Here is a 115,425-nt window from a genome sequence, read left to right as displayed (position 1 = left end):
TTTTTCACGTGACGTTTTAGTCATTGCCCTGTTTATTATTTTGTAACCTTTTTGGAGTTAAATTTAAAATATTGGATAACATGTACAGATAAAAAAAAGTTTTGTTTTTTAACACATTTAGTATTGACGTGTTTTGTCGTATGATTAGTATTTCGTTTATAAGAAAGTTGAATACTAGACGAAATCATAATTGATATTTAGTAGACATTTTTACCTTCAAATTTCAATATGCTGAAAATTAAAGTGTATTGCCATGTTAAAATAATATCTGTTATATTTTTAGAAATGGCACGTAAGGATATAAGGTGTGGTAAGTTTTTTTTTTAATAGAAAATTGAATGACAGACGAAAGCGTAACCAATAATTAGTAGACAATCGTGGTCATGGCGCACAAGCCGAGCGCCGGCGGACAATGGCTGACGGATCGACGTCCATTGACGGGCACAAAGACGAGACAAATCAAAAATCGCCTCTCCTAGGGGCTGAATGCGTATCCGTTCGACGCTCGGGGCTTCCCCCTTATAAATCTCACAATGGATGGTGATTTAATTACAGAACCGGAGCCCGGGAAGAAACGATAAGTGTGGATCTTTGTTACTGTCACGTAAGTGTCAGGGAAGCAATATAAAGCTTCTCCTGCGAGCCCAACTATATACGTTCGAGTTGAAAATGAAGCGATTCGTCATCGATCAATCTGGTACATATGACCCTTGCTTTTAAAAGAATATCATCAACTGGATTAATGTGTTAATACTAATTACAGTCTCATAAGTGTCAATAAAGCTATGATACATATAACACAGAACACATATTTTAATCCAGCTTAGATAGAAGACATTGTAAATTAAGAACTTGGTAGGAAATATTTCATAGATCGATAATACTGAAATGTATACGCAGTACTTCTAGGTACGACAACCTTCGATTCATTATGTACGATTCCCTATTTACTGCTGTCCAAAATAATAAAATAATTTATCTATTCCATCAGTTATATAGGCTTTTTTATATGACTTGCTGTCCTGTCTAAAAGGCATTTCCAAATTCCGCGGCTACGAGGGCCAAAGTTCTTGTGGTTTAATACTTCTTTTTAAGATAGCAAAGCTCGAGGGATCCCTACGAAACATCAGCTCTGACCGCAACATACCACAATTTCACAGGAGCTCTTAGATCCCTTAGGATGCTCCTTGGAGCGATCAGGCTTAAGGTTTCTCGCGAAAAGACCTCGATTTGGACTTCACGAAAAATAGTCTCTGTGTACCCAAGACAGGGGAATTACTAGAGATATCAAAAACGGGGGCCATAAAAAAAGATATGTCACTACAGGGAAGTTCAATTCGTTTCTAGGTTCTTACTAATTGGACTCTAGCATTTTTGTCATGACATAAGTGAACTGTAACTGCCTATGTTCGCCTTTGGAAGCTCAATTAGTTTCTAGTTTCTATCTAATTGGACTCTAGCATTTTTGTCATGACATACCAGAGTGAATCAAAAAGTTCTTAGAAGTGCATATATATGAAATCTTTTTGGATCAAGTTCGATATTCAAAGTAAAGAGTGTCTATCACACTATATTTATGCAGACTGTCACTTGTTTTTGTCAGTTCGTTCGCATGTAATAATTTTTTTTGTGCAACGAGTTGCTAAAAAGTCAAAATTATGGATAAAAGTGAGTTACGTGTGGTGATAAAATATCTCAGTTTGAAAAAAATGTCTACGAAGGAAATTTTTTTTGACATTCAGCAGACATTAGGGGGTGATGCTGTACCCTATTCTACGGTTGCGTACTGGGTGGCTGAATTTAAAAGAGGTAGATCAAGCTGTAAAGATGACCCGCGTTCTCTCCGCGTAATCTCGAAATGTTCCAGCGTGATTCGGATAATTTTTGCCGTCGTCTTGTCACCATGGATGAAACGTGGGTCCACCATTTTGATCCTGAAACTAAAAGACAAAGCATGTCTTGGAAACGACCATCCTCTCCATCCATTAAGAAATTTCGAGTTGCTCCTACCGCTGGCAAAGTTATGGCCTCTGTGTTCTGGGATAGTAAAGGAATCCTTTTTATTGATTACATGCCAAAAGGCCAGACGATTACTGGACCCTATTATGCAAATTTAATCCCGAAAGTGCGTGAAGCGATTGAAGAAAAACGTCGTGGAAAACTGTCGTTGGGCGTGTTGTTCCTTCAAGATAACGCTCCTGCTCATCGATCGGAAGTTGCGCTCAACGCAATCCGCTGTGCTGACTTCAATCTCCTTGACCACCCACCATATTCTCCGGACTTAGCCCCAAGTGATTTTCACTTATTTCCAAAATTAAAAGAGGAAATTCGTGGAACAAAATTTCACGATAATGACGCGGTTATAGCTGCCGTAGAGGACTTTTTCGAGAGTCAAGAAAATAATTTTTTTTCACAAGGAATAAGGAAGTTAGAAACGCGTTATTCTAAATGCATTGCATTGGAGGGAGATTATGTAGAAAAATAAAATATTATTATTTAAATCTTTGCATTTTTTAATATTGATTCCAAGAATTTTTTGATTCACCCTCGTAAATGAACTATAAATGATGTATTGGATAATTATATGAAAGAATTAATAAATGTTATGTGCTCATTGGCATTTATAGCTTATTATTATTTATACCGTTTATGAGGTAAGGGAGAGAGCTAAGGACGGTTATCCTAGATCACTTTATAGTAACTAAGTTGGAGGTGATTCAAGGAATGTTGACGTTTCATGAACCATTCTCTACATTATTTATTTCTTTTGTATCTCCAAACACTTTTATTGCTCAGGCTAACTCTACATAAACTGATGTAAGGAGTGTAGCCCTTATAGAGACTTTAAGAGAAGGCACCACATCTTGGGCTTAGTATAATTGCCTTTAGTATTTCCATTGAAGAGTGTCCGGATGCACTTCAGAAAGAGGTAGCGGCAGGAGAGTATTATATGATATAGGTATTATAAGAACTCTATATATTTATATTTATATCTATCTAAACAAATAAATAAAATTCGATTCAGTTTGTAATATTAAAATAAACGCATTTTTATTACATGCATATAAATACGAAAACTACTTTTTTATTTTTTTCTGTCTGTTTATTCCGGCTTATTTCTGAATTGACTGGACCGAATTGACGGGATTTACACTGGCAGGTAGCTGATCTAATGAAAGTAACTCTGACTACTTTTTAAAAAAAAATTCTTAAAGGAAAATTAAGTAAATTATTTTTTTTTGGTCTTATACGCGCGGGCACAGTTAGTTGATCTACGTCTTTCAAGGTATATAAGTTTTAAAGGGTTGAATGTAAGTAATATAGAAAGTTACTACCCATTTTTAGCAAAAGCTTGAAAGCTATTACACCTTTTTACAATTATCCTGAATAAAGGCATCACTCTGAAATGATTCCAGTCTGCCTATATGTATACCTTCTATGACTAGCATTGAGGGTCCATCGATTGATATGATGATGATAATAATCGGAATTTTGTAAATATTTTTTTTTCTATGTTTTTACCACTTTATTATTTCTGATATCATTGATTTTTGAATAAGTATACATACATCGGACGACCGTTGGAGCCGAAAGATTCTCTAATAGCAACCACTATCTGGTAAAGGCCCACTGCTATATGGACTGACAACATAGTTAAGAGGATACAGATGATATACACATAGATATAGACGACATAGATAGGGAAGATAGATGCGGGCAGCGCAAAACCGATTATTATGCCGACCTTCTTGTCTGATGTCTTGCAGAAAGGCTTCCATCGACTGAGAAGAAGTAGAGCCTTACAGTTTATAACTACTAACTCTAATGTTTGTTAAAATATTGTTTTTATGCATTTTCCATTTCACTATTTTAAATGACGTGTAGACTAGTACTTAATGAATTAACACGTGTAATTTAAGTATGTTTGCAATATTAATTGTAGTGTCAATTGGTAAATAAAAAATTAGAGAATTAGTTCCTTTTTTAAAAGGGTTCCAAATTTTTTTACTTTGAAATAACTTTAGGTAAATATGAATAATTAAAATCCGACCTTTAATATCATTACCAAAATCACAGTATAGTGTTTATCTATTACATATGATACAAATAAAATACCTTAGAGGTTATGTGACTCGGCAAAAGGTACGCAGTTTCGGATACGGGGTTCATTCCACTGGTACCAATTACACGCGTATTTGTTTATTTAGTCTATATTTATATAACTCTTACCCATGTTTATTTACTTTTAATTTCATATTAACGCACATTAAAAAAGATGTATTATAAATATTATATCAAAATTTAAAAGTGGAGAGTTTAGAGACTCTCCTAATTATATATATAAAATAAATAATTGCATTAATCTTTATTTCTGACAGTTCGACTGTGTTGCAATGTTAATAAATGCAATTACCTACTATACGCGAATATCACAAAATTACAAAAAAAGAATGTCTTAAAATATTTAAATATGGATTCTCTCAGATATCTCTCACGTATGTCACATAATATTATAGTTAACAAGTTTTTATTTGCATCCAAATTCTTTTTGTTTCTACCTACGACGTAGATTATTATTTTTAAGCGAATTTGTTAATTTATTGAGATGCGGTTATATAGTTACTATTTTGCAATTAGTCCGCAAATAAATTAATTAAACATTCGTGAAACAAGAATGAAAAAAAAAACGTTTCGAAATTTAATCAGTTTAGTTTTGACTTATAATTAAGCATAGATTTTATAATTAATATTCGAAAGCAATAAATTCGCAACTACGAGTAAAAAACCATAGGAACTGACAAAGGCTAGTAATTAATTCGTAGATTAATAAGTAAATAAGGCGTTCCGCGAAGCATTGCACTAAAGAGTAATTATGAAAAAAATAAATCGTCAATTTAGGGTAATTAGGGCCTAGTGGTTCACTATTGCCGGTGAAAGCTGTCCCTGTCGCGCTGAGGGATCGATGCGGCGGCGAGCGGCGCCGCGGCGTTGCCGCTCCGTGCGTGTTTTGTTTGGGTCGCAGCCGCGCGCCGCTGCCAGACCGCGCGTCAAAACTTCCCGCTAGTGCTGTGCCGCCTCCCGCAATATACATTCAAAACTAATTTCATATAAAAAGTTCTTATATTACATTCGCTGCGCACAGTTAATATACTGATATATTTACCGCACTTTTATAAAGCAAATAAATGCTATAGAAAGACACAAATATTGTAATTAAAAATATAAATATAACAGTCATTATCAATAGTATGTCTACTGTTGGACCTTGTAGATTTCCAATAAGTCTAATTTAGACTCATTGTTTCTATTATATTGCCAAAGCATTCATTTTTGTTTTCATATCTCCATCACATGTTTCCTCACCTTACCTGCATCGTTTTCATGACGCTATGCTTGGTCGTGCCCCTAAATATGAAATATTTTTATTCCTTAGGATGTTTCTCAATTTGTTTCGTTTTTCCATAACATGCGACATTGACGTGAAACATTCATGTTATGAATGGTATCTTTTCAAAGATTTTGCCGGTGTTAGTGTGTTCTTGGTGGTCATCGCCAGTTTTAAGCGACGTGTCTGTAGACAAGAGTATGAGATCCTCGGTTTTTTATCCATCTTCAATGTCCAAATTCCAGTGCTCTGCCCATGGGTTGCGTAGTAGTTTTCGCCAGCAATACCTTTCAGGTGTGTTAATGGGTTTGCAATCTGTTAATAACAGTTTAAGGTTAGAAATCAGACAACACATCAAGTCAAAAAGTAAACAGGAACAATCGATTTATAAGCAAGATGATTCATACGCATCGTGCAAACGACAAAATTGATTCCAATGAACTTTTCTCTAAACTGTAATGAAATGTTTTTAAGAATTTTCGTTGTGCATTATCCTTATATTATTTCCATTGTTGCGTCATAGATATCCTCTTAGGAACAGAACATGACTAAAAGTCCTGGCTTTGATAAGTCAGTGTCCAAAAAAATAGCTCGAGCTTTTTACTTGTAGATAAAAAGAGGATGAGATAAGTTTTATAATGTTTCTAATGCTAGGTTAAAGATCTTATTTTATGAGAGAGTGCAAAATAATTTGTTTTGTAGATATGTTTCTAGAAAATGCCGATTTCCACGCAAAGTTGCACTTCACCGTTTTAGCGTAATCGTTGTTACATAAGAGTTTACCTTTCGGACATTGAATCTACGACCGAGGACTAGTGTCCTAGCGGCTTAGTAGCCGCAGTCTTTGATCATTAAGCAAGCATTCGCAACGGCTTTTAATGATCATTGAACAAAATCATCAATACAAAGGTATATTTAATTAATTATAGAGTATTCTGTAAAGTAAATGCAAGGAAGGGATAATTTTGGAAGCAATATCGAAGAGGGCATCGCTTATGCGTTTCTGTTATTGCAGCCTTATTTAATTAGAACGTTAGAATAGCCGTGAGAGGAAGTTCTGTTTGTTTGTTTGTCAGTGTTTTATTGTTGTTATTAAATATTTTGTTATAAAACGCTTCATTCTTTTGAGTTACAAAGTTTTATAAATTAATTTCTATAGTCTTCTTATTTTTTAACCGATATTGTTTCAAAACTAATTTTATTTAAGAAATCATTTAAAAAATAAATTTATGCCGTTCTATTAATAATAATTAATACCGGTTGAAAAAAATCGTAATAACTTAAAACGCTAATTTTTAACAGTCACATCACTAGTTTAATGTAAAAATTGTTAATACGTCTGAAGTTATGATTTTGATTGTCGTTAGTAGAAAAATCAAAGTTGGTTGGTAGACAAGCGTCTGATCCCTGGAGAATACGTACTTGCAAGACCAGGAAATCTGCCATGTACGTATTCCAGCTTCCAGTAATATTAAATTATTCATTTACTGTAAATTACGTTACTGTTTACAATTTTAAAAGGTAAAAGCGCTTAGCCTAGTATTCTTATATTACGACATTATTATGTCAAAGGCTCATTATAGACCACAGAGTTTTTAGATCGATCATGGAGTTACAGGGGCACTCGAGATTGGACTTCGGCTCGGTATGTCAAATGAATGATGTTTAGAATTTCGATTGCTATTGAAGTGTTACCGAAACTGCTTTACCGCGCCTTGGGTACGCGTGCGGAGAGACGGGGAGAGATGGTTGCCTTTCGGTCTGTTTGCCGTCAACGAACTTTTTACTTCGACTACCAACTGCCGCTTATTCCTCCCTGATGCCTGCCGGCTTTATGTAGGTTTTCTCCTAGTATTATAATAAGCTATTCTCAATCGAGAGCAGAGTGTGATCTGTTTACAATTCAATTCGCTGAGACAGCCACTCTAAGAAATGTTACTAGCTGTAATATACCCGTAGAATTCTCATAAACGCATCCATATTGTCTACACAATTATACAACGTGAAAACATTCTAGAGTGTACAGGATGATTGGTTATAGGTGTAAATGCCTTAAAGGGGCGAATAAACAGCTCATTTGTTAGCAAAAGACTTTTAATCACTGTATAGAGTGATCACTCTGAAATATGTTGAATTAATTGAATTTTTCAATTTAAATATGACAGACCTGTAACTTCTGTCAGTAAAAATTCAACAGATAGTAAACAATTATTAATATATTGTAATCTAAATTCTAAATTGCCTTTTCTTATTATATTATCATTACGTTATTTATTATTTCTGAAACCATTGATTTTTTGATAGGATGTTCCTTTATTTCTTAGACGACGCTAGATGCAGGCCGCTGTCGATCCTACCGTTTATGCCCAGCGGTGGACGTAGTGCGGAAATGATGATGATGAATTTAGTAGACGAGATATAAGGGTTCAAAGATTAGTGACTCATTAATTAACAATAAATAAGCTAAACTTTCACATCATCTCTATAAGCAAAAAAATATATTTAACATATTTTATGCTAATGTGAATATAGTCCGTGTATGGATAGGCAATATAATGAAAAAAAGAGACAGACGGTGCTGATGATGTTCTGATGAAGTTAAAAGAGCTGCAGAGCTATCGTGGACTCGCTTGGTTCGAGAAAGTAGTAGATGGAAGCAATTGGTTGAGGCATATGCGACTGCCTCGCGACGGCCCTCCGATGAATGGTGCTCCCCTACCATGAACGGGGCCTTCGGAGTCGCGGGAGTTTAGGGTGGGGGCCCTAAACTCCCATTAGCTTCGGCGACTCTGAGGCGGACGATGGTTCGACGTGGTCCCGAACCATCGTGATAGTACCACGAGGGTTTCGGGGGTAGCGTATCCACGCATACCCCGGGACGGGCTATCGAAAAATAGCACGGCGCAAGGGAAGACCGCGTGGCGATCCCTGACCGGGAGATACCGCGGTCCCCCGTTTAGGGTAGGAATCCCACATACCCCTGTCCTTCCCCCAGAGGCAGGGCATCTTGAATACCGGAAGATTTCCCCCACCGAAACAAAAAAAAAAATATGCGACTGCAAGTTGTGTTATATAAAAGTCTGCGATGTAAAGCTAATATATAGCAATATACGGTAAATAAATAAGTAAATAAAATGCTTACGTCATCCCATCAATATTACTCTATGCTACAGAGGTTTTAATTCAAAATTATAAATTTTAAACCCTTACGATTATTTTTTTATATTTACACTCGCTTTTTAACAATCCGATTAAATGTCAATCAACGTATCTTATATTTGGCGGGAAAACGCATTAACGAGGCATAGGCCTATTCGTAATTAAGATGGCGTCTATGCCACGTGTGACGTCATACAAAATGTTACAGTTTATAAAGAAATTAATATAGATTTTTCTGAATGCATTTAAATCTGTAAAGATGTTAACGGTATAAATTATACTTAATTTTGTTTAATTCAATTCTATTTATGAGAGAAATGAACGCGTAGAACTGGCCCGTTTTAAAGAAAATTGAAAAATAATTTTATTTTATAATTCATAAATCGAATTCTACATATCTTTGAGCAGTGGTAGACTTATGGTAAGGACTTAGACTTACGATCTTACGTCGCGAGTTCGATTCTTATACAGCGTTATGGAATAATTCACACTTTGTTTATTATTTTATATGGTCGTCACTGCTTACAAACAAGTTTCCAAAGGATGGGCAGCTTCCTCTGCTTATTACACTGCGATCGCCAACCAGCCTGCCAAGCGTGGCGATTATGGTATATAGAAATCTTTGGGGAAGGTATATGCCTTTCAGTGGGTGTATATATACTGAACGACGACGTATCTTTTCACTTTACAAAAATATGTTAATACTTTTCACAAATTGATCGCAATTAGAAACTTACATTTCAACATTATTGGATTTAATACGTCAAAAATTTTGTTAATTGAATGTTTACATGAAATCCCTTGTGAAGGTGAACTTAGTTCTGCTTTGGGGGATGAGGTTCTTCCTGTGCTATTATTTACAACAGGTTTAACGAAACCAAATGTGATCAAACTGATTTTAGTGTTGATCCACGTGAAAGATGCTCTTCAACAGCGACTGCTAAAACAAATTGTAAATCTAATATATAAAATTCTCGTGTCACGGTGTTCGAACTTGAACTCCTCCGAAACGGCTTGACTGATTTTTACCAAATTTTACATGCGTATTCAGTATGTCTGAGAATCGGCTACTATCTATTTTCCATACCCCTAAGTGATAAGGGTGGTCCACCCCTAAATTTTATTTTTAATTTTTTTAGACAATTTTTTGGTTTTTATTTTATGATACAGCATACAAAAATACATACAAACCTAAATTTTCACCCCTCTACGATCAACCCTTTTCTTACATTTGTTAATTAAAAACCTTTTTTTTTTTCAAAACAACGTTTGCGGGATCAGCTAGTAGTACTATAATAATAAATAATTAGATACAAAATCGACAATGCAACACAATTTATATAAGTTATATATACAAAACTTCATTGCATGAGTGATTAAAAATAGTTTCATTTTACAACATCTAACAAAGCATTAATTACCTTTTAACAGTATAGCTAACAGATCTACGTCAAAGAACGTAATAGCATGAGTTTGCTAATGAAAATACACGTGTCTTATTCTGGCACTTTTATGAAGTATTGGCTATAATAATACTATATAAGTAAAAGCACCTATTTATAACATTACAGGGGTACAAATCACAAGCTATACTGTTTGGCAGCAGAATATAACTCGAAAAGTAGTACCCTTTAAAATACGTACAATAAACATTGCACCTAATAACTTTTTAGATAGAATTGACGAGAATTTTAAAAATGATGAAAGTGATTTTTAACGCTTTTAATTTAGATTAATTTTTATTTGATTAATACTACGAATGTGATCCTAAAATCTGTAAAAGTGTTTGTTATTTAGATATTTACTGTTAGATTTTTTAGATCGATATGGCATATGCTTTTCATTATTATAGAGGCCAAAAGGTTTTCGAGAAGCGGCCAGGTAGACTGGTAGACGCAGCAGGGATAGGCCCCTCACTAGATGGACCGCGACGACACATTTAAGGTCATGGGAAGTAGCTGAATACGGACAGCACAGGACCAGTCATCAAGGTGATCTTTGAGTGAAGCCTCCGCCTTGCCGTGGGCGTCGAAACGTCATAAGAGTAAAAAGCTGCCTTAAGCCGTGTACAGACCAGGTATTTGACGTTATTGCTGCGGTAGACATGTCATTTACGAAGACAATTCATAGAATAAATTATAGAATGGACTGTTGGAAACAATCCTCAGATGAGAGGAACCGACATCTTTTCAGCTATTCAAATACAAAAAAAAAAACTCAAATTTAAATATTAATTTATTTTATTTAGTAATTTTTGTTTAGTAGATCCCCTGATGAACCAAGGGCATCGACGTTACTCAAAAAATTGTTCGTCTGAAATGGCAGTGGGAGCATATCGTGCAACTGTCAACCTTTGCGGCCGTGCTGGTAGACGTGACATGGGTAAGTCTTACACTTGACCTACAGATGTAAATGCATAAAAATCTATAATTGTTTTTTAAGTGATTCATAACTTAAGTGTTATTTATTCTGTAATTCTAACTGGCATTTAAAATTGACAAAAGACATCCGATAATAATAAATATCGAATAATAAAAAAAAAAAAAAAAATTTAAAAGATACGGTATAGAAAGCAATGTAAATGAGATGATACATTTATTCATATTTGTCCTGGTCCTCTCGACGCTTAAGGACTTTATAGATTCGGACTGCGTATTTAAGATGACTGAGCGAAATGAGATGTTTTGATAAGAAAAATATTTTTTTTTGTTTTTCTTATCAAATTATTTTTATTGCTGTTAATTAGTGTACAGGGGGTGTAAAGCTCGTGTAACCGATGGATATATTTTTAATAGCTCCGCTATTAGAGGTCTCTCGTACCCCTAACTTTTTGGGTTAGGGATTTTTATTTCTTCTTAATATTCTTTCACATAGTATTTTTATTTTCGCGCTCTTCTATGCATCTTAAGATCTTTCATTCCTTTCCTTATTTTCCATATTTCGTCTGTCTTACCCTTTCATTCCATTTCCCTTTTTTCCGATGCCTTTCATCCATCACCTCCTTCTTTTTTGACAATTTTGTTTTTTTATTTTATTTTACAATATTTGTTTATATACATATTTAAAACCTTCAATAATTTCCAACCGTCAATAGTTTCAGAAATAATAAATAACATGATAATGTAGCAAAAAAAGCGCTTTAAAAATTCGTAATTTGGTTTACTATGTCGCTGCCTCCAAGTGGTGGAGACGTTTTATATAGAGTAAGACATTTGTTTATATAGCTTTTATTTCACAATTTACATCCGTATTCACTACTCTCTTATTTATGTTTAATCTGTGCGTCCAACGCGAGTATGTACATATATTTCAGCTTTATTATTTCATTTTTATATATTACTTATTATCAATTTATATTTTTACATTGCTAATTATCCGCTTTTACTTATCCTTTCAATATTTACATTTTATTTTTGGTATTTTCTATCCTATTCTTCATATGTGCCACTAGAAGTCATTTAAATAGAATATTAAATTATTGTTACATATTTGAAAGGGAATCATTTTATACAGTGTGATTGGAAATAGGTGTAAAAGCTGTTACGCTTTCTGAAAAATGAGCTGTGTGATCATCTGTCTAAAGAATTTACGCCTATAACCAATCAACCTGTATAAATATGATGATACTTAGATCTAAAGATTATTACGTTGTATCTGATCATGATTAAGTACATGTCGTTGATGATCCTTATATAATGAATAAATAAATGATGACAATCATGATTTAGATATCCCATTGAGTAACCATCGCAAGTACAGGGCAAAATATGCACTGTATGCACATTAAGGCATGCACTGATGTGCAAAAAGCCGCGCGATGGCCGACGGTGGTTACGCATTCGCTTCGCGGCTCGTTAGCGCGTCGGTGTGAATGCGCCTTAAGCACGGCCGCCATTTCTGCTGCCGACGCGGCGTAAATCACAACCCTGACTACCCACAAAACATATTATGGGCTTGAAGATAAAAAAAACATTATCGGTTTTTAAATAAACGCCCCTCTTTGTGTCCGCCACATACCAGCAGAACTTTCGTTTGTTAACAATAGAAGCTTTGCTGTATATAGTCTTAGAACTGCCATCGATTCGTCGTTTCTTAATCGAACTATTAATTTGACTCTGTTGTTCAACTCACAAACTCTTTAACTGTATGTGCCGTTATCTAGAAAACATTTCCATAAATGCTGGAATCTCTGTAAGAAACGATGACATTAAAATAAGCTAAGCACAAGAGAAATGATAGCTATATGAAAACATACCGGCTTCGTTCAAAACTAGCTCGGCACGTGTGTAACAAGGGACGTCAACCCCAGATCGTGTTAGATAGAAGCGTTCCTGGAGTTTCTTTCGCAACTTCTCTAAGCGTTAACAAAACGCAATCTGAACTATCAAGTCCATAATCAAGGTCTCACTCTCTCTGGCTCTTATGGCAATACTGAATGTGATTAGAGTGATTCCAAGCCAAAGTTACCTCTTGGGGTCTCTTGTACCCCTTATCTACATGGCAAGCACATGACAGCCTCCGTCTAGACAAGTTAAGAGCTTGTCGGCGTTTTCCGGTGAAATAAAGAAATGATGGCCGAAAGACTTTGAGAGGTAGCTTTTTGTTTTCAAGATCTCTCTGGCATCCCGGGGTAGTGCGTGGACGTTTAGACTTGACCATTCTTTAGGAAACAGAGCTCGAGAACTCTTTCGTTAAAATCTCACATCCGGGCCCACTCGATCGCGGTGCACCACACTACTACTGCTCCCAACATCGACGGCTGCGTTTCTTTCCACCGCCGAAAAGTCCGCGCTAATCTACTCAACACTACAGTAACAACACTATACACGGGTATAGGTCCCTCTTCGTGTGAGTGTCATTGATGTAACTGGAATACAACCGCCCAGAGTATTTTTTAACTCGCAAACCTCCTGTCCCCATGAGGTCATTTTCGGTGAAGCTGCACAAAGCCTAAATAGGCCAACAGAAAACCTTAATAACGTCATATGCTATACAATGTCAGAAATTTTGGCTAGAGAAGATATATATTACTTTCAATATCGTGCTGTAGCGTACCGTAGTTCAGTCTATCGTCAACACTCTCTGCAGCGCTAATGCTCTTTTTTCTTCGCCTCCCACTACAGCAGTTTCGGTAGCTTCGTCTACTACTGGTCATAGGCATTTTCCATAGATTTCCATAATTAGTGATAATGATTTTGCATTTAACCTACCATTTAGGGCGTTGCATTGATTTCTGGTAATCCCATCACTTGATTTGTTTTCGTATAAATCAAAACCCAGAAATGAAAAGAATGTGACAGTTTTTTTTTTGTTATGTCATGGTGATTATTTGTTATATTGTTACTCCTTGGCAAGTTCATTGACGCACAGGTTTTTGCCATGAGATCGAATCAGAAATAGGGAGATCCGTAGACGAATGGAACAAACATGTAACCCACCTGATTGGTAAGTTGAAGTCCATGAAGTCCAGAGCATACCTACGATGTTCTCATGGTTTTGGAGTGGACACTACGAACTGGCAAGCACAATGTAAGACCCCCCCCGCATACACAATTTTATAAAAGCTTTTTTTTACTATATTATCAATATATTATTTATTATATCTGAAGTCATTGATTGACAGCAAATAAGTACATATGCACTGGAAGATGTCTTCAAACTTGTGGACAGGAGCGGGTTTGGCATCAACATAAACCTTCGGTTTGCTGATGATATAGTCATAATGGCTGATACCATAGAGGACCTGTGTATAATGGCTCGGCAGAGCCTTCAGACAAGTAGGCCTTAAAATAAACTTGAGTGAGACGAAGTGATGTCTAATGTCCTTGTCGTGACTGCGCTCGAAGTTGTAGAAAATCACATATATCTGTGTCAGTCCAAATTAGAAAAAGATATCACTCGATAGCATGATGGATGGATGGGCAGTGTTCGGGAAGCTCCAGAACCTCTTCTCGTCCGTAATACCGCAATGTTCCAAGACGAAGATCTTTGAAAAATATGTGTTGGCCTCTTACGACGGGCCTCATATGATGACTCTAGGTCTCCCAGAGAGCAATGGAGAGGGCTATGCTCGGAGTTTCGATGGGAGATCGAATCAGAAATAGGAAGATCCGCAGAAGAATCAAGATCATCGGCGTAGCTCGAAGAATTGCTTGTTTGATCTTGCAGTGAGCGAAGCACATGGATCATGCAATAGATGGCTGTTGGGGCAGAAAGGTTCCCGAGTTGCGACCACGAGTCGGTAGACGCGGCGTGGGTAGGCCACCACTGAGTAGACCGAAGACATAGTACAGGTCGCGGGAAATCGTTGGATGCGCGCAGCCCAGGACCGGTCAACGTGGCTTATACCTTGCAGTGGGCGCCATTGTCTGAATAGAAAAGCTATATATTCACCCCTTTAAAGATTTTAAATCCAGAACTAATAATCCTGTATCTTTTCAATTCTAAGCAGATTTCTTGAGTTATGCGAACAAATAATAAAGGAAAAGGCAAGAGAAGTGAAATTGGTAATTAAAAAAAAACAAAACGTTTTACGAAAATAAACAATTTTAATGTTAATCTTTTGCTTAAAGTAGAGCTTATTATTGAAGGCATTACAAACTGTATTTCGATGTTCAAACACATAATTATATTTCATCCGAATTCTTTTTTTATTTTAAATTTACTAGACGTCACATAAACTAAATTCAAGTTAACAGCTGTTTGGAGAATTTCAAAAGATATGCTCAAAATGTTAGAGACATAATTTTTTAAAATTAAATTTTGACTATGTAATGTTTATGATCTCAGATATTGAATATTTGGATGCATTTACAAAAATTGGAAGCATTAACTTATTATGGATAGAACTTTTGTATCAGAAAAACAAGACGATAATGTATGAATGAGACGGATAGCTATATCTGTTTGTGCACGTGCAGACTTATACATAATAGTAACTCGTTAAACGGATCAAATTAGGCTTAATTGGGATTTCTCTGAGAAGCCGAAATCAGAAATAAGCCCAGTGGATTGTCAAGTTGAATTGGCACCGGGCAGGACACAGTGTTGGCGAAATAGATGGTCAATGAGGCTTTAAGGTTCCAGAATGAAGACCACAGATCACCAAGCGCCCATAGAACGTCCGTATTCAAGGTGGACAGATGAGCTTGTTAAATTCGTCGGAAGGCTCTTAATGCGCGTCGTCTCCGATCGTTCGGGAATTCTAAAGTAGACGCCTTACGGTTGAAATGATGATAATAAACCCATTGAAGCCACCTCCATTATTTCTTAGCACAATAACTTCAGATGAATCCGTATCCACGGTTTATGTGTTGGCTTATTATGGAAAGAAATTTTGTACCAAAAATCACGTAATGCAAATGGAAAAGTAATAAGGGTAAATAGATAGTCTATTTAACATATCTATTTGTAAGTATGTAATTTAAGTAGCCTCTATAATTTCTTAGCAATAATATAATATTATGTAAGATATATTTGGTCGTTTAAAACGACTAAATATATTATTCGACTAAGTTTTTAAATTTAACGGACATTTATAATCTCTTATCACATTTAACTCACACAGTAACATTTTTACATTTCTTATATCAAAACAACAATGTTATAGCTAGTAAAATTTGTTACTACTTGTTTTTTGAGCAGCAATCTCGTTGAGAAGAATTTGCTGTATCTTACTTCGAACAACTAATTTCCTAAAAGGTTCCAACTGATTCATGAACGGCGTAAGCGACTTCAGGAACATCTGATCGTAATCTTCAGCGGTGGTTATGCGAGGTCTCTTGTCGGGGATGGGATCCTGTTCCTCCACGAACACCTCAGTTTCGCTGAACTCCAGGGGTTCACATTTCATGTCGTTGCTGGTGGTCGCGTCTTCGCAGCTGTCATCGTCGTTTCGCGCCAACTCGGGCTTGTACAAAAACCACAGCGATTTGAAATAGCGCCATCGGCCTATGTAGTCGTCAACGTCGCGGATGTCACGTTTGCGGACGATTTTCTTAAAGAAATCTCTGAGATTTTTCCATTTCATACGCATTGTATCGACTGAAATGTTAATATATTTTTTAAATTCATTAAAATATTTAATAAACGAAAATCAAATAACGGAAAAGTCGGTTGAACTTTTCTTAAACGTACTAGTTTAGGACAGTCTGCATAGATGGCGCTAAAACTAATTTATTTATTTAGTAAATATTTTTTTAATCAGAAAATGCCTAATATTAGTAATTTTTAAATTATTTTAATCTGTGCATTTTTACTTATGCACTCTTTGTTGAATTTCACATTTTTGTTGATGAATTACTTTTGAAAAATTGCTGTTATACATAGATGTATGTAGATGTCAGTGTTGTATGTTTAACAAAAATATACCTCGTATATCCAAAATGTTGCTAATTTCATCCCAGGCTGCGCTCATTTGAAACCTATCGTTGTAGTCTTCGTCATCGATATTCCAAAGGCATGGACGCTTCTTGACTTCTTCTATGAAGCTGGCAACGACGGAGTCTTCCGAAAATTCCAGTCTCCGTTTTGGCATAGTGAGATTTGTCGCGCGTATACCCTGCAGTCCGCGCGTTTAGAGTTTCACGCGATAACTGACACGCGCGGTCACACGCCTGTGATACCATATTAAATAAAGAATTTCCCCTAATAAAAGTAAAGAAACCTTATTTATCTCTGTCTTTTAACATGATTAGAGCGCAATATTTCTTAAGATACGTTTTTAATACATGTATATGTTCTTTATTTTTATTTACTAGCTAGTAGTAGCTTCTTTATTTCTATTTAAAACTAGCTAGAAAGATTTGTTGATCAGTTTGTGATTCTGTTAAAAGACGAACCACTTCTCATTGTGTGATATTTCATACATAAAATAGTATACTAACTTTAAACGATCTAACGATCGCTATTTACCCCACATTTATTGTTGTATCTCCTATATTTAATTTATAATATATGATAAAAAAAACATCGATCAGCATTCTTTTAGTACACAAAGGACTTGCATCATCAAGTTTTCGTTTACCTAAAGTTGATTTACCATTACATATTAGAAATTAATGGAGAATTAAAAGAATGAGAGCTCAGTATTCAATTTTTAATGTTTATACTTACAAAGTTTCTGTAATCATTTCACAATTACATTTTACACATGAAAATGTAATAAATAAATTTTACATTCGTACGAAATCAAAATTATTATTTTATTTTTGATACTTTTTACAAAAATGATGTATGTTTTAAGTAATTTTCTTTTTTCACATGAGGTCATTCTATAAGACGACATTTCTGTAGTAATAATGTAGGTAAAGTAACTCTGTTAATTTTCTAAAAAAGGTCCCAAGATAGTAGAAAAAAACTTGATAAAGCAGTATTTAAAAAAGTAATTTACATTTAAGAAAATTCCCTAAACTTTACAAATATTTTTTTTACTGGCAGCATTCCGCTCCGAAAGCCGCTATCGCGCGTACAGCGCGACGTTGCCGCCCCGTGCGTAAATGTGAATTGCAATAGTGAATTATTGTTTTCGCTTGATTTGCCTTGCTATGATTATTGGGATTTATTTATTAATTATTGACAACAATGGGTTTTATTTAAACAAAAAAGTGTTGTAATTAATATAAAGTTGATTTGGATGCCAGCGAACGCTAGTATAGTTCCTCTATGCCAGCGATTTCTTTATTCATAACAATGTGACGATGCCGCAATGTTTGAAATACAAAATTATGGGCAATATTATCATGCTGGGACATGATGGGATGTCTTAACTATAACTATTATATTATAATGTTTATTTCTGTTTGAGACGATCAAAAAAAGACTTACTAACCATTATTACGAATTGATATCATTATTTTAGCATGTAAACAAATCGTTCCAAACCTAAGTTTATTGTGTTTGCTCAAAATTACCATAAGAATATTGTTTCATTTTGAACTACTGTGTCAATGTTATATATTGGATGCTACCATGTTTTCAAATTGAGATGTATAATAAATTAAATTAACAGGTCATTTTTAAATTATTAAATACCAAAACGATTCTAACTAAGCCATTGTTTTCGGATTTGCACTGGTTAAAAGATATTTAGCGAAAAATTTAAAATTTCTGTCATTTACATTTATTTGTGAATAGCGTCATCTATTTCAACAATTTAATAACAATGGCTTTGACTTTCAGTTTTACTAGGTTTGTTAAAGATGGCGCTTTTATAATTAAATGAGACAAGCTAGAAAGATTTAACACAAGTTGGCAAAATAAGGGACACGGTACAAATATTCGTTATTAACATAATCATTTATTACAAACAATAATTTAAAAGACCCAAAAGATGTGTAGTTCTGCACTATTATTTCTTCAGAAGCCCACAATTATTTTAGTTTTCTCTTCTGGGACTCATTCTCTGGGACAAATTTTTAGAGGGTTAGGACTGACATCTTTGTCAGCAAAACTGTAAATATACCTATTTCCAACCATCCTTTACAAAGTGATCACTTTGAAACTATATGAATATAATTTTACGCAAACTTCTGACCGTTATATTTAAATGCAAACAGTAAACAATGATTCATTTTAATACGTAGTAATCAAAAGTTTGTAAAAGTCTTTTCTTACATTACGTCATTTATTATTTCGGAAGCCGTTGATTTTTGATAAAGTATACCATACATTACATGTTTATGTTCTTGTCATTTTCTTAGTGTTTATCTTGGACAGTTTAATCGAAGGATGATACAGACAAGTACATATTACGTCACCAAACTCTAGCAGGCAAGCATAATCAGTTTATTTCTTCTACGGACCGTTAAATTGATTTTTTAACATGAGAGGTTATGAAGTTCTTACGTCGCTTGAAGTTTCGTGGCATGAGGAAACGTGGGCTAGGACTGTTAATACTCTAATGAAGTAGAGAACCGTAAGAGTAGAACGGTTCTGTATTTTAATTGAAATAAAAGATTGATACACGTTGGCGTTAACATCATGAAAGATTCCAACAGTCGTGCGGCCTTTAAGTTAGAGACCGTTGTCTGTCAACATCCGTTTACCAATTGAAATATATGTAGCCGAAACGGCTGGACCGCGCCTTGTTCAATTATTAATTAGTACAACTTAAGAAAACTTTACAGCGGGGAGAAGTTGCGGAAAATATCAACGTGAGAACGCTAGTTTAGTAAGAAGTAGAAGATTTTTTCTAAAAGTAGTCAGTTAAATAAAACGACCGGCATGAGGCTGTATCTTATCTCTCTTTTCTATGTATTTTGACTTGAAGGATATTCAGATGGCGGTGGCTTGGAGCGACCGGTTTTCAGCGTATCATTGGACTCTGCTTGTGTAGCTGCAACTGTCAACACTATCGTATTTTATCGCTCGCGTTCGGTATGGAACGTTCACTTATAACAACAGTCTTTTGTTGCGTAGTAAGATAGGTCGTGTGTGTTTGTCTCAGGTTGATGCATCACTTAGATGTCCATCATGATGGCAGGTATATTCAAATAGCATATTTATAAATAAAAAAATAACCGTTGCGTTTGTAAGGATTAGAATAATTAAATGAAAACAACACAAATCCATTCACATTTTATTTAGAGACATCGGTATAAAATATATGAGATATAAAACAGCACAGTCGTAATTTAAATTAAAATATATCAATATCCAAATATAAAACACCTCAGTATTTAAATTATATGAGTGTAGAACTAGGAACGCCGCCTGAACGTACAAACACGTCCGCACCGCGCGGAGCGGGCGACGCGACTGACATCTAGCGGCGTTCTAGTTCAATAAGAGATGACAGACGATCGTGTGAAATGGTAAATTAATATTCACTGTGATATCCCAACACAACGGTAACTCAGGAGCGTTTGAACGATCTACTTTTGCACCGTAAAATCTCCCCGGATCCCAGTAATCGCGACCGCGTATATACTTACATTTATTTTATCACAGTGAATAGAGCTTAGGTTTTTAGGTAGGGTGACAGGCCCGGGAGGAGGAGCAGCTCGCCCCGGGCGAACGGAACGAAGTATGTTGCTTAACCACATTAACATTTATGTTTTTAATTCAACTACAATCTAAACACTTAATACGCGCTTGAACATATAGTCGATTGGCAATTTCGAAGCGTACAAAGCCAAGGAATGTCTGAAACACAACATCTATAATACAAACGCACGTAATAAACTAAAATCAATAAATTACCGGCCTTAACTTCATCACCATTTCAGCCAAAATACGCCACCCCTGGACATAGTCCGCCCCCCAAGGTTTCCAATAGGACTTGTAGGAGGCGGTCTGTATCCAGTGTGTAACATTTAAAATGAATTTAAAATTCTCTGTCTTCATTATTCGTAGCCGAATTCTAAATATAGTAACTTTTTTATGATGGCAATATTTAATTTTACCACTGAATATAATCTTTACTAAAAAAAAATTACGTTACTTTTCCGTTAGTAAGCACAGAGCAAAAACTTCGCAATACGTAATTCTTACAGTCACATAGGTAATGTTAGTTTGGAACATGTGCTCCGTATTTAGTTATTTTTTCTTGAAAATAAATATGAATATTTGAGAGATTAAGACCTCTTTTTTTCCATGTGGAGGGTATGTTGACAAAGAAAGCAACATATGATTAAAAACGTTAGGTAAAGTTAGGTTATAATTTTTTTTATCTGTAGGAGGTCCATGCTGGTATATAGACTTTCATCATAGGACCTTTTAGAAGCGACTTATATTCAGCGCCTTGTCTACAAGCAGTGGCGTAGCTATGGTATTTGGGGCCTAGGGCAGATTGGGGCTTGGCTTGGCCCCGCTCGCCACCCCCTAGCTACGCCACTGTCTACAAGGTTAGTGGAGGCCCGACGCTGCGCTTGCTGTGGCCTTCACTCAAGAATCATGACAAATTCTTATGAATTCTTAACAACAGTTTTACACATTAAGAATGTCTATTGGTTTACGCGAGCGAAGTCGCTTGGCGCTTGTTCACTCACATTTGATTTACACTTAGCATCATCTGCATCCGGCTAACGGAAAAGTTCCATAATAAACTAAATTTAAATTATCAAAATTTGATTAATATTTCTTACATGTTCGGATTGATATATAACACACGACAATAAAAACCCTAGTTAAGATACAACTGAACGGTCTGCATTACTTTTGGCACGGAAATATTTTAAAAAAGCTACAATCGAATAAGAATAACATCCGATAATTTGGCATTGTTAATTAATATAATTCGGCTAAATCAAATGTTTCGGGATTTCCCCGCGCTTGGCAGGTTACAATAGCGTCCAATACGGCAAAAAACCCTTTGGCGAAACTCAACGATATACGATTTACAAATAAAAATTATTAATGTAACTATTGTTAAATTATTTTTTACATTTACAACACTGACCAACATTCATAAACTAGAAAATTCTTTAAGACGTTTCACTATACTATTTCAATTTCATAAAATTAAGTACCGTCATATTTTGTTTACATATCTTTCTTACATTCAATTAAATCACAAATCACAAGCAAATCACTTAAAATGTAATGATTACATAAATATATAAATGAACAATTTATGGGAAAGTAATTCAATTCCAAGTTTAATCTGTATACAGCGAATAGAAAAGAAAGCATATATAATCTATAAGCGAATTAAAAAAAATGATAACCTCAAAAACTACCGCATTAAATAAAAGGAAAAAACAGTGGTTATTTACTTTAGAACACTTTCTCAGTCTCTTAGGGTAAAATTTCGATTTCTCTCACAATACCAACTGAGAATACAAGCGGTTTGAATGATAAGGAAAATGATAGTTGAAATGACTTGTTTGTCGACACGCGAACGATCGCTTTGTATCACTAAATAGTAAGAACATCGATACACAACATCTAAATATACACAAATAGCTAATTTAATGATATATTTCCTATAAATACCGATAATACAACAATGTCTAAATACGCATCGAAACGACAATAAGTGATAGGCTTCGGTAGGGCTGTCACTTTTCATTGTAAACTAGATAAAAAAACGATATAAAGATAAATCTTGAAAAGGGTACAACACTATAAAAGTCAAATAAAAAATATTTATAATTAAATTATTCAAAAACAATAAATGTTAAAACATTTATATTAATTCTGGATGTAATGTACGGGTTCGTTAGGAATAACTGGAAAACGGTCTCATATATAAATAATAATTTTAACTTAATCTAAAGGAAATCACAATATCGTCTAAGCTCAAACACCAATAATGTTTTCAGAACATGGCCATAAACATGTGTTATTTCTTTATACTTAACCCTAAACAATGTATATTGGATAGACACTTTAAGTTCTACAAAATTCCTTTATCTGTAAATATATAGTTTGAGAGAATTTAATCCATGGTGGTGGTGGAAATCGTCGCGTATCTATCTTACGATGATGTTTCAAAATTTATTTCTCATAATATTAAAATAAATATTTGACACATTTGACGTTTAGATTTTGCTTTTGACATTTTAATTATTTTGCCAGTGACTATGTGCCCAAATGTCAATCTTTTTAAAAAGTTGATGTTGACATATTAGAATGTAATTTAAAATCATGGTAATTTTTTTAAATCGATATGAAAAAAAAATCGTAATAAAAAGAATTTATGTTTCATACCAATGTCAAAAAACATGTTTAATTAAGGTATTATGGTTAAAATCATAGAGCCGAATGTAAAGATTGTTTGTCGACAGATTAGATAAGGGACGATTTCCGAACCGGCATGTAAACACGCGTCGAATTTTAAATTGAACGCGTGCTGTACACCTATCCGATCGGACGGTGAAGCTTAGAATAAATATGGCGGCATTTGAACATGGCTATAATATATAAGCGTGGTCCGTAAACAGATTTAGAATAATTTAGATTTCCATATATTCCGTTGCCAATATATCAAAGCAAATATAAATCGGGATTTCTCTTAAATTGTAAAGTTTTCAAAAATATATTAAAAGTAACTTCACAAAATATATAGTACAGTTGAAACATTTTGGATTCTAAATTTAACGAGTAGGATATATTGAAAATTATAGAAAACCTTCTAGCGAATGAAAATAAATCGTAAGATTCTATAGAAAATGATATGTAAGGACATTATGTTTCAATACTTCTGTGATTATATTTTAAAGGAATGACGTTAACCAATGCCCTTATATAAATGAAGGTCACCCATGGATTGAGACAGAATACTTAAGAACAAAGTCATGAATTAATTAAACTTAAATACACATCCTACAGTATACATAGATATAAATATAGTACGCATATAGTAGTACATTATGTCCACGATTGTGATAAACATGTCCATGTCTATGAAAGAATTACAACTTACTTTTATGACACAAATGTACACATAATGTACGTTTAAAATATCAATACGAGTACGGTGCAGTAAACAACAGTAAACATTCAGTACATCGATTTATATACGTATGAGCATACACCGAGATAGACTAACTTACACATATATATGTATTAATATTTTTAAATGCATTATGCGCAATTATATCGACCATTCTAGACGTGCAGAGTTACGTTTATTTTCCAATTGTTTATTTACGAAAGTGTAGAATAAACTTGTATGCATTTTTTTGTTTATTTCAGTAAAAATATTCTTGAAAACAAAAAACCAGGACAACAGGACGCTTTGTGTTATTTTTTTTTTTAAATTAAATACAGCATTCTCCAATAACTTAATTTTGAAATGATTATTAATTTGACCTTTAATTTTTTTTTAATGAAAATCCTTATTGTATGTCATAAGTATATTACTGTGAACAGTAACTGCAAGTCGCTTCGCAATGGTCAATGTAATTGTGCAAAACGATTTTTTTAAGAAATAATGTCGATTGGTATGACACGATGCGTGACCAGCGACGATCTCCGCTGCACAGTAAACTGGGACGTCCGCGAGCAAAGGCCAAGAAATTGTCCGAGCTGTGTTGCGTTCACGTAACGAAAGGCGCCTATTATTAAGTCCGTCGAACAATTAATATTAGATATAAAGTGTACAAAGTGTAAATACGATATTACGATTGTTGGTCTTTGACATTTTTTAATTTTAGTGATATAATTTTAGACATGTGGAAGATATATATATATACGTGTGAAGACGACGCAGACAAAAGACCTTTGCCCAGCGGCGGAGAAGTTTCCGATCAATCTTGATATTAGAGCGGAGATGTATCCTATGTTATTACGCTATATGGTGGTCAGATCTTAAGTTTAGGTGTCGCTGGCGGCAGAGGGCTGTTTCATGAGGTCGTGGTCGCGACCTACGCTCGCCTGTGTTTTGAGCTTGGGCTTCTCGTTGGCATTCTTGTGGGTGTCGTGGCCGTGGCCGCTCTCTACAACGCTTACGCCATTCTTGTGGGCAGGCGGGTCTGCGTCGCCGACGTCCTCCCGGTATCTACGGTTGAACCAATGCAGGCAGATGCATCTGAAACAAACAATAGAAGTTTAGTTCTACACATGTAGTTCATTCGCGTTAAATATTCTGAGAATTATGATTGTCCGTCGACCTAGCCACGCCCTATTTAAATACTCAACCAATAAAATCGTTGCGTTCGAAAGGATCCTTTTTGATTGGTTGAATGATACTTTAATGCACTATTAACGCACAAACTGTATTGAACATTCATTATTATTTTATTTAGTAAAATTTTGGATCTCATTAGCAAGCGCACAATCGCTCATCGAGCCATGGACAGGACTACGCTCGCTTTCCTACAAGGTTGAAATAATAAGGAGGTCTTAAAACGAAAGACAGTTGTTGTAATCTGCTTGTTTCGCAAATTGAGGCGGCAGGGGGGCAGGGCTAAAGACAGAATAGATGGCAGCTGGGTCCTTAAGTTTCTGGAGAAGTAACTCAAACTGCGAAACGCAACGCAGAAGGTCCGCGGACGCTTAACGACGTCTATGTTGGTACCACTGCAAATACAGCGATATGAGGCACATGGTACGTATTATTGGTACGATAAAAAGGTACCAATAGATAGGGAATAGTCAAGTTATATAGGTCTACATCATATAGTATTAAAACCAGATATTTAATATTACAATGTTAATCTGTTATAGTTTTAAAAAAATTACATTTTGTTCAAAATAAGGTTGCACGTGTGCATGTGTGTGTGTATATGGATAAAGTGCGTGTGTGTAACAACATATGAAATGCCACATTCATGGATAATTTTAAAATCAGTATGTTTTTGTTATTGTTTCAGTCCGTTTGCGAATATCAAATACGGTTAGATTTGAATATCAACGATGTGTGTTTAATTTCAAATGTTAAAACAGTTGAAAGGAATTCAAAGCGATTTCTCTGAAATGTCTGATGTTTTCGCCGACTTTATATATTATAAGCATATACAAGTGTTGTGTGTTAAATTTTATGACCCAAATTGGGTTAGATGCGAGTATTAAACTATAAATATCAGCTCTATTTGTTCCCTTGATGGTTATTTTATTTTTAAATAAAAATATTGAACCACTCGCTTACAGAATTAGATCAAAGTGTGGGTAGATAGAAAAAACTTTCTTTTTTGTAAAGGCTCACGTTTCTGTTCTCGTGTATCGCCCTGCACGAGGTTAATAATAATCTGCATTCATATTAGTCATTTATATAGGTTGATTGTTCACAGGTGTATAATTTTTAATTGGGTGAATTTTTATAACATTTATCAATAAAATGTTTTAAAACATCTGTATAATGTGATCACCATGAAATATGTTACTTTAATTTCTTATTTCTTTTGAAATGCGACAGCCTAGTTACTTTTAGAAGTACAAATTCTGTAGGGTTATAGTAAACAATAATTAAATTTAATATGTGTTAATACGTATAATATACGTAGTATATGTATATATATCAGTATACTTTGTGTCTCTATATATTTATGTATTACATCCTGCTTTTTGAATATATGTTTATAAATAGTCGTTAATGTAATTATAATAAGTAGAGTATTTATAAATTTGTCCCAGATAGACTGCTTACAGAAATTTACTACTACTACTACTACTACTCCGCTAGCTCAGTGACCCAAAGTGGGTCTTGGCCTCCGAAGCGAGAGACTTCCACTTTCCTCTATCTTGCGCCATCGTCTGCCATTGGTTGACATTCAATTCGCGCAAGTCTGCCTCAACGCGATCGATCCAGCGATACCTGGGTCTACCCACTGGTCTTCGACCCCTCGGTTTTTCCAGGTACGCTACCTTCACGCTCCGATCCGATCCCATTCGCTCCAAGTGACCAAGCCAGCGGATTCGTTGAGCTTTATATTCGCCAATGAATATAAAGCTCAACGAATAGAAATTTACTAATATTATTTTAGTAATAATAAATAATGTCACGATAACACAGTAAAAAGAAGATAAACGCGTGATCAAAATTCGAATTTTTTGATTATTTACCTTTTTTACGAACTTTGTAAAGGCGGCCTTTGTCTTTAGGCATTCTCTACCAGTCATCCTCAGGTATTGCAAAGATGATTAGTGGGTAGGTGACCAAATAATAAAGCTATATGCTTATAGTTCGGGTTCGTGGCTCGTGCCAAATCGTTTGCAACATCAAAAATCTTGCGTAGGCAGTTCGAAGTCCGCTGGTGGTTTAGTAAACAAACAAAAACTGTTGATTTTTGTGCTCCGATGGATATTGCTTTCGGCAATAAATTCAATATTCAGTTAAAATCTTTTTACACTCAACTTATGTTTTCCTTTTTTATATTTATAGTTTTTAAAAGGGATACGTCAACAATATTACTACAGTTTATATTTTAGATATATCTATATATGATTTCGTAAAATCGCGCGATTGTTGTTGTTAAACAACAGTTAGATATTTATTGTTAAACTTGAAAGTATATATTACAAACAGTCGCGTTACAATATATACAAAACTGCGACCATGGTGGTCTTTTAATAAAAAATCGAAAAATTAGTAAAGTATTTCACTAAAAAATAGTGAAATTTTTGGCATCTTTCTCCAATGTATTTTACTTAATAACCTTTAGTCTCTTTGTATATTAAATACAAAGAGACTGAAGATTATTAAGTATATATATATATATATATATATACATATATATATATATATATATATGTATATGTATATGTATATAGTACCTGATATTTGATTTGGCAAGTTCTCGCATATAGTACCTGACATTTGATTTGGCACGTCTGGTTTAGATTTCTATAAACACAAGTTATCAGAAATGATTGGATCAGCAGAAAAACTAAAGCTTTCGACGTCGCTCAGTGAATTGGCATTAAATGGAGCATATCAGTTGCAACTGACGCCTGTTCAGGATGAAAGATTCTTGAGTGGCAACCACGTGCTGGTAGACCCACTAGAAGAGCCAACGACATAATCCAGGTTTTAGAAAGTCAGTTCAAGAGCGGTCATCGTACCAATATTTGGGGGCCATGGTGTGGATGTCTATCAGCTGATATGGTATTGAATAATGGTAACATATACATAGCAATTGTAAAATATGTTTAGGTACAGTACTTAACATTTGAATTCGTTGGAACTTCTCTATGTGCATACCAAATCGTAGCACTGCAATAAAGACAACGCTCTACAAAACTGACTAAAGTAAATCTTTATACTAAATCTTATGGCCGATGTGCCAAATAAAATGCCGGTTGTTTTACGTATTCATGCATCAGAAAAAGTAGATCAAAGTTTCAAAATAAAAAATTATAAGGGTACAAGTTTTATTACACACGTAATATTCTGGAATATAAATTCCTCTTGTATTTAAATGCTTCTAAGTAAAACAAAAAGTGGTACAAATACTTCAGAGGTTCAGCGACGACCCTCCCGAGTGCTCGCCTACGTTTCATTGCCTCTCCAGACCTCTCACCTCCCACTCGGAACAAGAACGTCTGACTCAAAACTGTTCACAACTGATATAGAATCACGATATAGCTCTAAAAGATTTATTGTTTATTATTTTTATTAACAGGAATATTAAAATGAAAAAATTAAATGTTATGTAATGTATTATTTATGTTTTTAAACGGTTTTATTTAGTTCGACCCGTACGGAATTTATTTATTTATTTATATGGGTCAAAATAAGAAATTGAAATTTAAGCACCTTCCCGTTGTCAGATTGATCTGAGATTTGGTACACACATTTAATTTAGATGACAATACAATATAATAAAATCAATAACATTATAAATCTAAGATGGCCGCCGATACAAAATGGCGGATTACGTATTTTTCTTTAACTCCCTCAATATAGGTATCAAATGAAAGGGCTACACTAGTAAAACACGATGAATATGTCAAAATTTAAAATTCAAGATGGACGCCGTTCCAATATGGCGGACTAGGTACTTATTTTTCCACAACCACCACAATATGGGTATCAAAAAATCGTTTAATTTAAAAGTTTTTTAAATGTATTTATTATATACGATTATTTCTGAAAGTAATAATCGGTGGGAAATGACGGTAGTGCTCTTTGCGGGACTTCGTTGTAACAATTAAACTTAATTCTTGAAACTTTGAGTCAATAATTCATGCTCACCGTAATACAGCGCCAAGTACTCCCACGCCGACCAGCGTTGCCCCTGCCCCCATCAGGTAGTAGCGGTGCTGGGCTGCCTCCGCTCCTGGTGAAAGCTGCACCAGCCCCACCACCAGTACCACGATGCCTAGCAGCAGCGATCCTACCACCGCGTGCAGAACTGCCAACTGTAGTCAATGAATATTAAAATTTTTTACAAGTGGTTACTTATGGTACATTCTAGACTTATTTAATTAGAACACGGGAAGTCGGTGGACGTATTATCGCATATATTTTTTTTAATAGCGTCTCCTTTCTCTATATCTAACAATGTCCTAGCTCACGATATATTTCTTTCTATATTTTGTTCTTAATTTTTTCTTTCTTTTCTTTCACTCTATAACTTTTATTCACATGACTTTTATACATCGCCTTTTATCCATCGCTATATTTAATTTTTTTATTTTCATTATAACATTTTTTTTATCTCAGATGTTAAATTTGTTTTTATTATTACTATATCACAGTTATTTATAGCTATTATCTGATCTAAGACTTTGTTCATAGATATGACTTTCTTTATGACCTCCTCGCAGTGTTGTAAAAATCAGTGGATCGTTCGTCCTTTTTCAGGGAGGCGATGCTGCCACTCTATCTTCCTTCCTAGCTCCATCTCGTATTATTATATTACATTACCAGGCTGTCTGTCAACTAACACGACGTAGACAAACTTGCAATTATCTGTTCCGGTAGTGTGAAAGTACCCTAAGTGTGAAAGTGAAGAAGGAACATCACGTATAATAAAAATATGACTTTATTTCCAAAAGATTTTGGAGAGGAGGCTGTTGAGCAAGGGAGAAAGGGGGGATGAACGACCTTATAGGTCAATACACTCATTAACGTTACGATTAACCAGAGTTGATTGTGCTTTAATGTCAAAATATATCGATTCGAAATGGGACGCCCTTAGGACGTCTGGACAAGCGTTGCAGACGGCGGCGGATTTTTGCAAGTCTGGACACGTACTGAATATAAAATAAGCAAGTTTTTACAATTATCAGTCGATAAGCGTCTTAAAATATTATCTACTTATATTGATAGGTGAAGTAAATTCATTATTTTAGTTCATTTGTATCGAAAGCTGGAATTTTCTAGTTCAAGTCCCCCCCTGAACTCTTAGGGGTCCGTCTGGATTATTGAGGTTCCACCTGGACTTTAAGGAAGTACAGGTTTAATGCTTCTTCTGCATTAGCGTCAGTATGCTGGTACCTTGCCGCAGATGTACAGCTCGACGCGCAGCCGCCGGTGCGCCGGCTCGTCGTCGTCGCGCGACGGCAGCGCGGAGGCCCGGCGAGCGCCGGCGCCGCGTTTCTCCGCGCGCCTCCGCTCATGCCGCACGGCCACTGCTGGCATAGCGCCTATCATTTTCGCTGCGAACCGACACAACCCTTACAAACCAGCAACGGACAAGTAGCAACGCGAGATATTCGTTTTTGAAACTTACACGGTTCCAAGTCTCGTTGTTGTCAATATTTAAAACAATACCACCTAGTGTTGCAAAATCGACTGCCACGCCATCTCTTAACAGTTTTCTTATATTACTTTGTTACCTTCTTTTCAACTTTTACTCGTTTAACTAGACCAACTGGATCCCTTTAAAAGTGAGCATATGAGTCAATGGTACATTGTTTTTAGTCTGTGGTAAGATAAGTAGCTTCCATGTATATTTCATTTTTAAAAACTAATTTCTCCCCCACACACAAAATTATTTTTAATTGTGATTTTTAACATTTTGTGAAGACTGGATATATACACATATATATGATACTCTATCATCTGTGTCTACGTTTTCTTCGTCATTCAAAATATCAGCACGATAACGCAGTGACTGCTGTCAACAAAGACAGAACATACTGTATACAGCCCTTATTCTGATATTATGAATACATTATATTTTGGTGTTTAATATAAACGCGAATCACGTTAATATTAATCTTATTTAACAGCAAAATTCTCTATTCAAAGCGTGTACAAGTAACTTTCAAAGAAAAGTAGTTGTTTCTAGTAATTTACTTTCAATTTAACGTATGTTCTTAAAGGGTATTGAAGGATGTATTGTCGCGATACCTATTTTTATATTCAAGCAGTAATTGTCATTGTAATTTGAGCCATGGGACGTCCACTACTGTACGGAGGCCTACAAATTTTAGGGTTGGAAGCCGCCTGCATCCAGGTCTTCCTATCTTCAGCTTACCTTGTGGTTGAACACTGCCACACTTCAGAATCTTACCTCCAATATTGGCACTCAATATTTTTTAATAATTCTTCTTTTTTCAATAGGACAAATCAATCAATATAGCTAGCAGCAAAAAGTTTTAAAACCTTTACATCCATCTGTAATCATTCTGTTTAAAGTAATCACTCTGAAATATGTTACATTAATGTATTTATTCTATTCAGATGCGACAAATCTATAACTTCTGGTAGTAATCAAGACATTTTACTAGTATATTCTCATTAAGTTATTTATTATCTCTCAAACCATTAATTTTTGAACAGGGTGTACCATTTTAAAGCTTTGACACATAAGCAATCACCCTATATAAATAGTTTGGAAATATTCCAATACTCGTTTGAATTAATTCGAAGTTAGGTTCAATATGCGTACTTTCATAGGAAGGTTATTAGAGCTGGAGTCAATTTATTTGTTAAGTTTCGGACCATTACTTAGCAATTCACTTTGAATTAAGTTTTACGAGTGAAAATAAACGAGATATATTTCAAGTGTATAGAAATGCTAATATATTATATTTGTAAAGAGCAACTGTTAAGTTTCCTTCCGAGCCGGCGATAGCTTCCTGTGAGGTCAACAATGCCGACATTTTATGTTGATGGAGGTTTCGAAAGTCCTTGAGACAGCATATTCGAATAAAGAATACTTTGATTTGATTTGAATATGGACTTAATTCTTGTTAAATAAGTTTACAAATTTTATGAATTATAAGTATTGAGAATTATTAAAATTATGCTGTAGAATCTTCTAGAAGTATATAAATTAGTAAGTGATAGATAAACATTTGATTTCTAATTCGAAGTCTGTTGAGGTACACATAAAGCTCAGAGCTCGCAACAAAGTGGAAGTATTTACTTAAACAGTATGGTTTGGGGCTATGTTTGTTAAACTAATATGTTTGTATAGAGAAGCTCATATTTCTAAACTTCTAGGGTATTTTTTGTATATAGGTAGTGTAGTGGTTGAAGAATGAAAATTATCTGCGTAGACTATAAAAAAGATGTTCTGAAGGCAGGAAGATTTTGTTAGAATGCAGTGATGAATTGAAGTAAAAAACGGTGATGGAAAACAAAGAAACCGACGTATATTAATAATATGAAAGTGATTAAATGTCCAATCAAAATATTACTAATTTAGTTATAATAATTCACTAAATTTAATATAAGGTTTTGCGATCGTAGGTCGCGGGTTCAATTCTCGAGATAGAATTTTATGTAATTCACACATTTTTAAAGATTAGGAAACACTGAAGATATCAACGTGGTTTTAAATACTATAGGGAAGACATACGCATCTATTTTTTCAACAATAAGATTGTTCAAAAAATGAGATTTTTCCCACATAAATAATTTATCGCAATGACATATATTTCCACGTATATTTTCTTACATCATTCGTTAGTCATATATGTATAAGTATAAGGCGATCGGAAAGTAATGTCGTTTCTGTCGACATATTTTACCCGAAAAAAAAATCGATTGTTTCTTACCGCTTCGGCATTTAAAATTTGTATACAAGACGGCAAAAGGTTGTTCATAGCGAAGGCGAATATATTGTTGATTAGAAACGAAAACTTATTACAGATGTAGTCGTGTGAATTTAACTTAAAATAGCGACATTACTTTCCGGTCCTCCTAATAATTTCATTAACATGCGTGTTCCTGATTGATTCTACCTTGCTATGATCGTGCAAAAAAACAAAAAAAAAAAAACAAAAAGAGGCTCAGATTGTAATCATTGTTCTGAATTTAAAATTTCGATCGATCTTTCTAGAAGCTGCAGTATCCAATCGGCACGTACATCCTTATATTTAAAGTATATAATATACATTGACTTCTAGATTTAATGCTACTAGCGATGTCCTATTTGAAATTATGCATCGAAGATGTTTATTTAGCCCTTATTTAAGTGACAGTTTGTTGCCCCTAGATGAGCGCTTCCTTCGGATGCTACACCCATAACATATTTTATTTTTTACCACGTCACTGTTTGAAACAATCGTACGAAAAGAATTATTAGTATTGATATTTGTTTAAATGAATGTTTTGCTTAAAACGGTTAAGGTTCTATATATTTATCAAAGGGAGTCGCATGCATTACCGAAGGCTCCGTCGGGACCACACTCTACTTTGCGAGCGCAAGACCTGTATCCATTTCAATGGAAATGTTCGAGTTTTTCTATGAATATATTATCTCTCTGTGGGATGATGCTTTAAAGCTGCGTCTCTTTCACTTGTTTTTATTTCACTTGAGGTAGAGAGAGATGGAAAATGTGAGTCTGATTTTCAAGCGAAAGATACACTTTGCCAGCTGGGTTAAAGTCGACAAAATTTTATTTTGTTTTTCGCTTTCATATTTCTCCACAGCTGGGACAAACGAATCAAATTCTTCTTTGGTGTACAAATTGGTTTATTTAACAAAGTTTTGTTGTAATACACACAGCGTTTATCTAACCATTAAACCGAATACACGTTTAGCCGAAAGGCACTAAACCTTAATGGCGTTATAACGACATTTAATAAGCAATAGTTCGTTTTTTTTTCTTTCAAAAATAAATTATTTAATTACAATATAAGTTTAAATAAGTGTTAAATTATAACTGAATACTTAAGTGTAAAAGCTTTAAAGAAGTGAATGTTAGTTCATTCGCTCTTAACAAATGTATGTTGTCAAAATTCGAATTATTGCGTATAAAAATTCAATTATTGTTTACTAGACACATGTCTCTGCAGACTTTATACTGCCTAATGGTAGTGGCTTGTCACATTTTTATAAAAAATATGTAATTGCAATATATTTAAGAGTGATAACTTTATATAGAATGATTAGAAATAGATGTAAAAACTTCAAAAGAAAAAAGTTTTTTATTGACTTACGAGCTACAAAGGCTTTAGCTTTTTATATCCATAACCGACCTCCTTTTTATATTCTCATCTAGGGTTTATTTTCGTCATTTTATAAAGGACCGTTTCATGTGCTTTTAGTACAAGTTGTGTAGGGTTTCCGGTAGCAGAATTCGTATTTCAAATATAAATTTTTCCATAAATCTTTGACATAAAGAGATAACGTTAGCTCTGTCATTTGTGTGGGTTGTTTAAACATGGTAAAGCATTGGAAGGGAGAACAATACGTGTTCGCAGTTGAAGCGGAAAAATTCCAATGATTCATATGAAATTGCGCGACAACAGTTTTGTTACTAATATAAACATGGAACCCCTTGCAAACAGTTTTAACGATAATCAGCGTCATTCAGTTCGTAAAAGAGCAGGTACTCCTCAAGAACCTACACCGGGTATAACTTTCTTAAAGCCAGGAGGCTTTCTTTTGACGACAATTTGACGATTTGTATAATACGATTTGGTACTTTGCATGACTCTCGTGGGATAATAGTGCAGTGGTTTTCCGTTGCTCTTCGACACACATCTTTACCTGAGGCTCAAATACCTTCTGTATTTGAATCCCAAAGACATTTTTGTCTCTTTCGAACGGGCTGCCCCGCCAAGTGTACGGCTATACCGCCATTGCTCAGTCGTTTTAGTCTCCTCAGTTGTTTACGAAAGCACTCGGGCGCCCGATTGGGAGGATGGCGGTTGCGCTAACTGAGATGATATTTGTTATTCCACTCTTATCTCATAATCACTGAGCTACAATATTTAATGAAATCAGGCGTTACCTTGCAGAACTCCATCCTAAGTAAGAAAAGGACCAATATTTAGCCACTTCCGCACATGCAGTGGCAGTCGTGCAACAAAGTGCACCGCCTGCCAGACCGCTCACAAATGCGCATGCGGCAAACAATGCGAACTACACCGATTAGTGCCAAACATAGTGACACTCTGTGTTTGGCACTAATCGGTGTAACATAACCCCTGAAGATGCCCCGTGGAGGGATGAAACACGTGTTGAGTGATTTGACGGTGGCAGTTGTGTATTTTGTGGCACTTTGTTGCACGAATGCCACTGCATGTGCGGAAGTGGCTAAATATTGGTCCTTTTCTTACTGAGTTACAAAACAACGCTTAATGAATGCAGTAGGGGCACCAAAACCGAGAGATGACAACGACAGCTCTGACAGGAGTGCATGAAGAAGTATGTAATTTTTAGTTGCGTCGTCTGTATTCGCGGTATTCGTAGTATTTTGTTCTTGTAGCTCCACAACAGATTTACCTATACATTTTACATGGTACACATAAAATCACGATATGCTATACTCACACCGCTGAGTATCTCTCGGCTGCAATAACGACTGTAGCATATCTGAAAATAATAAAATAAATATTTATTAATTATTAATTCTGGATAGTAGATATGAGCTGTGATAGCTCAGAGGTAAGTAGTGAGTCATGCGATCTTAGATAGCGGGTTCAAGTTCCACACTTTCTTTATTATCTAGAATTATCACTGCAATAAGCTTCCATAGGATGAACAACAGCTTCCTATGCGTATTATAATACCGCACTGTGATCTCCAACACAACTACCAAACGTGGCGATTATGGTATATGCCTACTTTGATATCTTTGAAAGAGGCTATAATTGCAGTGGGCGTCTATGTGCTGAAATGACGAAGACGACAATCTTGGATAGTTGTTTATCTTCTACAGTCTTGTCTTCTTAAAGCCTATTAAGATGTCACGTATAAATAATTAATGTTTCGAGACTTTGTGTATTTATGTTATGACATTAGAGGAAAGAATGAAAGACATTTAAAAGGACGGAAGATAACTAAGTAAAGATATAAATAAAAATTATGTAAAAAAATTATTATGTTAACAAAGACCCTGTCCAACTATGATAAGGGTCAAACGAGAGGTCACAAAAACAGGGCTATACAAAAATATTTAAAATCTCGTTACGTTGACGTTTTTATTTTTTTAATAATATTAACACACATAAGGTCAAACAGAGAACAATGAAGAGAACTATACTTGAAGTTAGCTGGGATATCGAAGCAGCAATGATAACCGCAGAAGAACCTAAGTCACTGAAGTAGCTCGAAGTATTGCTCGTATAAAGTGGCAAGGAGGGGCACATCGCTCGTTGGGGCTGAAAGGTGGGGCGTGGGTTTTTTTTATAGCCCCCGCTATTGGGAGCCTCTCGTACCCCTAATTAGTTTGGGACTGGGACTTTATTTACAAATAATTTTTCAGGGTTTTATCTTTATTCTACACTCACTTTCATTCTTCTCAATATCTTTTATTCTTTCCTTTTATCCTTCACAATATCTTGCAATTTTTTTTTCGTGGACCGACGATCGGTCGTAGTGGTGATCTTTCGAGGAGTCTTACGTATTGCAATGCGCGTCTATCGGCTAATGATGATGTATAATTTAAATATACAACACTATTCCTAAAAAATCTTTAACTATACATGCTGTTTTGTTTTGTTGTTTTTACCTTTTGTTCCTTTTACTTCGCCTGTAATACATTTATATTTGTAGTTCATTTTTATCACGTGTTATAAAATTTAGTTCATGATTTTATTGTTTTTGTTTATTGTGTGTATTTTATTATTAATTATGTCCAAACACAATAGTTTCGGCCAGCGCCAATAGATGGCGCTAGTTGTACGTAAACGTATAAAAGTGGCATCGCGCGGTGGAATCGATATTAATAAAGAAGACTCGTCAATGACATGACATGTATTATAATTCTTCGTTTCTGTGATGACCTTTTATTAAAACATAAACCGATTATAATCTGTCCGAAGGTTGTTTGTAAATTTTGCTTGACCTGAAGACTTTTCAAGACCAAACTACGTAATTCGAAAAATAAATCATTGGAGTACATAGTTTTTTTGCCACCTATAAGACTGCTTCCTTTAATCTGGCTTTATAATTTTTTCAGCATTTTCTTTATTTGCATTTTTAGGTAAAATCTATCGTTCTTTATTCTATTTTTAAGACCGTTTTCACGGTTTATGTCCTAACTTATTCTATTCTTAAGATCTACTTTATACAGTCAACCTCTCTATGGTTTTTACTATTCCTGTGTGCTATCTTCCAATCTCAGATGGAGAGGCTTCACATTTGCATATTATGTACTAATTTAATACTTTTTATTTATAATTTTAACAGCCTATTATCTTCAGTTCTTATATTTTAATATCTAAGTTTTGTACATGCCATCTATTTACTAAAATAGATGGCGATTGGTACGCAGTTACATCAATTTTTTGTTACAAAAAGTTAGTATTTTTATAGAGCCTAGAGAAAGACATATAACAAGTTTACATAAGTAGTATTAACTTTGAATAAGGCTGTATTTTCATCGGTGTTTATGTAATATATCAAAGTCATTTTGATGGAATTCCAAGTAAAATAGATGGGACGGTTAGGTATTTTTCATTTTGTTCCTCCGGTGCCTCGGGAGGCGTTAAGAATTTCAGATGCGCTAGAATGCAGTGACGTCAGAAATTTACATATAAGTTATCTCGATCTCGAATACCGAACATTACGGAATATATTAGTAAATAAATATTAGCGGTATAGATGTTTACTATGTTATTGATCAGACTTCACGCTGATTTTAAAGCGGAATTTAAATAAATTCTCCTTTTCATTTCTACTCTACGATAATCATTTCACATCGGGCCCCCATGAGGGTCAGCCCGCGTCGCTTCCGACCGCCGTGTCATCCTCGCTTCGCCAATTTAAATTAAACTACGGTCACACTTTACACTTACACGGGTATATCTCTTCGTGCGAACTTCACTATTGTAACTGGAATGCGATTCGCCAGGGTAGAATTTTTCACGGACCTCTGTTTCCAAGACTTTAATTCAGACGAAACCGACTAAGCCAAATATGGCCATCAGTATAACACCAAATTGTTTAATTATGATATAATTTGAAATTAAATATGTATTATAATAAAGAATATTATGTATTATAAATTAGATTATGATACCCTGTCCCATAAATACGATAGGGCAGAACGAGAGGCCATTAAATTAGCGGGGGCTATAAAAGCAGCATAACATCATTCACAGCTACTAGTCATAATTGCTCCACGAGCCATCAAAAGAGCACAGGATCTCTCTACGAGATCTCCTTAGGAATAAAAAGATCGATAGACGTGCGAAACTATCCGACATAGCTCAAAAGATTGGCAAGTTGAAGAGAAAGTAAGTAGACCTAGCATCGCACAGAACAGATGCCCACTGGGATCTTGAAGTTCTACAATGAGAGACGGACATTACAGCGGAATACATCAAGGTAGACAAATGACTTTGTTAATAGTGTCTGAAGGCGCCGGATACAAACCGCTTCCAGCCGGTAATATTGAAAATTTATGTTGGATGCCGATGTCCATGTGAACCCGAGAATAGCAGCAATGCGAAGTGATCTCGTGTTGCAGCGGTACAGCGAAGATGCCGGGGAAGGCGCAGTTCACTCCTGGGATGTCTTGGCATAGTACTGAAGGGCGACCACTCCTAAAGTAGCGAAGGCGACCACCGAGGAGGTTTAAGTGGGTAGAAATCCAACATAACCCAGTCCTTCCCCCAGAGGTCCTATCTTGTGTCCATCTTGAAGGTTTCCCTCCTGTCACCAAAAAAGAGGATGCCTATGAAATAAATATGATGACGAAAAATTAACCGTGTACATTTCCTCTATGTTGTTCATACGAAGAGTACACAAATAATATTTGATTTGACATGATCACGTGCCAAAAGAATCATTTATTAGATAAGCTCTCTGCCGATATTAGAATCACTAAGAATCCTTGCGCATTTTCTCTACAATTCCCTTTGTATAGGCACCATAAAATAAGTGACTACTTCTTGGGCAATTGTGTACGATTTCACAATGTACTCACATATAAAGACTGAAATATAATGTGATATTTTTCCTAATTTATTGAAATATTTCCTTTACTATTTTAATAACAAACAAACTAAATAATAGAACCTAGAGAAAGATATAATAGACATTCACAAATATGCAATAAATGATAAATAGCTCATTTGCAATCAAGATTTGTATGGCAGACTCCATCAAAAATCAATTCAATTTTTTTGCAGAAATTATAAATAGTGTAATCATAATATAGTAAAAAGAAGTTTCTTAATATTCGGATAAATACAAATAAAAATTAGTTATTGTTATTGGCCTATGGTATTCTAATGGAATATAAATTGATTTAACATATTTCAGAGAAATTATGCAGGGTGACTTGAAAAATTTTAGCAGACCAATAAATTATACATTCACCTCTTTAAAGGTCTTAAATCCACCATACTTTTTACATCACTAGGCTTTACTTTAGATACCTTTTAGCATATTGCCATATGATTATATAACAGGTTCGAAATAGTCATAAGATCTGTGCTCCGGTATAATCTGTATGTATATTTAACATTGTAATCAATTCCAGAACGTTCTATCTCCGAGTTCCTGCATTTAGCATGTACGAGTAATTCCCTTTATGTCTGTCATGATTACTTCGTATCACGTCTGCCGTTGATATTTATGCGACGGCGTTTCAAAATGGCCGCTTCCCGCGCAAATGCACGTTGACAGCTGTCAAGTGAGATTTTTTTTTCGATGACAGAAATATTTATAGTTAATGAGAACGGATTCGTTGACAAACTGCTTTACTAATCGCGTTAAATTTTTTGCCTATATTTTTTTAAACAACATTTGGTATCGACTTAAAAATTTCTTCCGTTTAAATAAATATTATATTATAGCGTGTTTCATTGCTCGCTTTGTTCAACAAGCTACGGGGCTATCAAACTACAACACGTTAATGGTTACGCACAATTGTCTTACGTCAGAGATTGGCGCCGCTTTGGTAACTAGACGGCCTTTAATATTAACGCCTTATAATTACGTAATGGACACTGATAGTCCAGAGGTTAAAACTTGCGACCTACGAACGTATTGAATAGATTTGATTCCCGGGAACAGCAACGCTTTTGCTGACGAGGAAAACGTAGTTTTCTTTGATCTCATATATACTAAAAATCTGTCTATAAAAATTCGCCGTACACGTTACAGGTTTTATTTTATTTTTATTTACTTTATTGAAGATGAACAGTAACAAAAGGCAGTAAGAAAGTACAAACTTAGAAGCTTAGAAATATAAAATTAGTTACAATTGTTACTCTATAACTATCTCACTGAGAACATATAATGATTTATAGTTAGAGGTACGGAAATTTCGCAAAAAAAAAATCACCAATTTCGCATTTACATTTTTCAAAATTTAGAAATTTCGCATAAATTTCGCATTTATATTTTTGAAATTATAAAATTTGTGTAAATTTGTTATTTATTAAACAAAAATACTTGTTTAGTAATTTTATTACTAAATATGAAAGTAAAGTATAACAAAATACAAAATTTCAAAGTACAAGTCTTAACATTAAACAATTTTAATTAATTAAAAGATAACATTGTCGAAATTTCAACATTTGACTCCTTAAGCGTCGTTCTTCGATCCGCTACGACGACATTGTATATGCTGAAGAAGCGTTCAGCGTCCACGCTGTTGGTTGGACTCCAAATACTCTGTAATGCTGCTTCAGCAAAGGACGGAAAGTTGCATTTGACAGCCAACAATATGCCCCTTACATTGGGGTTTTCATTTATATTAATAGGCCGAAGGATTAACCTATGAAAGTGCGCATTCCCATCAATTAGCTCATTTTGAGGAAATCCTTGGAAAAAAGGAATTTTCGAAAAGCTTTCCAGCAATACGTTTATATTTAATGTGGTTGAACTTGCAGCCACAGATGGAGAAAACAATTGGCCAATGTGAAAGAAAGCCTCGTTCGTCTTATTTAATTTCATGTGAAGAGAAAGCTTACTGAATCTTTTGTCGCTTGCTGATTTCAACATAGTTCCCATTGTCTCATCAATTCCTTGATAGTCCTTAAGACATAGTGACGTCTTTTTATCAAAATAACCTTGACGTTGCCGTTCAAGCGATGATTTTAAATCCTCTCATTTGTTCCATAACAGGCGTGCAATTGGATAACTTGTCCCTTCTAACTCTTCAATCAATTTCATTATTTTGGGGCAGAACTCAGAGATAATAGTTATTTCAATTTTTAGTTTTCGCTTAAAAGTTATATCAATGTAACATTTTTTCAAAAATAAAATACTAGAATTTGGATTCTCCACTTCATCAAAAAAGTAAAGTATGTAATCCGAATAATCATTAAGATATAAAACTGCAATTTGCAACTGTAATTGTCGCGAGTCGCGACTCGGGCGATAAGATAATAATTTAATAATCAATACTAACACTACCATACATTTCGCATTTATTTGCATTTATGTGTATTTTTCGCATTTATTCGCATCTATTTCGTAAATACGATATTTCCGTACCCCTATTTATAGTCAAACAATGAAAAAACAAATAAAAACATTACTAAACAGGGATCAAAGATTATGGTTTATATATTTATATTATGTTTGTTTATATATTTATATTATGGTTTGAATTGTATTGTATGTACTCAATAATTTCGAACGAAAAACGAAATTTAATTTAATTTAACGAAATTTCAGATTCATTACATTTAAAACACTCTGTGACAAATTATATAGCACGTGTATTTTATCATCATCATCATCATCATATCAGCCGATAGATACCCACTGCATGGCATACGCCTCTTCCAAAGAACTCCTTGATGACCAGTCTTGCTCTGTCCGCGTCCAGAACATCCCGCGATTTTAACTATGTCTTCAGTCCATCTCGTGGTAGGCTTGCCCATTGAATTACACGTATATATATATATATATATATATATATATATATATATATATATATATATATATTCTCGTGTTTAAGTATGTGTTAATTATTAATTAGATAATAAGTATAGTATTCATCATATATAGCATATAGTATATATTCATATAATTGAATTTGTAGAGAATTTTGAAAACGCTTATACATACTATATCATTACGTTATTTAATATTTACGAGAGTATTTATTTTCGGATAGTATATACGGTACGTTAATTAACAAAAATGAGCTATACATACATTCATAAGCCTTTACATCTATAATCAATCACCCTGTATATTTGTTGGTAAATTAGATCATCTAGATAGCTAGTTAACGCAAGCATATCTAACTATTTAGTTACAAGAAGTAATTTTAGGCGACCTCGTGAAAGGGATCGATGACTCTTTGTTTTATCCGTGAAACCAGAAAGCCCCGGGGGGCGAGCTTGTGACATAAATTGGATTTATTATCCTCTTGCGAATATACAGAGGAAATTCTGTTTCGCCTACATTTATATACTCTTACAGAGATATAGATTTAGATTTTACAGAATTGAAAAGACTGCAAATTCATTCGTAAACATTATTAGCACATTTCTTTTATTTTTTATATTGTATTAATATTTATTTATATACTATTTACATTTACAGAGACCATTTACGTAATAAGCAGTTTGTGCTGCCAAATGATATCTTTTAACTTAAAATTACTTCTAAAACACACTATTTATAGGTTATGTATTTTTGATGAAAGTTAATAATATTATATTTAAGTATGCTTCTTTATTTATTATTAACATATACGAGTAGATGACCTATCTGTATTAGATAAAGAACAATAAATAAAACGACTCTGTTTTATTTATTTAGTTAAAGATCTCCAATAAGGAATACTTGATATAAAATAAATAGAACGCGAAGTAACGAAGAATATAATCGATTGATTTATTAAAAAAAAACATAAAAAATAAAAGATAATTATTTGACTTCAATTAAGTTTAAAATAGTTTACGATATAAGTTAGGAAATAGTTTAAGAGACAGTCAACATTGTAACATGCAAAAACTTGAGCAAAACAAAAGGGTTGGAAATTTTAAATGTAATAGTAAAACGGACACTAATGTTTGTAAAATATAGATTCTACTAAAGAAAAACTTAATGATATTTTTATAATTCACACTACGACCTATGTCGAGGCTTCAGGTGACTACAACATGCAATCCCAATTATATCGACATCACAGAAAAAAATTCATACTAAAATTAGATATTTAAAAAGGTTTTAATTTATATAATGAAAAACATTACATTGTTTATTCATGTTATAATCTACGCCGGTCTGGATGTAAGCATATATAAGTTACATGTGATATCTTAGACCTTTCATTTCTTAGTTTTAATACTAAAATTAGAAGCATGTTATTAAACAAATCTTATTACACCAAGAGTTTTGTGTTAATCGAGATGTGTGAAATTTGGTTCTATGACTCATTCACATGGTTAATATTGTAATGTATACAAACTGTAAAATTTCATTTAAAATAACAACCGTAGAGTTTTTGGCCGGCTCTTCACGACATCAGCGTTTCGAGCAGGGAGGAGCTTGTTGCTTATAATGTTAAAATAATAGACAATTCAAAAGCACATGGAAATGTCTATTCGAATAAACATATTTTGCACTTTGTGTTTGGAATTTCCATAAAATCATTTATAGTAGCCAATTTTAGAAGTAAAGAGAAAAATGCCCGAAGAAATCAATTATAGATTAAAACTAGAATGCGTACTTGTACCACTGTATAACAAAATCTTTCAACTTAAAGTTACAAGGTTTCTTGTCTCCTTAAAAAAGAGCTCTGTGTTCATTTATCTTCTTTTGAGTTGATGGGCGCCCATTGTATAGTACAGGCTACCCCTCAAAAATTGACACGAGGACCGGTCCTACACTGCTCGCATCCAGCGACTCCCCGTGATCTTAACTATGTCAAACACGAGTCAGTGTTTGGCACTAATCGGTGTAACATAACTCCTGTAGATGACCCGTGGAGGGGTGAAACACGTGTTGAGTGATTTGGCGGTGGTGGTTGTGTGATTCGCTTTGTTTGCCGTATGCTCATTTATCATCAGGCTGGCGGGCGGTGCACTTTGTTGCACGACTACCATTGCGGAAGTGGCTAAATATTGATCCTTTTCTTACTTAACTATGTCATCGGTCTATCTAGTGTGGTCCTATCCACGCCGCGTCTACCTGCTCGTGGTCACCACTCGAGAACCTTTCGGCCCCAACGGCCATCAGTTGCACGAACGATGAACCCCGCTCACTGCCACTTTTTCACTTTTGCTCTTCCTTAATACTCTTTTTCTCCTCTTCTGCTACCATCTTTCTCCAGACCATTCATCCGTCTACTGCTACTTTCTTAAATTTTGCTCTTCCTTAATACTCTTTTTTTCTTCTTCTGCTACCATCTTTCTCCAGACCATTCATCCGTCTACTGCTACTTTCTTAAATTTTGCTCTTCCTTAATAGTCTTTTTTTTTTCGCTTCTGCTACCATCTTTCTCCAGACCGTTCGTCCGTCTACTGCTACTTTCTTCAACTTTGCTCTTCCTTAATACTCTTTTTCTTTTTCGCTTCTGCTACCATCTTTCTCCAGACTGTTCGTTCGCCTACTGCTACTTTCTTCAATTTTGCTCTTCCTTAATACTCTTCTTCTTCTTCGCTTCCGCTACCATCTTTCTCCAGACCGTTCGTCCGTCTACAGCTACTTTCTTCACTTTTGTTCTTCCTTTATTAAGGAAGTCATCTTATTCTTCGCTTCTGCTACCATTTTTCTTCAGACTAGTCTATTTTGTGAAATTTTAAGAGGGCATGCACGGTAGGGTAGCACGCTTTTGGAATTGCGTCAGTTCAGCGAATAAGTGACCTTCCTCTAGAGTTTGACAAAGACTTCTTTCATAGCTCACTGAAAAGGACAGGCCCTCATAGATCGCCACGATGACCGGTCCTTCGCAGTCCGAATCCAGCGACTTTCACTATCATAAGAAATTTGAATTACACGTAAAAAAAACCTACATCATAAACGTGATACGTTTTTTAAATCAAAGCCACTCATTAGAGTTCTCTGCCTTTGTGCATTTCGGTTTCAACACTTTGTGTATACGTAACATAATGGTTTGTATGTAGGCAACACGCGGTATTTCACCATGAAGTCAACGGCGTGAAGTAACAAACGACTCCACAGTTTTCATGTTCGAGTGTTGGCGTCGCGCCAAATCGGAGTGCCGCTTGCAGGCGCTGAGGAAATGGGGCCGGCGTAGCGCTCACTTATGTGTTCCTAGTATTCCGGCTTGAATACATACACGTTTACCTACAGGTATTTTGCCATGGACAGTCGATTCGATTCCAGTATAGTGATTTTTTTAAGACATCTGTTTTAAGTATGTGAAAGTTTTTATTTTAAGCACAAATGGACATTTTTATTTATAAAAAAATCATTAGATGAAACACTCATTATATGCTAGTATCGCCGTTTCAGCCCACAGACGCCTACTGCAAGACAGGCCTTCTCCTCCTCCAAAGATATCCATATTTTGGAAACTTGAATGTGAGCAGTGATAATCTTATATAATGCAGTGTCGAGGTGGACGCGGTCTGGGTCCAGCTCTTCACGGGGCACGGGGGATTCTCTGAGTACCTCCACAGGTTTAAGCTCAAGGAGGACCCCTCGTGTTTCTGTGAACCGCGCGTGGACCAGACCGTGATCCACCTTGTGGCCCAGTGTCCCGCATTCGAGAGACTCGGGTCGACTTCGAGTTCCGGTCTGGTGTAAAAATCATGGAGGAATCAATAGCCTTCCTGATTAGAGAAGAAAAAACCAAAGAAGAGTTCTTCCTACTTTATAGAAAAATAATAAGCAAAGTAATAGATAAAAATAAAAGCTTTTAATAAAAATGTAAATAACTAAAATCAATAAAAAAAATGTAAAAAAAATGTGATAATATAATAATTCTATATAGAAATAAAATAAAAATAAAGAAAATGTAAAAGAGTAATGAGGGATGAATGAAAGGCGTAACAGGGCAAAAAGGAAAGACAAATGATTTTTGTAAAGAATGAAAAGAACGAAAGATCATACGATGTATGAAAGATAATGAAAATAAAAAAAGTATGTGAAAAATTAAATAAATGTAAACTAGTCCCTGTCCCAGAGTAGATAGGGGGTACGAATAAAAAAAATCTTTTATAATTAATGCACAAAGTGTGAATTATATAAAAGACTGTGTCCTTGGAATCGAACCTGCAACCTATGATCGTGATTCTCAGTACCTTACAGCTGGGCTACCACGTCTCCAAGTATTACAACGGTAGAATTTATATTATTGGCATATCAACTCATATATTTTTTGTTTAAAGATTTTTCTTTCTGTCAATATTAATTCTTTTAGGATTGAACTGGCTTCTATTTAATTATCTATTAAATTTATTATTTATATTTTTTATTTATTGAATATTGAACGGTTTGGGAGGTCTCCAAAGCTCTTCTATAGCTTAGGTAGCTTATTAGAGTGTTTCTTTGAGAGAACTTCCGCTTGCACTCTTAACACCTTGAGTTTCATTCAGTCTTACAGCGACATCCCCGTCAGGCCGCGCGCGCAATACTAGCAAACTAGAATTTACTCGATAGATTTCAAAAAGTATTAACGCCATTATTTTTTACTAAACGGGGTGGGGCGTGGGGGTATTTCATTTAATTATTACCTTGTTTCAATAAAATCCATTAAATTAATGTGTGAAATGTCTAATTTTTATCTTTATTATCATATTTTATACTGTCAGTCATCGGTGACTGACGCGGCCTAAACGGTAAGATCGGTGTCAGTCACCGGTGACTGATAAGCACTCAACGTGTTAATAGGGGTTTAGTATACTGATCCAAGTTGCCCAAGAAGGTTAAACCTCGGTTTGTTCGTCACTGTCGGGCTAAATATTTTGAACTATGCTTCTAATCATATCTCCAACGTGATGTATTTGATTGAGCAGTTGTAGTCCAGCCGTAGAGTACTGAGATTCGCGATTGTGGACCGCGAGTTCGATTCCCGAGATACAATAATAAAGAGTTGTTACTGCTCGCAGACAAATTTCCAGAGGAAGCTGCTGTCTTCTGCGTACCAGTAAAACACAGCGATTACCAACCCGCCTGTCACGGGGGGCAATTATGATATATACCCTCAAAGATATCTTTGAGAGAGGCATATGCCTTGCAGTTGGCATCTGTTGGCTGAAACGACGACGACGATATATTTAATATTCTAAAGTATTTCTTTTAATAACCTCTTATATTAAAATATTTCGCATTTTTATTTCAAGCAATATCTAATTGAAATAATACAATATGAGTAAAACATTCCTAAATTGTATTATTTAGTTTCTTTTAGCAATTATATAATGCTTGATAGTGAGAGCTTGTAATAATTTACGATTGCGTCTGTTTCTACAGTTGATTATTAGTTTGGCTTGCATCGCAACGTTTCATTTCTACGAAAGAGATAAATGTGTACAGAAGTCACTTGTGTTTATGAGTGTACACTATGTTCTTCGTCACATTATGATATAAACTTATTACTCTAATTTACAATATATCTTTGAATTATATGCTACATTAAATTTAAAATTAACACTACAATATTATATAGGTATTGATGTGTTATCTTAAACCTTAAAAGCCTGATTTACGAAAGTGATTTTTTTAATAATACTGTGTTTGCTTGAGGGCCTACATGAAGTGAATAATAGTTTTTTTTTTAATTTTGTTGGAAAGAATATTATACAACAGTAAAATACATACAGCCAACCTATAAAAAAAAAACTAATAGTAATGTGAACATTCGGTTTATAGGATTGGTATCAAAATTGAAACTTTAGTCTATTAAGGGTTAAATGTAAATGAAATAATTAAATCAAATACAAGTTAATTACAAACAAATACAAGTTTTAAGTTAAAACTGTTATTTAAATGGGTTTTTTAAGAAAAAAAATGTTATCGAATGAATTATAGTTTATTATAATAAGTGTTATAAAGAGAGTGAAATTAAATATTTCTTCTAAAGTGTACATACAAGTTAAAGGTGACGGAGCGAACCGGCATTCACTAGAAACTTATCTTTGATAAATAAATATTTTAGTACAAGTAATAGTCCGAAAAACTTTATTATAAGTAAAGACTTTAAAGTTAAAAACTTTATTGTTTTACGTGATTTTTATAATGCTCATGCCGGTTTCACTAATAAATTCATAGCAAAATTGCCTTTACACACACCATTCGTATCATATAAAACATCTACGGTGTTGTGAAAATTATAGATATACAAAAAACGAGTAATTTATGTAAGTGCTTACGGTATTATCACTTTGTGACTTAAATACAACCGGATGTATAAATAACAATTAAAGATAGTCGTGGTTCAACAAAATGTCGCTGCGATATATCAATCCGTGAACAAATATCGTAATTATCCTCACAATTCAACTTCGAGAGTCCTCCATTAAAATTATTTAAAACAATCAGAGACATTTTGTTTAATCGACTAGCATCGTGTTTATTGTAAATTAATTCTACCACCTTTGTTAAATTGTGTTACAAAAACAAAAAAATATCTATGAACAAATTGATTTTATATGTTTGTAACATAATTAAGTATAACGATCCTATATATATCCTATTATTAGTGTAGCAAATTTTCGAGTATTAAAACATTTTAAAGAACCGACCCTAGTGCGTCAATAGACAATGAATGTATTTAATATTAACAACAAGAACAGTAGAACAATTTACAATAATGACAATAAAATTGTTTTAAATTTCGAGTGTATATTTAAATTGCGCAAAAGCGTTTATAAAAAACTTTCACGACATCGAAATTGCAATAAAAACAACTCACAACACAAACTTATTTGAGCTATGCACGACATCAAAACTGCAAAAGAGATGTAAGTGAAACATAAATCCCCGCAACCATAGGCAGACAGGACACGCCGCGACATCACGAGCTGTCACGAATATGTAGTCTTATGCCCTCAGCTTGAAGCGTGCTTTAGGAGATAAACTATCAATAACATCTAATGAATTTGCACAATCGACAACACCATTTAATCTAGTTTCAAAATCACTAAACAAAGATACTACAATTGAAATGTAAAAAGAACTTAACGTACAGAACAATATAGACAACGAACAATTAAAGGACTTATGCAACACAGCGTTGGACAGACGACCCTGTCAATGTCGTTGGAAGACGCTGGATGCATCCCGCTTCCAACAGGTGTTTTTGGAAATCTATGGGATAGGCTAATTTTTAGTAGTGAAAATTCTAAGGCTGAAACGATAAGGTTGATGAGGAAAATAACTATTGTTTGAGTAGAGCACTGCAAAGACTGATAAAATAGTAGTTATTAATCTACTGTAATACAATCCAAAAATAAACTTGCTGAGACATGATCTGGGAATTACTAGAACATAGCATATGACAATTATTTATAAGAAGATGGTAGATTCATATAATACAATAAAAAGATTTTAGATCTTAAATTAAAAAATAATGAATATATGACCATCAGCCGATAGATGTCTATTGCAAGGCATAGGCTTCCCAAAGATTGTCACGATGACTAATCGCACACTCGACATTCATTATGTCGTTGGGCCACCTATTAGTGAACTTACCCACATCGCATCTAGACTCGTGGTCGTCATTTGAGATCCGATCTTTGGTTATATAAAAAGAGAATAGAAATAAGTGATTTTAAAAGGCGTAGTGTCGATCGATTGTACAAAATCGTCGTGAACGACGCGTAATTATAAAAATTTGACCTAGTAAATATGTAAAAGGCAATCCTTAAATATACAACGAATGCTGAAGGATGAGTAGCTGGTGTATTTACAAGTGGCACTTAACTAGCGAATATATTAAATTGAATTATCGACATACTATCAAAAATACCTAAATATAAAAGTATAGGCACAAGAAATTTCATAATTAATTTATGTGCATTCACTATTTTACCGCTATCCGTTACAGATCGTGCAATAGATTATACGATTAGACATTTACAATGCCATGGAACCAGCAAGTCTGTTTGTTTTAAGTCAATCTTTAGTTCTTATATCACCTTAGATTAAATGCGACAAAATCCTGTCTCTATCTACCAATTAAAGTCACCATAAATATTGATATTTAAGTTATACATAACTTCAACTACGTTCAATTTAAATTCTTTTAATTTTAAATCGTAAATTCTTTCAGTAATTGCTTGTTCCAATGCATGTAATAGTTTGTTTGTTAGTCACATCTGCCACATTTTAATTTTTATTATGGCACATTTTAATAGTTTTTGATCATTTAATATTCACAAATTATTAATAATGTGTTACATTTTCAAATAAAGTTAATAAACAGAAATGTTTTCATCAATAAAATAAATAATTATAATAACACCATATTTTCTTAACATATCACATAAGATGGCTTTTAAACAAATCACAGAATATAAATTCCAGGTCAATTACCCATAATAATCTTAAAGACATAAATAAGAAAACTAAATCTAAATAGCTTTATAGCTATAACAGTCATGGAATTAAATTTAAAATAAAGCATAAAAGTACAACTTAATATAAACAATTATAATTATCCACGATAGACAATCATTTTTGAAATTTTATATGCTTATTAGTTTAGACAAATATTAAGTATAGATTTAAAACTGACAACAGTGTCGGTTTCGTTATCTCTTTCGTCAATCCCACATTAGAAAAAATTCTCTTTTAGAATATTTACTCACAAGCTAGCACGTACTAAACACAGACAGGCGATAGATAGGCTAGTGTTAATGTGTTGGAAAAGTATCTGTCCGAAGCGACCTCGTACTGATTTATACGATTTGAAATTCTAGCTTCGTTCATTCCAGAATCATCTAGAATATTTTTTCTATAATTACATACGCAAGAATAGAGGATATTAAAAAAAATGTTTCAAATTGGAAATTATCATTTGTCTGTCAATGGTCATCTTTTTCCACACTGTTCAATACTACACTTCTATCTTCTCGTGGGTTCATTTCAAATTCAGGAATTTCCTTTAATTGAATGGAGAAATTCGGAATCTAAATAAGGTTCTTTGTATTTATTTCAATTACATACTATATTTTTCCAACACATTAACCAATCTAAATTTAATTACATTCTAAATAATTTGTGAGCGACTATTTTAAAAGGGAAACATTTGTACATGTTTTTTTTTTTTAATAATTTGTTTCAAATATTTCCCTAGATTTGTGCATTTGCATATTTTATAAAGAAGATAAAGGTTTTAAGGCATTTTATAGACAGCTCTAGCTCTAATAGATTAATGTTTTTGGTGAATGTAAAATTGTAATTAAAGTGGATATTCCGTCGTCGCAGTTAGTATGGTTTGTGACGGTAGGTAAAGATTAATGTGGATATAAGCCACTCATAGAATGCTAAATAGCATACAGTTGATACAAATATACATCACAATCACCAGTAGAAGGTTGAAGAAGAAATGAATTTTGGGAAGAAAGCTATACGCGAGAATAGAAATGATAGTATGAACTAATTTGAGCATTTTAAAGCTAAGCTCGTGTTAATGATTCGTTAAGTTCATATAATATCAATTTAAATTACGAATACGTTTTTAATTTTACTAAAACAGATCTGCAATGAACCGGCAACAGTCAAATTGAATTTGATAATAAAGTAAAATATGATACTGACACAGCCGAATGTAAGAATGACAACGGTGTACATGAAATCACTGGACAAGTGTTTGACCTTAAGTCAATGGAAAATTATAATTACATCTTATAAATAAACTTTCGAGTATAAAAATATTAACTTTAACTGGTTTCGGTGTTCGAGAAACAAAAATTAATTACTTTGGCACAACCGCGTCTAAGAACTGTTTACAAAGGATGTTTATGAACAAATATTATAAAAAAAAATACCATTCGTTTTAAATCAATGTCTCGAATTATATAGAAAATATAAAGGAACACCTTTAAATGTAGTTTAACAGTAGTCAGTCTCAAGCCAAAGATGTACAGAAGTAATTGTAATAATTAAATATACATAAATTTTGCCCTCGTTCAAAGCTATCGATTAAAGGCAACGTAATATGAGACTAAATGCTGATGTTTCAGACACGCGACGATATATTGTACGTGTATAGTTTAGAACTCGTCGCCACAAAAGTGCTATTACATCATAAACTTACGGCTAAAATCTACTTAGATTTGGTCCGTCTGTTAAAATATATAATGGTTAAGCAAATAAAAATAACTACAGATACGAAACGAAGCGTCGAACTAGCTACGAACGTTGTCAAATATCATAAAATACTAATTTGTGATAAACGAATTCTACAAGAAGTAATCAAATGCCTTTACAGATATTGTATTGAGTTTATGAGAGGTTGATCTCCGGAAATGAATGACAAAGTTAAGGCAAACAGGCAACTCTCTCGACTGAACCAAAAGTGTAGTATGTAATAACTAGCCTAAGGTGGATGCGGATGTGCTCTGAATTAGTGAACGATTAAAGTGGTCCCTTTACATGCGGGACATGATCATGTAGCGGCCGTCGGACAGCAGCTCGCGCGTGTCGGACGGCGAGCCGGGGCTCAGGCTGGCCGTGACCGACGCCTGCGAGTACGTGTCCTTGTTGAACCTGCCCAATCTCTTCTCCGCTTCCGACGTGATGGAGAGTTCTTCCTCTGCGATTTGCTCGAGCGGTAGCTCCCGCACCGCGTCCCCGTTCACAGCCAGAGCGTTGACGAAGCCGTGCGCTCGCTCCGGCGGTGGCTCCGTGTAGGTCTCGGTGACCGTCTCCGGCAGCACCTCCGTGGCCCGTGCGCGCCTCGCGTTCTTGGTGTGCATGCCCCCCGTCTCCGCGTCTCTCTCCAACCTGTGCCCCGACCGCGACCTCGTGAGTTGCTTCTGCACGTAGTCCTCGAGCGCCGCCTCCTCGCTCTTTGTGAGGTACTTGTGCAGTGCGATCAAGAAGACGCCTATGCCGAGCGCGAAGAGTCCGGAGCAGACGAGCTCGTTGAACCAGCTGACGGAGCCGACGCTGCTCCAGGCGGTGAGGTCGTCGGGTAGCCAGCCGGAGCCGACGAGGAAGAAGCCGAGCACGAGGAATACCACACCGAGGTGCAGCATCCCGACGGAGGAGACGACCTCATTGTCGGCGGCGCGCACGCGCGCGGAGCGGCGTCGCTCGAGGCTGCCGGTGGAGCAGTGCGGCGAGGTGACGCCGGACTCGGACGACTGCAGCGAGTAGCGGCGCTCGCGCGCACGTTGTTGCTCCGCGCGCCGCTTGCGCTCGCGGCGGATGGCCAGCGCCGAGTGCAGCCCCACCGCGTGCATCCTGCAAGCACGGGCACGGGTTAGCGGGGCGGGGGCGGCCGGCGCCCACCCGTGCCCGTGCTCTGCGCCGCCCCCACGCCCACACAACACAACTCACAACTCACAGCTCTTCCACAACGACACTTGGTTTATTGACTTATTTCATGTAAATAGAGTTTTTAGTTGATTGAAATGTGTAGAATTTGTTTTGTTGACTCATACATATGGCTGATATAATAATTACATTTTAAAAGAGCAATGAGCTGTTGAGTTTTTGGCCGGTTCTTCCCAACGGGTCAGCATTCTGAGCCTGTTGTTGCTTACTACTTATCATATTAAAATTATGGACAATTTGAAGTGCGTGTAAATGCCTATATTATTAAAGATATTATGGATAAATTGAATTTTGACAAGCACGTTTATAGCCTTGTCGAAGTAAGCTCGACGATCAAGTAAGCATAGGTATTTAATTCACCTAATTGGAAGCCTGCCTTCCCTAAATAGTTTAGACGAACGATCTCGAGGTCCTTCTTAAATTCACGTAATTGGAAGCTCGAAAATCTTAGATCGCTTATGTGGACGCCCCGTGGAATGAATGGGCGTAAGGGCTCGAATCGTACACCATTACCAGAGTGCCCGTACGAGTGTGCTTAATCCGTTACTTTATGAGAATATAGACATGTTATTATTGTTGTTAAACCAAAAATTCCCATGTGGATTTTTTTAGACTTTTCGACAAAGAAACAAATATTTATGTGCTGGTACCAGGCCATTTATGCCAGGTCCGGAATGTTGATTCTATTGAAATGAATCTGGCAAGTAACTCGATACTTTTTTAAACGCTAATTTTATAATTTTTTCCTATTATAATTTGTCTGTTTTTCAAATATTGTTCGTTTAAATAACTATGACTTTACGCCAAACAGAGCTACATGGTGACGCTTAGAGTGCAGCGGGGGCATCAAAACCGACCGGGGCACGACCAGGACCACTCTAACCAAAGTGCACGAGTGATAAGAAGATTCAAAGAACATTAAATACAAACATTAGCAAGCCGCTAATATTGAATTAATTTTTTCCTAAAGACAGTTTTTTGTTTATTACGTATAAAAATATCGAACATATAAAATAAATATGTTTCGTTGCATATATAATTATATACTGTTAAATCATGCCCGTGTACTACATACGTACTGTATACAGGAGGATCGGTTATAGGCATAAAAGCTTAATGGGTGTATTTATAGCTCATTTGCTGTCAATAAATGTAGTATATGATTCCATAATGAATTGTTTCAGAGATAATATATATTAGGCATTGATAATACAATAAGAACAAGCGTTTTTAAAATTTAAATTACTACATGGTATAAATAATTATTGTATACTACCTGTCCCTATATATTTTAGCAGAGTAATCAATGTATAAAAAGTGTTTGGAAATAGGTGTAGAAGCCTCAAAGATGTAAAACCTGTTTAAAAGCCTTTACACCTATAACCTTATGTTCATTATTTTTTTGTAAAACTATCCACATTAATAAAATGAGAACAATAATAAAGAATGCTTTATTAAAATTTAGTTTTCCTCAAACAAACGATTGTATTTATACTCGGTGGCTATTTAAATCGATATCAAGATTTATGGAACGCGATCAAGAAACTCGTTGCCGTACAATGCCGCGAATGTACGTATTTACCTGACATAAATCTAAAAACTCGCGAAATAACTGTCGATGTAGGTTAAACAATGTTTACTCACGCCTCGTTAAAACCATTTCGTTATCGTCAAGTTACTGAAATAAATCGCTAGTTTAATATCTATTCAACGCATACCGTTTATTTTATATAGTAACACGTTCAAAGCAGTTTTACTAAAACAATATAATATTATCTGGTCAAGTTGAAGTAAATAGTGACCCAAGCGAAGGCTCTTCAGGGAGGCATGATCTTAGCTATCTTGACAGAGGTTTAGGCTAAGTGCCTTCTACACCCTGCGCCCTTCAACCCGTGGAAATGCGATGCTCTTTGGGCAGCGGTGTAAAGAGAACTATGCGAGCTATAATCTATCATATGGCGTGATAGAAGCTAGAATCATAATAGAAGAGAGGAATATCGTATCTCTAATGGGCGACAAGAACCGTCACCCCATTTTTCTCAAGTACTGCAGAGTAATGACGCATGAAACAATTAAAAGAGATTAAATTAAAGATCTAGGCTGTATAAAAAATTAAAATTATGGAAGTCACATTCGGAGTCTAAAAATTGTATGCAATGAGGAGGTAAAATCCATAAAGAAACAATCAAAAAGTGGTATATAAGTAAACCAAATAAAACTATAACAAGCAAATTGTACTACATCTGTGATATTACGGAAATTGTGGAGGACAAGAGGCGACATTTGAAAGGTAAGAGAAGAAAAGTATGAAAGAAAATGTGAAGTATGAAAAACGAAATTCTAATCAAAAGTGAAAAAATTATTAACCATATGAATAGTAAAGTCCCTTCCTATACTTAAAAGGGTAGAATGAGGGGCAAAAAAGAAAAAAGAATCTAGCATATGGGTCTAATTTGGTTTGGAGTTTAGGTGCTAAGATTTCTACGCTATTTTTACTTAAAACATAGACCAAGTTAACTCAATTTTCAATTTAGTTTTAACGCCTTTCACATATTTTTTTATGACCCCCGCCATTGGGTGCCTCTCGTACCCCTATTTATGGTGGGACAGAGACTTTATTTGCAATTTAATTTTTCACGTGATTTTTTATTTTCTCTTTCTTCTTTCACATTTTACTTTCTCTTTCGGTCTATTATCTATCTTTCATGCTACATTTCTACTTTCTTACCCTTTTGCTCTGTTCATCTATCATTCTTTCCTCTTTTCTTATCACATTTTTTCATTTTACATTTTTATTTTACATTTTTACTTTACATATTAGATTAAAGAGGTATTTCATCATCACCATATTGGGGAATAGACGCCATCTGGAAGGTATAGGCCTTAAATAGTAACTAGTGGGGAAACCTACCTACCTACCTAAGTATATATCTATTCTATAATTGAATGATGTTATTGAGAGGATATATAAAATGGACATAGAGATATATCTTATGTAAGCATAAAGCACAGAGCAGCGAATAAATACTTCCTTATTTACAGACACCAGGTGCGCTGTCCAGATGTGATACAGTTGAACGATGCACTGGCGTTGATCCAATACCAATTTAAATGATTCGTTATCGACAACCCAATAGATATAGTGACCTACCTGAAGTAGAGAGCAGTAGTCACGGCTAGTCACTAGTTAAAGTTCGTTCTAGTTTCAAAAATAAAGCATATTTATGTATAACAGATACCTAAATTTATTATTAATCGTTTAAATCGCGATCGCGCTGTGCAGTTTTTGTCGGGGAAGCCCACCACATCGAGCACTGCGGACAACTGATGGAGCGTTAAGGATTGCTCTTTAGGAGCGTTCAGATATACTTTCGCAAGTACATCACACAGCTCCTTTTGGAGTAAATAGTATATTTTACAATGGGTAAAATAGTACTTTAGAAATACAATAATACGATACTATTTATTAACAAAGAATTTAAATAGAGTATATATTCATTTTCTACGTTACGTGCAAATTGAGTGATACACATACAACAAGCGCTATGGCACTTCTTGGGTATTTTCGTACATATATAGGAAAAGCGCGATCGCGCTGCTTGTGATTCTTCAGCAGTGTTTTTTCAATACCGTCTGAGAAAATTATAACTAATAATTACAGTTAAAGCTAAGTCTATAATTCCACGATAGAGTACTAAAAAGGTTTTTTTTTAAAACCTATCAAAATAGTAAGCAAAAACTTGAAGTTATGCATATTGAAGTTTATTACACAGAAAAAATACTATTATATATTGTATTCTCATATTGCAATCATTAAAAACATTGTCATATCAGCCGACTGCAAGGCGTGGGCCCCTCCAATAAATCACAATGATTGATGCGTGACTTCCCGCTACGTTGACTAAGTTCTCGAACCGTTTAATGGTCAGTCTACTCTCACGGCATTTACTGGCTCGTGGTCGCGAAGAATTCCACGTGGCAGTAAGCGGGGAGCATGGCTCGTGTAATCAATGGCTGCTGGAGCCGAAAGGTTTTCGAGCGGTGACCACGTGGAAGTAGATGCGGCATGATTAGGCCCTCCAGGTAGACCAAGGACATAGTTAAGGTTGCGCGAAATCGCTGGATGTAGGTAGCGCAGGATTGGTGATAGTGGCGATTTTTGGAGAAAGCCTATGCCTTGCAGAATGCATCCATCGGTTGAAAAGAAGAAGAATATATGTTAAAAAATCAATGTAAAGTTTAACCTCTAAAGTACTATCTACATTGTCTTTCGGTTTTGAACATTAAAAGATGTACCGTAAGGCCTCCTTGAGTCTTAATCCTTACCGGGACCCCTTGAGCCTAATTACTGCATAGAGCGTCCGCCTAAGCGATCCAAGAGATCTGCGGATTTCTCCCGACCTCCTCAAGAAAAAATCTACTGCAGTATCTTTTGATGAGTTGGCCCGGCACATTGTCCTAAACCTCAAGGCATTTAACGGTCTGTAGCGCTTGGGTATAATCGAGTAAAACTTCTGAATTGTATTGTTTATATGTATACACACATTTTAGCTATATTTATCTATAAGAGAAAAATTGTAAATAATGATAAAACGCTGTCATGTCTCGTAGCTGTGAGAAGAAAGATCCGTAGCAAAAGCGGCAACCCTCTCCCAACTGTCTGCGTTTAGTAAAAATAAAAAAAATATTGTGAAAAAACCATTAGCGATACAATTAGAATAAATAAAACATATGGAAGCTTTCGGGCTAGGTAACCAAGGTTATGTTATGCAAAGCTATTCCCTCTCTCTCAGTTACGGTGCCTTGTAACATTGTATAATCAGGTTTAATGTATATTTAATCCAGTGTTAATAAAACTACGAGTTTCTTAATAAAACCTGCGAGTTTCTTCTCAGAGAAAACCCCACTTGACACACTACAGTTCATTAAATATTAAAGTGAAAGCGCCTCTGTTGAATACGGATGGAAGTGTAATAGTTTCAGCTGTTTGACATCGGCGCCCTGCTCTCTTGAATTCACCTAATTCACAAATAATAAGGCAGCTGTGATGTAAAAGTAGTTAAAAATTATTAACGTTAATAAGGAATGACAAAGGCTTCAATATTAAGCCGCGTGGTACACCAATTTTAACTAGAATATTTGAGTATTTTTCAAATGTAAGTGTGCTGTGAAGTTTAATTTTATTTGATAACAAATTAATAATAAAAAGCATATTAACATTCATATTATATTAGCGAGCAAAATTATTTGGATAGCTTCGTTTTATTGAGCAGTAAAATGTCTAGATACAGAGCGCTGCGTCGAAGCGGGTCGAGTCACGTGACCCGGATACGTCACAGTGCGTAGTTCACTAGGGATTATGAAATCGGAATACGGAAATGTCAGTATCCCAATGCGAAGATATCAATAATTTATTACACAGAAGATAATTCAATTTAAATATAATATCAGATTTATATCCGTGTCTTACTGTTAAGATTTTTACGTGCTAAAGTCAAGAAAAATATTAAATAATTAACAAAGATTTTCTTTGCGAGTGTACAACGAAAAAAGTTTTTAAAGGTTTTTTTTTTAATGTTGGATAAGATGTATTTTATATATTGTTATTTAATTTATGTCATAATTACATGTGTACAATATAATATCACAATCAATTTCAGATCTTTTTTTCCATTGTTGAAATAAAATTAAAATATTATTCTATACAAGAACACTATACTGAAGGTAATGAGTGGAATTAAATGTTGTCGATGTACACTCAGGAAGCTTATTATTATCGCGCACTCTTTATTAATCTATATTTGTAAAGAGCAACTGTTGAGTTTCTCGTCGGCTTTTAGCAGCCTGTAGGCCAATGCCGACATTTTAGGTTGATTGACGATTTAAAAGTGCTCATAACAGCCTATTCTAAAATATAATATTTTTGATAATGATATATGTATATATGCGTAACGATTTTCTTTTCTAATGTATATATATACGAAAAGCTTTTAGATAAAAAGCTCTCTGTAATAATTAGTTTCTTTTATTGAGATACGGCAGTCTTATAAAAATGAAGATGAAATTCATTTATTCAATATTGGAACTTTCAACGGGACACTTATTGGTCGTCAACTTTTTTAAAAACCTATTCTAATTTTTACTACTTCGCCTTGTAAGATATTATAGTAGAAGAGAAGGGAGAAACACTTTTACTATTTTAATATAGGTCAATGTTTAAAAACAAAAGACATCTTTAAGTGTTACTTATAACTGTCACGGTCATCAATATCATTATTTTAGTCATAGATCGTCTACCGCTGGTTGTAGATCTTCTCCACAGGGTCAATAGGACCAGGTTGAAGCTGCTAAAATGCAAATTAAATTTATACAGTACGACAGTTGAAGATGCCAGTGTCTGCAGTGACAGCAGACTGCACCAATTGATTGAAACCCGACTAATGTATGCAATTTCATTTGTAAGACCATGGACACTACTTCGCGGGTTTCTTAAGCACGTACAGGCTAACTAATTACGTTAGCTTACTGCTCCAGCTGGGAACTGGTTATGATCGGTTCCAACCTGCTTAACTAGGGCAGAACGGCTAATAACCCCACCACAGTAAAACTGGATATAATGTTAGCTGCTTGCTAAGCTAGTTAGCAAGGAACCTAACTTTCGTGCTAATAGGTACCAGGAGCGCATGAATATCGAAGAGAACAAAAAGTTTTCCCAGCCAGTTTATACGAAGGATGCGGAGTAATTTAAATTACACAGATAAAATATAAATTTAAAGTATTTATTACTCTGTATATTCTAAATTAACAAAATAATAACGATTATTTATAATTAAAAACACTAGCAGACTCGACACGAAGTTTATTTATTTGTAACTATTGTGTACGTGAATAATTTATTGTTATGAATAGATATAATTAGCAAGTTGAAGATGCAGTGGTTGAACCACAGCGCGCAGAACAGATAGCTGTTGGAGTTTAAAGGTTGTTGAAGTGAGACCACGGAACGACAAGCGCAGCGCAGAACATCCGCCTGTGTGGTGGACGGATGATCTAGTTAAGGTTGTTGGAAGATTCTGCATGTAGAAACTTTCTAACTGACCCTATTTGAAATCTACGAAGAGGTCAATGTCCAGCTGTGAATCTACTATAGCTGTAATGAATTAGTATGCTGATGATGACAATTCCATGTTAGTTAATGCTTTTAAACAAATACTAGCTGATCCCGCAAACGTTGTTTTGCAAAAAAAATTAAAGTTTTTAATTAACAAATGTAAGATAAGGGTTGATCATAGAGGGGTGAAAATTTAGGTTTGTATGTATTTTTGTATGCTGTATCATAATAAAATAAAAACCAAAAAAATTGTCTAAAAAATTAAAAATAAAATTTAGGGGTGGACCACCCTTACCATTTAGGGGTATGGAAAATAGATAGTAGCCGATTCTCAGACATACTGAATACGCTTGTAAAATTTGGTAAAAATCGGTCAAGCCGTTTCGGAGGAGTTTAAGTTCGAACACCGTGACACGAGAATTTTATATATTGATTTCGATTAGCTAATTATTTAGCAAAACGCAAAATAGCAATAGCAACGAATATAGCTGTCAATCGCAAATAAATACCTTGAAACGAGTACTGGAGTTTACAAATACAATTGACGCAAGTCGTGTTCCTGACACCGAATTCCGTAGCTGACAATGTATCGATTCGGCGCGGTTTACACTGCTGCCCCGCTTAATGTAAATAAAGCGATCCGACACGGAACTCTGTTTACAATACGCGTGCGTCAATGTACAGCTAACAGGATAGTTGGCCGTCTGATAAAATTCTATTGTTTTAGTTGAAGTTGACAATCCTATTATATTTATTGCTCACTGACGATACCACACAGTGTAGCAAAGAGTATTGAACCCTTAATAGCCTGATTTACGAAAGTGTTTTTTTTTAATATTAATATGTTTGCTTGAGGGCCTAGATGAAGGGAAAAATAGATTTTTTTTTTAATTTCGTTGGAAAGAATATTATACAACAGTAAAATTCGTATAGCCTACTTAAAAAAAAAACTAATAGTAATGTGAACATTCGGTTTAAAAGATTGATATCAAAATTGAAACTCAAACTCAACTCTCGAAAGGCTATTAAGGGTTAAGCATACGAATGGATAAATGTCATAAATCATGTATGATAGATGATAATAAAATCAGTTTGTTTTTATAATGGATATGTATTGTTTTTAATTCATCAAGTCCTCGAGCCTTCTATGGTGGTGGTGGTGGTGGTAGTGGGGGGGGGGGGTGTCTACCCACGCTGTCTACCGGTTCGTTGTCAATATACAGCAACCTTTCAACGATGTGTCGATTAGTACTATTACTTTGTTCAATAAACGAAAGAAAATATAATACAAATCAAAAATGAAACAGTCATTTACCCTTGTAAACAAAGTCTCTATTCCACATGTAATGGTGAACGAAAGATCCACAAAAACATGGACGGAAAAAAAACAGACCAATTTTTCGACAGGTATTTGTTTTGGGCGATCCTTTCAGCACATAGACGGCCATTGCAAAGCTTAGACCTTCCTAAGGTATCTATAGGAGGATGTATCATAATCACCACGCTAGACAGGCAGGTTGCTGATCTCAATGTGGTATCATGGTACGCAGAGGACGTTGGAACCCATCCTCAAAAACCTTGTTTGTGTACAGTGGCAATCCTTTACAGTTAATACGCGTAATTTTAATTATATACAACATTACAACAGGAATCGAGCCAGAAACCTACGATCGCAGTCTTTACAACTGGGATATCACTGCAGTTTTAATTTAATAACGTATTCACGGGAGTGTATTACATATTTTTCCACTACCACATTTCCAAGCTTGCAAATTGCTTCTTTATTTTTATATCATCCACGTTTCTTTGGAGTAATCAACAAATTTCAAAAGTTTGCTTAAGGGTCATAGAGCCTGGAGCCAGCCAGGCTGCGGTGACAATAATATAAGATAATCTAATCATTAGATCATCATCAGCTGGAGCGCCATTAGTTGAAGCATCATTAAGTTTATTTTAACGAAACATGAATAAAACTAAAGCACATACGTCCCGTATTGCTAGCCACTACGGCTAGAAATTTTATCACTTTTTTAACTTATTAAACCTTTACCTATTCTACAAGTATGACCAGAACCACAAGATTGTGACATATCCGAGTGTCAGTTAAATAAAAAATAAAAATATCTAATCGTGTTCTTTACCTTTTGTAAAGGTTAAATAAGATAATAACTTTCTTACTCATTGGTCATGTAAGCGAATATTCTAGTAATTGACGCGTTTCTTTGTTTAATCGACATTGGGTGCGGCGGAATGAACTCAATGTGAATTAATACGGCCCGCCCCCCTTGTGAGTTACGTGACGTCATGGCGGCGACAATTATTGCTCGTGGCTGGTCTTTTTACCTTGCCTCTGGGAATCAACTAGCTAACAGCAATTTACACCATGTGTAGATAACACAATAACACGACATTATCATGAAGCATTAGTCTCTGCTTCCCCAGTGAAAGAAGACGAGTATCCGGACTATAAGGCTAGGGTGGAAAGAGAGCGTCGTTCTTCCTACCCTTTGCGACTAACTAAAGTCGCATCGCTGATAAAAACTGTAGAGGATAAACATCGTTTATTGCTTAATTATGGTTGACTTAGCCAAAGACCAGAAGGCTTCTAGGTGACAGAAACCAGCTAGTTTTTGCCCACAAATGGGAGGCCGAGAAGAAAGGTGATAGGAGATTTTTTATTTTCTGTGACGAAGCAGGACAGCTGTCACTGGTGGGGTTACCACACCAAATTTGTTGTTGGCAGTTAAACCAAAGATCAGATCCACCGCATTTACTTACAGATATTCTCTTTCTTAATCTCCTTGGCTTCTGGAAGACTGACTCGAAGGAGTTCTAATGGAGGAATCAAGAAGTAAGGTTTGCTTGGTTAGTATAAAGCAAGAGACATTTTTTTCTGCTACTAGACCGGACTATCCCTGCGGACATGAATAACGAGACTACGGATGTGTGTAAAGATGTTGCTTCTAAGCACACACACGCACACACGTATTGCGTGTACTTCGAGGTTCCTCGTGAAAGAGGTACAAAAGACTTAAAGAGCACTTCCACAATGTAACAATAGATTCAGAGGCTATGATAGTCTATACGCAATGCACGTAGGTATTATGTGACTAAATACAATGTGATGAGGACAGTCAAGAACTGCTCGAGACAGCTCGGGGTAAGTTGAGAACGATTGCGGAGATAAAATGCCCGGAAGCTGCCGCGCGGAAATTTCCAGAAACTTCCGACTGTGTCGCTTAGTGTTTTAACGGAGTTTTATATTTGATTTAGGTTTATACCTATATTACGTAATATATATAAATATATACATTAATAAATATTTATGTATATATAACAAGCATGTAAAAATAATGAATATATATATTAAAATATTTACTAATATGTTTTAAAAAATAAATATAATATAATAATAATACATAGATATACATTTATCCATTGTAAAAAATAATTACTGTAATTTGACTTATGAAACGCACAAAAAAGGAAAAAAGTATACTAATAATAAATAGACAGATATTTATATTAGGGGGACCGGAAAGTAATGTCGCTTTTTTAAGTTAAATTCACACGACTGCATTTTTAACAAGTTTTTATTTTTAACCAACAATATATTCACCTTCGTTATCAACAGCTTTTTGCCGTCTAGTATACAAATTTTCAATGCCGGAGCAGTAAATGTTTACCAATAGGTTTTTCTGTAAAATATGTCGACAGAAACAACATTACTTTGCGGTCCCCCTAATATAAACATTTCTTAATTTTGTAAATTGACCTACTCAGTATGTAGCTACGGAATATATACGCCTGTAATATATATATATATATATATATATATATGTATATATAATAGGCGTTAAAAAAAGGCCGCAATAAATTTAAACAACATCTCAGATAGACATAAAGAATCTATTATATAAATATTTCGACAAAACCGATTAAGTATGTATCCAATATATAAATAAATCGAATTTTGAAAACAGAAGCCTTTATAAGTTGTTGCTGCTTTTTTGAAGGATTTAATGAACCGAAAACCAACGCCCGTGGTGTTACGATTCGACCTAAAAAAGAACCTTTTCAAATTGAATCTTCACATCTCTGACTGGTGTATCCACGTCTCCCATTAGTGACGCGTTCGTACATTTGAAAGGCGCGGCGTTTGATCTGCGTTTCCATCTCGTGTCAATTCAAAAGCAGTCGAACTGAACATAGAACATCTGATCGATTGGTCTCAGAAACAAACTCTATTTTCGATACCTAAACTTAATACAAAGTAAGCTTTGGAAATATATCTTCAATGATATTCTTTCATGAAAACATTTTGATACACACATAACCTCATTATATTTTAAATTTTTTTTCGAAAAAATAACATTGTTTTTAGAATTAAAACATTGACTTTTAGTTTTATCAATTTTATTATCTTTATAACCTACTGAACGAAATAGGCCTTCTCCAAAGATCACCACGACAATCTGCGTCCTTGACTATATCGTCGTAGGTGGACCGCTATTATATATTTTACACACATATGTATATATATATATATATATATAATTTCAAATAAAAGAATACCACAATTTAATTACTAACAAGTAGGAAATACATAATAACAAAGTTGACAAAGGTTAAAGTCATTGATAGACGCTAGATGCGGGATACTTCCACCCGGTCTTATTGGAAATCCAGGTGGCAGGCTTATTTTCTATCTCTATATATGCAGGAATGAATTTCCTTTAGCTAAAACGATGAAATATCTAATGTTCATTCCTTTTTCTTTTTTTTAAATATGCTTCTTCTTTTCAGCCGGTGTTCTCATACTGAAAGGCATATGTCTCTTCCAAATATCGCCATGTTGATCGTTCTGATGCTGCCCACATCCGGAGTCTTCCAGCGACCTTGACTATGTCGTTGGTCCACCTAGTGGGAGGGCTACCCACGTCGCGTCTACCGGTTTGTGGTCACCACCCGAGAACCTTTCAGCCCCAACGCCAATTGGATGCACGAGCAATATGCCCCACATACACATACATTGCCATTTCAGATGAGCAATTCTTCGAGCTGCGTCGATGATCTTGATTTTTCTAAGGATCTCCTCCAAACTTAGCCGGCCGGTCATAAGTGACCACGTGTCAAATCCGTATATCGTATATATATATTTCTACGTATATTATTGAATAAACTAATACATTATGTGGATCTGTCAGAGAAATGATTACATAATTAAAATATAATTTATAACAGATGTCTTCGAGGCCAAGTGTATGTTATTTATTACTCTTTAGATGCTATGTCATCGCTGTCATGTATCATTAGCCTAATTCGTTATCTGGCCCCGCCCACCAAGAACGAAGCCGGCGGAAATTAGAGGTGTTTGTTCATGTTTTATTACAATAATATTGTTTGGTGTTCTTTGCTTTTTAGCTGATGGATGCCTACTGCATAGGCCTTCTCAAAGATGTCCACGACTGGCTGGTCCTGCGCTGCCAAACAAGAACACTTCGGTCCCACTGGCCATCGGTTTTTGTATTACAGACGAGCAATTCTTTGAACAACGTCGGTGATCTTGATTCTTTTGCGCATCTGCTCATTTCTGATTCGAATTCGCTTATATTTGTTATAAATAAACAATTATATTTCGGCAGTTGTGACCGAGTGTTTCCAGTAGCGATCACGAGCAGGTAGACGCGGTGTGGACAGGCACCCCATTAGGTTGGTCGAGGACATAATCTAGGTCCCAGGAAGTCTTGAATAGTGGTCACCGTTATGACTATACGCGTTTTATTCGAGTAGACATTCACTCGCACATTTGAATTGTGGATTAATTAAACATTTGACTCGGTGTTTGGCACTGTTCGGTTTAACATTACTCCTGAAGATGCCCCGTGGAGGGGTGAAACACGTGTTGAGTGAATTAACAGTGGTAGTTGTGTTTCGCATTGTTTGCCGTACGCGCATTTATCAGCGGGCTGGCGGGCGGTGCACTTCATTGCACGACTACTGCTGCATAGTAGCTATATATTAGTCCCTTTCTTACTAAGGATGGACTCCGCAAAGTAACGCCTGAATCTATTAGATAATTAAACATTATAAATAGTAAGCTACCGTCGGCTTGGAAAGCTGATCTGCGAAGATGAGCCAGTCAGAAATTCAACAGTTCTATTTTGTAAATAACAATTAACAAGAGAGTTTTAGTTTATTGAGTCAATAAACCAAGTTCAACATATTTCGATCAACTAAAATAATATTAATAAATGAATAAATAGATTTCGTTTTCATCGGCCAGTGTGCAAAGGCATAATACATTGCAATAATGTTAACGTATTACAAGTCTAAGACCTAAAGATACTTAGCGTACTTGAAATACTTCTATAGACTTATTGATGCTTGAATACGTTCACATATTATAGAATATATATATATATATATATATATATATATATATATATATATATGTCTAGGCAAGTGCGATCCAAGTCAGTTTGATGTTTTTATTTATTATTATATTTATATAATGTATTATACCGTAATATATTTTTTCCAATTTTTTATAATATATATGTTATATACATATGTGTGTGTGTGTGTGTATTTTACATGTCGATCTTGTGTTGTTATTATTGGAAGTCAAGGACTATTATGTGAATAAAAGGTTCTGATGTGACGTATGACGTGAATTGGTAAGTTTAGGTGGCAGCTGGCATGAGACAGAGCATTAAAGTCAAGTCAAAGTCAAAATAGCTTTATTTTATGGAAACATTATAATTATTTATAGTCGTCAATATAAAATTAAATATATTTTATTTCGCGGTGTTATTCAGTAGGTGGAACTGTGAAGATCTAACAAAAAACTCAGTGCAGTTTGAAATTCTTTCAATGACCTAATTAATATTTTTTTTCGTTAAAAATAATAAATAATTAATTGAAAAAAATCTTTATCGTAAACATACCACAAAAGAGTAATATGCCCTTTGACTGAGCCTGTGAATTATAATTTTTTTTAAATTAATAGGAGATAAATTGACTTAGTTTTTAAGACTCTAGAGTAAAGACCACGAATTGGTAAGCTCAGCGTCGGACTTTACGAACGCCTTCGAAAGATTCTGGATGCAGTACATTTCTATCCAGGTCTTTTGGAAATTTAAAAGAAAAGACCTATATCCAGTAACAGAAGTATTAGGGCTAAAATGATTATAATAAATGAACTTAATAGCACACACACACACACACACATATATGTGTGTATGTATATATATATCTAGAGAGACTATATAAAACTATTGTTTTTATACCAAACTCAATCGCAGCGAATACAACACTGGCAGCGTCCGATTTCAAATCGACGTTCTAATTCAAATTCGAACAATAATTTAACTCGTAAAAGTACTGTTGGACGTAGTGGCCAATAACAAAGAGCGCCCTCACGTGAACTCTACATTCTATATACTATACAGTTACCCCCGAGGGAAATGTTGGTTTGCAATCGTGTCCATAGAGGTATTACGTACCATCACGTAATTGGAACCTCGCTGAAACAAGTAGGACGGTACCTTAATCAATATCTAATCTTTGGTAGTAAAATATTCGTCGAAAAAGTTTATTTTTATTTTTAACATATATACAGAGTGATTGTGAAAGCTTTAAAATGATAAATACGTAGCTCATTTTATGTCAATTAATATATATACGAAAATCAATGGTTTTAATATATATATTTATTAAAGCGTTCTCGTAAATCAGATTACTATATGTTAAAATAAATTATTGTCTATCTGTCTCTGCAATTTGTGCCGGTAGAAACTATTGTCCTGTGGCAGTAAAAAGAAAATATAAATAAATGTCCATATTTCAGAGTGTAATAAATGTAAAATCTTTTAAACTTTTTGCTGACAAATTAGATACATTCACAACTTTAAAGCTTTTACAGATGAATAATAAGACAAAAGAATTAAATAAGAGTCCATTTTTATAAAAAAAAAAACAGTATGAAATTGAGCTTCCTTATAAAGATTTTTCTCAAAATAGATCTATGGGTTCTAAATGGTCTCTGATCTGAGAAGAATCCAGAACAAACCATGAATCCAATTTAACTGATCCAAGATGTATTATTAGATGAAATATTCTTTAAACATAAAAATGAAACACAGTTTTAGGCCATTCACGTCCACTGCAAGGCAAAGCCCGTCCTCCATAGATATCTGGGAGATATACCATAATCGCCACGATGGCAGACCGGTTTTCGACTGAATTTTTTTTTATGACCCCCGCTATTGGGGGGCTCTCGTACCCCTATTTATGGTGGAACAGGGACTTTATTTGCAATTTAATTTTTCACATGATTTTTTATTTTCTCTCTCTTCTTTCATATTTTTCTTTCTCTTTCGGTCTATTATCTATCTTTCATGCTACATTTCTACTTTCTTACCCTTTTTTTCGACTGTATTGTGGTATTATGGTTCGCAAAGCGCGCTGCTGGCTGCTTTTAGTAAGCGGCCGCCTGCTCCCTTACCACGAACAGTGTGAGCGAACCGTGGTTGGATCCGGATCCCTCTTCGGCTCGCCTGTGGTCCACGCTGCCGTCCCAACCCGCAAGCACACTCCAGCACCCCGTCAAAGCTCTACCGCGAAGAGCCTTAACAACGTGCGAGCGTCCCCGTGCAACTGGTAGCCGCACCAGCTTTTAGTTTCTAGTTTTTAAATCTAGTTCACGGACCCTTAAAGCCTTAGGGCTAACAGCATCCTCAGAAACCGAAAGTTTAACCCTTTCCAGTCCAATGTCGAGTGTCACTCGACACTGATTTTGTTCCACAAGCTCCACTGTCGAGTGATACTCGACATGGTGTAATACTTCTTTTGCGGAAAATTTTAAAACAGGAAAGATTTTTGTTACTAAAATGTTTGAATCACGAATGAATGAAACATATTCTAGAATCGCAAGATACTATAATTCAATTAAATTTTATCGATGCTACATAACAAACAGCCTTGGAGTGGAAAGGGTTAATATTAAAGGTTACATTTTTTAAAAAAGAGTTTTTATTTTTTAAGGTGAGTATTCAATACTAAGTAATACTTGGTATATATTATTTTAGTATTCAATAATCTTACACAGATAAATTCTCGTCTCAATATTTCCATCAAAATCGGATTTGTCTCCATCATGTATGTATACGTTGGGCCTAATCTACCCTAATCACTTTTTCATTTGCCGTCCAAAATGAGGTCCGGCGAGCAAGAAGGTTTTATAGCGTCCTCGGAGTGCCTGCATCCGATAAGCGCGCTCATTTCCTGCTGACGGACATCACCGGAAATGGTTTTTAATACATATAACCTTAAAGCTTTTTGTTAAAAGAGAATTTGAGGATTTCAGTAAGTATAAACGTAATCATGTGGGTGAAGCATACTTTAAGAGTGGAATTTTTTGTTCTAACACTATGTGATTGAAAATAGGTGTAACAGCATAGTGTTTACATCTATTTCCCATCATCCTGTATAAAGTGTTCACTCAGAAATATATTACATTTTTTATATTGGTTTGCTACAGGCCAATAATATCTGGCAGTACAAATTTTGCACAGATAATAAACAATAATTTTATTTAAAATGAAGTAATAGGAAAACTTGTTCGTGTTAAAGCTGAAATGTTTTTGAACAATAATTTTCGTCGCAAATTTTCTAACTTTCATTAATATTGTTATATGAAAAATTCTATGATAATAATGTTAAAAGACAGAAGCGATTGTTCGGTCTGAAGGCATCGGTATAGCATATTTATGCATTTAGCCGTTGTAATTAAGGAATGGGAGTAATTTCAATTTTTTTAATATCCAAAATATTACCGTTATTAATACATTAAAGAAGTTTATTTTACGTAAATTTATGTAATGTTTAATGTCTAATGCAGATTAAATGTTAACGAGGCACCTAAGAATATATAAAATTATTAAAACTATTTACATTTAACTTATTGATATTTAAATATACTTTCATTTCAGTTAATAGTAACACAAAAAATCATTTAGTAGTGTTAGTTAATAATAAAAAGCAAATTACACTAGCAAATACATAAAAAAACGATTAAAATAAACATAAACACATCAATTACTTACTGGCATCTGTTATACGTATTCGCGAACTGGAAAAAAATAAAAAACATAAATAAATGAAAGAAGCAATAAAATAAAAAAAACAGTGCTTAAAATAAAAAGACAAGAATAGTGTAAATATATTTTATGTCTTATGAAAATTATGTAAAGATGTGACATAACATGACACAGGCCTTCTCAGAGTTTTAACAACAGTTAACTTGAGTTGAACTTACTTTGCCACGACCTGAACTAGTTCCAGCCAGCTTCAAAACTGATGATGCTGTTAACTGAATAAAAAACTATTCTTTTTAACGAATTCATTACTCGACGTGAGGAGAAATTATTAGGTATATTATTAACGTGATACACGCGATTCGAAATGATTTGTATCATAAAATTCGCGTCTGAATGTATGTCTGGTCACAGCCGAGCGTTGAGTCAGCGCCGCGAGCGAGCCATGACACACGGAAACACCGCGCGGGAAGTGTTTGTTACCACGCTAGTAACACCACACGTTGTACAGTAATTTATGGACAAACATTAAAATATAGGTCCTAAGGTGATATGATCATGTTGGTGATGATTAATAGAAATTATTAGTGGCGGTAATGAGACCTCTACTAGGAAAGTCTCTCGCAATCTTTAGGGGAAGTTTATGCCCTGTAGTGGGCGTCTATCAGCTGACATGATGGTGAAAGCAATTATCAATAACAATCCCAATATGGTGGTTCATTCAGATACACCACAGGTGTAACAGGTGGCCAATAGTATAGGTCTAACGTGGCATCAACCAGTGAATCAGTTTGAGGAAGTGACGACCTTCAGAATTCAGGACGACTTCCACCAGAAGATATTTTAAGTAAGAAAAGGACCAATATTTAGCCACTTCCACACATGCAGTGGGAGTCGTGCAACAAAGTGCACTGCCCGCCAGCCCGCTGATAAATGCGTATGCGGCAAACATTAGTGTACACTAATTGGTGTAACATAACTCCTGAAGATGACCCGTGGAGGGGTGAAACACGTGTTGAGTAATTTGACGGTGGTGGTTGTGTGATTCGCGTTCATTGACTACCACTGCATGTGCGGAAGTGGCTAAATATTGGTCCTTTTCTTACTTAGAATGGACTTCCGCAAGGTAACGCCTGATTCCATTAAATAAGAAGATATTTTATTAACTAGTTGGTACCATGCCTTTAGAGCACGCTTTCTATATTTACTTATTTATTCATACTATCTATAGGACATAAATACGAATGGCTAGACTCTTTCGGTCGCAAGTAGTCGATTACCACACTTTTTGGTTTAGTTAAGACCGAGTTCTCAGAATACTCTGTTGCGCAAACTCAGTACGAATAAAGCTGTTGGAGTCGCATATGCTAATATCACTTCTTTTATCCGAAATAATATAGTAGAGACATAAAGAAGCAACTATGACTCTCTAATATATACTTTTTATTTCCAACATTCAACTACTTATTTATACATTTAAGTTAATTTGTCTACCATCTTTTTTTTAGTTATTTGACTCCAATTTATTTTATTACCATACGTATGTACTCTATGAAATATATGTTTTCACAAAATAAATTTATAAATGATCCGTAGCGTTTCCGCTCCGTATCGCTAGTCACTTTGGCCACAATACTTTTCTATTTAAATATTGGGACACGGAGCATAACTTTACATGTTTATAAAGGAAAGTCCCTAAAATTTAAATTTGTGGAGTCCCTACACTGCAGTGAGCCGGGCGTTACGAGGCAAAGTATTTTAGTCCAACACGTGCGTTGCATTCTCGTTGCGTGCTTCTAGAAAACGTATCGAGAATCACGGAAACATCGCGCTGGGAAACCATGATTCTTGTGTATTAGCTTTCGCTATAAATACAATACAATTAATACAAATGGATCTTTGAAACGTGGTTTCAAAGGAATCTATTATATTAATGTAAATATGTGTATATGGTTCGACATTCGAAAGTTTATCTTAATCAATACACATATAATTTAGTAGGTAAATAATTTTTCATTGTTAATTTGTATTTTTTTATTATTCATATAATCGGGTAATAAATACCGATTGAAAAAAAAACTATATTGTATTTATTACTAAAACGAAATATTAGCTATTTAGTTTATCTCTACCCTATATTAATCATTTTTGACAATTATGAGATTTACTACTGTATTTCAACTACATAATATACAGGATGATTCGTTAAACAATTTTACGCTTTTACATCTATTCCCAAACAATCTCTAATGATCACAAAATCATTGCTTACTTCTCAGCAGAATTTGTAATGCCAGAAGTTATCGACGTATCGTTATTTTAAAATAAATAATTAATTAATTTTACATATTTCAGAGTATACAGGCTGATAGAAAATAGGTGTGAAAGCTTCAAAACTTGATGATGACTAATGAGCTAGCTATAACCATTTATTTTGTTGTTTTAATGCCTATAAGCAATCATCCTGTGTATATAAAAAAGCACAATTATTATCAGTACATAAATATTTTGATTGTAAAGACAAATCAATCAAATTCACCAGGATCGCATACTGTTACATATTCAGTGCCGACACATAAAGCACTCGTAGTACTCGACACGAGTGCTTTGACAAGCGCTATCTCTCCCCCAATCGCTGCAAATATCGTTATTATCAATATTGATATTGATTTCGAGCCGACCCTTCACGGTGATGTAACTTGAACAGATTTATCACGAACTAAATAAGTTCATTACTTGTTCTCGGTTCTGTTTTAATTGCTCTTGTATCTTGGTTCGGTTTGACTCTGTGTTTGGCACTAATCGGTGTGACATAGCTCCTGAAGATGCCCCGTGGAGGGGTGAAACATGTGTTGAGTAATTTGGTGGTGGCGGTTGTGTGATTCGCATTGTTTGCCGCATGTGCATTTATCAGCGGGCTGGCGGACGGTGCATTTCATTGCACGACTACCACTGCATGTGCGGAAGTGGCTAAATATTGGTCCTTTTCTTACTTAGGATGGACTTCCGCGAAGTAACGCCTGATTCCATTAAATACTTGGTTAGGTTCTTCTTAAAGTTTTCCGCCGTCTTTCACTTGCTAAGGCATCACACGCGCAAATTTATGGGCGACAACTCTAAGACGTCACACCTTTTATATTAATTGGTTCATGTCAGTCGATAGACATCTAATTCAAAGCAGGCCTTCGCCCTCCAAAGATCGTCACAATGACCGGTATTTCGCTGCCCATATTCAGTAATTTACTGCGACCTTTTTTATTGTATTGTTAGGATCTATATTCTACAGACATTACCATCCGTGCCTTTGTTTTTACATTTACGTTTAATAATTTCAATTTTTTTATTGCTCACATCTTTTAGTACGTCTTTTTATCTATTTTAAAGACGCCATAATAATGACTAGTTTTTAAGATCACGTTTCGTGCGACCACTTCCTTATTCCTACTCCATATTGTCATCTTCAGGTTGTACGCCAGTATCTGTGCGGTCGTTGCCGATTTTGCAATATCGATAAGTCTCGTCCGTGCAATACATACACGAGTTCGTGTGATGTGATACTGCTACCATCGCATGATGGATACTGTCTATCTGACCGCCCCGCTCTTTAGACCCTGAGCCTCGTGGGTGATGAGCGTCCTTGAACCTTGACCACAGCGTATATTACCAAACCAATAATATTTCTTTTAAGTATCTCAAGTTGGTAGTATCAGATGAACTTAAATGAAGTAAGTTGACTTTTAAATCGATCTTTACTATATGTAGTGTTGCCAAGTTACGAAAGGAAATTTCGGCGATGGTTGCATTATTAAAATGACTTACGAACTGCTAAAACGGATTTAGTTATGCTATTAAACGGGATATTTCTAGATTACGATGATGTAAAACGATGGCATAAATCAAACGTTTATTTATGTACGGACTTAACGGAACGAGCGCCGAGCACCTCCCCGCGGTATCCGTTGTTTTTGTGAACGCTACAAATTATACAAATAATAATTTAATGCTAAAGCAATGATTTGTTGCCGGACCAAAGAGCGCAAGCACATGTAAAAGAACTTATTTAATAACAGAATGTAAGACAAGACTCTAATGTATTAAAAAGTCTAATCTAAACAAATCTGTAATATCAAAAGATAATGATAGAAAATGTAAGAATAAAATAAAGATTAGAAATAAAATTGTACCTAGCCACCTAAGAGCAAAAAAGATGAGGAAAGGAAGGCGATGAAAGCAAGAAGGAATGAATGAACAAAAAAAAATTTGCAAGATATTGTGAAGGATAAAAGGAAAGAATAAAAGAAATTGAGAAGAATGAAAGTGAGTGTAGAATAAAGATAAAACCATGAAAAAATTATTTGTAAATAAAGTCCCTGTCCCAAACAAAACAGGGGTACGAGAGGCTCCCAATAGCGGGGAATAAAAAAAAAGAGCGCGAGCAACAACAATTCCACTATTTTAAAGCGTTCGAAACGTATACCTTATTGTAATTACATCTTATTACGTGTATTATTCTTTAACTGGCTGTTAGCGATTGACTGGGCCACTTAAAACGTCTATATTTTCATTGGTTTATATTGACAGTTTGTGTCGCCATCGACCTTTGGAAAGAGACAATCGGCTGAATTCGGTTTCATAAAGCTCTATCTTTGTCCCACACTACCTATGTAACGCTTTGTCGGTCTAAGAAAGGAACTAATATCTATCTATCTCTATGCAGCAATAGCCATGTCTACTTTATAATTTAACCACCTACATTATAATTTGATATAACATAATGTTTATAACATCTCCAGGGGATGACCCGTGGAGGGGTGAAACACGTGTAGAGTAGATTAAGGGTGTTAGTTGTTTCGCATTGTTTACCGCACGCGCATTTATCAGCGGGCGGGCGGGAAGCGCAATTAATTGCATGACTACTGCTTCATAGCGGAAGTAGTATTAGTTCCTTTTTAGTTAGGATAGACTTCCGCGAGGTAACGCCTAATTCTATTAGATGTTTTGTCAGTCGTTGCATTTCGAACGACAGAGATAACGCTACTAAGCCGAAATTAGCCGATTGTCTCTTTCTAAAGTTCGAAGTGCAATATTTATCGCTGGATACTGTACATATTTTTTTCTATCAGTCTATTACGTATTATTTTACTGTTACCTAGTTTTTGTAAAATTATATTTAAATTACCACAATCATGTTTATTTATTTAATCCGTTTATACATCCCACGCGCTCGTGTACACTGAAATTATCACAGAGTTTATTAATTTATTTATATCTTTATCCATATAAGAACATTAACAATGACCATTTACAATATATAAAATACCAAAAAAGGCCGATTTGATATGAACTAGAAACAGTTTAGTTAAAGATAGCAGCGCTATATACATTAAAAACAAGAAAGCTACAATGTTTAATATTCAGCGACAGTATAGCATCCATCTATGAGAGATGATGGAAACCGTTACATTTATCTGCGGTTTTGAAAAAAATTGTAAAAGTTGTAATAAAACAAAAATACGGGCGAAAACAACTGTGATAAGCATAATAAGGAAAGATTTTAATTGTATATACGTTTGTATTGTATAAAAAAGTGAAGCATGAAAGTAAATGAAAAAATACATCCCCATTCCAAAAGTAAGGTAGGAGAACGAGAGGTAACAAGTAATGGAGACATTATAAAAAAGCTACAATATTTGGGCCACATGATAAGGAACTCAAAATACGTGCTAATGCAACTTATCGCAAGGCAAGATTCACTGATAGCGAAGTGTTGGTAGAAGACGAGTATCCTCGCAGAAGAACTTACGCCTGTTTGGACAGCACCCGATCTCAGCCGCGATGTCAAAGATTAATATGACTAATAGTCACAGACATTCGTAAGAAGGTACTTTAAGTAAAATAAGAAAATTGCACTTCCATATAATGGCATACTTCATTTCTAGAGCAGTGATAGTACAGTGGTAGGGCTGTGACTTGCAATGGTAGGTAAAGACTTCGATTCTCGACACACAATCTTTTATAATTCACAGTTTATGTATTATTTATATAGGATTACCATTGCTCATGAACAAGTTTCCAGAGGATTCTCTGTGTACCACAATACCATGCTACAATCGCCAACTCGCCTGCAAAGTGTAGTCATTATGGTATAACCCCATTTAGATAGATATCTTTGGGGGTGGCAAATGCCTTGCAGTGGGCGAACCATGATCTGAGTCCATAATACACACAAACAGATTACTTTTTGGTCAATTTCCTAAATAAGAAATGATGGAATTTATGTAAATACAAATAAATCACGTGAATATTCGCAATAAATTCGTAAGATGTACAATGGGATACATAAAACTCTTTGTACAAGTGACTACAAACAGATCGGAAGGGAGTAAGTGTATTGGTAAGAAGAACAATGGCTCGTAAATACGTTACGGTTTGTTTATTCCGTGGATTCCGTACTTTACGATCTCGTGTCACGAGGATGGAGGACGTAAGAAATTAGTAATTAAAGCTCTCTGCGAGCTTGAACGCTGGGGAGCTTTTCGTTCAATTAATTGATTTTTCTCTTCTATCTAATTGGATACTTTCATCTGTTTTCGTTGATTCAAGTTTTTCAACTTATATATCTAATAGTAGATTAGTAACGAAACAGAAATGATTTATGTATTAATCAAGAGTTATTATTTAAAGTGAAGGATTGAAAATAATTCTTCTAAAACTATGCTTAGCAATAAAAGGACCAATATTTAGCCACTTCCGCAAATGCAGTGGTAGTCATGCAATAAAATGCACCGCCCACCAGCCCTCTGATAAATGCGTATGCGGCAAACAATGCGATTTACACAACTGCCACCGTCAAAATCACTCAACATGTGTTTCACCCCTTCACAGGGCATCTTCAGGTGTTATATTACACCGTGTTTTGTCTTATTGTTTTATTTATTTCATTAAGATGTATCCAGTACCACAATAGTAATGTTCCAGAAACAATAGAGATCACCAGCGTAGCACAAATAATTGCTAGTCTGAATTAGCAGTAGATAGGGCACACCACTCGCGCTCAATGGCTTTTTGAGCCGAAAATTCCTCGACCAGCGGCCGCCCCCCACTAGTTGAGTTGTCAGGGCAAGAAAGGTTATCGTGGCAATATTTAGATGAGGTATGAACTATGGGTAAAATTCCATAAGCAGCATAAATTCAGTAACAGCGATTAAACTGAACTGTTTTTCTTATCTAAAGTTAACTACATGAGATCAGACCGAGGCAAGGAACTGAAATCGGAATAATTTCAGTAACAAATAAATAACCATGAAGAAATTCCGGAACGAAATACAGTGGTAAATACACCAATAAATTGTTATCCGCTTCTACGTACGACGATATTTTATAAAACACTTGTTTATAAAATAAACTGCAAACTTGAGACGTGTTTATTTATTTACCAATTGATTTATACATTATGTTTATTGCCAATCGTAATGATAACATTTTATATCATATGACATTGTTTCGAAATAGGGTTTTGGCGATAAATTTGCAGCATTTTAAACTTGTTACGTTTCCACATTTAAATGTAATATAAATTTCATTTTGGCAGTTGGCTGAGCAACAGTTGGATGAGGGTACAATCTTGACATGCTCTAAAAACTTCAAAAAGCAAACTCGGACTACATTTAGCGCAGCAACATAGATTAAAAATACTTCTTATTAAAAAATAATAAGAACATAACTGCAACGTTTTTGCATAAGACTTTTTTTTCGATTGCACAAAAATCACAAAAAAAAATTAGTCACATGTAAATATCAACCTTACAATGGCAGAGACCATTTTGCGTGGTAATTTTCTAATCAGTTCGTTTTTATTTAACAATTTGTCTTATTTCTATTTCAAATCGACCGTTTCCTTGTTCATATTTACATTTATTTTAGGTATAGATATGTTAATTTATTATTCCTTATTGCTACAAATCTTTTTAACTGTGTTATCTATAACTTGAATGGAAACCCTAAGACCACGTTTTAATTATCTCACTATATTGTAACTTTTCTTATACTTATAAAAGATTGTTCTAATTTACACTAGTTTCTTATTTCGTGTGCTGCCATATTATCCAAATAGATGGCATTTGGCAAACTCTTATTTGATATATTACCGTTGACTACTTATCTTATCTATTATTTTTATGCTAATTATTTGCTGGTTTTTTATCAATTTAGCACCGAGCCAGTTGCAGCCGGCATGAGACTTGTGTTACTTGTTTTGGCGGCACTCTTGCCCGAGTCTAATCTGCTTTTCCTGTCCAATGCTTCCATGACTATTTTGTCTTGGACGGCGAGTGGAAGAAGACTGTTGACCTGTTATTAACAGATTCCGTGGGATTAGGAGGAGAGCAAACGGCACTAGTGTCTACTTAAACCTAAGGCTCTTTCTTTACTTTACTATCGGAGTGGCGCAAGGGACTCCTAGAGTCACTCAAAACACTGTGTTTGGCACTAATCGGTGTAACATAACTCCTGAAGATGCCCCGTGGAGGGGTGAAACACGTGTTGAGTGAATTAACGACGACAGTCCTGTAATTCGCATTGTTTGCAACATACGCATTTATCAGCGGGCTGGCGGGCGGTGCACTTTGTTGCACGACTACCACTGCATGTGCGGGAGTGGCTAAATATTGGTCCTTTTCTTACTTAGGATGGACTTCCGCAAGGTAACGCCTGATTCCATTAAATACCCAAAACATCTTTTAACATTCAACATCGACCGAGACGGCTGTACCTCAAGTTTGTTGGTTGTCACTGCCTGGCTAACATTACTACCGCTTCGGTAAGAGTTAGCGCAGGTAGAAGAATTAACAGAAGAAACTTTACCAACGTTTCTATCTATTCCAAGTGGGGATACTTGCTTATTCTCGGTTGATGTTATTGCTGTTAGCCTGGGTGCTTTTATAGCTTCATTAGAAATGAGTTCAAGGTTTTGTGATCTTATAAAAGTGGGGGGAGTCGTCTCAACTTTACGTGACGATTCGCCGGCATGGTCTAGAAGACTAGTACAAGAACGTCTTTCATTTTAAGGACGGAACGACATTTAAAAGACTTTGTTAGTATTAAATTGGGAGTTAAAATATTTGAGTGTGTGACGATAGAGTCAAATGCAATCCCACAATCATAAAAATAAATTATCAATTATTATTTCAAGAGATTCACTGTTCAAGCAACAATTCGGACGTCAAGTACAGTCATTTATTTACAGTTTCGCCATTGTTTTTGAAGATGTTTTAAAGACTTGTCTTGTTCTATGATAGCTATCGGATTTTATTGCAGAACAAGCGGAGTGTAAGACGGATTTTATGTGGGATTTATGGCGACCATTTCCGGTCGTTGTAGCGGATACTGGCGGATACTGGCATGCGCTTAAAACTATAAACGTTTTGCTCTATTTCCCAACTTTACTCATTAATACATATTATTACATACTCTGGATCATTTCCAGTGACCACTTGTACGTCATGTGAATAAAGAGACCAATTTTGATACAAACTAGAATCAAACTGACCTCCCTCAGTGTAATGGCATCTTTTATTCGATTCAAAATATCTTTATTCAAGTAAGCATTTACGTCGATTATTTTAACATAATCAGCCACCTACCACCGACTCGGAACGCTGATTTGTTGAAAAGCCGGCCAGAAACTCAACAGTTGCTCTTTTATATGAAATTTAACAATTATTCATGTGTACATTATAATAATCATTATAATAATCAACCATGTAAATGAAACGAAAAACGAACGAACCAAATTCCTATAGGATCAACTAAAACCTTTTGATGCTATAATAATAAGATTTATTTATTAATATACTTTTAATTTTAGATTTGAAATTTAAAACGGAAGGTGAAAAATGTCTTGCAAAAATTTATTATAAATGCGTATGCGATCCATGATGGATTTTTAAATTATTTGAATACGAAATTTAGGCGTTACGAGTTTATTTTGGTTTCTTTTTATTTATTACGTGTCTGTCACTATTTTTCATATAAGATTTTAAATGATAACGCATAAATATTATATTATTAAAAATATAATGCGAAGCAACATTTAACTTCTTTAAAAACATCTCTAAAGGAATCTTTAGGTTTTGAGTTATAAAATAAATGTAGAATCGATATAGGCGATACTACAACGTAATAAAATAATTCAACTTCCAATGCGATGTTTTCGTTTTGTGATCAATTTTAACAAGTAGTATTCGGAATTCAATTCCATTATTAATCATTTAAAAACTATGTTAGCTTTACACAGATCCCCATTTGAAAACACACAGTTTATTTCTTCTATATATATTATTATTATATATTTAGATACGTCGAAATATTTCCGTGAGTGTACATAAATCAGCTAATCGTGTTGGCTTGCGAAGACGACAATGTTTTCTTTCAGTTTCTAGCATTTTCCAAAACAAAACTAACAGAGGCTATTCCAGTCGACTGCCCGTGTTGAGGTTATAGCTGACATTGTTTAGAATAAAACGTTGCGGTGGATTGTAAAATATTTATTGCGGGAATCGATTTCTGCATCTTTTAAACTACCGCGCGTGCTCGAGAACGTTCTGCTGATTTTGTAGCTCTGTTCTAAATGCTAGAATATGATTTTCAAGGATGAACAAGGATTCGTGTAACACGGATATATTGATTTAATTTAATACTAGCTGTGCCCGTGACTTAGTCCGCGTGGAATTTACCAAAAAAAAAACCTTTTTTTCTTTAAGATTTTTCTAAAATAAAAGTAGCCTAAGTTACTCCTTATTACATCAGCAAGTAATACTATTAATGAAGTTGCAAATGTTTTTTGATTAACGTTCGGGGCCATAAAGTAGCAATAAAGTATAATTAAATATAATCATATTTAAAAGATTAATATAACATAATTGATTTATTGTTCGTATATAAGATATAATTAATAAAAATAAATCTCCGTGCTTAGAATATATATATATATATATATATATATATATATATATATATATATATATAAGTATCCGAACATTTGATCTTCTTATTTACATGTCGTATTAAGTATATGTTGTTCTTACATATAAAAAGTTCAATTCAAAAATTGTAATAAATTCTTTAACCATAAAACAAGTTTGGGAATGAATTGTTCTAACTTTTGTTCTTCTTTATTAAATATATCTGATAGTTACCAAAAACAAAAATGACAGTTTGTTATGAGTCCTTTGATCTGAAGGTGCTTGGAACCCTTGTATATTTATTTAAAGTCAAAAACCATTACTAAGTTAAATTTGATTGTAGTTGGACTGTTCTGGCATTTTTTGGTCAAGAATAATGCCTTCATTCCTTGGCATTTAAAGATACACCGGGTTTTACGTGACGTGCGAGTTTCATAGGAACCTCAGCTTAGCTCTTAGGTATACATCACCATCATTATATTAGCGACAGGACGTCCTCAGCTGCACATAGAACCTCCTACATACATATCCAGATCTTAAAGTTCTGCAATAGAGACCGCGGGCTGGCAAGGGCAGCGGCGTACATACAAGGTGTACAGAGGACCTTGTGAAAATTGTTAAAAGATATAATCATCATATCAGCTGATAAACTCCCACTATAAGCCATATGCCTCTTCCAAAGATCACTACCATAACTGTTATTGCGCGGTCTTCATACAGAGAGTGTCAGAGTTATATGAATAAATTGTCTATCTCTTTCTTCTATCGGACATTACACACGGATTAACTTCATCCATACGGTTGAAATCCTATAACCCTGAATGTTTTTCTACCACTTTTATAGATCGAACAGCCTAGGAATGGAACAAGCGGAGTCGTTGTTTCCATTTTACTATAGCTTGAGAGATTTCAAGAAAAGATTTCTTCTTGGCTTATATAGCGTCGTAGACCTCTTGTCATCTTTTAACATAAGGCGAGACAGTGGTCATAATTTTGCTTGTAAATAATAAATAAGACTTTTTGCAACTAAAACTATACCGGCGGTGTATCTATTAGGGCGCCTATATTTGACCACATGTCATAAAATTAAAAATAGATTACGATAATATATTTTTGATCGTGCCACGTTTAGTATTCAATCTTTAGTACATCACTCGTCGCATAGCCTTCGTAACAGTTTAAATTACAAATCGAAGGTCAAATATATTCTTGTCATTGTTTGCTTACAAGTCGATCGCTCCGGTGGTTTGTTATGATAACAGTAGCCAACGTTTTATCTGCGATATCAAACGAGCCAAGGCACCATAAACCTGTACAGCATCGGTCGCCAAATGTCGATGACGAAGGGCGACCAACGAACCGGATCTAATACTGAGTCAACCGCTCGTAGTGATGCCCGAATATATTTAGCATTTGTTTTCGTTAAACGCTTCCTTCTCTTCGATTGCGTGTTTCTTTACTATTCGATGGATTTAACTTACTTTTTGGTACAAATTATACATTCTTTCAATAAACTATTACGTATAAAATTTATTATTGTACACTATGTTATACAAGAGACAGTCTTATCGCTCGAGGCAATCTCTACCAGACAACCTTTACTTTATTTATTATAGCAAAAAAACTTTAAAGCTTTTATATTTTCAATCATTAAAGTTCGCTCTGAAATATGTTACATTAATTTATTTTTTTCTATTGTAATACTACGGGCCAATAATTTCTAATGGTACAATGATAAACATAATAAATATATATACAGATAGTGAATATTAATTGATTTATTTTGTTTTAAAAACGATTTTTTATATATTATCATTACGAAAATATTTCTGAAGTTATTAACTTTTGAAGCGTGTACCATACATTTATAGGTAGAAAGTATACTTTACATTCACCTCTTTATAGCTTTTACACATATAACCAATCACCCTGTAGTTTGTAACACATGGTGTCTGGTCACGGGTTCGATCTTCAACAAAGATCTTTAATTTCATCTAATCTCCTTCTAAAAATTTTACACATTAATTCATTTCAAAAGTCTGCCAGGACAGATTGTAATACGTAATAAGAAAATTTAAAATGCTTTTTCTTAATAAATCATTATGTTATTATTTCTGAATCCAATGGTTTTTTATATGACGGATATATGTGCTACATATAACCAAAGCAAAATTTATATATTTGTCATACTATACAGTTAGTTTATTACGCACTATGTAAAAGATATCAATTTTTTATATCTTATTTTTGTCTTCAGTACAATCATTTCATATATGTAATCATAACCTCTGTACATGTAGTATACCAATATAACATGTAAATTTTCTTTATTAAATAAAACCGAATCTTTAATAATTTATAAACACATGTAATGATTATTTTCTCTTAGAATTAAATTAATTAAATTAAAAAAAAAACAATTTATTTTTTTAAAATATGTAACAACACCAAAGTGACGAATAAATGCCGAATATATTGGATACATAAAGAAATATTCAGGTACAAAATAAAAAGGCGAAATAAGAATCACCTATTTCCGTTACAAAATGAAAATGATCGACATTTTGGCAAGAAAAGACCAACAGAAATGAAGACGGACAGGACATATAATGCGAAACGAAAAGGAAATAGAAGTCAAGCAGTAACGAAGTTATAACCAAAGAATGACAAGGGTACACGACTATATCTGTAATAGAAAACGTTAGAAAGACATTTATTGTAAACCTATTTATAAAAGTAATATAAATTAAAATCTTATTTGAAATGAAGAACCGATTATTTATATTAAAATTCACCGAATTTCCGCGATCTCGTCTTTGTCGTTTGTCCACATAGTGGGGGACTTACCCACGCTATGCTTACCGCTTCATGGTCTCCACAGATCTTTTCGGTACCACTGTCGTACACTGTCACTAATCAAATCGATTAATGCATTATTTACCGTAAATTTTAATATAAAAATAATGAATGCACATCACTAGAGCTGTGATTTGGACGCGTAATAATGGCCTCGCGCGCCGCCTGTCGTCAGCTCGGTTCTCGCCAACATGCCATGTGATTTATCGCTTATTTCGTGAATGCAAACTTACATTGTTTCTCTAATAGTTTTGTCATTTTGTTTTTTTTTACATTTTGGTGTCAAATTTATTACAATAAATAGTTGATGAAATTTTTTATATTTTTTATATTAGAATTATAATAAAACTCACTTCTTAACAAAACGTTCTACATAAATAAATACATTTAAAAAACTTTTAAGTTAAACGGTTTTTTGATACCCATATTGTGATGGTTGTGGAAAAATATGTACCTAGTCCGCCATATTGGAGCGGCGTCCATCTTGAATTTTTAATTTTGACATAATCATTTACTAGTGTAGCCCTTTCATTTGATACCCATATTGAGGGGGTTAAGGAAAAATATGTAATCCGCCATTTTGTTTCGGCGGCCATCTTAGATTTATAAAGCTATAGATTTTATTATATTGTATTGTCATCTAAATTAAATGTGTGTACCAAATTTCAGATCAATCTGACAACGGGAAGGTGCTTAAATTTCAATTTCTAATTTTGACCCAAATAAATGAACAAAATCCGTACGGGTCGAACTAAATAAAACCGTTTAAAAATAATCTAGTTAGTAGAGTGAAATACCCCTTTTTGATTTTTTATTTTATGTACCATACTATTGTCTTCAATAATGTAAATTATTGATTCTGTCTTCAATGATGTAAATTAATAACTCTGTGTTTGGCACTAATCGGTGTAACATAACTCCTGAAGATGCCCCGTGGACGGGTGAAACACGTGTTGAGTGATTTAACGGTGGTAGTTGTGTAATTCGCATTGTTTTTATGCATCTATTTATCAGCGGGCTGGCGGGCGGTGCACTTTGTTGCACGACTACCACTGCATGTGCGGAAGTGGCTAAATATTGGTCCTTTTCTTACTTAGGATGGACTTCCGCAAGGTAACGCCTGATTCCATTAAATAATGTAAATTATCTCTGTGATTAATATTATTTATTGCAATGGTAGGACCAGGACTAGTTGGGTGTAAAAAGGATAAACAAAAAATTTAAATTTAAAAATCTCAAATAAATTTTCGATTGAAAAACAAAAAATATATGTATATTTTATATAAGGAATCTTGCCAAGAATTTTATTTATTAAGTCTTAGTTTTTTTTTTAAGTAAAAATAGACAATAATTAAAAATGACATAATTATTTGACAAAAATATACATTATTATCGTGGGAATTTTTTAATCTAGTTATCCTGATTTTATACCGCTATTTGTGGACACTTATAATATATTTGTCTACACCTATAATAAATCACCTGTATAATTACGAAACTACTACTCTCGTACTACACAAAATACATTTATATAATTAAAGCGTATATTACATTCACATGTAATAAACGTATACACTACACACAACAAAGTTAGTGACATTATTACGTGAACCAAAGATTCAATATTATCTTGTACTTGCGACTATGAGAAATTGCTGTGGTTTGGAGGGTACAGAACCCTCATGAAGGATCAGGTAATTTCATCTATATTGAAACGTATCAGAATATGTTTGATGAATAATTAATATATTGTAAGAAAGAAAAGGACCAATATATAGCAACTTCCGCCAATGCAATAGTAGTCGTGCAATAAAGTGCACCGCCCGCCAGCCCGCTGATAAATGCGCATGCGGCATACAATGCGAATTACACAGCTACCACCGTTAAATCGCTCAACACGTGTTTCACCCTTCCATGGGGCATCTTTAGGAGTAATTACACAGATTAGTGCCAAACACAGAGTCAGAGATTCTCTCTCATTACTCCTGAACTAAGACACTCTCTCATTACAGCACGACTACCACTGCATTAGCGGAAGTAGCTATATGTTGGTCCTTTTCTTACTTAGGATGGACTTCCGCAAAATAACGCCTGAATCCATTAGATAATATATTGTAGTTTTATTATCAACATGCTCAATTTTATTCCACAGCTGGACATACCAGCCTTTGTCATTTTTGTATATAACTAGGTGTAGTAGATCTCACATTGTCATCCAAACGAAAAGGCAATTTTTATACAATGATAAAAGAAATAGTTATTCAAAAACCTTCACTAGGATATACTTAATAATTCACATTATTTTCACGACGGATTAGTTTTTGAATCTATTGAGTACAGAAAAACAGACAAATTCATTTTATATATAAATAAAAAATTGTCGGTATATATGTATGAAAAATACTTTTTACATTTTCGTAACTATATACATTAATGCGTAATAATAGTGTCTTGGTTAAGGACTGGCCCACCTGTATTTTTATTTTCTCAACAAAACTTCTCTCACTATTTTTTTTTTAGGCCCCCGCTATTGGGAGCCTCTCGTACCCCTATCTGGTGTGGGACAGAGACTTTTGTTTACATTTATTTAATTTTTCACAGTCTTTTTTATTTTCTTACCCTTCATTTATGCATCTTATGATCTTTTAATCGGTGTTCATTCCACATTTCTTCTTCCATTCTTCTCTCACTATTGTGGAAAGCAAGAAACGGGAAGATAGAAGGTCATATAGCACGCTGAAGTAGAAGCATATGAAGCAAACAGTGAATAGTAGACCGACATGACCTTGTTTTTTTTTCTTTATTAATGACACTTGCTATTAGGGACCTCTCCTATATCCAATCTTACTTATGGGGTACAGGACTTTTTTGTCTAATAATTTTTTCATATTTCTTTTCATTATAGACATGACCTTATTAAACTCCTTTGAGAATGCTGGAGTCAAGCCGCATACAAAAAAAAAACAAACTTCCTTACAAAATATAAGAATAAAAAAGAGAAAGATGTATAATATAAGAGAGACAAAACAATATCATAATGAAGTCAGTAGCCATCCGACAATACTACATAATGTTGTACATATTTATCGACGTCTCGTGTCGCGTGTGCGAATATCCAATAAATAGTGATGTAACTGAAGATACTTATCGATATATACATTAGTAGAATATTTATTTTATTCAATAAAGTAGAATTATTTGCAATTTTGTTACATGGCTTTAAAATTGACTACCACCATGTTTAATAGAGTAAAGATTAAAAAATATAGTTAATTTACAACTTATATAGGTGTAATAAAGCTAATATTGAATGTATAGTTATATGTTAGTAAAAACCTTAAAAGCTTTCATGTACATTTAAAATCATCCTGTACTAAAGTGATCACTCTGAAGTATGATACAGTAACTTTTGCTTTTTTATTAGATTCAGACAAGACAATATCTTCTATCAGTACAAAGTCTGTGGGGTCAAATAGTAAATAATAATTGATTCAAATATGTTTTATACTACTTACTATATTATTATTACGTAATTTATAAAACTATGGAGTTTTTAATACGTTGTACAATTTATCGATTATCAGTAAATGGATTTAGGAATAGATTCTTCTATTTAAGGTGTAACACGGATTCATATTTTTTAAAACTTGATGTGTTGGCTTAACATGGAAAGAATTTTTCTCTAAATTCTGTGACGCATATGGGCGACGATGGATCAGCTAACTACAATCACTTGAGTGAGTGAGATAAAAAATTAGAAATGCTTGTGTGCATCTGGTGCAGGAATTCAAAATATTGTTTATTTATATTGTAACTCATGGATGTGACTCCCATAATTTCTAATGCTAAATTATTTAAGTGAAAATGGCATTCTAACATTATACCTTTGATTAAAAAAGTAATATTTTTTTTAAAAATAATATTTCGTTTTTATTAAACCTATTCGATGTATGTAACATGTTTATCGATAGTCGATAAAATCTTAATTCTTTGTCGGTACAAATCTACAATAAAGCCGTTCCTCGAATAGAAACGTCCCTTTGTTCTCGAAGTATTGACTTTTCGCTGAAGACGCGCAATAGAGAGATGTTCAGACGAATCCGGCTCTGACCTACCACCCACTACTCGAAGTCATTGTGCTGACAACAGCAGATATATAAATTCGGTAAATGTAATACAAATCTATAAATACTTTTAATGATTCTGAAAATTAAAAATTTCAACTATATTTAAGATTACATCGCAAATAATACCTAAACTATATACAGGATGTAAGGTGTAAAAGCATTAAAGTTTCTGACAAATTAGCTATACATTCACATCTTTAAAGCTTTTACTAAATTATCGAATCATCCTGTATGTTTACTCAACAATCTAACACATAATTGTACTCCATGTCATGACGTACATCCAAACATTGTACTAAAATGTCAACTAATTATTTGTACCTTGCAAGTAATGTACACAGAAACGATAGTCGACAAAATGAGTTCACTATTTGCTTAAGTAGCCATTGGACGCAGGCTGTAGTCTGGGTCACAGGTTGTATGTGACGCCGGCGTGACTCACTCAGTGACCTCACGTAACTCGAAAGGTCAAGTGTCTACGTCTATTGTCCATAGGGTGTTTAAATTTTAAAATTCAGCCGGGTGTTCCCGTATCGATCGTTCTGCGAGCTTTGATAACTATTTTTTAATAGTTCTGACCTTAATATACAACCGTTTGCCGATATAAAAATACATTTAAAAAACTTTTAAGTCAAACGGTTTTTTGATACCCATATTGTGGTGGTTGTGGAAAAATATGTACCTAGTCCGCCATATTGGAACGGCGTCCATTTTGAATTTTAAATTTTGACATAATCATCGTGTTTTACTAGTGTAGCCCTTTCATTTGATACCCATATTGAGGGGGTTAAGGAAAAATACGTAATCCGCCATTTTGTATCGGCGGCCATCTTAGATTTATAATGTTATTGATTTTATTATATTGTATTGTCATCTAAATTAAATGTGTGTACCAAATTTCAGATCAATCTGACAACGGGAAGGTGCATAAATTTCAATTTCTAATTTTGATCCAAATAAATTCCGTACGGATCGAACTAAATAAAACCGTTAAAAAACATACAATGCCTATCAATAATTGATGAAAAGTTTCATTGGATCGATAGCACTGGTTTAAATAAAGAACAAAAATGTAGGCTTAATGTTAGGTTTGGATATAATTAAAGTTAAGTTTCAATTGAGTAAATTGTTAAAAGTAACACAAATCAACATGACTGAGTTTATTATTAGCACTACTCAGATCGGAGTTCGTTTGGATATATAAGTTAAAAGATGGCATTATAGGAGAGGTGAAATTGATTCTAAATTCTATCTAATACGTACTTTCTATGACGTACCAAGCTATAAATGATCTAAGAGGATAGTAAATTAAATAAATGATTTTATTTTATACTCAAATTAAAAGACATAAATTTTGCTTTTTCAAGAATTATGGAACAAGATTTCATAGAACATTATTATATATTAGCCTATTGCCAACTCTGGAATAATTATACGAAGGCATCGTACAATGTACTTTGAGTATAGTAAAATGACGCTTTTCGTATAATTATGGAAAACACAGATATTTTAGCGCCAAGGACATGTTTGCGGACACCAGGGTTCCCGATTACTACGCAATCTTGTGTCATGTGAAGCAGCTAATGTGTATAACAAGTTACGTAACCAGTAACGACATTTTAATTATGGTCGCGAGTGATGTTTACGAAAGTGCTTTCTATCACCACTGGATATATCTACACAAGAGTGTGAATGGCAAATAACCGTGACCTTTTAATTTATTATTTTACTAGCTGATCCCGCAAACGTTGTTTTGCAAAAAAAGTTTTTAATTAACAAATGTAAGATAAAGGTTGATCGTAGAGGGGTGAAAATTTAGGTTTGTATGTATTTTTGTATGCTGTATCATAATAAAATAAAAACCAAAAAAATTGTCTAAAAAATTAAAAATAAAATTTAGGGGTGGACCACCCTTATCACTTAGGGGTATGGAAAATAGATAGTAGCCGATTCTCAGACATACTGAATACGCATGTAAAATTTGGTAAAAATCGGTCAAGCCGTTACGGAGGAGTTTAAGTTCGAACACCGTGACACGAGAATTTTATATATTAGATATTTAGTTTTAACTAGATCTATTTTAATTTTAATTATAATTATAGTTTAGATAATGGTATTGATCATAATTGTATCACAAATATAAGTAGCTTCTTGAAATATAAACAATTTAATTTAATATGTAATAGTATGTACCACAATTTTCATATAGCTTTTCCAGCGCCTACAGTTTTTCCCACAGGTTTTCATACGCTTGTATTCCATCTCTTTCTTACATTATCCATCAGTTGTTAATGTACAATAGCGTGCAGTAGTAACATTTGACAAGATAAAAAAAAAACTTTTGTAAACAAACATTCTATTCTAGTAACACGCGATGTAGCATAAACATCCAAAAATATACGCGCGATGTTTTCAAAGGAAATTCAGTTTAAAAAGAGCGTATACTCTGTGTTGGATATGAAATTGAATTGCGTGATCATATGCGTTTATCACATAAATCGTGACAATGAGAGCCGCAGAAGAAATTCACCAAAGAATTATTCCGACGGTTGAACAGAAGATTCTCGAATGGCGACAACTACTGATGATATAGTTTAGGTTAGATATAGAAACATCGGTCATCGTGGCGTTGTTTAGAAAAAACCTATATTATTTTACTTTATATAAACAGTAACAAAAGGCAGTAGGAAAGTACAAACTTAGAAATATAAAATTATTTACAATTGTTACCTTAAAACTATCTCACTAAGAACATTCAATGAATCAAAGTCAAGCAATAATAAAACAAAGCAAAAACATTACCAAACATTGATCAATAATACAGCGCATTCTGCAGAGCAGACAGTAATAATTATGAGTCACAGCAAGCAGTCACATTTCAATTAGGTTTAAATTGTACAGTGTATATCCAATAATTTCGAATGAAATTGTCTTTTAAAACATACAAGAGAGAGCACGAGAATATATCAATATCACTAATATATGAATTGTGGAGGTCACACAATCTGTATAAGGATGCACGTTTACTGATATTTGTCTTTTCAGTTGATAAAAACAAGAGTGATTTAAAACGCGTTCTAGCTGCAATTCGAAAATTTATCTCGGACAACAGTTCCGAACAGTTAACATGGTCAGCACAAATATTTTTAAGAGTAGTGGCGTCTATTAGAGAACGTCGATATCGTCAAATTTTTATAGGGATTCCGGGGGCAATGGAATGGTAGTTCAGGATCAGGAGGAATTTTTGTCTTGTCTGTGAGCGTCCATCGGCTGGAAAGAGGAAGAAACATCTCTGAACATAGCCCTCTCCATTGTTCTCAAAGTCACCTTATACCTCTTTATAAGGTCTACCTTACACGACCATCATAGATTCTTCGTTTGTCATAGTGTCGATCTTTAGGGGAAGCCTATGAGCCCCTGATTTGATGGTTCTATGATATTTAATACGTTTCGTGGTATGGGTCTTGGTAAATTTGGTGATAGATAAATAGATCGATTAGTCATATGAGTAAAAGCTACAGTTTTAAAGACGTTTAATTTTTTGCTATTGTTTGCGTAAATCTATAAATATTGCAGTAATATATACAGTAATTATTTTGTATGATACATTTTGAACTAAATGAATTATTTATTATTATTTCATGGATTTTGATAAGGTATTTATTAAGTAACCAACTACAAATAAATAAATATATATATATAAATAATATATATATATATAATATATATATATATAATATATATATATATATAATATATATAATATATATATATATATATATATAATATATATATATATATATAATATATATATATATATAATACCGTGCAAGGAATAAGGTGTACGACCTTCGCAGGGGTGAATGTATGGCTCATCAGTCCGCAAAAAAAATTCAAAGCTCTTACGCCTATAGTCAATCATCCTGTATAATATGATCACTCATAAAAATATTTCTTCTACAGGAATAAGTCCGATCAATAACTTCTGGCTTTTAATATATATAATAGTAACAGAGTGTACATTTAACTGCATTAATTGCCATTAAATGAGTAATACATCCACCTTTTTAATAGTTTTACAGCTATATCCGAACACCCTGTATTATTCCTTTTACTAATATTAATTCTAACATATTGTTATCAGGGACTTCTGATGTAATCAAATATTATCAGCGCGCCACGGGACCGGAAGCCGATTTCCGACCGGAAGGGATATCAGATACGGTCTCTTGCTTGAGAAAGATATCCGATATCATTCTGTATTACATTGACTATTTATTGCATAACTTCTCCGTTATATTTCGAAGAAAATGGGTTTATAAATTTTCTTTTTTATGTATGTACACCGATTAAATTTCTTTTGTCGTTTGAAAAGTAAAGCAGTGGTAGTCCCAAGATAAAAGACAGTGTTTTGCGATCGTAGGGTCAATAATTCGATTCCCAGGTTTCAGTTTTATATAATACACACTTTGTGTATTAATTATATAGGATTGCCACAGCTCAAATACAAGTTTTTAGAGGATGAATTATAGCGTCCTCTGAGTACCTCCCTGCGATTGCCAACCAGCCTGCCAAGCGTGACGTTTATTATATATCTCCCTATAGATATTTTTAAGAGAGGCCTACGGTTTGCAGTGGGTATAGCTTAAAATAATTCATTAATTATTTTTGTCTGTATTTGCAATACAAGGCGTTAAAAAACAAATTTTAAATATTCTTACTTTCATGATATTCTTCTTCACTCTTAACGCTGTAGGATGGGGGATGTCAGATCTTGGAACAGTTTGGCGTGACCGCTAGTCGCTCATCACTGCACAGGACTGACCCTACTAGCCGCGTACCCTTTATGCTAATGTTAGTAGCTCTGCCTGGTATACATAAGGCTTTGAGGTTATATAACATTAGAGCGTTCGGATCTTTCTAGAAGTATTTACGACGTTTAGCGACTATAAGATTCTCCGAAACAATACTATCGGATATATAGATGAGTAATAACCCAAAAAATATACGAAATCTGTTTTGTAGAATGATTTTTAAAAATGTTCCAAGAACTACTATTCCGATATGATTCAACATCTTCATGTAAGGCGATAGACGCCTACTGTAACGTATTTACTTTCCTCAAAGAAACTGTCTTGAGTGTTTCGACATAAAAACATGGCCGCCATCACAGAATATATTGAGACCGAAAATGAAACTTTTTAGTAGAGATACAACTAAATATTGGTAATATCTCAAAAATTTTGTCTACGTAAAGCAGTGAAAATATATATATATATATACATAATTGTGTCTGCTCTCAGCGTGCCGAATAGAAGTCATTTTTTACTTACATTGTGTACATAATATAGTATGTATATATATATATATATATATATATATATATATTTGTATTGGTATGTTTGTGTATATGTATATATTTGTATGTATGTACTCTCTACACTACCCTCCTCTCCTTCAAAGCCTCTTCTCCTCTCATCTCCATTCAAAGGTTGTCTGGTAGAAATCGCCTCGAGCGATAAAACCGCCTCTTGTACCATATAAATTGTTTATTTTTTCCTTCCTTTTATTGTGTATGGTGTACGTAAGGTATTAATAAATAAATTAAAAAAATAAAATGTAATCTTTTCATTCTAGTTTGTAATTTATTTTGTTTATTTAAACAAAATAATAACTTTACACATTTCCGCCATTTTTATTCAGAAAATCATGACAAAAATTGATGTATTGTTACTCGTAGATTTGCAAATATTATTGGGTAAAAATGGTAAAGGCGATTGTCATTTTATTCGGTGGAGAGCGATATATATAGCGATATATATATAGCGACACGCGTATTATATAGACATATATAAACAGCTTACACATATTTGCACACAATTGTAAAACATACACGCTTAATTAATTCAAACAAATCGAGTATCGGAAACGAATATACCACCGTGTATCGACGGGGATAATATTAACATTGCAAAGCTCTCCATATCCCAACACAAACACCGAGTCCCAACGCATGTACGTTTTTTCAAGTGGTATAATTAGTTTGGTGTGTGCATTTGGCTTTACCCGTGTATCATTTATTTTTCAAAACCGCTAAAACATGGCGCATATATATATTTACTCACGTAATCAGTGTATGTAGTTGGGTGACCATTTTTTTAAATATTTTTACGTCATTTTTAGAGTTTTCTAGAAGATCGAATCAAGGGTGAAGAGATTCTACGACGAACTAAAGTAACCGACATAGCTTTCTTTGACAAGATTTTTTTTTGTTTTAAATTTAGAATACGTTTTACTTAATTTATGTAGAACAGCGAACCTGATGCCGAAGGCATTCTTTCATAGTTCATCGCATATATATATACATATATATATAAATACTGAACTGACTGGACATAAGCCTTCTATATAAATTTCTTATATTGCCACATGTACATACATACATACATATATATACGTATAAACTATTTTTATGGTCTTTGTAACGGGAAGCCTCTCGTTTCTGTATCTTATTCTATTCCACAATGATTTTTTCTGCCTCTTTCTCTCATACTTCAAAATTTCTCTCTTTCTTCCATCTTTCACTTTTCATATTTTCTATTATTCTCACAGTATTCATTAAAAATACGTTCACGCATCGCCTCCCATAGTTCGTCACATTTCTTGAAATTTTATTTATTTACATTTACAATTGACAATTTCAGGTTAGTTGAATTGCACGTATAGACCATCGTATACGCCACGGATAGGCAAGCAAAGCGAAGGAAGTTGTAATGCTGACATAAATGAAGTAAAGGTGTTGAATAATTATTCAATTATTTCAATCACCTTTTCCGTAATTTAATCAAAAATACAAAAGGACAGATAAATTTAAACAATGATTTCATATATATAGTTCGATTACAAGTGGTACAACACTCGAAGCGGCACGAAGCAATCGCGTATGCCATATTGCGAACCTTTTAATGTTTCATTTGCTGCATTCCCATGATAGTGGAAAGTTCGCGAGTTTGAAAGCTTTTGCGTCATTGGGCAATGTAATAAATATTGTTGCATTGTGATACGGCTGTTAAATATTGAATACGTTTTATTTCATAATTAACAGAAATTTTCAATTACAACATTGTCAATTAATTTAAATATATTTTTTTATGAATGGCCCCCGCTATTGGGGGCCTCTCGTACCCCCGTCTTTGGTGGGAAAGGGACTTTACGGGCAATTTATTTTTTCACATAGTTATTTATTATTTCCATTCTCTCCTTTCGTTCTTCATATATTCTTTCAATCTATTCTTTCATGCCACATTTCTGCTATCTTTCCCTTTTACTCTGTGACCTTTCATTCCTCCCTCATTACATGTTACATCTTATCTTTATTTCTTTCCGTTTACGTTTTTATCACATTTTATATCACTTTTTGAGTTACATTTTATCACATTTTTTCTTATTGTCTATTTAAAATTTTTCTTATTTTCTTTAATTTTTATTTTTTTGTATCACTTTTTTAATTATTTCCTTGCAGTATGAGAGGAATTCTGCTTTTGACTCCTCCCTGATTTTAACGCCAGAAATTTAAATATATTGAAACTTACAAGCGAACATTACAACTGTTTGCCTTTATTAATTGAGAAATATTTATCATCTACCATTTATGTCAGCCTGGTACTATTTCACTCATGAAGTAAGTTTACACCAATCAAGAATTGTAAACTTCGTCTGAAATGGCAGTGGACGAGGTACATTGTTCGTTCAATCAATGACAGTTGAGCCCGATGTCGTTGGAAGCAGGCAGTGTACAAGACCGGATCATCGTGGCGATCTTTAAGAGGAGACACTATGCCTTGTAGTGAACCTCTATCAGCTGACATGATGATCAATTTCAGCCATAGGACATCCACCGCTAAACCCAAGCCTTTCGTAAACATTTTTAATAGGATCGAACATTTATACTACTTTTTTTTAAAGTAAAGCGTTGATTATTCTGTCATACTTGCGCATTGGTAGTCCAGCGGTAGAGGACTGAGGCTTGCGACTTAAATTCGTGCGTAAGAAAAGGACCAATATTTGGCCACTTCCGCACATGCATTGGTAGTCGTGCAACAAAGTGCACCGCCCGCCAGCCCGCCGGTTAGTGCCAAACACAGACTCTGTGTTTGGCACTAATCGGTGTAACATAACTCCTGAAGATGCCCCGCGGAGGGGTGAAACACGTGTTGAGTGATTTGAGGGTGGCAGTTGTGTAATTCGCATTGTATGCATACGGATTTATCAGCGGGCTGGCGGGCGGTGCACTTTGTTGCACGACTACCACTGCATGTGCGGAAATGGCTAAATATTGGTCCTTTTCTTACTTAGGATGAACTTCCGCAAGGTAACGCCTGATTTCATTAAATATTAAATTCGTGAGTTCCATTCTCGGGATACAGTCTTATATATTATTCACTCTTTGTGTGTTAATTATATAGTATTGCCACTAATCACAAAACAAGTTACCAGAGGATGGGCAGCAGCGTCCTTCGCGTACCATAATACCACACTGCGATCGCCATTCCTCCTGCCACACTTGGCGATTATCATAAATCCTCGATAGATACTTACTACTCATTTTGATAATGTGTCGATCAATTCCAGACACGATTAACAAACTATACGCCTAAGGAAATTTATCTACGATTTTTCACTTATTATATACGAGAAATCTAATTCATATATTGTAACTGTCTAATTCTTATAAACCCAATTCGGTTTTTTTTTTAAAAAAACTGGACAATATTAGGGCGTCGTTAAAAATAAAAAATAAACCAATAATTTAAAAACGAATTATCATAATAATTAGTTACCTTAACTCAATTATAAATAGTTTATGATTTAAGTAAGTAAATATATCAAGAGAATCAACAAAAAATGTAATATGTAAAAATCGCGAGAACAAAAAAAATTCGGAAATATTAAACGTAAATGTAAAAACAAGGGCACGCACGCTAATGTCTGTGTGAATATTGATCCTCATAATAAAAAAACCATCCGGTAACATTGTAGTATGAAGCCTCAAGAGAGGCTTTCCAGGTAGCTACGGGGAGCTAATATATGTAAGTACTAAAAATCTTATAAAGAATTACGAATAAACGTCACCGTGCTCATATCATCGCAAGCCACGCCCATTTTTTATCTACAACATTCTAACGAGTGTCGAATAATGCATATTATCTCTATTTAAAACACATATCAGCCATCTGGAGTAAATTTTGATCGGCTACCTAAATATTAAATCTGAATTTGGACAGTACAATTTTTACCATAACGCGAAGACTTAAAGTTGACTTTTGATTGCCGTACATTATCCATGTTTGAAATTTTCCGTTACATTTAGAACATTAGAAGACGGTAATTGTAGCGGTAACGTCCTACCAATGGTTCTTGAAGTAAAACCGGTGAGTTTTAGTAACTCATTGCATGTATATATGCGTGTAAAATCATTATTGATGTTTGTATATGTATTGTTTTTACTTAAACACGGTTTAGGAACTAACGTAAATTCAATGTAATTATTACATCTATATCTACAGGATGATTGATTACAAGAGTAAAAGGTAAAAGAGGTGAATGTATTGCTTATTTGCTGTAAATTTATTCTTGGTACACCCTATACAAAAATAAATGGTTTCAGAAATAATGAATAACGCAATGATGATATAGTAAGGAAAAGGGTTTCAAAGTTAATTTGAAATTAAATATTGTTTACTATCTATAAAAAATATATAAAAGTCCACAGAAGACTTTTTTTTTATTAATTCTAATTTTGTTTTGGCTTTTACTAAACGCAGACAGCTGAGAGAGGGTTGCCGCTATTTGATACGGATCTTTTTTCTCCCAGCTGTGGGTCACGACAGTATTTTATTATATATCATTTTTCTTGTAAGTTAATACATTCATAATTAATATATATAAACGATAAAATTTATTACTTTTACTAAATTGTACATTCATTTCTACATTAATATATTTGAAGTCACTTCCCAAACACTATAGACCGTTAAATGCCTTGAAGTATATTACAATATGCCAGGTCAATTTATAAAAACATTCAGCAGAAGATTTTTTCTTGAGGAGGTTCGGTGAGTTGAACGGAGGTGTGTAAGCCTTCGTCAAAGGGTCTCTACAGACTTTGTACTGCTAGATGTTATTGGCTTATTGTATTAGAAAAAGCAAATTAGTGTAACATATTTCATAGTGATCATTTTATATTGGTTAATAGAAAATAAGTGTAAAACCTTTATATCCTTATATTCTCTATACGGATCAACCTGTATAATACCGTGTAACATCTGAGGTAAATGTAATCTACATATTTATAGAAGAGTGGAAAGTTCTAGAAGAAAATGTACAAGCGATAAACGCTTTACAATCCACGATCGCGACATGCAAATTGAGCCTCGGAGCAATGTAAATTAAAATTATTTATAAATGGACAGTAATAATGTACGAACGATAAAGTACATTACGGATAATGGAACGTATAATTATAATACTATCTATTCTGACAGACATATTGTACATTTTTAATTAAACTTTTAGTTTGAACGAATGATTCATTCATTTATATCAGCCGATAGAAGGTCACTACAAGGTATAGGTCTTCCCCAAAGATATCAACAATGTCCGCGCTTACACAGTCCGTATCCATCGACTTCAGCCTTGCCGACAACCTACCCATGCCGTGTCTACCTGCTACTGATCGCCTCTTGAAAACCTTTCGGCGACGATCGATTAATAAAAATATTTTAGAAAATCTTTTTATATTTAATCGAATCAGGTGTTACCTTGCGGAAGTCCATCCTAAGTAAGAAAAGGACCAATATTTAGTCACTTCTGTACATGCAGTGGTAGTCGTGACTCTGTGTTTGGCTTCTGTGTAACATAACTCCTGAAGATGCCCCATGGAGGGGTGAAACACGTGTTGAGTGATTTGACGGTGGCGGTTGTGTGATTCGCATTGTTTGCCGCATGCGCATTTATCAACGGGCTGGCGGGCGATGCACTTTGTTGCACGACTACCACTGCATGTACGGAAGTGGCTAAATATTTGTCCTTTTCTTACTTAAATCTTTTTATCAGTATATTATTACGAAGACGGGAACCCTCGATATAACTGTCACCAACAAGATGTTAAGATAAGGTTCAAGACGTTGCTATGACTAAAATCCATTAGAACGAGTATCCAAATTATAGTTTTGTGATTGTAGAGATTTTATACTGCAGCTGGTTTGCAAGAAAATTGACAATGTCATTAATTTAAAAATTTTCAAATATCAAAATTATTACACACTAGAATGCTGTTGACGACTTTAAAAGTCGATACTGGGGGCATTCTAAGTGAATCTTCATCATGAAGAGAAGTGAAAAATAAGAAAATTCATAATAGTGAGAACAGGTAAAGAGCTGCTATAGGCAGAATCGCTGCTAGTTTCGTTGCCCGAACTCTAGAACATTAAAAGGCGTTTATTGAATAGTATGAGTAAAATATTATCATTACCTTATTTATTATTTCCGAAACTATTCATTTTTGAATAGAATGTACCTTACAGGCAATTCATGAAATCAAATCAGCTATATATTTATCCCCTTTAAAACTTTTACACCTAAAACCAATCAGTCTATATAGATTACCTTTACTTACATCGTAAATAGTTGGATAGTTTTAGATTGAACTTTTTATTGGAAATTTCTCCATTTTTAATATGTATAAATAATGATAATAATAAAGCTTCATTTCATTCCATACATATGACTTAAAATTAGTAATTTTATATAATATTGTTTTAAGTTTATATGGACCCCATTACGATAAAAGCTTCTTCCAAAGCTTTCCAATTTTATTTCTAACTTTGGCAACTTAGTGTCACCAATGACCTGCCACGATCTCGTAAGCCTATCTGGCATTAGGTCTGCCTCTCGCTTTGGTACCTTGTGGTGCTGTCCATTTTATAATCCTTTATGTCCACCTCTACTTTCAGCTCCATTTTCTTTGGAGGGAATAGGTTAGTGCATTTGTTAGTCACGTTTTTTTGCAGACGGTTGTGTTCCTCATTTTGTTTTTTTAATTGGATATCCAAGTAACTTCTCTCCCTTCTTCTCTGAGTGATTTGTATTTTGTTTCTAGTCTTCAGTTCAAACGACCAGGTTTGGCATACGTAGGTGAGGCGTGGTAAAATCTCAGAATCCGTAACTATCTTCTTGGCAATTAATGGGAGATGTGATTTCATGGGTACTTTCTCTAATAAAAAGTATGTATAGGTAATATAAAAAAAATCTCGTAAAAATCTAACATTATCCTTTAATAGCATCTATTATAATACCTCGATTCCGCTCTGTAAATTTTAAAGGAGCTAAAGGTCCTTGTTAGATAATAAAAAAGTCACTTACCATTTTACTATGTACGAAAACAACTGTGATCTTAAAACTGGAGGCACATTTAAGCTCCTGTTGAAACAGGAGAACAAGAAATGACAAACGGCAAGGATGCTTAAGGAGGGGAGGCTTCGTGGGGCCGAAAATCGCGGGCCATCAAACATCTCGAGCCGGGCCTTTGTAATCTCCGAGTCGACTCAAATTATAATGATAATGAACCTATTAAATTTTGCTTTATATCCTGTGAAGTGTCACGAGTATATATACATACGTAATAGCTCTTTAAGACAATTGAAATGTATGCAAATGATATTTTCGGAACTAATTTTCAATAACACTATTGTAAAGTTAAATTCAGTTTATTCCAAAAAACAACAATACGAAATCCACTACCTAAAAAGCAAGTAGCTTTATACTCGCTAATGATATACATTTATGTATAACAATGACTCTCGAAGTAATATCATACGAAAATTAAATACAAAATATACATAATTATATAAATTCTGCGTATGTTTGTTTGTTCTGTGTGTGTGTTTGAATGAGTGCTACGTTGAGTGTCTGTATTTTTTAGTGTATGAGTTTAATTAATAAATTCACCTATCTCCTTTCTTCCATCACACATAAACACGAACGGATTCCCGACATTCACGGTTGAACTCTCTTCAACCCTGACTAAAGCCTTTTGATACTACTTTTATAGTGTAAGCAGCAAAGGTATGTAATAATCTACCGACGTCGTTGTTTCCAGCTAACTATAGCTTAAAAGCCTTCAAGTCAAGGGGAATAGGTTTATTCCAGGTAAGCATGTAGCATCATAGACCTCGTTATCGCTTAACATCAGGCGAGATACAGGTCAAACGCCTATTACTACTTTGGAAACTTGATTGTGAGCGGTGACAATCCTATATAATGCATAGTGTCAATTATATAACTTTGTACTCCGGGAATCGAATCATCTTTTCAGTCCTCTATCCTTTGCTCTACCAACGGATAAATAACATGAATAGATGATACATATAAATCTTAGGGCAAAACTGAGCAGTGTTATTATAATTAAAGATCTAAAGAACGTCTAACCCAGTGATTCCCATAGTGGTCTATATCGACCCCTAGTGGTCTATGACAACCTGCAAGAGGTCTACGTCAGCGAAAAAAATTTTGGGGGTCCATGAAATGAAAATGGGGGTGCACGATAATGGATCTCAACACATACACTGATAGTACCTATTTACTTACATCGTACTATCTTATAATACCCAAAATTTTACATTATTTATAAAGTGCCTATGAAGTTTATATTTTATGTTATTTTATTTATAGTTTATTTTATGTTTATTTAATGTTACATAAATTTCACATAACAGATACAAAATTTTTTTTTGAGTAATTTTAATTTATATTCAATTAATAAATGTATAAATTAACATGTGTTTTACTTTAAGTTTTTAACACTAAACTTTACTACAGTTAGATATTTACAGGAAATCAATATCTGGTAAGTAGGGGGTCTACCCAACACGGAAAAACATGGCAAGGGGTCTACGTCACAAAAAAATTTGGGGAACTCTGGTCTAACCAAATACTTTCACGGTTTTAGTACCGCATATAAACCAATTCGCCCTGGGTCCGGTGGAGACACGGTGGAACATCTAATGTAAAGGTCCGGACCGAGCCTCCATAGACAGCCTTCAAACTTAGTTACTGTACAGCTGTAGGCTTAGCGCTTTTACCCGTCTGCCGCATTATTGTAATTCAATAATATGTTTATCTATACTGGTATGTCGCCAAAATGAACAAATAAATTACTTCGAGTTAATAAATCGTAAAATGCTTCAATCATATCAAATTTTATTGTACAGCAGCAGTTTCATAATAATAAATAAAAAGTACAATGGGTAGTCTTATCACACGAGGCGATTTCTTCTAGACAACCATAGTTTGGAAACAGTAGGAGTATAAATAACGAGTAGTTAACATGTATAAGTCATATATATATATATATATGTATATATATATATATATATATATATATATATATATATATAAATAAAGTGAATAATCATAAGCCCAGTAAAGATTTCTTAGAGACTTTCTTAAGAATGTTACTGTATATAAAAAAACAAGGTGACATAATTTTCAGTTGAATACATATTAAAAGTTGCCATTTAAGCTAGCACACTACGGCGCCTATTTAGAACAGCTACGCCGCGTAGCAGGGGGTATTGAAGCGTAGCGCGCAGTTGCTACGTCGTAGCAGCTAGAAACTCATAATGTTTTTACAGCCTTTAGCTAGGTATACGGCTGAGCACATTGGCATTGAACTTTAGTTAAGTCTGTGAACATTTTGTAATGAAACAACTTAGCCGGGATATGAAAAGAATAAAACACGTAAATTATTACACAGAAAATGTATATCTATCACATATATATATATATATATATATATATGTCTTCATATATCTTAGAGGCTTTGCCATGTAATATTTATTATATATGTATCTTGTATCATATTATGTTACATGTTAAACCAGGTGTGATTTTTCAACGATATTTAGCCATCGCGATTTTTATATACCGCTTCATGTGTTTTAGTTTGTCATGGTGTCAGGGTATTTTCCACAGGCTATAACTCATAAAGTACAGTGGCTCATGAATAGCGACGTAATTTCCGCAGTTCGTTAAATTTTAATATTTATTAATCAAAACATTATTATTTTTCTTTGAAAGATATAACAATTGTTTTATAATTATAAATAGTTTTTCTTATAATTTACTGCCAAACGTATGAAATCATATCATATCACATATCGTACTTGGAGCGCCAGTGAATTTTTCGTAAACCGTTACAATAGATTACATCATGTTTATGACAGAGTTCCTCTTACAGTCTTCGTCTTCATCTCTTACTCTCGTGACAGTTTCCCTTCGAACTATCCATGATAAGGTTCTACTGCCTCTGGATTTTGAATCAAGCAGTAATCTTCTTTAAAATCTCATTTCAACGTGTATTCATGGCTCCAAATAAATCAAACGTACCTTATTTATAGATTTTCTTCCAACATTTAAAAGCTAGGAAAAAATAAGGAAATGAATAATCTCCGAACATATTTCCGAGTATATTTAAACGGAGCACCAACGCCGATAAGCCATGCGGCGTAGGCGTCACGCTCTGATGGGTTTCTGGGGAGAGGACGAATTATTTACGCCCGCAGGCTCTCACGGTATGCTGGCTTCAGAAGTAGGTTATTTATAATAAAATATACTAACTATTACGTCCTACGAGAAAAGTAGTTTTGTAATTAAAATCTGATGCCTACTATCTCTGGTCACAGGGTCGAGTCCTGACAAACACTTGTTATATGTAAAATATAACATCATCATTTTGTCACCCATAGGGCGTCAGAAACACAGAGTGGATGTTATTAACTTATTTTTGCTTCTTGCAATAAAACAATGGGACCTGTTTTTTTTCTCCAAACAGCCTATATTATTGTAAAACCTTTATTATTAGTTATGATATTAAGCAGAAGTATCCTAGCGGTAGAGAACTACGAAAAAGAGTTTATGTTACAGGGAGGAAAAATAAAGAAAAGCCAAAGAAAACAGTGCAAGCATAATTTTTCCTTACATTAATAATTTATAAATATATACCAAATATGAACCATAGTAAAAATAATTCAATAAATAAGCTATTAAACATTTTACATCAATTAAATCCTAAATAGAAACAGTAGTTGCCCAGCGGTAGAAGACTGACACTTCCGATTCTAGATCGCGGGTTGGATTCCCGTGATACAATCTTAAATAATTCACACTTTGTGCATTAATTAAATAGGATTGTCACTGCTCACAAATAAATTTAGTGATGGGCAGCAGTGTTGTCTGCGTACCATAATACTACACTGCGATCGCCAATCCATCTATCGTGGCGATTATGGTATATCCCCTTATATCTTTGGAGGTGGCATATGCATTCCAGTGGGTGTCTATAATCTAAGTAAGAAAAGGGCCAATATTTAGCCACTTCCGCACATGCACAGAGATCTGACTGAGACTCTGTGTTTGGCACTAATCGGTGTAACATAACTCCTGAAGATGTCCCGTGGAGGGGTGAAACACGTGTTACGTGATTTGGCGGTGGCGGTTGTGTGATTCGCATTGTTTGCCGCATACGCATTTATCAGCGGGCTGGCGGGTGCACTTTGTTGCACGACTGCATGTGCGGAAGTGGCTAAATATTGGTCCTTTTCTTACTTAGGATGGACTTCGCAAGGTAACGCCTGATTCCATTAAATATCTATAATCTAAAACGACAGTGTATTGTTATAAATATACTGCGATGCTGATGTGTTCTTATATTTATTTTATTATTGCGTTTTGAGGTTGTAAATTGTTCTAATTCATAGTTTTAAAATAATAAATATAGTGTCAATATATGCGACATTATTTCCAAGTAGTTAATCATTGGACATAACTGTTAAAGTAACAAAAGTATACAATCTTTTTACTATTATGACCTATATTAGCTATTGGTACGACGCCATCTTATTGTAGCGTTGATTAAATAAAGTATATACGATAGTATTACATATATACCGTCTAGTAAAACTGAGCTGCTTTGTAGAAATAGAACGATCGATAGCGATCCTACTTAAAGGGCGGGCTGACGTCGCTACAGTCTGGACTTTATTTAAGTCCTAGAATTATTAATAACTCGAATCGATATTAACAGCCTGTACAATTGGAATGCGGTTATTACCAATTCGGACTCGAATTGAAATAGTCGTCTCGGTACATTTGCAATCGATTGGACTTTACGGCTTCTGTTCTGCTAATTATTTATGCTACATATAACCTAGTTAATACTCGCTTGTAGTAATAAGTTCTACAAAACTCTTGTTTAGTTTCATTTTCATCATTATATTATAAGCCGATAGACGTCCACTATAAGGCATGAGCCTACCCCAAAAATATTTATGAGGTGATATGTCATAATCGCCTTTATTCTTATATTATGGTACAAAGAGGATGTTTCTGCCGATCCTCTGGAATCATGTTTGTGAGCAGTGTCAATCCTATATAATTAATATACAAAGTTTGAATTATACGCGATTTTATTCCTGGAATTGAACTCGGGATTTACAAGTCAATACTCTGCCGCTACCAAAGCCGAGGTCCCCTAGTTGTGGCAGTTTAACCTAGACACACGATAGAGCGTCCGCCTAAACGATCAAAGGGCTCGGAGGCGTTTCAATCCGGTGGCAGAATATAGCGGCCATAACCGAAGTTCACCAGAGCCTTCAAACTTCATTACCTTAACCCTTAAATGCATATTGATGAATAACTGCCACTGTCACTTTGAATACAATAGTGTACAGTATATGCATAATGTTTTATATATGCAACATAAGGTTTTTTAAATAAGCATAAAAAACATTACATATATATGTTTTTCTATTTTTCTCTGCATTGTAGTGTACTTATCTGCAAGATACATATTTCTTGAAAGTATAAATAAGTCATGCATTTAAGGGTTAAAAGAGGTTTTAGGCTATGTGCCCTCTGGGCCCTGCCCACTCGCACCCGCCGAATTTGCAAATGACACTTGTATCGTAGCATAGCATCTAAATTTGACCAGCACAATTAAAAAAATATCAAAAGCAATACTTCGCGAAGTCACGGGACATAATTTAATATAGAAAAAAAATATTGTTATAAACAAAGTGCTTCGTCAAGACACTATTCATTTCAAAGAATCACGTCATCTCTCGACGGTTGAAGTGAAAATAAAAAAGGCGGGAAACAAAGACACTTCGTCAAGATGGCGAATTTATAATGGCCGCCCCCTCTTTAGTTATTCACGCTGAAAACAGTCAAAGACAACATTTTTCCGGTCGTAATTTTTTTTTTCGTAATTCGTTGTTGTGACTCTTTATTTCTTTTTAATGTTTGAATAATATCATATTCCTGGTAATTTTATACAATTTTTTATAGAGAATTTAATAGGTTGTTACAAATATATTCATTACACTGCAAGGCGTTAGTCTCTCCAAAAGATCGCAACGGTCTTACTTTGCTTGTACCTTGACTGTATCTTTGTACCACATAGTTGGGGTCCTACCAGCAACCAGTCGCCACTTTAGAACCTTCCGACCCAAATGGCCACTGCCCACTGCCACTTTAGACGAACAATTCTTCGAGTTATACATACTTTCAGTAAACAAAACTGAATATTTTCTTTGTATCAGCACACGATAGAGAAGTAGGCGTCTTTCGTTATAAATAATCGGTGAGATAATGTACACCGACATGAGCTTCAGTCATCGGCTCTATCAGATGTTTATGTTCAAAAACCGTAACAATAATTGCGCCGTATAAATTATTCTTAGTTACAATTCGTAGCCATTTGTTTTCTGTTTAATAGGTTAAGCGCATGAATAGCCGGGTTTAACGCAGCGAACGAAATTACTTCGTATAATATTAATTTTTGCTAACTAAACGTTCGACATTTCGTGTGCTAATTAATTTGCCTGTGTTATTCTTTTCACTAACATTTCTTTGTTAAATTATGGATATATTTACACGAAAGTAGCTGTTATTGATAGGTTATTTCACTTAAAAATTATTAACTTAGATACTATTTAATAATTTTTTATATTACGTGTTCATATGATACGGTCTGAGAACTGAGATCAGAAGCTAATATACAGGATGATAGATTGAAGATAAAATAGTAACTTAAAATTAGTTTATTTAACATTGTAACTTTAAAAAAAAAACTCTTAATGATCGTGAACTTATTATCTATTTTCATTTTAATCTATTTTATTTTTAACTATTTTAGTTCGTAAGTTATAGTTGTGGAGAAGTATAATAAAACGCCGGTTGTGAGATTCGAACAGAACTAACTTTTTATTTACGTTCAGAAACATACCTACATTTCAGTTTATAACAATGACGGTAGGAACACTATACAATCTATGTTCCAATAGATGGCGGTATATGTATATTAATTAATGATTATTTGTATATAATTTCAACAAGAAGAAACTCCACAGCAACGTCTTTTAATTAAGTTTAAGACAGATTTATACATATAAACTTTATCACATATAGCCTAAATGAAATCAAGATATTCAGGCGACCACATATTACATTAAAAAACATAAGGACATTAATATACAGGATGATTGGTTATGGGTGTAAAAGTTTCAATACTACAAGTTTTTGGATAATAATGAAATACGTTCACCTTTTCAAAGGTTTTACATCTTTAATCCATCATCCAGAATAAATTGCAAGGTGTTATAGTTGTGGAGAAGAAGCTAGAGGAAATTCTAGAAATATAGATCGATAATTATAGATAAACAAGTTTTAATGGGATAAATATAATATAAATCAGTTGCTTTTAATAAATGTATTATATATGTTATATGTACACGCTATTTAATTAATGGTTTCAGAAATAGTTAATAATTTAAATATAACATTATGATTATTAAAAAATTATTATTGTTTACAATTAGCCTTAAAACTTTGTACTGCCATGTGTATTGTCATATTCCAATAGAGCATTTCAATAGAGTTATTGAAAATAGACGTAAATAAATTTAAAGGTTTTTGCTCACAAATGAACTATTAGGCGAATCGGAAAGTAACATGTTTTATTGCTAATCAACAATATATTCACCTTCGTTATCAACAATTGTAATCTAGTATATAACGTCTTCCAAGTACGAAGTGATCTGTAAAATGACAATCAAATATCGACATGTGCAGAAACGATATTACTTTCCGGTCCCCCTAATACATATTTATCTGTATAAAACTTTTACATGTTTAGTAGATTTGATAGTTGAAATTTAATCGTGATTGTGTACGGCACATAACATCATGTAACATTTGTCTTTAGACAAACTGGTTGTCCTCGTATGAGGTTTGTATGGGAGCAGTGGAAACAAAACTCTGCATTTGTTCTGAGTCATTACTAATATTCGACCACATAAACCGTGAACGCGCCACGAAAATAATGTATTCTAGAAACAATGCCGTCTAGACACGATTCCTACGCGAGAACATTAGTAGATATATTACAACAAAAAAACTCGGGCTATTTGAGGCGGCTGTTGATATAAGCAAACAATGGCATTGAAACTACTGAACTCAAGTTGTTTTACGCATAATTTAATACTGTGATCAAAAACAAAAGTGAATTTATATGTCTAAATTAATTTCATGCCATCGCTTTTTCCAGTCGGAATAGTATTTTTCCGGTATAACCTTCAAAGCCTTCTATGATACGGTTTTTATCTTTTCAATCGTGTCAAAACGGCGCCCTCACAATAGCCTATTGAGTTTGAGTAGCCAGAAGTCTCACTGAGACGAATCAGACGAAGCGAATACGGATGATGCGAAATGAGATGCGTTTTTGACTCTTTTTTCCAAAACATTGAGCGATTTTAGTATTTGACAAAATAACATGTAACTCTGAGGTAATTAATCATAAACTTTTGGCAAACAGATATCAGGCCAATATCATAGACAGTCTTACCAATCTAAAATTACCTGCTTATCTAATAGAGTCAATGTTCTTTTATTTCTTAGTTATCAAATTTCAAACTTTTTCTGCCTATCCTTACCTTCCTGTACCCCATTTACATGTTTAGTACTGCTGTCTATTATTTCTTTCCACGTGTTTTATTTATAATCTGCTCTATGCTTAACTTCCTCTACTACATTTATATATTTAGTACTGCTGTCTTTTCTTTCTACCTTCGTTTCTTATTTAGAATTCATAATTACTAATTCATAATACTGCAGTAAATAAAAATAAGCAATGTCTTTACTTACTGAAATATTCCTTACATTAATTACATTTATTTCTTTATATTGACAAAATATATTCCTAAGAATTAGAAGAGTGGAAGACATTGTAATGGATGGGAGAAAGAGGATGTTAATAAAACTAAAAGTAAGAAAAATAAAAGTCCTTCTCATAAGTTAAGAAGGAATGAGAGGTTCCCAAATAGGCAGGAGGAGAAGGCATTAAAAAAAAGAAAAAAATATCTAGTATGCAGAAAACGGATTTCTTGTCCCGTTGCTAGTTCAAAAATGAACACTGAAACTGTATCTGCCGCGATAAAAACACCGCAGTCGGCGGAATCGCAAACAATAGCAGGTCCGGCTTTATTGTAGGATTCATACCCTTAGTCTCGTGTTTATTCAGTACGAAAATGGAAACCATTTTCTGCTTGTTTTGTCGCTCAGTACCATAGCATTTCTCTTTTTTCAGAGGCGCCCAAGGTAAATAGAGTCGGATATGAACGGCCGGTAATAAATGAACATTCTCTTACAGAAATATGAGTACATCGTATGAATTCAAATAACATAATACTACAGAATCTGTTATTTCAACATTATACTTAGTAAGCTAAATAGCAATGCTGATCTTGATAAGAGCAAGAAACTCAACAGTTACCTTTTTCAAATGAAATTTAACAATATTTGATGTATACATATTAATACCAAACGACTAAATGATTTAATAAATCAAGTTCCACACATTTAGAACTACTAAAAAAACTCTTAGATGCCAAAAAAAGATTAATTCAATAATACACTTTTACTATTACATTTAAAAGGAACAGCTATAAGAGCACAATTAGCTCAAAATATAATCAAAAGAAAGCATTAGAGTCTAGAGAAAATGGACTTAGTTTTAGATCATTAGGTTTTTAATTTTTAAAGTCATTGAAAAACACTGCATTCAGGCCGCTTCTACCCGGTCTTAATGGAAATGTTGCGGCGAGGCCCAATTCGATGGTAATGGTATCCTTCTACTTAAGGTCACAAAAGGCTTAAGAGCAGCCTAGTCTGAAAATAGTACAGACATCCGAAGTTAGGTACATATGACCACTTATTTTTTTTTTATTGGTTATAGCTAAAACATCTAACTTCCGTCTCGCATGATGTTCAGTGATGACGAGGTCAACGATGCTACATGCTGAAGAAGATACCTATTGACTCTTGACTCAAAGACTCCCGTGGTTTGCAAACAATTGATACAAAATATAATTTAAATAAATATAAAAATTGTAAAATAAATATTTACAATTGTTATGGCATCCTGGAGGGAAAGCGAGGGAAGCGAGGCGATGTGTGAATGGTAACAAGGAATGGAAGAGAATGGGAAGGATAACAAAGGAATTAATAAAACAGCTGAAGAAAGACAAAAGAGGCGAGTGGAAATAGTAAAGTTGTGATAAACCAGGCAAGGTACCACGAGAAGTCTCCAAAACGGGTGCCATAAAAAAGGTGACGGTAGCTGGATATAAAGACATCGGTAGATTGTTCCATACCTTGGTTGTTTGCAATATAATAGTAGTAACAAAATGTTTAGTGTGAATTGAAGGTATAGGATGATATCTGGATTCCGTTCGCCTTGAATTCAGATGGAAGGAAAATGGGGTAATTAATCTCTAATTTAATTAGCGCGCCAGAAACTTTACAAAACAGGATGACGATCCACAGTAATGTGGTATACGATGCAAAGAGGAGAAAAGGAATAAAAAGCTAAGTAGACTCACTAACATAAGACCGAAAGTCGAAGTAAAAAAACTTTTGTAGAAGAAAAGAGAAGGAAAAGACAACTGAAGAAAGATCATAGAGAACGACAAAAGGTTGCAGTGCAACTAGAAGACAAACAACACAAGATATTGTTACAATGAGCTTCGTATATTTCCTATGAATATTTATCACCTCACGAACGCGGTTGAGAGCATTCCTTTATTTCATCGATACTTCTTATGTATATTTTATTTATGAATTATTCACACAGACGTTTATTTTTATATAAGAACAAATGAAAGTTGTATTGTTGTTTGATGGATGCTATAAAAACTCTCCATGAAAGCGATTTAAACTGTGTTCTTTAATCATAAAGATTGTAATGTAATTATAGTGCCGGGAGAGCGAAACGTAAAGTATTGTAAATAATTAATAAATTAAAAATAAAAATAAGTATGGGGACGAAATTGTAAACAAAAATTGTGATGTCAAAGAATGTGGTGAAGGAAGAGAGACGATGTGTGTAAAGAATGTGGTGAAGAAAGAGAGACGATGTGTGTAAAGAATGTGGTGAAGAAAGAGAGACGATGTGTGTAAAGAATGTGGTGAAGAAGAGAGACGATGTGTGTAAAGAATGTGGTGAAGAAGAGAGACGATGTGTGTAAAGAATGTGGTGAAGGAAGAGAGATAATGTGTGTAAAGAATGTGGGGAAGGAAGAGAGACGATGTGTGTAAAGAATGTGATGAAGGAAGAGAGATAATGTGTGTAAAGAATGTGGTGAAGAAGAGAGACGATGTGTGTAAAGAATGTGGTGAAGAAGAGAGACGATGTGTGTAAAGAATGTGGTGAAGAAGAGAGACGATGTGTGTAAAGAATGTGGTGAAGGAAGAGAGATAATGTGTGTAAAGAATGTGGTGAAGGAAGAGAGACGATGTGTGTAAAGAATGTGATGAAGGAAGAGAGATAACGTGTGTAAAGAATGTGGGGAAGGAAGAGAGGCGATGTGTGTAAAGAATGTGATGAAGGAAGAGAGATAATGTGTGTAAAGAATGTGGGGAAGGAAGAGAGATAATGTGTGTAAAGAATGTGGGGAAGGAAGAGAGGCGATGTGTGTAAAGAATGCTGTGAAGGAAGAGAGACGATGTGTGTAAGGATTGTAAACGAAAAGAAAGAAAATTGTAAGATGACATAGCGGTAGAAATTGTGAAGGGCCAGATAAGAGAACGTGAATAAAAAACGTATGATGAAAAAATTATTGAATCTTGAAATGAAAGTCCCTATCATAATTTAAGAAATGTGAACGAAAGGCCTCCAAAAAAGGGTTTAAAAACATAAATTAGAATGATTCTTTAAATATAGGTAGCCTCTTAACCGCCACTGTTACTTAGTAACAGAAAGAAGTCAACTTCATGATACAGGTGTCTATCTAAGATCATCACGAAGATGCCTTGAGTTGTATCCAGTGGCTTCACCACCTTAACTATGTGGACGGTTAGGTGTTAGGGTCATTAAATATATGAAAATGATTTATGTGTATAGATAGAATCACTTATGCATGTCATGATCCTTCAACTTAAAGATACGATGGTTCTAATCGGATCCTGATGTGAGAAGAACACACAAAGAATTCTAACTGATTTCTTCCGTAACTATTGAAAATATTATTAATTTTTATAATCACTTAAAATCTTACATTGTTGTTGGATTTTGTTTAAAAAAAAGTTTAATTAAAATTTAAATATCATATTAGATAATTCACAGATACCAGAGTAAATTGTAATAACGTATATAGTTAATTCAAAATGGATTTTAATATGGCACCTACAGAAAGATATAACATACCTGCCTTTATTTTTAGTTATAATATTACGTCGATGATGATTTATAGAAATTAATTGTTATAATTATTCGATTTAAAAAGAAACTAAACTAGACACGACTATTCAAGAGGGTACATATTTAAAACGAACTTCAAAATTTAGTAGTTTTATTCAAAGCATACAATTCAACTGTATTTTCTAATTTAAATATGATTAAATAAAAAAATATATAATCGTAACTAAGCCCCATAACGTTTTTCATATTGAGAGAAATTATTATATTATCTAAAACAAAGAAATTAACAAGTTTTAATAATTCTTTACTTTAAGTAATTATGTAAGAATAAAATATTAATATTTTTCTAGCATTGGATTAAAAGTATATTGTAAAATTGAAAGATATATATAGTCTATAATGTAGAAGTATTTGATTAGAATTAATGGTTCGTGTTAAATAATATTTATTTGCCGTCAATCAAACAAGCGAAGATCGATAGCATCCACTACAACGGATATTTAAATTTAGAATTGTAATTGAAACGATTCAGATAAAGCTAATGCTTCTGTAATAAGACGCCGAGTGCAGCGTATCACACGCCCGGCGTGCACCAAACAAAACAAATACGCAATAAAGCAAATGCACCGTACGACCATTGGTACGTGTATGTAGCAAACATCACTAAAACATCGCATACCTCGGGCCCAAATTAAAACAAGTACTGAGTATTCACCTGAAAATGTGCTCCTTATTGCGGCCGGCTTAGCGGCTGCATGACGGGACTGAACGAAGCGAGACTTGAGTGCCGAGCGGGCGATCCTCACACATAAACACACGTCCACGAGCGGCCGCGGGCGTCACGCGACTGACCGGGCTGCCTCGCCCCAATCGATAGAATCACCCACCCTCCCGCACCGCCGTCGCACCCCCTCTTCCCCGCGCGTGCCCTCGTCACTCCCATACAACAGGTTAGTATGCGTGCGCCGACCAGACAGAACCGCCCGACCGATGCACGTCAACGCTGCAACTCGCCTGCCACCGAGTGGTCCCGGCTAGAACAAAGATCCAGTATAAACCAGACTGGACGAAGAAGTCATACTCTCTTTTATTAGAACTTCACATTTTGATCATGTAAACCAAATGAGCTTAATTCTATATAAAATGGTATATGAACATCTCTGTGTTGGGGATCACAACGCTTCGTATTGCTTTGTTTAATTCTTGCGCGTCTGAATTAAAATTGAAAATGGATTTGAATTTGGGCGTCAATAATGCTATCTATCTATCCTACCCGGCTCTTCTCTCTACCGCGTTTTAGATTGAAGAGCTGGGTACGTTGCTCTAGCTTTCATTTAAACAGACCAGACTCCTATCTCTATCTAATCATATTTAAAAACCCGTCGATAAACGATCTTATGTTTGCTTTTGACCAACCTAAATCATTCAGGAGGTTATAAAGAGATTTTGATTTTATACTTCTTACTTCTATCCCTATCTTCCTTCTATACAAATACATCACGATCATATCAGCCGATAAATGCCCAATGCAAGAATGCCTCAGACAATGATCGGTATTGCACTCAATTAATTTAAATTTATTATGTTAAATGCATCGTACTTCACGTTCACTTTAGTTATGTGGTCTTCAGATATATTTGTTTCACAAGGAACAGTGAGATCTATTAATGCTTCTATGTTCTTAAAAACAGCAAAAGTCCGGACTAGAAGACGGTATTTTTACATAAATAGTTATATTAATTTTAAATTATATATTAATATTCAAATCTCCAAAAAAGTACAC

The 115,425-nt window shown here is 34.4% G+C and overlaps 2 protein-coding genes across 2 annotated transcripts; both read right to left on the bottom strand.

The window, feature by feature from the left end:
* Nucleotides 1-16,079: 16,079 nt before the first annotated feature.
* Nucleotides 16,080-17,120, bottom strand: LOC137932447 (uncharacterized). The gene is made up of 2 exons (XM_068776063.1): nucleotides 16,916-17,120; nucleotides 16,080-16,588 (listed from the first exon to the last, which is right to left on the bottom strand). The coding sequence occupies exons 1-2, from the start codon at nucleotides 17,079-17,081 to the stop codon at nucleotides 16,155-16,157; spliced, it is 600 nt and encodes a 199-aa protein (XP_068632164.1). The 5' UTR covers nucleotides 17,082-17,120; the 3' UTR covers nucleotides 16,080-16,154.
* A 35,569-nt stretch (nucleotides 17,121-52,689) lies between these two features.
* On the bottom strand, nucleotides 52,690-114,448 carry LOC137932371 (uncharacterized). Its single transcript, XM_068775975.1, has 3 exons — nucleotides 114,358-114,448; nucleotides 70,894-70,919; nucleotides 52,690-53,580 (listed from the first exon to the last, which is right to left on the bottom strand). The coding sequence occupies exon 3, from the start codon at nucleotides 53,577-53,579 to the stop codon at nucleotides 52,764-52,766; it is 816 nt and encodes a 271-aa protein (XP_068632076.1). The 5' UTR covers nucleotide 53,580; nucleotides 70,894-70,919; nucleotides 114,358-114,448; the 3' UTR covers nucleotides 52,690-52,763.
* Nucleotides 114,449-115,425: the final 977 nt, after the last annotated feature.

Source organism: Battus philenor, unplaced genomic scaffold (assembly GCF_028537555.1).
Source record: "Battus philenor isolate CCGP_79_NKW_IND1 unplaced genomic scaffold, ilBatPhil1.0.hap1 SCAF_9, whole genome shotgun sequence".
NCBI classification, from domain to species: domain Eukaryota; kingdom Metazoa; phylum Arthropoda; class Insecta; order Lepidoptera; family Papilionidae; genus Battus; species Battus philenor.
This window is presented reverse-complemented; position numbering and strand designations above follow the sequence as displayed.

What these genes read in the sequence shown, in the direction of transcription:
- LOC137932447 (XM_068776063.1), bottom strand. Translation starts at nt 17,081, where the DNA reads ATGCCAAAACGGAGACTGGAATTTTCGGAAGACTCCGTCGTTGCCAGC. An exon ending in CAACATTTTGGATATACGAG is followed by an intron (nt 16,589 to 16,915) that starts GTATATTTTTGT and finishes TTAACATTTCAG; the next exon opens with TCGATACAATGCGTATGAAA.
- LOC137932371 (XM_068775975.1), bottom strand. Translation starts at nt 53,579, where the DNA reads ATGCACGCGGTGGGGCTGCACTCGGCGCTGGCCATCCGCCGCGAGCGC.